Below are 144,179 nucleotides of genomic sequence, written 5' to 3' on the forward strand. Positions count from 1 at the left end.
CAATGATGTTCAGTGCAAGGAGCATTTTCATAAATGGGTAGCAAATTTTTCATAAAAGCATTTTTTCATAAATGGGTAGCAAACGTGTTTGAACTTAGGACATGATCATTTCGAGTAATCCAGTGATTCTGACGATCGGTACGAACAGAAAGGAGACAGTTTTTCATCTAATGAACAATTAATTTATGGAATTCATTTCCGCAGGATGTTTCTGACGGAAATGAGCATAAGTGGCTGTTAAAGGCTTAATTAAATTTGTGGAGATAATGCCTATTAGCCATGATAGCTTAGGGTTATATTTGCATGTACATTAAAATTATCTCCTTTAAATACATGTTTGAAGTAAATCTCTCTGTGTCGTCCCCTAATCTGCCAAAAAAAAGAAAAGAAAAAAAGTCTCAGGATAGTCTAGGAACACAGTCTGGAAGCTGGTTTCTTGATGAGCAATGGGTGATGGCAAAAGACCCAATAGACCAAGTGTGTATCACCATCTGGATGTCTAGAAAGAGAGAAAACACAAAGCCATGTTCAGACATAACACTAAGCCAAACCATGGCTCAGCTTTTGGCAGGAGGGACCAAAAGGAAAAGCAAAGTGGCTATTATTTTTTATATTGGCACCCACATGAACCGGGTCTACTTATGTGATTAGCTGCACGCAGCTTACTTTAGTGCGGGCTCAAGGTTTTAGGACAATTCCTTATTTTATTTTTAGAGCTTTTGTACTGAAGTTCTAAACAAATGTAAGCAACTAAAAGATACTGCATATTTGTATATTTGTTTTTGAAGTTTTGAGTGTTTGCTGTAAGCTGCTTTGGCCACAGCTCATTGTGCAAAAGCGGCATATAACACAATCCATCAATTAGTGCTCAGCACAATAGCTCACTGAAACACAAAGTAGTCAGATATGAGAAGGGATCAAGGCCTCTATAAAGTATAAGCTGCACCTTTAGGCAGTCCAGCTTTCTTCCTTTCAGCAATGTAATGAATGGTCTGTCATGTCATGGTTGCCACTGGTCAATGTCAATGTCGAAATCCAGCATCGCCTGAGCTCTGTGAGGGCAGCTTTCTCCTGATTGAAGTGCAGTGTTTGAGGACCGGGACATTCGCAGGGAAACCAGAATGCTTGTTTACAAAGCTATTGTACTACCAACCCTACTGTATGTTTGTGAAACATGGACCACTTATGAACACCATCTCCAACTCCTCCATCAACATCTCTGAAAATTTCTACACATCACTTGGGAAGCCAAGCGAACTAATGCCAGTGTACTGGAAGAAGCAAAGATCACCAGTGTTGAAGCAATGATTCTTCAACATCAACTTTGTTGGACTGGTCATGTTGTGCGGATGCCTGATGATCGTCTTCCAAAGCAACTTATCAATTCAGAACTGAAAAATGGAAATCGTCAACAAAAGAGGTTTCAAGACTCTCTCCAGGAAAATCTTTAAAAATGTAGTATAAACACTGACAACTGGGAAACACTGGCCTGCGAGTGCTCCAACCGGAGAGCAGCCTTTACCAAACGTGTTGTGGGCGTTGAAGATGCTTGAACTCAGGACGAAAGGGAGAAATGTGCTAAGAGGAAGGCATGTTTGGCAAACCCTCACCATGATCAACTTCCACCTGGAAACCTATGTCCCCACTGCGGAAGGATGCATGGATCCAGAATTGGCCTCCACAGTCACTTATGGACTCACTGTTAAGACCGTGTTCATGGACAATCATACTTGGCTACGAGTGATTGCCAAAGGAGAAGAAGAAGCCACTGGTAAACAATTGGGTGTCAGAAATCTTTGCTGACCTTTTTCCAGGTGTGTTAATATGACTAAAATATGGGGCGAGGCAGGGAAGCCTTGCCCAGCATAATTGATCACATGTGACACACACACACCATTTGAATGGCAATGCCCATCAACTTTGGGCGCCCAGCCCCCTCAAATATTTTAGCTGGGGGCCAAAACGACCTTGGCCCCTAGGAGTTGACTCGTATACCCCAGAGACCTACACCATCTTTAAAGATATCAATGCTCCACTAATTGTTATTTTTTTACAGGAACATGGAGTTGTTTGTGTGTGTGGAGAGGAACTACTGCCCGAAACTTCCAGTGAGGCCAGATGTGGCAGATTAAAACAACATCCTCTCAAATGTTCTGCCCTGTTGCAAATATAATACAGTCATACTTCTTGTTATGTTTGCTTCAGGTTAAACCTTTTCAAGTTGCATCCCGCGGTGACCTGGAAGTACTGGAAAGGGTTACTTCCAGGTTTCACCGCTTGCGCAGATGCTCAAAATGACGTCACACACATGCGCAGAAGTGGTGAATTGCAACCTGCGGATGCGCAGGTTGCATTCTGCTCATGTTGCGAACGGGGCTCCGGAACGGATCCTGTTTGCAACCAGAGGTAGCACTGTATTCATTAATGGAGGAGTGAAAGAGTCCAGGGGTTGTACAACTGCGGCGTCAAGATGACGGAGGTGTCCCTGAGGCAAACGAGGGTTGGCATGCGAAAGAGAAGTGCACAAAAAATGGGCAATATAGAAAGGTGTGAGATGTAACATAAACAGTCAAATACACTTCCTGTTTGCCTAGAGTGGACATGCAGGGGAATGTTGGTCCAGGCTGTTGAACTTCCTGTTACACCTGGTCTGGAGCATCCTTCCTTTGTGTGTGACCAGGTAGGTGGGCATGACCCTTCCAGACCCCACAAAAGGTCCAGTCATACAGCCACCTTCCTCTTTTAATGCCTTTTCTTCTCAGCCAGCAGCATGTGGGATGAGTTCCCATATGGGATGAACTCAAACCCTCTTCTGTAACTCTAAGCTAAAGCCTGCCTTCAGGGATCCAAGTGTGAACTGAAAGCGAATAAACTACTTATTACTTTTAAAGGAAGACTGTTGTGTCTTTATTCTTTGAGGAGGGAATCAAAGGGGTCTTACCAGGAATCATAGAACTTAAGCGATTCTAACAAATCTGCAACTAGCTTCCTGCTATTTAAAAGGGGGGGATGTACTCTGCTCTATGAACAAACTCACTAGTTGGAAGAGTGGCAGATGAAGATGATGGAATTTGCAGAACTGGCAAAGCTGACAGGAAAAATCTGAAACCAGCATGATCAAGTATTCCGAAAGGACTGGAGTAAATTTATACGATACCTGAAAGATTATTATAAGCGATTAACATCACTAGCAGCATTATCTGAAGACTTGTAATGAGAAATTTTCTATCTATATTTATTTGAATTTTGAGCTATTTTCTAATCAGTGCAATTAGAACGGGAAAACCTACAAAATGCAATGATACAAAGGTTAATTTTGAAAGCCGTGAGGCGGGAGGGAAGGAAGTGGATAGGCTCTAAAGATAAAGGAAGTGGATAGGCTCCCTCCCTCTCTTTCTTTTTTCTTTTCCTTCTCCTCCTGCATTGAGGCTACATTTTAATATTCCATTATTTTAATGTTGTATTTTATTTTTGTTTTTAAGTTGTAATCATTCATCTTGTTTTTATTATTGCTTGTAAGCCGATCTGAGCCCGGCCTTGGCTCGGGAGGGCGGGGTATAAATAAATTATTATTATTATTATTATTATTATTATTATTATTATTATTATTATTATTATTATAGCGGTAAAGTGGTGATGTGTATAATATTAAATGGAAAATGGAAAGGCGAAATGATCCTTTTTTGTGGGGGGGGGAGCGACAAGCGAGGGACTTCGCTTCACGTGGGAGCGGGGGGGGGGCGCGCAGGGAGATCCTCCGGAGTGACGAAAGAAAGGGGAATCCTCGCCGGCGGAGGGAGCGAAGGGGAATCCTGTGGCGAGGGAGGAGGGACTGACGGGGAGAGAACGGAGCGCGCGGGCTCTCGGGCCGCCGCCCCCTCAGAAGGTCCCTCACTCCACTCGCGCCTGGCGCAAGGAGGCTGAGGCGGCTCCGGGCGCAGCGCGCGCGCCAGAGAGAAGCGGCTCGAAGTCGCTCCCGGCGGCCGCCTCGCTCGCTCCCACCCAGCCGCTCGTCTCCTCCCCGCTTTCCCGCCCTCTCTCCGCGTTTCCCTCATGGCCACGAGCCGCGCCATGCAGCCTCCCCGGGCGCTGCTCTAAGCCATGCCGCTGCCGCGGGCGCTGCTCCTCCCGGCGCTGCTGGCCGCCTTGGCGCCTCCGTGCCGAGGCTGGTCCGCTCCGGAGCCCGAGCTGGCGCTGCCGCCCGTCAACGCCTCTTCTTCGACGCCCTTGGCGGGCTCCTCAGGAGGGCGGGAAGCGCGCCCCACCGCCACGGCGGCCCCTTCGCCCCACCGCCGCCCCCCGGCGCCTCAGCAGCAGCAGCCGCCGCCGCCCCGCGAGGACCCTCCGTGCAACATCAGCGTGCAGCGCCAGATGCTGAGCTCGCTGCTGGTGCGCTGGAGCCCGCTGGGCTTCCAGTGCGACCTGGTGCTCTTCTCCACCAGCGGCCCCGGCGGGCGCGCCTTCTTCTCGGCCGCCTTCCACCGCGTGGGGCCGCCGCCGCTGCTCATCGAGCACGTCGGGCTGGCGGCCGGCGGCGTCCAGCAGGATCTGCGCCTGTGCGTGGGCTGCAGCTGGGCCCGGGGCAGGCGCGTGGGGCGCCTCCGCTCGGGGGTCGCCAACCCGGCGCCCGCCGCAGCCGCCTCTTCCTCCTCCAACTCCGCGCTCTCCTCCTCCCTGCCCTCTCCGGAGCAGCAAGGCGACCGGCTGCATTTCTGCTGCCTCGATTTCAGCCTGGAAGAGCTGAAGGGGGACCCCGGCTGGAGGATGAACCGAAAGCCCATCGAGTCCACCTTGGTGGCTTGCTTCATGACGCTCGTCATCATCGTGTGGAGCGTGGCCGCCCTCATCTGGCCGGTGCCCATCATCGCCGGGTTCCTGCCCAACGGCATGGAGCAGAGGAGGAGCGCCGCTGCTGCCGCCGCCGCCTCGGGAAGCACATCTGGAGCAGCTGCAGCAGCCACCGCCAAATGACCCCCATCCACCCCGAAGAGGCCCATCGGCGATCGAAATCTTGCCGCCCTCCCAGTGGGATGACACTCAACTCAGAAAGCTGGATTTGTCATTTTCCTTCCAAGATCAAATCAATCTCGGGGCCCCTAAAAGTGGGGGCCTGCTCTGCCTACTTCTTAATCCAGCACTGCCTCACCCCTGCCTCCCTTTTGCTTCCTCCTCCTCCTCCTCCTCCTCGCTTCCTGATCTAATCCAGGTCGTATCCATTGTCATGGATGCGGCCCGTCCCCTCTAGTGGGATAACATTGAACTCAGAAAGCTTGATTTGTCATTTTCCTTCCAGATCAAATCAATTTTGTTTTGATCTCAGGCCGGTGCCTAACTCTGGCTATTTGGTAATCTGGCACCACTGCCCCATCCCTGCCTCCTTTTCGGTTCTTCCTCGCTTCCTGATCTAATTCGGGTCGGATCCATTGTCGTGGATGGGCCTCTGATGTGGGCACTGACCTTGCTATGCTTTTGGGGGGTAGTGTTGAAAAGGAGTATATTTTGTAGATCACTGCAAAGCCATCTTCTTGGCGTGGAGTGCTGAAGAGAGTGGACTTGGGTGGAAATCTTGTAGCTGGGATCTTTGGGGGACCACCCCCCTCCCCTGCTCGCTTAAGGGGGTTTATAGATCTATTTCTGGTGTGCTCAAAGTCATATCTTTTTTTTTAGAAAAATGACCAAAACCTGTGTATTGGCTTTATATATTTAAAACTCTTCTAAGTCAGTATTTTAGTAAAGACCACACACACACAAACCCAGTGCACTTTGCAACTAGCTGTGAGTCAGAGTACTTATTTGTATATGAATACACTTTTGTCTCTGCAAGATTTTATTTACCAAAAGAGGGAACTTTTTTGGGGCAGGGTTGAAACTTGCTAATACAATATATATTGTTCCTGGAGAACCGGGAGTTGAAACACTCTTTTACAATGTGTGTGTTTCTTATTAGAGAATGTGTGGTTACTATTGTAATTCTGTTGGGTTCTGAATACAGATATTTTCTTTGTCGAAGCGTTTTCTGTTTTTCTCAGAGTGGTTGACTTCACAAATCTCAGCAAAGAAATCAGATCTAGGGGTACGAACAAAGGCTTAAGACATGTTTTCACACCCACCCAATAGAATTAAACCCTCAGTTCTTCTGTAATGACAAGTCACAACATTTAAACTTACTTTAACTTCTGATTTATTTACAAGTTCATGGAGTGGCTCAAAGGATTAAACAATCCCTAATTTCTGGCAGGGACTCACCTATCTTTTATGCTAGTATCAGTAATAGGTAAAGGTAAAGGTACCCCTGCCCGTACGGGCCAGTCTTGACAGACTCTAGGGTTGTGCACCCATCTCACTCAAGAGGCCGGGGGCCAGCGCTGTCCGGAGACACTTCCGGGTCACGTGGCCAGCGTGACAAAGCTGCATCTGGCGAGCCAGAGCCGCACACGGAAACGCCGTTTACCTTCCCGCTAGTAACCGGTCCCTATTTATCTACTTGCACCCGAGGGTGCTTTCGAACTGCTAGGTTGGCAGGCGCTGGGACCGAACAACAGGAGCGCACCCCGCCGCGGGGATTCGAACTGCCGACCTTTCGATCGGCAAGCCCTAGGCGCTGAGGCTTTTACCCACAGCGCCACCCGCGTCCCAAGTATCAGTAATAATGCAGTGCAAAAAATAGCAGGGGAAATTAAATAGTGATACACATTGACCTGTGATTGACCCCAAGACACAGCCTAATACCAAATTTAATATCAAAGTGAGTTTTGCTGCATTCTGTGAAAACTCATTGGCAGTTCACATCTTTGCTCCACCAAAAGCCAACAGGGCTGGGGCTGTGAGAGACCTCTGTAGTGGCTACCCAGTGAGGACATCCTAACCCTCTTCAACAGCCAGGCGATTCAGCTGCAGAGGGACATTTGCTGGAGAAGAAGAGGACTTAGAAACTTGCTTTCCATTCATGCTGGTATCACCATCTATTTTAATTGTTATTTGAATATATACTGTGAGCCACCTCGAGAACTTTTTTTTTTTTTTTTTGAGAAATAGAATTTAACTTTTTAAAATAGTGTTTGGTTTAAGAGGACAGTCTTTCACATACTATCCTGTCCTTGGTTTGCCCTGGTACTTTGATAGTGCCATATGCTAAGAAGGGATTGCAAGATCGATCCTAGAGTACCTTCTAATAGCACAGCTATGTAAACTGTGAATAGAAACTCTTGGTGGAGGACTGAAGTGTTTTCCCACCCCAGAAAAGATCTTTGCAAATAGCAGTGAAGGATGGATTCTAACCCCACTCCTACAAACATGCTTTTTTTCAATTCAGAAACAGCCAAAATTATATGGGTGCGCCTATATAAACACCTCCATGTGCATTACAGTAATAATCTGATTTCTATCTGAACTGATATATGGTCTGATATATGAACAAAGATGTACAGATACATCAAGTTTCAACAGTTTTGTGTGACTTGACTACATATTGACGACAGCTGGACTGGGATGTTTCTTGTTGTTTAGTCGTGTCCGACTCTTCGTGACCCCATGGACCAGAGCACGCCAGGCAGTCCTGTCTTCCACTGCCTCCCGCAGTTTGGTCAAACTCGTGTTAGTAGCTCCGAGAACACTGTCCAACCATCTCATCCACTGTCGTCCCCTTCTCCTTGTGCCCTCCATCTTTCCCAACACCAGGGTCTTTTCCAGGGAGTCTTCTCTTCTCATGAGGTGGCCAAAGTATTGGAGCCTCAGCTTTAGGATCTGTCCTTCCAGTGAGCACTCTGGGCTGATTTCCTTCAGAATGGATAGGTTTGATCTTCTTGCCGTCCATGAGACTCTCAAGAGTCTCCTCCAGCACCATAATTCAAAAGCATCAATTCTTCAGCGATCAGCCTTCTTTATGGTCCAGCTCTCACTTCCATACATCACTACTGGGAAAACCATAGCTTTAACTAAACAGACAACCTAATCTTCAGACCTGGCAGATCCATTAGTCTATTGATAGCAGGGAGGCATGTGTTCTTAATTAACCAGATTATATATAATCTGTCAAGTGTTAGAGCTATTTGCATCCTTCTACCAGAACGTAAGAAAAGCAAGCGATTTGCCTATTTCACCTTCTATAATTGAGTTGATTGATCAGCATCCAAAAATTAAAATGGTAGGGTCCCAGGAAATTGCATTTGCTTCAGACTAAATAGACATATCTCCTGGAAGCTTCTAAATTCTGAATACAAATTATAAACTTGTGTAGTTTTAGGGTACAGTCCAATGAAGTAAAAATGTTGCAGTGAAAATGGACTGTGCTTTTTGAATTTCAGAGGAACAGCACTGTTGTCACCTACGATTATCTTCCACCTTTCATGGGTAAAACTAACAGTCTGATTTGTTGCATGTTGGAACTTCCATTTAATTTGGTGAACTGCCCACATAAATGTGCTTAGGCTGTAGTGCTAATTACGCTTTGAAATAAAAAACAACCAAATGCCACAATACTTCTGAGTACGTATAAATCCATAGCGTCAGGTTGTATGTAAGTAAACAGTGTTTTGTAGAAGTTATGAACACAATGTGAGGCTCAAACCCATGACCCCAAAATTAAGAGCCTCACACTCTACCAACTGAGCTATCCCAGGGAGAGCCAGATCAGTTTGCCTCATCCTGGAAAACCTTGCAAAAAGTGACTTTGTAATCTGGATTTAGAACACTGAAGATCGGCTCAAAACCCACTTGATAAAAGTTCCTAAAGCATGATTGTGCAGCTCAAGCTTTATGCCAGTATGAAAATCACTTTCCTTAAATGGCCCTTCGTTAAAATGCCAGCTTAATTAGGTACTTGCTGAACCATGACCTCCAAATCCATTGCCTTTAACTTCTCTGTGAAGTTAAATTATATTTTGCTCAGTATAAAACAGGATTCCCTGGGAAAACCGGCGTGTCAGCTTGCTGAGGGATCTTGGTGTTGCTAAGCAATATGAAGTTAGAGAGATACAAAACGAGAATGCAAAAGACGATAATAAGCAACGGAAAACAGAAGAACTGTCATTCTTTGCCTTTTTCAAAAGAAAGCAGGCTGGAGGGAAAAGGGCATAAACAGCAAAAAGAAGTGAGAAGTGGGCAGAAAAGATTTGGCGATAAATGTCCTTTCCATCGTCTAACCACAAAACAATACCCTCATCGCCATGGGAGGAGAACTCGGTGAAGCCGTCTGATTAGTACTGAAGCTGCTTTAGACTTCATCCTTTCCATTTTTTATTTATTTTTACTGAAGTGTGGCAAATTGCGCTGTTTCAAGAAGAGCACTTTAGAATATCACAAATGGTTGTGTGGGCAAAAATATATGGAAATCTCTTGTGATTTTAGGCTTCATTTGCAACTGTTTTCTCAGAATAAAGCCTGCCGTCTCTCTACTTCCATTCCTTTATTCAGTTCCCACAGTACAGAAGCAGAGGATCGCCTCTTTTCTACTGGGTGCAGTACGTCTAAGCAGGTGTAACGAAGTACAGAATCGGGCACAACCCATGAGAAGCAGCCAAGAGTGGGGATGAACACGGCAGTGTGGTGTAGTGGTCAGGGAGCTGAACTAGGTCCTGGGAGTCCTGGGTTCAGATCTCAGCCATGAAGCTGGCTGAGTGGCCTTGGGTCAGTCAGTCTTGTCTACCTCGCAAGGCTGTTTTGAGGGCCTCCAAATGTTTTTGGACTACAATTCCCATCACCCATGACCACTGGTCCTGCTAGCTAGGGATGATGGGACTTGTAGTCCCAAAACGGCTGGAGACCCAAGTTTGGCAAACACTGCTTTAGAGGAAAAGTGGAATATTAATGAAAAGAGAGGTAGGGGATTTTCCATGTAAGGTAGGAACATTTCTGTGTTGTTGTTTTTGGAAGAAGTGGGCCCTGCCCCTCGCAGTCATGTCCTGGCTTATTAAGGTTTGAACAGACGGAAGGCAAAACCAGAAGAACACAAAGCTTATTAAATAAGAGGAAATTGGCTGTATTTATTATAGTAGTTGCCAGCAGGTTCAGTCATGAGTCACGGTCCCATTAAGGTTTATATTGCACACAGCAAAAAGAGAGAACTGTATCTACTTGAAAAGCCTTGTGGACTGAAATGTCCTTGTTGTGGAGGAAATGTCTCGAAGCAGAAGAAGTAAATCAAGACCAAAGAAATACAGCGCTGACAGCGAACAAGCAAAGCTAATAACTACAATCCCAAGGGAATACCGCATGTGAAAATGTTCAAAAGTATTTTTTTCTATAAAGCAGCTCCCTGAAAAGGAGGTAAGCTGGAGACTCATAATATGCCAACATCACATTGTACGGTTCTTTTAAGGTGGTGTTGAACAGACCAAGGCAGGGGTCAGCAAACTTACTGCGCCTCGGGCCGGTGTCTCCAGCGCCGATTGCGTGGCGGGCCAAAGGGCGGAGGAGCAAATGCCCAAACGCGTGCGCACACGCTATTTCCAGCACACTTTCGGGTGGGAGGAGCACTGGAAATAGCTTGTGCGCATGTGCATGGGCCTCCTCTGACCCGGATGTGCACCGGAAATAACTCTTGTGCATGCACACAAACTATTTCCGGTGCTCCTCCGACCTGAAAATGGGCAGCCGCACAGCGCAGTGCCGGTAAGAGCGGGCAGCGGGGGTCGCCACAGGCTGGATAAACGAGTCCCTCGGGCCTCATCCGGCCCGCGGGCCTTAGTTTGGGGACCCCGGACCAAGGGATCCATGCAATTATTTTTACTCAGACCCAAGAGCTTGCAGAACAGGCTTTCTTTAAGTGGCACTAGGAAATATCAAGACATAATGAATAAAACCTTTGCTAGGGCTGCCATGTGTCTGGATTTTCCCAGACACAGCCAAGAAATGTGCTTGAAAATGATGTCCAGGCGGATTTTCTCTGAATTGGCAAAATGTCCAGGAAAACCCGGACATATGGCAAGTAGGGTGTTCCCCATATATATATATATTCTTTTAGTATCCCAGAAAAGCAGTGTTCCCCAGGAAAGCTCAACAACTTTTGCCTGGATTTTCACTTCTGGGAATATGGCAACCCTAAAAAAAAACACCACCACTACTACTAACTTCTGAATGTGCCCAAAACAACAGAGTCCATCTTTTGTAGATGAGTTAGATTTAACAAGATCCTTTTGTTTTCTTTTTACTTCATTGGTTGAAGTCTAGTGCAAGGAGTGGTGTTCATATGAAAAATAAAAGAGAATATTCAAGAAAACTTTAAAAGAGTCTTAGTCCAGAATTGTCTCCCGTACTGCCCATGCCAGCTTGGCATAAAGGTCATTGCTTTAGAGCAGAGCTTTCCAAACAGTGTGTCGGCTGCGTCACGTGAACACTCCCCGCATTTCTCCCAGGGCTGGAAATGGGTTATTTTAACCTCCGGTTTGCTAGTAAAACTGATTTACTGTGTCGTGAAATGATGCATGTCTAAGAACTATGTCACCAACATGCAAAGTTTGAAAAGCTCTGCTTTATAGAGTGAGTAGCCCATGTATCTAGTTGAAGCCAGTTCTATTTAAATCTAGTTTATGGAATGGTAACAAATATTTCCCCCTATTACAGGAAAATTTATTCTGCTCTGGGTCATTCCTTATTGCAGATAGATAGATAGATAGATAGATAGATGATAGATAGATAGATAGATAGATAATTTACCTATACCCGGGGATCTCAGAGCAGTTCACAGAATAAAATCAAAATATAAAACCACAAAATATATAATAAAAATAAAAACAACAATTCAATAGCACACCCCTACCTCACTCTTGTTCAAATGCAGAGGAACTACAGCATACTGGCTTTAGAAAGAATATTCATATTTCCCAGGGAAACCAGTTGTCTAAACTTCACTTTTTACGTATAAACACAAATATTTGTGCTTCTTAAATTTTTCCATTGCCACCAATTCACTCAGAATGCTCTTGTTGCTTAGGCATGAGATGGGCACCAACACGAGTGAAATGATGAGGTTTTAACTAAAGATTTATTAATCGGGAATATTGAAGCACTGGACGCGGGTGGCGCTGTGGTCTAAACCACAGAGCCTAGGGCTTGCCGATCGGAAGGTTGGCCGTTCGAGTGCACACGATTGGGTGAGCTCCCGTTGTTTGGTCCCAGCTCCTGCCAACCTAGCAGTTCGAAAGCACGTCAAAGTGCAAGTAGATAAATAGGTACCACTCCGGCAGGAAGGTAAACGGTGTTTCCGTGCGCTGCTCTGGTTTCACCAGAAGCGGCTTAGTCACGCTGGCCAAATGACCCAGAAGCTGTTTGCGGACAAACGCCGGCTCCCTCGGCCTATGGAGCAAGATGAGTGCGCAACCCATCGACTGGACCTAACGGTCAGGGGTACCTTTACCTTTACCTTTATTGAAGCATAGCCTTGAAGAAGAAAGCAGGAGCATACGCTTCACTGTTGAACTACCTCAAGTGCTCTGCTACATCCAACCTTGGGAGAACTATGGTTTGTTTAAACTATGGTTTGTGAACAAACTAGGATAATAAACTATGGCTTGATCCTGGCTTGTTTGAAGGGGGTAAATGAGTTTAATCTTACAATTTACAGATACAGTGGTGCCTCGCAAGACGAAATTAATCCGTTCTGCGAGTCTCTTCGTCTTGCGATTTTTTCGTCTTGCGAAGCAAGGCTATTAGCGGCCTAGCGGCTTAGCAGCTATTAACGGCTTAGCGGCTTTAAGAAAAAGGAAACAAACTCGCAAGAACTCGCAAGACGTTTCGTCTTGCGAAGCAAGCCCATAGGGAAATTTGTCTTGCGGAACGACTCAAAAAACGGAAAACTCTTTCGTCTAGTGAGTTTTTCGTCTTGCGAGGCATTCATCTTGCGGGGCACCACTGTAAAGTTACAGATTTAAAGTTACAGATAACTTGGGAACTTTGCCACTGGGGTCTCTAAATTAGTTTAGAAGCAGAAATTGATGTTTCCAGTCTCTGTCTTCAGGGTTGGGGGCAGTGGGAGAAAGATAACCAAGCTTCACTGTTGCTCATGTTTTTAGTGTTGCACTGCCACCAGCACTCTATGTGAAAATGGACCATTATGTGAAGGTCATAGATGGGAGCCTGTGGCCTGCCAGATGTTGCTGGGTTACCCTTGACAACTGGCCATGCTGGCAAACAGGGCCAATGGAAATTGAAGACTGAGAACATCTGGAAGACCTCGCTGCAGACTTTTTTTTAACAGTTAGAACAGAGGCAGAAAGTTTAGTCAGTTTGCTGATGTTTCAAGTACAGCAATAGCCATTAAATCAAGCCCTTTGTATCTTTTACATCTGACTAGCAAAATGATTGTAGAGAGCCCTTCATCTTAGTTAAATGCCCACTTCTTCCATTAATCAGAGGTCCTTAGTAGGAGAAGGGCTGCAAAGGCAGTGTTTGTCTCATATTGTAGCAGTATATCTGCATTTTTATTTTTTCTACACAGGGCTGGGAAAGTGCCATTGTCCTTTTTTCTCTCTCCCACGAAGGCAGCAATCTCTTGCACACTTACAGACCCTCCAAGTGTCCCAATTTTCCAGGGACAGTCCCGGATTTACAGAAGCCGTCCTGGTTCTTGATTTGATCCTAGAATGTCCTGCTTTTCCTTAGGACGTCCCTATTTTCATCAGAGAAATGTTGAAAGGTATGGAGTTATGTGACCCCTGAGCCATCTGAAGGCAGCCCAGTATAGGGAAGTTTTTTTGATGTTTAATGTTTTACTAGGTTTTTTTATGTGTTAGAAGCTCCCCAGTCAGATGGGTGGGGTATTATTATTAATTATTATTATTATTATTATTATTATTATTATTATTATTATTATTTCTATTTTCATTAGAGAAATATTGGAGGGTATTGCACTTGATTCAGTGGGACTTGTTTCCAGATAAGCATATATAAGATTGGGCTGCCCGTGATACATCTTTCTAAAACAAGAAAATGGGATCCAGTCTAACAGAGCTTGAGTGTGTCAGTTTCTCTGTTCATTTGGTCTCCAGGATTTTGGCCAATCAGCCTAATGTTCAGGTTCAGTGACACATCTTTACACCTACTTTTTATAATCCCTGGAAAGTGGGAACTATTTACAGGCTGACACTTAGCTTAAATGTCAAAGCGGTGATTGGACTGCCATGTGTGTATCAACAGGTGCTGAGATCAAATGTAAGGACTTGCAGGGCGGAATATTTTAAGACCAAGCTATTAAAAGCTGATACCTGAATGTCAGGAATGAGCCAGCTTCCAGGGAAGGTTTGCAGCCAACTGCAGAAAGCAGCCAGGAACAGAGAGGCTTAGATGTTAGTCAGGCAGGGGAGAGCCGGCAGCTGCAGACTTCGGCTCTTCCTGACCTGGATGGGCAGGCTGATAAGGCAGTAGCTGACAGCAGGCTGGAACACAGCCAAAGCTCGCAGAAAGCACAAAAAGGCACAAACAGTCTCAGAGACAGCCTCTCAGAACAGGAAGAGATTGGCCCTGATCCACTATGTCCAAAGAGACGGCGAATGGGAGGGCTGCTAGATAGGAAGTGAAACAAGAGACGTAAGGGTCGTAAGTTCAATATCTTCTGTCAATGCCGGAAGGAGTCTTCAGAAGGGCCATCTTGAGTAATGGTGCCGAAGGCTTTGTTAGAGCCGTCCGGAGCTATCTGTTTGTTTTTGAAACAAATCCACCTTTTAATTACCTCCGCTCACTGTGTCATCAAGTTAGGAACCTGGACTCCTGACACTGAATAAGTTGTTTTAGATATTTTTCTGAATCCTTATGGCTAAAGTATGCATGGATTGAGAAAAGTAGCCACATTTACTAATAAACCTGCACACCAGGTGGCATTGTTGAAAAAGTGTCACTGCGAATGCGCATCCCATTAATAACAACAAACCGAGGATGTTGCTACAGATTGCAAATGTTAATTTGGCCGACTTGTCTTTGTTGTTTGTGGAGCCCATCTGCGCATTTCAGTACCCAGAACAATGCTTGTGAAGGATATGTCATACCACTTCAATTTACACGTCCAGGTTTGTGGGCAATGAAAGAATATGTCCAGTATATTCCATTGTCTTATATATTGGGAGTGTGTATATCATACCAACAATAAAACACCGTAACACAGTCCTCATCAACCTGGTTCTGTGTGGAATCACAGGAAATTTTGGGATTATCAATGCAGTGGAAAGAGGGATGGGAACATCAGAATTGCTTTCCATACTATTTTGAAAATTTCTCAATTATCCCTTAAGCAACATGGCTGCTTTGAGTCAGCTGTAGCAGGTTTGTTTCCTTTATTTAATATCTTTTAAAAATCTCTTAGTGGGGTAAGCTCTCTTTAGAACCAAAGTGCAACAAAACCAATAAAAAACAGCGGGATAAAAGTGTATAAAGGTATATGAAGCGGTAGCAGGGGATTCAAACACACGAAACAGGGTCCTATCTAATGGATCAGGGAAAGCCTGGGTAAAAAGTCTTTCCAATGCATTTGATGCAGCGAATGGTTATTTTCCTTATAGTGTAGTTCATGCCATAATGCAGGAGCAATAGCTGAACATGCCCATTCTTGGGTTATTGCCTTATGGTGTTCTGTAGGGTGCCATGAGTAGAATTTCCCCAGGTGATCTAAGTGGTCTTATGTGGGCCTATACAGGGACAGGTAACCTGGTTTGGTCACCCTCTGTAGTTAGAGCAGGAACAGGGAACTCCCAGGTGTTGCTGCACTACACTGTCCTTGACAGTGCTGGAATAGCACAGGGTCCTCATCACTGATCAAGAGGGAAGCAAGGTTATTGTTGCCGCCAGTGGTGTAGCGTGGGTTGCCAGAGCCCATGCCATGCTTCTGATTGTTGCTCTGCCCGCCTCTCTTGCAGAGGATGCTAGGTTAAGTGTTGCAGAGGCGGCCCCAACAGCGAACACTTTGAGTAGGGCCACACAAACCCTTTGACGCGTTGGCATTGTGGGACTGCAAAGACGACGGCTTGCTTTATACAAAAACAGGAGCGGGGATTCATTTCAGTACTAGGTGAGTACTGTACAATATTGGGTGACCCTTGGGCTTGCTTGCCGGTACAGACCCCTCCTTTGTGTTCCCAAGAGCCCAGCACAGAAGGCAGGAGGAAAGAGGTGGTATGTAACCCCATCTCCATAATGAGAAATGTATAAGAGTAAGTTCTTGAATAGGGCTAGTCACCCATCATTCTAGTATCATTGTTGCTCACAATTGCACTTAAATTCCACAAATTATATGGAGCTATTTCACATGCAACTGTTCCTAATCCAAACCACACTTTAGGGCGGCGAATGACACTTCATTAAAGTTAAAATATGCACACCACAAGCCTGTAGCTTTTCTGTATCTTTTACCTACCCACCGACCCAGAAATCTGCAATGATTTTAGGCAATGCTCAATTCTATTAATTTCATTTTTATTGTAGATATCCTCAGATTAGTATTCAGATCATAAACATGAATATATGCCCTTCAAGAACCGTTTGAATAGCCAGTGGACAATATTTGTACTCATATTACACTTTGTATTTGTAGCAAACATCAATTTAATTGAGATTTACTTTCTGCCTACAGATCAGGAAAATCGAGTTTTGAAAGAGCAAATATAATTGGGTTATAGTTTTAATTTCAATTTACCAATGACCATAACTTTCCAACTGTAAATTCAGTTAATAAGATGTGCATTGTGTATATTTACAATTGGAAATGAATGATGGGGCTCCATTACTCTTCAATGTTATTTACACCATTATAGGACAATTGCTTCCCCTAACTATTGGAGACCCTTCCTCCCATAAAGCTGCTGTAATTTCTCCAACCATTTGATGCATAACTTTAAAGAGCACTGGTGAATGCCCTAAGCATTCATTCTTCTCACACACATCAGCACATACAATATTTTTGTTTTATTAATTTATATTTTGTCACAACCTATCTTAAAATAAAATATTCCCAAATAATCATCATAAAATGAATAGAACAAATCAAAGAATGCCAAGCAGCCATGGCAAACAGTAATAGTAGCTCCAATGGAAATATTCAGCAGACAAAATGCATTTTTTTGCTTTCAGAGCTCCCTTAAATGAATCAAATTCCCAGGTCTGGCAGATTTCTTAGGGGGTGCGGTGGCGGTGGTTCACCCCAGGTGTCACCACTGAGGGGGGTGACAAAATGCCAGGTGGCACTTACTGCGGTTCCAGATTTTGGGGGCCATTAAAAAAACAACCTTAATCATTGCCACTAATTTAACAGGAAGGGGAAATCAAGTTATTGGACTATGCCAAAACGGCAAAATTAACTGGGAAGGGCATGCGCACCAACCGGTTCTAGAGAAATGGCGGAGTCCCCTAGCGCTAAGCGAAAGCGTGAGGCGAAAGATGGAGAGAACGGGGACGCCGAGTCCCAAGGGGAAGGCCCCGGCACTGGCACCTTCCCCTTGGCTGACATCTCCGTGCGCAAAGTGCTTAGGGAGTCTGCGCGCGACAAGACCATCTTCCTTCACGGGCAGGTGAACAGCGCTTCTGGTGACGGGACAGATGCTGTGGTGATTCTGGAGAAGACACCCTTCCAGGAGGAGAACATAGCTGAACTCCTGAAGAAACACACCAAACTCCAGCTCCAGATGTCCAACGACATCTACAGCACTTACCACCTTTACCTGCCCCCTGAGCTGAACGAAATAAAAACCACTGTGGTTTACCCAGCAACGGAGAAACATCTTCAGAAATATTTGCGTCAGGAACTGTGTCTCATCCAGGAGACTGGGGAGGATTACAAAAAAATTACTCTGCCTTTTATCGAGTCACAGAGCTTCAGTATTCAGTGGGTATACAACATCCTGGAGAAGAAGGCTGAGGCTGATCGAATAATCTACGAAAACCCGGATCCTGCCCATGGGTTTGTTCTCATACCAGATCTTAAGTGGAATCAAAAGCAGGTAGGCGATTTATACTTAATTGCTATCTGCCACTCCCGGGGAATCAAGTCACTCAGGGATCTTACTGCTGAGCACCTGCCTTTGCTGAGGAACATCTCACGAGAAGGGAAGGAAGCCATAGTGAAGCGCTTTGGCATTGGTGGGGCTCAGCTGCGAGTTTACCTGCACTACCAGCCTTCCTACTACCACCTCCATGTGCATTTCACCGCCCTCGGCTACGACGCTCCTGGATGCACCGTGGAGCGAGCCCACCTCCTCTCGGATGTGATCAACCACCTGGAGCGCGACTCCCAGTACTATCAGAAATGCACCCTGACCTTCGCCCTCCGGGCAGACGAACCCCTGCTGAAGAAATTCCAGGAAGCTGGTCGCGTCTAAACTCTCAAAAGACCGTTGAACTAAGTGTACATACGTTTCATAGGGATCGTTTTATATTGCTTTTTTAAGACATTTTGTTTATGGTTTTGTAAGATTGGAGGTTATATTTCGTGTTGCTGTTGGAACATTTCCTTCCTGTCAATAAATGGGTAAAAAAAAAAAAAAAAAATTAACTGGGAAGCTCAGGAACCAATATACAAAACCATTGCAAACTGGTTAAAACATTAGCAGGGTTCTAAATACACTTGTAATGTAATAGAAAGAACAGATAATTTAGGAAGATGAAAAATTGGAGAAAAATTTATATGCAGTTGAAATTAGAATTCAGAGGACCCAGGGATGGGGGTAAGATTCAGAGCAATCTCAATATGTGGAATGTCTATGATATTTCGATGTAACATTATTCTTTTTATCTCTTGTTCTTTTTCTTTCTTTATCTTTGACATTTTTTTTTTATAAAAAGAGATTGGCAAGAGGAATGGTAGAGGTTTATTTCGTTCACAAATACTCCAGAAAGCCAAAGAACAGTCCCAAAGTTTTATTACTATTTTGTGGATTAAATAATAACATGTTTTACAGATGGATACTGTTATTTACAAAAGTACAGGCTTTAATAATGTGCTTCTGGGGCCTCTGGGGATAAACATGGGTAATCTTTGTTTCTAAAATGTATATACAATGTGATGATTATGAAAATAATAAAATTAAGGGCAGGGAGAATGTGAGTTATCTTGCTGTGGGGTTTTTTCTTTCTTTTAAGGGGCAGGAGTTGAACAAGTAGGGATTGCTCTCCTTCAGCGATGTTGCCTGCAAATCATCATGCATATCGCTCTTTCTCAAACTTATCTCCATGGTAACAGATCTATGTTCACTGAACACCATAAAATATGGCATTTTCAGGTATTCCCCCCCCCCCAGAGTTTTTGATGAGGGCTGCACTTACTTCTGTTCGGAATAACTCGAATTTCTGGCGAGACAGGAAAGGTATAAAGTTGTGAAGAGGCTGCTACAAGGACTGTTCAACATGTGTCGGTAACATTTCTGTAATTACACATTTTAAAGCACACTCCCAATTGCCTTAATTTTGAACAGCAGGCCTCTAAACATCGCTTTCTTCTTCTCCCTTAAAAAATTTCTCCCTTTCCCTGAAATTTGAAAGAGTCCTGGTTACGTAAAGACACGCCAAGACAAAGAATGAAGCAACAGAAAACAGCAAAACTCTTTCAAACCCGTATCATGGAAATACAAATTAGCTGTGTTTAGTAAATAATTTGCCAAATGTACACTTTGCTCAGATTTGTGGTCCTCGAGCAATTGCAACCAGTTCCATTGCTATTAGCTGCTCTGATGCCTGCGAAGTAAAACTCTGCCAATAGCATTAGAGGCAGAGTAAGATGAGGAGCATTGTTGTTCGGAAAATAATGACCAACAGGAGAAATTAAGAGTACTGTTATTCCCAGCATGCATTTCAATAGTGCTTATTTCCCAGAGTGCAATGTGTAAAGCTCTGCTTGTTCTCCAATTAGACAATTGGACTTTGCAGGGTATGATTATAGAGAGACTCATACTGTAATCAACATTCAGCTCCAAGGCTACATTTTCTTCCTACTTTACAGCAAACATTAATATGTGACTACTTTTATTTTGCAGAACAATTTGAAAGCTGCATCATAGGGAGTCTTTATCTGCCAATGAACTTTTTTTTTTTTTTAAGGACACACATGACTGTTACAGTAAGAGAGTCTCTATCTATGCTTCTAAAACTCTTATGGCACAGTATCTTGTTATTCAGCTAGCTATAATTTCCTCCTCAATAGAAGCACCCTCTAAAAGCCGAGAGTGGGGGTGAGAGAACATTCTGTTCTGCCGTGAAAGGGGCTTTTTTTCTCCTTTGAAACATGCAAATTTCCACTTGAATGCCACACTTTCTAAAATCCCAGATTTTGGAAATCCAGTTTGATGTTCAGGCAAAAATGCTTAGATGCCCGATTTTAAAAAGAACTGTTCTGTACTGAAGAGAATTCTCTGGACATCAGCAATCCAAAGGGAAAAGTACGAAGCTATCAAAATATGAGAATACAGTGGTACCTCGGGTTACAGACGCTTCAGGTTACAGACGCTTCAGGTTACATACGCTTCAGGTTACAGACTCCACTAACCCAGAAATAGTGCTTCAGGTTAAGAACTTTGCTTCAGGATGAGAACAGAAATCGTGCAGCAGCGGCGCAGCGGCAGCAGGAGGCCCCTTTAGCTAAAGTGGTGCTTCAGGTTAAGAACAGTTTCAGGTTAAGTACGGACCTCTGGAACGAATTAAGTACTTAACCCAAGGTACCACTGTAGCAGAAAAACGTTCATAACAAAAAGATGACAGGAAAATTTAGAAACTAGATTTAAGGGACAAAAAACCTCGGAGTTCAGTGCTACCCTCCCAACTGCTGAGGAGAACATTATATATAAGCTACCTACAGGCCAGCTTACTCAGTCCAGGCCACTGGACTGCCACGTGCAGAGGAAGAGATCTGTTTCAGACAGACTACTGTGGGAAACTCCAGCAAGCAAGTTAAACCACAGGTGTCCATATCACATGCTTCTGGCCACCATATCTGCTTACTCCATTTTTAAATTACGAGCTCAAATTTTATTTTGATTTATTCCATTAGTCGCCTTCAGAAACTGAAAGGTAGGATATATGCTACATTTAAATCAATAGTCCTTCTAGGGGCTGATGGGGCTCGTCAACCTGGGAAATTAGCCCCTCTAGAAGGAAAACTTTGATCCTCAACCTCTGGGAGCCAGTGTGGTGTAGTGGTTAAGAGCGATAGACTCGTAATCTGGTGAACCGGGTTCGATTCCCCGCTCCTCCACATGCAGCTGCTGGGTGACCTTGGGCCAGTCATACTTCTCTGAAGTCTCTCAGCCCCACTCACCTCACAGAGTGCTTGTTGTTGGGCGAGTGTTATGTACTGAGTTGAATAGGATCCAAAAGGCAGCAGTCTGATTGGTCCTAGAACAATAGGATTCAGAATGCAGCAGATTCAGATTGGTCCACAGAAGCCACCCAATCCAGCTCCAGGTGGAAGGGAATCCACAACCTGATTGGCCTACAGGAGAATCCCGGGATTAGCCAATCACGTGAGGCCCATTGTGTAAATAATGTATATATGGCAGATGTTCTGGGGGAACTTCCATTCCTCCTCACCACTCACCACTATGAGCTGAATAAAGAGCATGAAATCCACTTTTGACTCCAAGGATATTTCAGGGAGGAAGGGAAAGGAGAATGCTAGCCGCTTTGAGACTCCTTTGGGTAGTGATAAAGCAGGATATCAAATCCAAACTCTTCTTGCCTTGTGGGATATCTTCAGGAGAAGAAAAGGCTAAGAAGTACAGAAACCTGGAGTAGAGCCCCTAAGACCGTTGGATGGTGCCTTGAACGTCTCCTTCAAGCAACTCCTGCAGCCAAGCTTGATTGCCCTCAGCAAGGCCAAGAATGGGGTCTTTGGTTATCTGGGCAGCCCAGAACCTCCTTACACATTGCCCAGGCTTGCCCCTGGGGAGGTCACTTTGGTGTTGCTAATGCCATGGTTTAACTTCACCCTCGGAGACACACTCCATTGTCTCTCAAGACAGACATATTCCATAAATACTCTAAATATGGGAGCCTTTTGAGTTAGTTACAGACTTGGCAGTGTGGGGGAAAAGGACCCCTGGACGGTTAAGTCCAGTCAAAGACGACTATGGGGTTGCAGCGCTCATCTTGCTTCAGGCTGAGGGAGCTGGCGTTTTCCCACAGACAGCCTTCCAGGTCATGTGGCCAGCATGACTAAACTACTTCTGGCGTAACGGGACACCGTGATGGAAACCGGAGCGCACAGAAACCCCGTTTACCTTCCCGCCGCAGTGGTACCTATTTATCTACTTGCACTTTGACGTGCTTTCAAACTGCTAGGTTGGCAGGAGCTGGGACGGAGCAACGGGAGCTCACCCCTTCGCACAGATTTGAACCGCCGACCTTCTGATCAGCAAGCCCAAGAGCTTTAGACCACAGCACCACATGTCCTATTTCACATTTGGATACAATTTAGATGAAGTCTGATCCTTTTACTCTTCCCCACATTGATTCCAAACACCTACAGTATAGGCATGCGAGTTTTGTGGCATTCAGTAACGTGTCTCTTCTCTGGCTCAGGTCTGGAATAGCAACTTTAGCTCTGGTTTCCTAGACAACCTGCCTTTAGCAAGAGCCAAATCATCCTTTGTGCTCTGGAATAGTGTGCAAACGCTTTTAACACCATCAACTCTCTCGCTGCACTTTGTGCGGCAACAGAGATGGGAACTGCGATTTAAAGTCTGGGGAAGCCAGATCGTTTGAATTAAAACTTACGCTTTAAAACAGCCTCTCCCAACAAAGGAGCCCTTCTGATGTCTTGGTCTACAATTGCCAGAAACTCTCTGCTGCCTGGAATGGAAAGGATTTTTTGTCCGGGACATCAAGAGGGTGCTAGGCTGGGGAAGCATCTTTTAAAGTGATTTCCACATTTGTCATAGTTCAGAGGCTGCTTTGAATATACAGTCATATCTCATGTTACGGACGCTTCAGGTTATGTGTTTTCGGGTTGCGGATTGAGGGAAACCTGGAAGTACCGGAACGGGTTTTGCCCCTCACGCATGCGCAGAAGCACTAAATTGCGCTTCACGCATGCGCAGAAGTGCCAAATCGCACCTGCACAGACGCGGCACTTCAGGATGTGACTGCTGCGGGTTCCGGATGTGCCTCCATCACGGATTACGTCCGCAACCCGAGGTTCCACTGTGTTCGCAAGTGTGTCACTGCTAGTGGAGGGAGATTAGCGCTTGTGAGTGAAGAAGAAGAAGAGTTTGGATTTGATATCCCGCTTTATCACTACCCGAAGGAGTCTCAAAGCGGTTAACAATCTCCTTTCTCTTCCTCCCCCACAACAAACACTCTGTGTGGTGAGTGGGGCTGAGAGACTTCAGAGAAGTGTGACTAGCCCAAGGTCACCCAGCAGCTGCATGTGGAGGAGCAGAGACGCGAACCCGGTTCACCAGATTACGAGTCTACCGCTCTTAACCACTACACCACACTGGCTTGAAATAAGAATAAAAATGGGGTCCCTTCAAAGGGTTCAGCTTCTTAAGGAAGACTGGACCTTCAGAGAGAGCGTACCTTTTAAGGCTCAAACCGATCAGGAAATGAACAGAGACCAGACCAGGATATACAAAAGCAAAGCAGCTAAAGCTGTTGCAACAGGGTGCTCCTGCTACACGGAGAGAGGAGGAGGACCCAGGACAAAGGTGTGCAAGCCCTTATATAGACTCTGAAATTGCCCACCCTGTAGCTCAAGACCACCCTGAGAAACATCATACATACATCACAGAAGGGGTGTAAATCTGGGTGTGTTGTTTCTTCCTGTCTGCCAGGTTACCTAATTGGATTACCTGGGCATCCTGGCCACTCTTTTGTTACTCAATTCCTGAATCCAGGCCACAGGCCACAGGCTCACACCCTATTCATATCCTAAATGTGCCCTTAAGACAGGATTTGTGAAAGAGACAATGGGGAGATGTCCCATTTCCTTCGGCCTTGCAGAGAAATATTTGAGGTCATTTTGGGAGAGAGAAAATGGTTTCAGGACTTTTCTGTGGGTTCCAGACATGTGGTTTACATCTTTGTTTGTGTTTGCTTGGTACATTTATGAACATCTATTTTATATATATAAGACCTTAAAATTATTATAACAGGCTGCATTCACAAAGTAATTTATTCTGTTTCCATGAATGTTTGTTTCTGCATTGTATTTCAGCTTTCTCGTGATGTAAAAGCTACTTCCAGTCAAATATAGTGTATGTTTAACACTCATTTGTGTTTCATTTGATTGTAAAAAAAAATCCACTTGAAGCCCCATTAGAATCAATTTGATTCCCTCCCCCTCTTTCTTTTTTCCTTTCTCCTCCTGTGAAGAGGCTGCATTTTAATGTTTTAATGTTGTATTTTAATCTTGTTTTTTAAGTTGTATTTTAATCAACTTGTTTTTATTATTGATTGTTAGCCACCCTGAGCCCGGTCTTGGCTGGGGAGGGCAGGGTATAAATAAAATTTATTATTATTATTATTATTATTATTATTATTAATCATTAACCCAGAAAATCGTGGAAGTAAACTGATGAAATTTGGGGCATGCGCTGATCTGTGATGTCACCCAGTAACATTCATTGTCGTGTCACACTATGCCAGCTGGTGTGAATGAAATTTAATGCGACCTGCCAGTATATCGGTCAAAAAGCCACAATTCCATAACACAACAGGTACTGCCATGTGAAAGCAGCATTAGAAAACAAGACAGCACTAGTCAGGAAAACTAATGCAATATTCTCCACATCTGAATGCACGCCAAGGTTGTTCATATTTACAGCGCAATCCTACACATATTTACTCAGATATAAGCCCTATTGGGTTCAATGGACTTACTCCCAGGTAGGGGTGTGTATAGTATTGCAGCCTTAGCCCTGATTTTTTTCCACCTCCCTATTTTTGAATGCTTGAATCTGAACAAACACAGACAGACAGACAGGAGACTTTATTTATTGAGCACCTTTTTAAAAAACTTACCTTTCCTCTAATGGAGCTCAAAGTGAGCTCCAATTCCTGAGAGGAAATTTGACCCTGAATAAATTTCCTTTATTCCATATTTTGTTAACTGCCCTAGGACCAGCGGGTAATGGGGCGGTATATAAATTCAATCAACAAAACAAAACAAAACAATAATAGTACTAAATAATATCCTAGCCCAACACTCTTGTCTGCTACACCACACACTGACTTTGTGTGTCTACTTTGCAATGAAATACTGTATACGATCCAGAACAAATTTCCACAAAGTAAAACCAAGTGATTAAAGACAGATGAGGGAATTTTATGTTAGCTTTTGAAAAATGTGTTTTTTAAAAATAACTTAAGCAAGAAATATACTTCGGTGACATACAAGAATAAAGAAATAAAGAAAATTGAACTGAATCAAGAATCTACTCTCACAGTTATCTTTAGGTGGCACTATACCAATGTTTTTATCATGTATTAACCCCAATTTGTCCCCCAAATGCTGGCTCCGTACAAAACATAAAAATACACGTTTCCACTCCCAGTGGCAACTTTTGGGGAGATGGTCTTCCTAGGAATTCATTTAATAACAAAACAATAATTGATACCAATCCTTTAATTAGTGTTACTGGGGACATGGGATGAGCCACATGAAGATGATTCAGATAAGGAATTGATTCTATATTTGTTGTTTCCTGAGATTTATAAGTAAAACAAATATCTAAAAAACTATGACTACCCCCCTAACACCAATAATAATCTTCTCATTTTCAGGGATTGTGAAGGAGACAACCCAAATCTGTAGTTTGTGTGGGGGTGTATGTTACATTTAAATTCTCTATTCTGGTCAGTGATCAAAATAAATTGATTCATTAATTCAAATTTAATTCTCATTTTGTTTTTTCATGTTCTTCTTCTTGTATGTCACTGATGTAGATGTTATTGGATTAAAGGAATTTAACGATAGCTGATATGGCTGTGTGTACGTCTTCCAAGCTTTCCTCGTGACTAATCTTGGTTACATGCCAGCCTTTAGTGGGTTGGCAGGAGTTTTGGCACTCCTTGTAAAACAAAGATCTATTCAGGGATAAACATGCCTTCAAGGTATTTGTTTAAAAGAGAGAGAACATTTTGGAATTCCAACATAATCAATCAGCAATCCTTGTTCCCACTTAGGTAATCCTGGAACGGGGGTGAAGGGAATATTTCACAATCATTTTAGAGCAAGCCAATCAACTACTCAAATGTCTGTCAGGAGGGGAAGAAATATATTTTTGATAATAATTTTTATTAGTTTTCAGTTACAACATCCAATAAAAGCCTCATTACAACAATGCCAATTAAATTACAATTCCAAATACAAATCATTCCAATACCAAATTATATAATTTAGGAGCTGGTTTGATGATTTACTTTATTTCTGTGTTCCATAATCTTATTAATTTCAATGACCTTCCCGTCATAATATTTGTTATGTACTGAAGTTCTCACCCTGGGCCAGCAGGGGGATGCTGTAGATAGTTCAGGTCCACATATGCAAATAAGGGATCAAAAGTGACGTTCAGTGATTGGATAGTTACAGAAAATGGTTACTGTTGCGTTCTAGTGGAGCTCTATATAAGCAGGCTGGCTGAACCCTTCAGTTCAGTTCTGTTCTGGCCTGTGAATAAACAAGAGCTGTTTGAAGAATCGCTGTGTTGTCTGATATGTTCACCCACAACTTAACAATATTAATCCCTTATACACCAGCTGCAATATTTTTGACTTCTATTTGAGTTAACACATGAAGTAATTTATAAACACTGCAAGTGAAGATCTCATAAGGTAAAGGTACCCCTGCCCGTACGGGCCAGTCTTGACAGACTCTGGGGTTGTGCGCCCATCTCACTCAAGAGGCCGGGGGCCAGCGCTGTCCAGAGACACTTCTGGGTCACGTGGCCAGCGTGACAAAGCTGCATCTGGCGAGCCAGCACAGCACACGGAAACGCCGTTTACCTTCCCGCCAGTAAGCGGTCCCTATTTATCTACTTGCACCCGGGGGTGCTTTCGAACTGCTAGGTTGGCAGGCACTGGGACCGAGCAGCGGGAGCGCACCCCGCCGCGGGGATTCGAACCGCCGACCTTTCGATCAGCAAGCCCTAGGCGCTGAGGCTTTTACCCACAGCGCCACCCACGTCCCGAAGATCTCATACTGTATCATTATTCTTCCTGTGTGGACATTTATTCTCTTTTTGATATTTCTTCTTGTCCTTGTCAGTCTCTTCCCCACTGGATTTTTGCTGAAAATCGTCATGCCTTGAGCAAAGCTGATATCCCGATATTTGGGGCGGGGGGAATCTAGACTGACTGCAGAGACAACGTAAAGGGGAGGACTTGACATCCCTCGTGCCCGTGGGGGACAGTTTTTGAAGAAGCCACATGACGTGCTTTATGCGTCTTTTTTAAGAACTACAGTTCTTTATGCAGGATGGATATACAATATTTGGTTGGGGAAAGAGATGGTCCTTTGGAATGATAAAAGCTTGTTTATTTAGGAAAGGATGGCAGGTTGCACCACAGAACAGCTATGGTAGTCTATTTCCACCTGGTTTTTCACTTGTGGGGTGCCCCAGGGTTCCGTCCTCTCCCCCATGCTCTTTAATATCTATATGATGAAGCCGCTGGGAGAGATCATCCGGGGGTTTGGGCTGGGTGTTCATCAGTATGCGGATGATACCCAGCTCTACCTCTCTTTCAAATCAGAACCAGTGAAGGTGGTGAAGGTCCTGTGTGAGTGTCTGGAGGATGGATGGCAGCTAACAGATTGAGGCTGAATCCTGACAAGACAGAAGTCCTGTTTTGGGGGGACAGGAGGCGGGCAGGTGTGGAGGACTCCTTGGTCCTGAATGGGGTAACTGTGCCCCTGAAGCACCAGGTGCGCAGCCTGGGAGTCATTCTGGACTCACAGCTGTCCATGGAGGCGCAGGTCAATTCTGTCTCCAGGGCAGCTGTCTACCAGCTCCATCTGGTACGCAGGCTGAGACCCTACCTGCCCATGGACTGTCTTGCCAGTGGTGCATGCTCTGGTTATCTGCCGCTTGGACTACTGCAATGCACTCTACGTGGGGCTACCTTTGAAGGTGGCCCAGAAACTACAACTAATCCAGAATGCGGCAGCTAGACTGGTGACTGGGAGTGGCCGCCAAGACCATATAACACCGGTCCTAAATGGCCTTGGCCCAGTCTACCTGAAGGAACGTACACCCCTATCATTCAGCCTGGACACTGAGATCCAGCGCCGAGGGCCTTCTGGCGGTTCCCTCACTGTGAAAAGTGAGGTTACAGTGAACCAGCCAGAGGGCCTTCTCAGTAGTGGCGCCCGCCCTGTGGAATGCTCTCCCATCGGATGTCAAAGAAATAAACAACTATCTGACTTTTAGAAGACAGCCCTGTTTAGGGAAGTTTTTAATGTTTGATGTTTTATTGTGATTTTAATATTGTTTTGGAGCCGCCCAGGGTGGCTGGGAAAACCCAGTCAGATGGGCAGGGTATAAATAATAAATTATTATTACATGTTATTATTATTATCAGCTATTGCGACAGATATGAGTTTCTGCTCTTTCTTTTAAATGCCTTCTGGGTTGAACATTTCTGGAGAAGGTAGCAGACATAAAACGCTCTTCCTGCGGCAACATGAAGTGGCTCTTTGGTTAGATATTAGATGACATTACTAGCAAATCCAGAGCAAATTACCACCTCCAGAGCTCTGCAACAAATAATGGAGGGAGGATTAGACTTGCATTAGGATAATCCTTGGTGGACTGTAGCTGGGTGTTTCCGTAGCTTTAAAAATGTGTCTGCACTGTTGAAATGGGAATAAACATTTTTAAAGTGTTTTAAAAGTTAAGAAGCACTTGGCTGGTTAGGAAGCAACAGTCCTGATTCCAAACCTGTTCGCGTGGTTTGTAAGAATATTGTGGGTCCGGGGGGGTGGTGGTGGTAGAGGAAGGGAAAGCGGGCATTCGCCCATTCACATGGTTATTTGTTACCTACCAGTCTCATGCAGCTGGTGGCGGGCATTTCCTTCATTATTGTCGGACTGGTGGTTGCTCAATAAAGTGTCTGTGTACACAACAGACTGAGAGACGGAGGAATGTATATATGTGAAAGACTGCAAAAGAGCCTGAGGGACATATACATCCGTATTGGGGATGGGGAAGAATTTCAGTTCAATCGGCATTTAAAGCAAAATCTCTCCAATTCTCCAACAAAAGCAGCTCTCCAGCTGAATGCCAGCAACTTCGAGGAGGAATATTTTGAGGTCGAAAACCCCTGCAGCGTTCCGTCGGACTGCAACTTCTGCATTTTACATCTGGCGGCTTGCAAAATAAGCAACATGCTTTGTGTTCTGAGCAAACCCTGTATCCGTTCAGGCCTCTTTCATCACATCCTCTCTTTAAGGCTTGCCTCATCATCTAACGAGCTTCTTACGTTACAAACGCACAAGACCACATTGTTGCATGCCATGCAATTAATCCAATATAAATTAAGATCCCATGCTTCTGAATTCACAATTATTATATTCTCAGCTTCCTGTACAAAAGGATGTCTCACAAGGACTGGGGTGGAGTAGAAAAAGCAGTGCTCTTACTGCAAATTTAGAGTAGCAGAGAAGGGTGTGTCTCAGAATATACACCCCTGGTTTGAAATAGTGGTTTCAGCAGGGTCAGAGATGGGCTAGAAGCCAGCACAGCTGCTTAAGGACAGACAACTTGATGTATAGGACAAGTACACATATCTGCTGGAAATGTAAAGAAAAAAAAGGTACCTTTTATCATACGTGGTGATAAAAGCTTTCTGGGAGATGATATATAACGAAATGAAAAAAATGTTTAAAATAACTTTTATTAAAAAACCAGAAGCTTTTTTATTAGGAATTACAGGTACCGACACTCCAAAGGACCAGAAAATACTTTTTATGTACAGAACAACAGCCGCCCGGATGTTACTAGCCCAGAGATGGAAAGAAGACAAAGTTCCCTACCAGAGAAGAATGGAAAACCAAGCTGATGGACTATGTTGAGATGGCAAAGCTGACTGGAAAACTCAGGAACCAAGAGGACAAAAACTTTACAAAAGAATGGGAAAAATTTGTAAGTTATCTAAGGTAAGCCTTCTCGGTAGTGGTACCTGCCCTGTGGAACACCCTCCCATCAGATGTCAAGGAAATAAACATCTAACTGACTTTGAGAAGACATCTGAAGGCAGCCCTGTTTAGGAAAGTTTTTAAAGTTTTTTTCTGTTTTTAATGCTCATTTGAAAACCACCCAGAGTGTCTGGGGAAACCCAGCCAGACGGGCGGGGCAGAAATAATAAATTATTATTATTATTATTGTAGCTTAGAATATTCATAATGTGATTTACCTTTGGAGTAAACACAGTCTCTCTCATTGATGGAGGAAATTACAGTCATACCTTGGTTCTCGAACTTAATCCCCTGCTCAGCGCCTGAGGGCCCCAGTCCTGCCACTCACCACCTCGCCCAGGGCAGGGCCTGATAGGCTCTATAAAGGGCTGCTGCCGCTGCCGCTGATGGGCAGAGAGGGCTCTGTTTTGTTTTGGTTTTTGTTTTAAATTGGTTATTTTTTACCTATGTCATTTTAAACTGTGAGATTAATGCTGTATTCTTACTTTTAGATTTTGATTTATGTGGAAATTGTTTCCCATTTGGTTGTGTATTTTTTTTTGTTGTTGTTGTGGTTTATTTATTGTTTATGACTTTTGTAAACCACAGAGCCTAGGACTTGCGGATCAGGTCGGTGATTTGAATCCCTGCGACGGGGTGAGCTCCCGTTGCTCAGTCCCTGCTCCTGCCAACCTAGCAGTTTGAAAGCATGTCAAAGTGCAAGTAGATAAATAGGTACTGCTCCAGCGGGAAGGTAAACGGCGTTTCCGTGCGCTGCTCTGGTTCACCAGAAGCGGCTTAGTCATGCTGGCCACATGACCCGGAAGATGTACGCCGGCTCCCTCGGCCAGTAAAGCGAGATGAGCGCCACAACCCCAGAGTCAGTCACGACTGGACCTAATGGTCAGGGGTCCCTTTACCTTTTTAAATCTTGTTATGCTGTAAGCCGCCTTGAGCATTGTTTTTTAACTGTGGAAAGGCGGCATACAAATAAAAAAAAAGAATGAATGATCTGTTCCAGAAGTCCGTTTGACTCCCAAACATAGCTGTCAACTTTTCCCTTTTCTTGCGAGGAATCCTATTCAGAATAAGGGAATTTCCCTAAAAAAAAGGGAAACGTTTACAGCTATGCTCCCGAAACCGTTCGAAAACCAAGGTGTGGCTTCCAGTTTAGCTGCAGGAGCTTCCTGCACTCAAGTGGAAGTCGCGTTGGACATCCGGCTTCCAAAAAACTTTCGAAAACCAGAAGACTTACTTCCGGGTTTTCAGTGTTTTGGGAGCTGATTTGTTCGACAACTAAGCTGTTCAAGAACCAAAGTATGACAGTAGCCACAGTCATTTTCTGTACAATGGTTTGAAGTGCATATCTCCTTTCTCCTATACACCTGAACTCTCCTTTTATGCACTGAGCGCAGGAATCTGCTTTATATAAGGTGAGACCTATTAGTTAATCTCCCTCAGTATTGTCTGCCTGACAGCCGCTTACCTGGAGACGCCAGTGATTAATACTGGCACCCTTTGCATGCTAAGCATGCGCTCCACACCTGAGCTACAGTCCTTCCACCCTGTGCTGTTGGCTTAGTGTGACAAGACTGCTGTCTCTGGGGAAGAATCAACGATTACATAAGCTAGCAGTGCATGTGTAGACAAGTTGCGCACAAACCAGTTCTACTCAACCTCTGTATATAAGGCTTGAGCCATCTTCCTAAAAACAACACGTAGGAAATACAGATTCTTGGAATTTTAACAGCAGGTAAAGGTTGCCTCCAAAACAGAAAAGCTTCTAACAGAAAAAGGAATAAACGATTTCGGTAAATGCGAACGCTTTCTGTAATAGCCATAGCGAAGAAGCTTGGGATTTTCAGCTGCATTAGGGAACAATGGGAAGAAGCGTTGTTTGTAGCAATTTGTGCAGCTCAGCAACACTCAAGTCTTGCAGATTTGAAGGTGCCATTCCTTTTATGTAATCCTCCTTAATGATGCCTCGTTCCTTGTCTCAGACATGGAGTCGGAAAAGAAAACGAGGGAAAAATAAATCTCCTCAGAAAGTTCCAAACCCCAACTAATGCCTAATAAAGGATCATCATCCGTCTACTTTAAAACCCAATCTATTATTAATTTAAGACTTTTGCTACTATTGGAGTTATATTTTTAAGTAAAAGCACAGAATATCCAATACACACTTATTTGAGGATAAAACCCCATTAAACCCCGTTAACAACAGCTTGTTATGCAGGAATTCGAAATGCTGACAAACGTTTTAACAGCAGGGAGTTTTTTAAAAACACCATTATTATTGTTGTGCAGTACCAGATCTACCATTCAACAAAGTGCAGCAGTAAGAAACTGGTATCTTGCTGTGCTAGTCTAAAGCAGGGGTCAGCAACCTTTTTCAGCAGGGGGCCGGTCCACCGTCCCTTGGACCATGTTAGGGGCCGGACTATTTTTTTTGGGGGGGGAATGAACGAATTCCTATGCCCCACAAATAACCCAGAGATGCATTTTAAATAAAAGCACACTTTCTACTCAAGTAAAACACGCTGATTCCCAAACTGTCCGCGGGCCGGATTGAGAAGGCGATTGGGCCGCATCCGGACCCCGGGCCTTAGGTTGCCTACCCATGGCCTAAAGTGTTGGCCCTGGTTGGGGACCATTTGAGCTCCAGCCCAGAGAGTAAAACGTGTCTGATCAACAGCAGCGTTGTGGCAAAAGCAGAACATACAGACATCACTGCTTCAAGGGGGACTATTTAATGATACAAACACAGAATAGTGCAATACAATAATAAACAATAAAGATGTTTGGCAGATGAAGATGATTGACTTTTTGAAGCTAGCTGACCTGACCGGAAGAGTCCGCGACCAGAATGAGGAGGAGTATCAGGAAGAATGGACGAAATTTAATGACTATTTGGCTAAATATGCTAAGTTAAATTAATTGGAAAAAGCTTGCAATTACTAATTAGGCTTAGGATTTAGGTAAGTAATGTGATGAATTCTCATGTTTAATGCTGAAATGGGAAGAAAGAGTGATGTTAAGTGATTAAGTTAAGATTATAAGAACCTTGATTTGGAAAACCGTTAAAATGATTTGCATTGAAATTCAACTAGGGGGATATGAGGAAGTCACTTAACAATGTTAAGAAGATTAGTTTCAATAAGGCTATGATTTATGTTTGTCTGTTTATTTTTTAGTGTGTTTCTTAATTTTGTGAAAAATCAATAATTTTTTTTGGAAAAACAACAACAATAAAGATGTTAGTCTTTGGGCTAAGTGCTGCTTGTATTCTTGAAATGAAAGCAGTGCTGGCCTGAAAGACGATGCTGCAAAAGTGCTCTGAAGCCATTTGAACTCTGGAGGTCTGGCATGAAGCCCTCAGACATCAAGCCGGACTTATCAGGCAGCTGCCTCAGGCGGCTGAATTTCAGTGTCAGGAAACAGCAGCAAATGATTTGTCATTTAATTTATTAGCATTGTATTTTTATAGCCGGGGAGAGGAAGAAGCACTTGTGGGATTTTCTGCCTCAGGTACCAAAATAACTTGGCAGGCACTATGCGTCTTAAGGGGCGGGGAATCATTTGTCCGTTCGCCTCAGGCAGCAAAATGAGGAACGCTGCTCCGAAGCGGGGTGGGGGGGGCGGGAACACCTGCCCCAGCCACCGGGCTTCGTAGCGCTGCTGCGAAGCCGGGCGGGGGGCGGGAACACCTGCCCCAGCCACCCCGCTTCGGAACGCTGCTCCGAAGCGGGGTGGGGGGGCGGGAACACCTGCCCCAGCCGCCGGGCTTCGTAGCGCTGCTGCGAAGCCGGGTGGGGGGTGGGAACACCTGCCCCAGCCGCCGGGCTTCGTAGCGCTGCTGCGAAGCCGGGCGGGGTGGGTGGAGTGGCGGGAACACCTTCTGAAGGCGGGCGGGGGGTGAAAGTCTTTGTCCCCCCTGCCTGCCTTCCCAGGGGCTTTTAAATCGCCCTGGACAGCGGAGAAGTCCTCCGCTGTCCCGGGGCGATTTTAAAATGCCGCCCGCCAGCATTTTAAGATCGCCCGGACAGCGGAGAAGTCCTCCGCTGTCCCAGGGTTTTTTAAAATGCTGGGGGTGGGAAGAAAAGCCCTTGTCCCCCCCCCCTCCCAGCCTTCAGAAGAGGTCCGGGGACAGTCTGTCCCCGGACCTGGTCTGAAGGCGGTTTCCCTAGGAACGCATTAATTGATTTTCAATGCATTCCTATGGGAAACCGTGCATCGCAAGACGAAAAAACCGCAAGACGAAGAGACTTGCGGAACGAATTAATTTCGTCTTGCGAGGCACCACTGTAGATCCCAGCTCTCAATGGCTAGGTTGGCTAGAGCTTAGATGGTCAAAGGTTTCTTAGCCCTGATATAAATCTTTAAATTCCAAATTGCACTGATATGCTTCCGAGCCCGATTTTAATCAAGCTGCCACATTTTGCTTGCTCCCATGAGAAATCATTACCCAGCCCAATACTTCCTACAATCTGTAATTGTTCCTGCATGTAAAAAGTTACCCTTTGCTCACTGTCGTCCTGCTGCCTGTAATTACAATATATTTCAACCTCCTGGGTCATTACTTTAGAATGATTTCCCGCATTCTGCTGCTTTAAGTCAAGTTTAATTGTCATTTTCCAGCGTTCATTAAAAGGTGAGAGATTTTATTCATCGACAATTTTCAGAAACGGTAAGCTAAAGGAAGTGATATTCTGTACCTCCCTTTAATGCTTAAAGAAGAGCCGGAATTATGTCCAGAGATCAAGAAGATTTGAGGTTTCCTCTTATTCAGGGATCGGCAAGGTTTACCTCGCCTGGGCCGGTTCACTCCAGCGGAGATCCCTCCATGGGCTGGATCACACACACAACCGCAATTTCTGGCGTCTGTGCCTGCGCAGATGCAAATTTCAGCGTCTGAGCATGTGAAGGCACAATTTCTGGCACCGCGGAAGTAAGTCCCCACGCTGTGCTGCGCCGGTTTAGTGCAGTGCATGGGGACTCTCTGAGTGGGCGGCTCATTTCGGGGGCTGCTTGGGGGCTGGTTAAACGACCCCCGTAGGTTGCTTGTGGCCCATGGGCCTTAGGTTGCCTACCCCTGCTCTTATCCCTCCATTATTTGAAGATTTGCATTATTTTATCATCTAAAAACTGAGAGCCAGTGTGGTGTAGTGGTTAAGAGCGGTAGTCTCGTAATCTGGTGAACCGGGTTCGTGTCTCCGCTCCTCCACATGCAGCTGCTGGGTGACCTTGGGCTAGTCACACTTGTTTGAAGTCTCTCAGCCCCACTCACCCCCCAGAGTGCTTGTTGTGGGGGAGGAAGGGAAAGGAGATTGTTAGCTGCTTTGAGACTCCTTAAAGGTAAAGGACCCCTGACAGTTAAGTCCAGTTGCGAATGACTCTGGGGTTGCGGCGCTCATCTCACTTTACTGGCTGAGGGAGCCGCCGTTTGTCCGCAAACAGTTTTTCTGGGTCATGTGGCCAGCATGACTAATACGCTTCTGGCAAAACCAGAGCAAAGCACGGAAATGCCATTTACCTTCCCGCCGGAGTGGTACCTATTTATCTACTTGCACTTGATGTGCTTTTGAACTGCTAGGTTGGCAGGAGCTGGGACCGAGCAACAGGAGCTCACCCCGTTGCGGGGATTCAAGCCGCCAACCTTCCGATCGGCAAGCCCAAGAGGCTCAGTGGTTTAGACCACATCACCACCCTTAGGGTAGTGATAAAGCGGGATATCAAATCCAAACTCTTCTTCTAAAAATACACCTGCCAGCCTAGACTTTAATTTCGTGACACCACTAGCCTCCACTGACTGAGCAGCTAATTTAATAAGCTAATTTAATATTGGTTTTTTCACAATTTTATACATTTTAACTTCACCATTTCAAACATTAAAAGGTTCTTTTGAACCTTCGGACCTCCTTCCCTCCCTCCATGGGTTCCATATTTAAGATTAAATTTACTGCATCTTTTACCATTGTCCATCTGTTATATACCCATAATTATCATAATCAATTCCACATTGCAAGTGTCATTACATCCCTGACAATGATTTTAACTGTTTACAGTGGTCTTTTAAACAAATTAAGAATTTACTCCAGTCTTTTTAAAATACTTGATCTTCCTGGTTTCGGATCTTCCCCATCAGTTTCACCATCTCTGCATACTCCATCAGTTTCGTCTGCCATTCTTCTTTTGTTGGTGCTTCTCCCTCCCTCCTTCCTTCCTTCCATCTCTAGGCTACGAGCATTCTTGTTGCCATTGTTGCATATATAAGGTCTTTTATCTTCTCTTGATACCTCTTCATCTATTATACCTAATGAAAAGGCTTCTGTTTTTTTTTAACAAATGTGTTTTTAAACATTTTCTTTAATTCGTTATATATCATCTCCCAGAAACCCTTTATCAGTGTACACGCTCACCTTCCTTCCAACATAAATTTGAGCTCGTTTTGTACATTTTTGCAATTTCACTCGGTGTTAAGTACCAACAACACATCATTTTCATATAGTTTTCTTTCAACGAGCAGCATGCAGTAAATTTTATTTCCTCTTTCCGTATCTTTTCCCAAGATGAAAGTTGAATATTGTACCCAAAATCTCTAGCCTAATGTATCATAATTGCTTTAGCTTCCTCATCAAGGTTGGGGACATTCCCTATCCTACTAGGAAATGTCAGGGATCGAACCCAAGACCTTACTCATGCAAAACAGATGCTCTGTGGCAGTGAGTTATGCCTTCCCCTAAGGTCGCAGCAGAAGCAGAACTTCTAGAAATAGAACATGCCAATTTGCACATGTCTACTTGGGGGCACGCGGGTGGCGCTGTGGGTTAAACCACAGAGCCTAGGACTTGCCGATCAGTAGGTCGGCGGTTCAAATCCCCGCAACGGGGTGAGCTCCAGTTGCTCGGTCCCTGCTCCTGCCAACCTAGCAGTTTGATAGCATGTCAAAGTGCAAGTAGATAAATAGGTACCACTCCGGCGGGAAGGTAAACGGCGTTTCCGTGCGCTGCTCTGGTTGGCCAGAAGCGGCACAGTCATGCTGGCCACATGACCTGGAAGCTGTACGCCGGCTCCCTTGGCCAATAAAGCGAGATGAGCGCCACAACCCCAGAGTCGTCCGTGACTGGACCTAACGGTCAGGGGTCCCTTTACCTTTACCTGGGGGCAAGAGTGGTAGGAAGAGATGGCAAATTTTTGTTTTAGGCCTGTCAGAGAAGCACAGAGGAGGCAGGGCAGCATAAGGAACTTGCATTTTCTGCCTTCCGGCATCCCCGTCACATCTAAAGTCGCCCTCTCTTTCTCACGATATTGCTCAGTCAAAACTCAACAAAACCACATACTATTTGCTAGTACATCAGGTCAGGATAATGACTCACATAATATCCCCCACACCCCCTTTCCTACTGTAAATCATGGTACAGTGTTACCTCGGGTTACATACACTTCAGGTTACAGACTCTGCTAACCCAGAAATAGTACCTCGGGTTAAGAACTTTGCTTCAGGATGAGAACAGAAATTGTGCTTCAGCGGCGCGGCGGCAGCAGGAGGCCCTATTAGCTAAAGTGGTGCTTCAGGTTAAGAACAGTTTCAGGTTAAGAACAGACCTCCGGAACAAATTAAGTACTTAACCCGAGGTACCACTGTACATTCCATTTATTTCGGCAGTTTGTGTTTATTATAATGTAAACAACACGCCCCTTATTTTAGAAGCTTATAGGCAGTGAGAGAACTTTGGACTCTCTGCCTGATAAATGAGCGGACCATATTCTTCCAGGATAGGAAAGGCTCTGGACATGACAGATGCTGCCACCAAGAAGGGCTTTTGAACCAGATGACCGCTGATGTCTCTTCCATACCTCCAAAATCCCCCTTACAACACTTCCATTAATCATGCACTCTGTCACCGAGTCGGTTACTGATGATGACTGTGCATGTTTTTTCATTAGGTCAAAATTGCCTCATGACTTTTCTTTTTGTGGCAAGCGGAAGGGGTGAAGGGAGAGCTAAAAACAGCTAGGAAAATGCAGGAGCGACAGAGAGAGAAAGAGAAAAGAGTGATAAACGAGAGAGAGAGAGAGAGAGAGAGAGAGAGAGAGAGAGAGAGGGAGGGAGGAGAAAGAAGGAGAGGGCAAGGAAAGGAGGAAGAGGGGCCAAGTGAAAACCGAGCATCTATACTTCGGAAAATTCACACAGTATCCAGGGGCTTGGAAAGGGAGTAGGGAATAATAATAAAAAAGGTAAAGGTAAAGGACCCCTGGATTAACTCTAGTCAAAGACGGTTATGGGGTGGCGGCGCTCATCTCGCTTTCAGGCAAAGGGAACTGGCGTTTGTCCACAGACAGTTTCTGGGTCACATGGTCAGCATGACTAAACTGCTTCTGGCGCAACAGAACACCAGGACGGAAACCAGAGTGCACGGAAATGCCGTTTACCTTCCCACTGCATTGGTATCTATTTATCTACTTGCACTGGTGTGCTTTCGAAACTGCTAGGCTGGCAGGAGCTGGGAGAAAGCAACGAGAGCTCACTCCGTCGCGGGGATTCGAACCGGCAACCTTCTGACTGGCACGCCCAAGAGGCTCAGAATGCACATTGCAACAAAGTGGGTTGACTTTAACAGTAACGGCAGATGAATTTTTTCATGGCGTGGCAGCTTAACCTGAGTATTGTTAAAGGCACAAGCACAAAGGCAGTTTTAGAAAGCTGGCGAACATTAAAAAGCTGGAGTTACAGATAGGTAGCCGTGTTGGTCTGCCATAGTCAAAACAAAAAAATTCCTTCCAGTAGCACCTTAAAGACCAACTAAGTTAGTTCTTGGTATGAGCTTTCGTGTGCATCATGTGGTGTATCTGAAGAAGTGTGCATGCACACGAAAGCTCATACTAAGAACTAACTTAGTTGGTCCTTAAGGTGCTACTGGAAGGAATTTTTTTGTTTTGATTAAAAAGCTGGCAAACCTCCAGGACATCTTCCTCACCACTGATCTCTGGGAAAGATTCTCTACCACTTTAGCCCAAACAGCAATGCTTGCGGTGTAGTCCTATTAATTTGTACAGGTTGGAGTGTAAAGGGGTGAATCCCCAGCTCTCTAAGACAGATAAACTTCTGCTTAAAGTCAATTGCTCTGAAAATTATTTCAGTTTAAGATGCACACCTTGATCCTAAGGCCATGATTGGAAGAAATTAGCCCAGAACTTTTCTTACACGTTTGTAGGATAGTGGGTTGCAGTTAAAGTGCAAGCGGAACCAGGATTCACAGGGATTCAGCCCTGAAAGCTTATTTTCTAAGCTCAGAGCCTGGAAGCAAGGATGTAAAAAAGAATGCCTCTGAGCACACACAGAGTGTCTTCTCACTTCTGAGGACAGCTTTGCATATTACACAGCAGAACCACACTTTTGCCCCTCTCTCCCCTACATCCAGTGGGGAGATCTGGAAAATCCTATCTCCCCAGCACATACACAAACAACCACACATATGCATACACAACAGGCAATGAATTTGGGGCACCAGTGATGATAGCAAAGAAGAGAACAGGCCTGACCCACACGGCACTTCCACTTGCACAACCCCATTGAAATGAACGGGGTTCCTGTTGCATTGTGCTCTATGTGAATTAATGGGAAGCTGATCCCATCAGATACTCAAATCTCTCAAGCCACAGGGATGCGGGGCAGAGGGAGTAAGAACTTGGAAACTATAGTTCACCAGGCATGCGCAGATGGAGGCCACACTTCTGAGATCCTCTTGGCTTTTTCACACACCCCATACTGCTGCTTTTTTTTGGAAGTGAGTCCCACTTTCTTCAGGGGGGCGTAATTCCAATAATTGTGTCGCAATTTCTACACAAACCAACCGCATTCTACAAATATCAGTGCAGCCATGCAATCGTCCCACACTTTTCTTTGGCCAGTTGAGCCCACTCCTACTTAGGAAGCAAATATTTGGAGGGCTGGACCAGTGGCGTAGCGTGGGTTGTCAGCACCCGGGGCAAGGCAAGTAATTTGCGCCCCCTAACCCGTGGATTTGCGCCCCCTAACCTGTGGATTTGCCCTAACCCCAGATGTTGCGCCCGGTGCGGCCGCCCCCCCTGACCCCCCCACGCTACGCCACTGGGCTGGACTTTTAACACCCAGATTTATTCATGAAAAGCTCACCAGCAGCCCCCATCTTCACGCCCCCCCATCGATACAAAAGCAGGCAATTTGTTAAGAGCTAAGAAGAGCCTGGGGACGCAGGTGGCGCTGTGGATTAAACCACAGAGCCTAGGACTTGCCCATTGGAAGGTTGGCGGTTCGAATCCCTGCAACGGGGTGAGCTCCCGTTGCTCGGTCCCTGCTCCTGCCAACCTAGCAGTTCGAAAGCACGTCAGAGTGCAAGTAGATAAATAGGTACCACTCTGGCAGGAAGGTAAACGGCATTTCTGTGCACTGCTCTGGTTTCCCAGAAGCGGCTTAGTCATGCTGGCCACATGACCCGGAAGCTGTACGCCGGCTCCCTCGGCCAATAAAGCGAGATGAGCGCCGCAACCCCAGAGTCGGCCATGACTGGACCTAATGGTCAGGGGTCCCTTTAAGAGGAGCCTGAGATTAGCTCAGCGGTAAGGCGGGAGTCTGTTAATCTCAGGGTCCTGGGTTCGAGTCAAAAGATTCCTGCATCGCAGGGGGTTGGAACTCGAAGACCCTCGGGATTCCCCTTCCAAATCGACCATTCCATGATCCCTGCATTACAATTCGTAGGATTTTGGGCAGTTAGTTAGATCTCCTGGCTTCCCCGGACAGGGCGCGCCCAGGCACATCAGCAAGGGTAGGCGCATGAGCTGAGAATCCCACGGATCCTCTCCGACTAGGGCGCGCAAAGTGGACACACCCGAGGGGCACCCGACGCGGCAGCTCGTGGGTGGGAAACGCCGTTGAATCGGGACCTTCGACTTCCTCCCCGGGGCAGTCCAGACCTTTTCCCACAAGCGCGCGCACCGGGGAAGGGGAGGAGTCCCTTTTTGCACCTGGGGATGGGCGGCAGGGAAAGGGAGGAGCCGTCGCCTCCCTCCTCCTGACCCGAGGCAGAGCAGGAAGAGGAGGGCGTCGCCACCAGATCAGCCACCCCGGAGGAGTCTCCTCCACGGTCCGGCGACCAGGGAGGAGAGAAACTACCCACCCCCCCTCCTTGCAGGATCGCAGGGGGCGCAGATGCGCGGAGATGGCTGCGGGTCTCTGGATCGCTTTCCTGCCTCTGGCCCAACTCCTGCTGCTGGCGGCTGTGACCCTGCAGCGCTCAGGTAAGCGGCGATCGGGCGCCTGCGCCCCACGCGTGTTTTGGGTGGGGTCCGGCGGATCGGAAGCGGGGAGTCCCCCCCCCCCGGGTGTTAAGGCTTGTCCGAATCGCGGAGGGCGGGTTGGAGAGATAACCGTAGAGCCCCGTGGGTTGCGCGTGGGACTGGGGGTCGTGGGTTCGAACCCAGAGTTGGGCGAAAGAGTCCTGCGTCGCGTGGGGTTGGGCTAGATGCCCATCGAGGTGCCTTCCAGCTCTGCGAGTCTCCGATTCCACAAAGAATGGACGTCGCGCCAGCCAGCGCGCCTTGGCAACTTCCTGGCGTGCGCGGCGCCTTCGCCCCCCGTGAGCGCGGGACCCTGGGAAGTTTGAAAGCGACTTGGTGGGGAGCTCTTTCGTTTCGGAGTTTGTTTTCTTTCTTTCCGTCTAAGGAAAGGGGATCGGGCTGGTTTGGAGATGGCATTGAAGCTTGAAAGGGGTGCGGAGGAAGTGAACGGGCATCTCTACTTATTCGCTCTGCCAAGGAAAACTTTCATGTCTCCTTTTGGTAGCTGGCGCAAACTGCGGAACTCGCTGCCACAAGAGATAGTGACGGCCACCAGCTTGGGTGGTTTTAAAAGAGGAGAAGGCAGATCCGTGGAGGACAGGCTGTATAAGTGGCTGTTAGCCTTGATGACTGTGCTTTTGCCTCCATGGTAGGAGACAGTATGCTTCTGAATACTAGTTGCAGACCAACCATATAGGCTGGTTGGTCACTGTTGGACTGGTTGGTCACTGTGAGTACAGGATGCAGGACTAGATGGGCCCTTGGCCGGATCCTGCAGGGCTGTTCTTAAACTGCATATCCTGAAGCAATTGGTGGCTGCTAGAGCGTTTGTTTGCTTGTTTTAATGAAACACTGCAATATTTTCCCCTTCCACTATCGTTGCTTTTGGTATATCTGTGCTGCTTTGGGCCGACTTATTAGTGCTGAAGACGTGATTATACCACAGTTCATGGCTCAATTGGGTAGATAATGCCAAGGTTTGATCCCCGTATGGGACGGCTGCCTGTTTCTGTATTGCGGGGGGTTGGATTACATGATCCTCAGGATCTCCTCCAACTCTACAATTCGATGATTCTATATATATACTTCCAGTACTATCCCCGCATGTAGCAGCAAAACTGGACGCCTTTATCTGCCCCGCCTGCAGCGAAACATGTCTCTCCCATACCAGTCGCTGTAGCCACCGCAGGCGCCGTAACTCTCCAGTGCAGTGTTTGAAACTTCCATTGTCCTAGGCGCATTTTGCGACAGGGAATTTCATTAGTGCAGGCAGTTTCTGAGCTCTGGGTGCCTAAGATTTCAGATTAAAACTGCAGAGTGGAAGGAAAGAAGGACTTTTTTCTGCCTCCCCACTTCCAGCTACTCTCTGAAGACTGGAGAAGAGACCTTCTTAAGAATAATTAGGGGGGTGGGCAGGGGAAGGACTAGACCATGTGAAAAATGAATTTTAGCTGCAGTTCATTCATTTTCAGCTTTGTATTCTTGTTACAAAAAAAGTGCACCTAGACATTGTTGCGCCCATAACTTAGGTTTAAGGTGCCAGACAGTGCCATTATCTGGAGGTGCATGACTGGGGATTATTACTGTCTTCACACACTAATACCGCATCTTGTAGAATTCTATCAGTTATATTTTATCTGCACAATTGGAATGAATTTCAGGAACCAAAAAGCTTTTTTATGTGCAGAAAAAGAGGTTGGAATAGGCCAATATATATGTGGGCTGTCCCTCGATCAAGTGACTTTTATTCTTTATGTTCTCAAAGCTCTTAATGTAGCTCAAGGTTGTCATCGGAACTAGCCAGATGTTTAACTGATAATCAATCACAGTCAGTCCATCATTTGAAAAATAAGGCTTTTGAGCTGTCTTACGTGGGTGGTGCTGTGGTCTAAACCACTGAGCCTAGGGCTTGCCAATCAGAAGGTCAGCAGTTCGAATTCCCGGCGACAGGGTGAGCTCCCGTTGCTCGGTCCCTGCTCCTGCCAACCTAGCAGTTCGAAAGCACGCCAAAAAGTACAAGTAGATAAATAGGTACCACTCCGGTGGGAAGGTAAACGGCGCTTTCGTGCGCTGCTCTGGTTTTGCCAGAAGCGGTTTAGTCCTGCTGGCCACATGACCTGGAAAAATTGTCTGCGGACAAACGTCGGCTCCCTCGGCCAGTAAAGTGAGATGAGTGCTACAACCCCAGAGTTGTTCGCGACTGGACTTAATTGTCAGGGGTCCTTACCCCAAAATGGCAACTTGACTTAGTTTAAGGAGAGTAATCCCTTTTATGAGAGGGTGGAGCACAGAGTTCTTCTTAGTTTGTGTGGAGTGACTCCATGCTTCGATGTATTTGCATGATGGTTAAAGGTAAAGGTAAAGGGACCCCTGACCATTAGGTCCAGTCATGGCCGACTCTGGGGTTGTGGTGCTCATCTCACTTTATTGGCCAAGGGAGCCGGTCATGTGGCCAGCATGACTAAGCCGCTTCTGGGGAACCAGAGCAGTGCACGGAAACGCCGTTTACCTTCCCACCTATTTATCTACTTGCACTTTGACGTGCTTTTGAACTACTAGGTTGGCAGGAGCAGGGACCGAACAACGGAAGCTCACCCCATTGCATGGATTCGAACCGCCGACCTTCTGATCAGCAAGTCCTAGGCTCTGTGGTTCTGGTGTCAGGATATCATTCTGATGTTATTCTGCTGGCACAGTCATGTTGTGACTGGGAACACTGGTGGTTGACCATACTCTTCCAACAGTTTATCAGAAAGCAGCTTTTTAAGAAGTGTTGCAACACTGACCTAGAAAGTTGTTCGATCCGAACCCAACACTTCTGGTGTCTGTGCAGCAGCTTTGATGCACTCACACTCGATATTTGTGTTGTCAGAGCTTTTTCCCCAAAGCTTTAATTATACACAACTTATGCAAATGTTGCCTTATTTGAGCTAGTTAATGATTTGTGAAGCTGTTCCAGACACCAACGGAAAAGTAGTACGTCCAGTTTTTGTCCCGGCACACTTAAACATAATTTAATTCCCTGCTCCAGAATACAAGTGGTTTTTCCTTCCAAGCTCCTTCTATGTCTTACTTTTTTTTGTTGTAAAAAAGAGCAATCTTCTTACAACATGCAACTGATGTTACTCATTCCACTAGGCCTCCCTGAGACAAGAGAGGCAGGAAATAGCAGTTATTAACTGGCTCCTTCTTAATGCTATATTTGCATCACTGACGGTTCGGATGCTATGCACAAAACATGATTGTTATCCTAAGCATTTCAAAGTCAATTTTATTAGCTTGTTGAGGAAATCCAGATTCTTGGTCCTTTAAGAGAAGTGGAGCTTCAAAAAATCCCCAAAGCCTTTTTACTGATAAGAATGGAATAGGCCCGGTTGGTTTACTGGATTTGGATGTCAACAAATCTAAACAAAGCTACTAAGCTGACCAACAGAAATTCCCTAGAAGTCTTATCTCTGAAGTTCCAATGCATCCTGTCCCTGTACTATAGCTGTAGAATTAGAAACAGGGAGGATGGTATGGGAAGGCTCTGTTCTAGAAAACAAAAAGGTGCGAATGAGTGCTATTATTTTGATCTAGGGATGGGCTGTACTGTAGGAAGATTTGTGGCTTGTAGTCAGGCAACAGCATAGCTGAATGTTGACTAAATATCACCCAGACAGCATTGGAAGATAATTCTGGAATTATTGTGCCTAAAAGAAAAAAAAAATCCCTGAAGGATGTGACTTATCTTGCTGGAAGGTTTTGGATCTTCTCCCTAATGGTGATTAAATAAGAACATGAAATCTTGACTGGCTTACACCAAAGGTTCCACATCCTGCTTCCCATAGCTGCCTCTGGGAATTGCACAAGGAAGAAATGAAGGCTGAAGAAGAAGGAGGAGGAGGAGGAGTTTGGATTTGATATCCTGCTTTAGCACTACCTGGAGTCTCAAAGCGGCTAACATTCTCCTTTCCCTTCCTCCCCCACAACAAACACTCTGTGAAGTGAGTGGGGCTGAGAGACTTCAAAGAAGTGTGACTAGCCCAAGGTCACCCAGCAGCTGCATGTGGAGGAGGAGACTCAAACCCGGTCCCCCAGATTACAAATCTACCGCTCTTAACAACTACAACACACTGGCTCTCAATGTTTCTCTCCCAACAACTGGCATTCAGTGATGTTCTGTTTCCAGACCTGAAGTTTCCACGTAGCCCTCGTGGTTGTATAGCCCCAACAAACAAACCTTCCATGGTTTTTGTCTAGTCCCCCTTTGGTGACCATTGTTGTGCCTTGACTTTAAAGTAAAGGTGAAGAGACCCCTGACCATTAGGCCCAGTCGTGGCCGACTCTGGGGTTGCGGCGCTCCTCTCACTTTATTGGCCGAGGGAGCCGGCATACAGCTTCCAGGTCATCTGGCCAGCATGACTAAGCCGCTTCTGGCAAACCAGAACAGCACACGGAAACGGCGTTTACCTTCCCGCCGGAGCAGTACCTATTTGACGTGCTTTCCAACTGCTAGGTTGGCAGGAGCAAGGACCGAGCAACGGGAGCTCACCCCGTTGCGGGGATTCAAACCGCCGACCTTCTGATCGGCAAGTCCTAGGCTCTGTGGTTTAACCCACAGCACCACCCGCGTCCCGCCTTGACGTTACTGCTAACCAATTTCAGTGGACAACCCCCAAGCTCTAGTATTTTATGACAGGGAGAAAAACCTCTCCACATGCTTTCTCCAAGGCATGCAACATTTTATACACCTCTACCCTGTCACCATTTTTCTCAGCTAATTATCCCCAAATTTCCTCATAGGGATAATTTTAGTTGCCCTTTCTCCCACCTTTTCCATATCCTTTTTGAAATGGGGTGACCAAAACAACCACATGGATTTGGTTTCTATAATGGCATGATGATATTAGCACTTTTATTATTTTTGGGCCCCTTTCTTCTTTTCCCACACAGAATTCATTTTTCTCCACAGCTGCCACACGCAGAGTTGCCATTCTCACACAGGGACCCACCACAGCCCAGTCATTACCAGTTCAGACTCCAGTAGTGTATATGTGAAATTGGGGTTGTTGCTGTTCTTTTGTCCCTATGTGCTTGTGTTGAACTGCATTTACTATTTTAATGCCAGTTCAGCCAGTTTGGAGAGGTCGTTTTGGAGCTCCTTTTAATACCTTGTTTTGTTTACCACCCTGAACAATAAAGTATCATCGCCACACTTGAAATACCTTGAATGAAGGTGCCTCACCCTTTTGATCGCTTTCTTCTGCACCTTTTCCCAGCCCTACAATATCTTTTTTGAAAATTGGAAAACCTGTTGTGGCTTTGCTATTTATTTACAAACTTAGGTCTAAAGAAATACATTATGAATCTCTTGGAGACAGCAGCAACATTTTAGAAAACAGCATTATGCATATATATGGATCCAGATTTGCACAGAGGAAAAAAAGAAGTGTTTCAAAATCCTATTGACCAACCAGGGTGGATAAAAAGCAATGATTTAAAAAAAAAAAATCGGATTATTTTATTTAAATTGGATTTTTAAAATAAAAGGCTTTTGGAAGAAAAATCTTTCTAAAGATAGCTTTCTATTTAAGTTACATTATAGTCCAAAGGCTATTCATCAGGAAATAAGGATTTGTTTTAAGTTTTTCATGTGTGCTAAAACTCAGTCTGTTTTTGTTTTTTTAAAGAATTGTTTAACCACATCAGTTAACAAACATGGATACATATGCTATAATGTTATTGTTTTACTTAAATAAATTGTTTATGATTATTTTTCTCCTTCTGATAAAGTATAGCAGAAAAGTTGTCCAAATACAAACAGTTAACTTATTAAACCTCACAATAATTTCATAATTATCTGTCTATGCATTTCTAATAGTATAACCAAACCAGTACTTTTTGATAGAACTGTAAAAACTACTCTGAAAATTTATTATTCCAAAAATGAAACCTTCATCTGGTTGTAAATATTATGATTATACCAGCAAGAATGAGTCTTTCTGTAGAGAAAAAAATGATTTAAATCAGGTCTTACTGACTAGTGATTTAAATTGATTTGATTTAAATAAAATCCATCCTTCTGCATAGTAGCCACCATTCATGTATTTGTAAACTCAAAGCTAGACTGCTGTAAAGCTCTCTACAGGGGACTGACCTTTATAATGCTTAAGCAACAACAGGAAGTTCAGATCGCTGTGGCCTTACTCCAGATGTTAGATATGTCATTGGTAGTACATCCCTATGGTATCTATTATTCTTGCTCCCTGTTTTTCTATGTGCTTGTTTATATAGCTTGGACCCAACATTTGTTGCCATTCCTAAGACAGGAGAAGAGGTCTCTCTCTTAAGTGTACTTAACTATGTGCCAAGTTAGGGATGAAAAGGTCGGCGTGGAGAGGTGTTCTTGATAATGCCTCTTTAATTGCAGAATATTATATCTAGGAGGCTTCATAAAGTCTGACGGCAAGCGTCTTCTTCCAGACGTGTCATCTTCAACTAGATTTTGATGACTGGTGTGAATGGTAAGATGTACCATGTGCAATTAATAAGGCTTAGTGTATTTTGTTTCAACTAGTTTGTTTTGGTTATCCACTCCAAACATTTGAGATGGGCTGAACTGCAAATCAAATGAATAAAAGCATTCCTTAAACCCTTGCAGAACTGGATAGCCGCTCTGTGCAATTCAGATAACTTCCCTGGACTTACCAGCCAGGTGCTCCAAATCCAAAATCATTGACATCACAAAGCTGGCTCCGAGCAGTTTATGTTTGGTGGAATCATAGATGTGGACTGACCTGGTGATATCTGAAAGTGCCCAGAGTACTTCTTTCCTATGTAGCATATTTCATAGAATCACAGAATTGTGGAGTTGGAAGAGACCCAAGTGTCATCTGGTCCAACCATTAGCTAAAGCTGGAGATGGAGTTTCCACAGAAGTTTCTCTTGTGGCTTTGTCACTTTCCACCTGCTCTTCAGAAGCATGCTGCCTTTGAACGTGAACTGTTTAATAACTAGCACAATGGAGGTGACACCAGAAAAACCGAAACTGCCCTAAGATGTGATTAAGCGTTTCAGGTGACCACCTTTAAGAAGCTCTGCAGAGCTCTTTGGGTAACAGTATATTAGAAATTTTCAGCTCCTTCATTCTTTTTTCCTCAAGAGTTTTAGCAGTGTAGAGGCAGTAATTGCTGTTGAATTGTTGGCTTTTACAATGGGAACATAAGAATCTGCCTTGTAACGAGACCAAGTAGCCCTGCCTTGACTTGCAGCTGCTCTCCAGGGTTTCAGAAAGAGTCTCTCTTAGCCCTTCTTGGAGATGCCAGGGCCTTCCCCCGATTTGCAACTACCTCAATAAATATTTTCCAAGTAAAACTGATGAAACAGAACCTTGGCTATTGGGAATACATGAGATACCGTATTTTTCGCTCCATAAGATGCACTTTTTCCCTCCTAAAAAGTAAGGGAAAATGTGTGTGCATCTTATGGAGAGAATGGCGCTGCGCAGCTCTCCCTCTCTGCGCAGCGCCTCTTCAGCGAAGAGGGAGGAGAAATGGAAGGGGCTCCATTTCTCCTCCCGCTTCGCTGGAGAGGTGCTGCACAGAGAGGGCCAGCTTAACCTCACTGGGTTGTTGTGAGGTTGTTGTGTGATAGCCCTTGTTCCCTGAGCGACTTGACAAACAGACAAGAGAACATTATTCTTGTTTTCCCTCTTCAGTCAGTCTTGGATTCCATCACTGCCCAAACCATGTGCCTCTGTATCTCCAAATGGCCAGATGATCCCATTTTTTTCTGGGGCTTTCTGTGAGAGAATGAAATCCAAGCACTAATGCCTGTTAAAATGCTTCTACTGTTCACTTGCAAAATCAAGCTTTTGAAAAGAGGCTCTACAGAAATAAAAGATTTGGAATATTGTTTTTCTTGTTTTCCTTCTCTAAAAACTATGTGCGTCTTATGGTCGGGTGCGCCTTATACAGTGGAAAATACGGTACTTATATCATAGCACCCAAAATTAACACGGCACACTCCTTTGGGTGTTGTTTACTGAATGCAAAGTCAAACATGTGAAATCGGGTCCTAAAATATTTAGAACATCAGAACATTTTCTGGAAATACAGTGGACACTTGGGTTGCAAACGTGATCTGTGCGGGATGCACGTTTGCAACCTGCAGCTTTCGCAACCCGCAGCTGCGCTTCTGTGCACACGCGGGTTGCGATTTGGCGCTTCTGTGCATGCACGGCCGCCAAAATCCAGAAGTAACCCGTTCTGGTACTTCCGGGTTTCGGCGGTCTGTAACCCGAAAAAATGCAACCTGAAGTATCTGTAACCTGAGGTATGACTGTACATCTGATTCAAAATTGTCTGGAGCACCAGTATTACTAATAAACTGACTGATAACAATTTCCTGGACAAGCCACATCAATGGCTACAACTTGGTGGTAATGGCATTATAATGTTTTATTATGTAGCATTAGTCATCTGCTGATAAATATTCCCAGTATTTTGTTTGAAAGGCTCTACTATTGATCACTAGCCAGGATAGAGTGACATAGAAGCATATTCAAGGTATTCAGGAAGGGACAGGTGTAGCCTTTAGCTCTGTACCCATTTACTTGCGAGGAAACCATACTGAACTCAGCGGGACTTGCTTTTGGGTGGATTTGTATAGGAATACACCATAACTGAAGTATCAAAAGTATGACGTCTTGTTTCTTCGTGTGCAATGCTCCATGTTTCTCCTGCTCCTCACCATCACCCCCCACCCCCGGTCTGAAGAAACAATGGAGTGCCACTCTGGGGGTGAAGTCCAGCCACTGTGTTAGTGTGACAGAAAAGTTTGTTTTGCTGGGCAGGTTGGGTCAACAAGTGTTTTATTTTTCCTTTTTCCCTGTCAGCAAACAGTTAATGAATGGCAGCCTCTGATTGCCCGGGGTTCCAGGAGAGGGAGTTGAAAAGGAGAGGATTTGGAGAGACAGTTGAGGAGATAGGGAGAGAGAGAGGAGAGAGAGTTGGTTCTAGGTAGAAGCATCCACTCTGAGGAATATATCACAAGCTAGAGAAAGGAGACTGAGCCTAGTGTGAAGGACAGTGTGTGGTGTCCTGTGAGAGTAATAAGCCAGGAATTAACTGGGAAGCTGAGGTTGAGATGGGAGAAGTAGAAGCTGTAAAGAGACAGTCTACTTAGGACTCATTCCAGTCAGGAGGGGAGAGATTCTTCTACAAAAAGTGAAGACTCCCAAACCAGTTAAGAGGGGTGTGGAGATCCCTTGGGTCTGTTACTTGGAGTACCTCAGGAGTCGGGTTGCCAAAGGGGTGTGTAACTGACAGAAAATACCACTTTGTTTAAGAACCAAAGTATCAGGCGGCAACAGCTGTGCAACAACTGAGAAAGAATTGTGAAATGACTGGAAATAAGCTGAGCATTTACCGTCGAGTCTAAAAACCTGTAACATCTACCTGAAGCGAAGTAGCTGAACATAAACAACTGAAGTTTAAAAGAAGCTGTGCTTGAAGTCCATAACATCAGTTAGATTTAGTACAAATATTATTAAGTGAACAGCTACCTGAAATAACATTATAATCTGAAGTATTCTATGTTTTACCCACTTTGTGTCATAAACTTCCTTTAATAAAATCTTTCTTGTTTATTTGATCAAACCCTGCCTGAGACTCCAAATCCTTAAGTTTTCCCTCACACCCGTCCCCCACAAGATAGTCTGTGGGAATTTGTGGAAGTGGTGTTCCGTGAGGGGGGTGCCCTATATTTAAGTGAGGGCTGGCCCAGCGCCATCAGGGGGAAAGTGCCGTTGTGCCATTGCAGTTAGCAGCACCAAAGTGACCTCCATGGGGCACAAGCCTGAGGAGCATATATGGAGGTCCTGGGCTGCCTAGAAGACAAGATTCCCCTCTTGGCCTGACGTCACATTTGGCACCAGCTTGGCTGAAGAAGTTGCCAGAAGGAAGTGTCCAAGGCACCATCCAACCATCTTAGGGACTCCACTCTGCATGTGTTTAATCTTTAGCCCTTTCTTCTCCCACAGATAGCCTGCAAGGCTGCTGAGGTTTAAGATCAGAGTGATTTCAGAGGCACCATTTACCCGTGTGGTCTTGCCTTGCCGATATCCAGGCACTAAAATCAGGCCTGTTCACTGGTACTGTGGGGTCTCAGGAAGAGCCACAGAGGCCTGTTCTTGTCCTGTTTCTTTTTTGGGGTTAGCCTAACTGATGCCATTTTGCTTCTGTAGAAAACTGCCTGCTTTAGAATTTAGGAGGGTGAGCCACAAATATTGTGAAGACCAGATAACGTTGCTAGGCGATTTTCAGGAAAACCTCCCACTGCCAGGCAATTCTCCCCTTCAAGGTCTCCAGGCAGGGTGTCCTGTTTAGATCAGCGCAAGGAACCTCAGAAGAGGGAAAGGGAGGGGGGATACCTCTAAAAAGTATGAATAAAGGCTATTTGGGGCGGCTTCACCATCACACTGGTGAGTGTGGCTTGCCCGCTTTGTTTTACTCAGCTGAATAAAGGAGCGATTCTGGGAATCTCCTCTGCCTTTGGCATTTATTGGCTTTTCAGTGACCGAGGCGGCTTGGGCCCGATTAGCGGACCCCAACAGTACCATGGACCTTACAGGAAGACCATGGGAAGAATTCACAGGAAAGTGCCTCCCTCAGCACTCTTGTAAGGCCTAAAGGGCACCTAAGCAATCTGGTCCAAGGTACACAATCTGGGAGAAAAGCATGCTTAGTTAGTCCCTTTGAAAGACAGGCTTAGCTTTGTAGCTCAATGTTTGCAGAAGCTTCATTTACCAGAGTAAACATGCGTCTTTGGACTGACTGGTTCTGCGTCCAGCTGACAACTTCCTTGTTCTTTTGTCGTGCCCTCGCTTCTGAGTGTTACGTGCTGGGTGTTGCGCAGCACCGAGCTGTGCCTCGCGGAAAATATTGGAATGGTGTGTGTGTGTGTGTCTCTGTGGTCTGAGTTTTTCATGTCTGTTATCTTGCCTCACTCTCTTGCCCTTGTTTCACTTCTCATTTCAGCCCGAGGTGTGCCTATATCTCTTTGGGACAAGTTAGACACGGTGTTAATTGTATCTTTGCATCTAGCCTGCTGATTTTTCAAAATGCAAATTGCACCAGCAGGTGTGGTTGGAAGGGTGAGAGCAGAGAGAGGGAATTTAATCCTTACTCTCCCCTACTGTGGTCTGCAGGAAAATCCGTCTTGGGAAGGTGCTATTTGCCTTAAGGGAAAATGTCTCTTTGTGGCAAATTCTCCCCCCCCCCCCAATCAAAGGCAAATACCAGGTTCAGAAGAAGGATTTCTCCCAGGAGCACAGCAGGGAAGGGCAATTGTTTTGAAACAGAGTATTTGTAAGCTTTGTGTATTTTACAGATTTGTAAGTCACTTTGGGGGGGGGGGGGCGCGCGCTGTGGGTTAAACCAGAGAGCCTAGGACTTGCTGATCTCAGCGGTTCAAATCCCCATGACAGGGTGAGCTCCTGTTGCTCGGCCCCTGCTCCTGCCAACCTAGCAGTTCGAAAGCACGTCAAAGTGCAAGTAGATAAATAGGTACCACTCCGGCGGGAAGGTAAATGGTGTTTCCGTGCGTTGCTCTGGTTCGCTAGAAGGGGATTAGTCATGCTGGCCTCATGACCCGGAAGCTGTACGCCGGCTCCCTCGGGCAATAAAGAGAGATAAGCGCCTCAACCCCAGAGTCGGCCATGACTGGACCTAATGGTCAGGGGTCCCTTTACATTTACCTTTAAGTCACTTTGAGACAGTTCTTGCACGAGAAGCAATTTATTAAAAAAGGTAGTATTAATAATAATTAAATCCCCTTCCCGTGCCTGCTCTGATTCCAACACACACATGTCCTAAATGCACAGGCAATACATTTTGAAAAACCTGCACTTAGCTGCAAAGACGTAGTTTGTCCCTTTTAATGCTGATTTGTGCAAACTTTCTGTTTGCGGTGGTTTCCTTGTCACAACCCTCCCTCCCATCCAAGTATCTCTATTCTTGCTGGCCTGGAGATTCTGAGCTGCTGGGAATTAGGACACACGTGTTCTCATGAAGTTCTCCAGACAAGGAGATAGGGAATGTAGAGGAAAGAGTGTTGTTAGTTGCTACGTTTATGTCTATATAATTCCTCCTACTACTTAACTCCTCCTCCATGTTCATTAATTCTCAGATGGCTTGGGGCTTTTTAGCCCTTTCTGACTGTCATGAGCACTACTGAGTGCTATAAATTCTGCAATGTAGACAGCAGCCAATGGGGTTCAGATTTGGTCAACAGGCTGCCTGTTACTTCTTAGTACCTACTGCTTCCATCATTGAAGACCGGCTACAATTTGTAGCCCTTATTGGCAATTTGTGTATCCTTCTCAGACACAGGCCTCCGGACTAGTCCTATCTGTACGAGGCTCATACCGGAATGATAATTCGAGAGCATTTGCAGTTGTTCTGAAAATCTGCTACATATCCCCAAATAAGAGTTCCTCTGTTGTGTTGAATGCTGAATTAAAATGAGGTTTTTTTTAATACTACCGTATTTTTCGCTCTATAGGACGCACTTTCCCCCCTCCAAAAATTAAGGGGAAATGTGTGTGTGTCCTATAGAGCGAATGCAGACTGTGTGGCTAAGCCCAAAGCCAGAACAGGGAGACGGAGTGCTGCGGAGCCCTCCGTCTCGCTGTTGTAGCTTGGGGATGGCTGTTCTAGCTTGGGGATGGCGCAAAGCCTCTGCAGGGCAGCGGGGTGCTTTCACCCCGCTGCCCTGCAGAGGCAAAAAAGGCTGTTCCCAAGCCAGAACAGCGAAATGGAGGGCTCCGTAGTTCATGAAGACCAAATCTCATTAGCGAGTGTGCACACACACAAGATTTCACAATATTCTTCCCACATTTGGTATTGTGGAATAAACTGTGAAAGTGATTTTGGAGTGTGGCAACCACTTCCTTTGCATTTGAAAGAAGAGCTAGACTTATTTCCAAGAACAGGTCATTAATTCGCCTGCCTCCCTCTCATGTTTAGCAGAGTTTACACATCCACTGTTTTTGCTGGGCTTAATGTTATACTGATACTCCAAAACTGGGGTGCACGTTTTAAGATTATCGGCTATTCACGTTACTCTCTTCCATTACTTTAATACTTGGCAGTAGTGGTAGAGCTTGTTTTACAAAAGTCGTGTTGTATCGCCTTGATCTCTCAATGTAAAAGCAAATTTAAAAATCTCTATATAAAATGGATGGACACTGGAGGCAGGGGTTAGGTGGAAGGTGACCTCTACCCCTAAATCCTGTGGATCCAAAAAGTCCAGCCATCCAAAAGCTTCTCCTGAAGGTTAGAGGGCTTTCTCCTAAATTGGGTGAGCTCTTGTGTGAAATATGGAGGAAATATGGAGAGAAATATCTCTCAAAATCAGGCAAAGGCACATCATGTGCAGAACTTCAGTGAATATTGACTATATTGATTTTCCCAATTTTCATAATTTCATGGTTGGAGTGCCTGATTGTACAGTGGTACCTTGGTTCTCAAACTTAATTCATTCCAGAACTCTGTTCCAAAACCAAAGCGTTCCAAAACCAAGGTACGCTTTCCTATAGAAAGTAATGCAAAATGGATTAATCTGTTCCAGACTTTTAAAAACAACCCCTAAAACAGCAATTCAACATGAATTTTACTATCTAGCGAGACCATTGATCCATAAAATGAAAGCAATAATCAATGTATTGTACTATAAAATAAATAAGACAGTACGGTAGATGCTAAAAATTAAAATTATTATTTTTCCTTACCTGCACTGATGATAGTCATTGTTTGGATGGGGGGCTTTTATCCATTTCCGCAGTCACACAATCAATCAATCAATCAATCAATCAGTAGCTGAAATGGGTTCCACACAGTCACAAAAACAAATTAACCAAAAAGCCTCAAAAACAAAAACGCGAAATAAATAGCAAAAACAAAAGAGCCAAACTTAATCTGTTCTGGAAGTCCATTTGACTTCCGAAATGTTCGAAAACCAAGACACAGCTTCTGATTGGTGCAGGCGCCCCGGAAACAATAGCCAACAGCCACAACGGGTGTTCGGCTTCCAAAAAACGTTCGAAAACCGGAACACTTCCTTCTGGGTTTTCGGCGTTTGAGAACCAGGGTGCCACTGTACTAAAAATAGATTTTATGCAGCAGCCAGTTACCACCAGTATTCCCTTTTTATGGACCCAAGAGAAGACAGACACGAAATGCCTCTTTTGATGCTTTATTCACTCATATATTGATTATGATTCTACAATGCACTGCAGCTCTTATAAGCAATACTTCACATCAGTGCACACATCCCATTCTAATAATTAATGCCTTGGGCAAAGAGTTGATGTAATTTTTGAACGCAAGATATATCCTACTAATTGGTTGGTCAGGCCAATTAGTAAGGTAGAATCTTGCGAAGCCAGAAGTTATTGTGGCCAGTTTAAATGTAGTCCCTGTTCAAGTGTGTGCGTGTGTTTAACACTGGACTTCTTATATGATTTTTCTCAAAATTTGTCGCCTGGGTGGGTCCTCCCTTATATATACTAGGCATGGGTAGGCAAACTAAGGCCTGGGGGCCGGATCCGGCCCAATCGCCTTCTAAATCTGGCCTGTGGACGGTCAGGAATCAGCATTTTTTTACATTAGCAGAATGTGTCATTTTATTTAAAATGCATCTCTGGGTTATTTGTGGGGCATAGGAATTCGTTCACCCCCCCCATATAGTCTGGCCCCCAACAAGGTCTGAGGGACAGTGAGCCGGCCCCCTGCTGAAAAAGTTTGCTGACCCCTGTAGTAGAGACCCAAGAGACCCTTTGCTCTCGGAAGCAAGCAGGTTACAATCATAGCTTCATAACACAGAGAGTGGCTCTCTTCTCTGGCTGGGAAAAAAAATCATTAAAAAGGAGTTAAGATAAAATCGCTATAAGATATTTTGCAGATTTGGAGGTTTAATCTGAAATTGAGCTAGATTTAAGCTTTCTGCTTGCCTCTGGTACCTTATTTCTCTCACATCATGGATGTGGTATATGGATATGATGGGTATATGTTCTGTATTATTTTATTAATACTGTGGCTAGAATATATCAGGGGGTTGGACTAGATGACCCTTGGGTCCCTTCCAGCTCCCTTCTTTGATTCCAATGAATTTATGAAAAACTTCAAAGGAACCTTATATATACCTTGTGGCATGTTAGAGGCTTGTGATCAACTTGTGCCTGCCTAGTAAGCCATGTCTTCCTTCATAACTGAACTGTTGTGCTGTTTTTGCTGTATTGTTTGTTTGCTTTCTCCATATCATTTCATCACAAGTCATTAACATGCCTGCTATTTCTACTGTCTCTTTTTAACACTTGCAGTCAGCCTATTAATTCGACCATCAGCTGTTCAAAATGTTACGATTTAGCTTTTGCATCATTTAAGTTCCCCTCTTGTATATTAATATAATTCTCTATTCCGTTAAGCTATCTACGTTTCTGTCGCGTATTAAAGCTCTTTCCCATAGCTGGTTTTCTTATCCAGTATTATTTATTCAGAGGCTCTATCAAAGAGCATATTTCTGGAGTTCTTTCTTTCAAGTTTTGGCCAAAGGTATAAGCCTGGGAGAAACTCCTTTGTTTTTAATGTACTATTGCTGCTCTGGGTTGGCAATATAGTTGTTGTATGTTACTGCTTTTGTGATACTTTGCTAGTTGAATATTGCTGTTGGAACTGTTTTATTCATTGGTTTGCGATTATGGATTTAGTATGGTATTGAACTATTTATTTTTTGCGTGTGTTTATACAGCTTGTCTGTTGATTCGTGTTTTATTTATTGTCAGCCGCTTTGGGCTTCTTTTCAGAAGGAAAAACAAGGTACAAATATGAATTGAAGCAGGAGAAATGACGTGAAATTCTGCTTTTTAAAACAAAATTTACATATGGTGCGGGTAGAGAGAAAATGTTCTCTTTAATTCCTCCAAGCTGTTTGGCAGTAGCACCCGGGCAGACAAAACAATTCTTTACACAGCACATTGTGAACTTACAAAATATGTTACCTGAAAATTCAGTGATGACTCTCTTTCCTCTGCCATTCCTCTAATTAAATTCACATCCTCCAGCATCTTCTTAAAAACCGTATCGGTTGCATGAGTCTCCTGTGTAATGTCTAAATTTGTTTGGCCCATTCACTACAAGGAATATTAAATAAGATAATTCTCACGGTACTTAATAGCCTCTGCAAATAGCTCCAGTTTGAAGGCAATCTTTAAATTTCCTTGCATGTGATGTTAGCAACAGCCTGGAAGTAATTCATAGTGAGAACACGGAATATGATAAGAAAGAAAGGAGACTGGCTGAGCAAAGCCTATTAAGGCAAGAACTGCCTGAATCTGGGCAAGGGGGGGGGGCGTCTTAAATCAAAAGCAACCGCGTCTGTCAACACCAGTTATTGCTAATACAGGCCCGAACAAGAAGTAATGAACTCGCTGTTGCAGCAAGTTGAAATGAGTTGGGAATCTTGTACGGGGAATGATGAAGAATAAAATGAGCATCTCTGCCTAGAACCAGAATGCTTCTTGGCCATCCCTAAGGAGATGTGAATAAGTGGGTATGAGCCCTTCCCTGTTCCACATTTGAAGCACATAAGCATCCCTCAAGGAATCCTTGGAACTGTGGTTTGTTAAGGGTGCTGGGGACTGTAGCCCCGGGGAGAAGGCTGATAGCCGAAGAATGGATGCTTTTGAATTATGGTGCTGGAGAAGACTCTTGAGAGTGCAAGACTGCAAGAAGATCAAACCTCTCCATTCTTAAGGAAATCAGCCCTGAGTGATCACTGGAAGGACAGATCCTGAAGCTGAGGCTCCAATACTTTGGCCACCTCATGAGAAGAGGAGACTCCCTGGAAAAGACCCTGATGTTGGGAAAAATGGAGGGCACAATAAGAAGGGGATGAAAGAGGACGAGATGGTTGGACAGTGTTCTCGAAGCTACAAACATGAGTCTGACCAAACTGCGGGAGGTAGTGGAGGACAGAGGTGCCTGGCGTGCTCTAGTCCATGGGGTCACGAAGAGTCGGACACAACTAAACGACTAAACAACAACAACAAACATCCCTCAAGGAATCCTTGGAACTGTGGTTTGTTAAGGGTGCTGGGGACTGTAGCCCCGGGGAGGGTAAACCACAGAGGTTGAATCCTGACAAGTACAGTGGTACCTCGGGTTAAGTACTTAATTCGTTCTAGAGGTCCGTTCTTAACCTGAAACTGTTCTTAACCTGAAGCACCACTTTAGCTAATGGGGCCTCCTGCTGCTGCAGTGCCGCCGGAGCACAATTTCTGTTCTCATCCTGAAGCAAAGTTCTTAACCCGAGGTACTATTTCTGGGTCAGCGGAGTCTGTAACCTGAAGCGTATGTAACCTGAAGTGTATGTAACCTGAGGTACCACTGTATTGTACTCCCACTTGGACTACTGCAATGCGCTCTATGTGGAGCTACCTTTGAAGGTGACACAGAAACTGCAGTTAATCCAGAATGTGGCAGCTAGACGGAGTGGCTGCCGAGACCACATAACTCCGGTCCTGAAAGACCTACATCGGCTCCCAGTACGTTTCTGAGCACAATTCAAAGTGTTGGTGCTGACCTTTCAAGCCCTGAACAGCCTCAGCCAGGTATACCTGAAGGAGCGTCTCCATCCCTATTGTTCAGTCCGCACACTGAGGTCCAGCTCCAAGGGCCTTCTGGCGGTTCCCTCACTGGGAGAAGTGAAGCTACAGGGAACCAGGCAGGGGGCCTTCTCGGTAGTGGCACCCACCCTGCAAAATGCCCTCTCATCAGAGGTGAAGGAAATAAACAACTATCTGACTTTTAGAAGACATCTGAAGGCAGCCCTTTTTAGGGAAATTTTTAATGTTTGATGTTTTATTGCATTATAATCATTAATAATAATAATATTCTGTTGGGAGCCACCTACAGTGGCTGGGCAAACCCAGCCAGATGGGCGGGGTATATATAATAAAATTAATATGATTATTATTCCCAGCATTCTTTGGGGGAGGTGATGTGCTTTCAGTGAACGATGTGCACTCAGCCTACATCGTGTGTGTGTACCTCGACAGAGCAAGAAAGCACAGTGGGAGTTGGGAGATTTTAGCTTGCCCTGCTTCACTTCATCGTCCGATGTGTCATCCTGCTAAGACGAGGTTTTTACACGCAAAGAATTCCCCTCCTTATGAGCAAGTTTTTCATTTCTTGTAATCCTAACAAGGATACATGCAGAGAGACGCATAGGCTTAAGAAAGGGAAAAAGCAAGACATGAATCATTCCTATCACCGTGCTTGCGAACGGCACTGATAAATGAAATGTTATATATATATTTCTTTCGCCATATCCTTCCTAAGCCATTTGACCCTCCTGAATGTTGAGTAAGTAATTATCTTTGCTTATGCAATGGGCCATAATGTTTAGTGAGCGGAGATCTTTGCTTACAGTTTTCAACTGTGTTTGCCTTACTTTGGGTAGCTCTTTTGGCTTTTAAAGAGGTTTTGCTCATGCGACAGTAGAACTTTTTATTCCTTTTGCCTAAACAAAAAGCAATTGCTTACTGTGCTATTTCCTGACAGAATGGTTGGCCCAAATTTATTTTGAAATCTTGCCCCCGCCTTGGACTCCACGAAGCAGTTCAGTGCGACTCCTCTGTCCAACATTAGGGTCTTCTCATAGTCTGGTGTGCCAGTACACATGTGGTTCCTTTTTGACTCTTTAAGCAACAAATGAGCAATAGTTGAAGCGGCTACAAATATGTAGTAGTAGTAGTAGTAGTAGTAATAATAATAATAATAATAATAATAATAATAATAATAATAATAATTTATGATTGTGCCGTTCGTACGGAGCGTTCGTACGGAGCAATAGTCTCACGGACTATTGACCCGTACACCACTAATCCGCTGCCACCAACCAGGTCCTCCCTGGTAAAATCACTTCAGCCTCAGTCAGCTGCTCAATTAATAAAGAAGAGTGTGTTTTATTTCAGACACAAACAAACTTTTCCGGCATTCCAAACGTTGTTACTCTTTACTTTCTTAGTCTTATTTTCCTCTCTCTATCTCTTCTACCTCCCCTCACTCAAGAACCCACTGCTCTAACCGTTTCTCTATTTCCAACTGCCTGGCAACTGCTTCTCCAACTACCTTTCCCAACCAGCCAACCCACTAAAACCAACCAACTACCCACCAACAACTCTGGAGCATCTCCCACCATTTTCTTAATTTGGAGTCCCCAGAAATAGGGGACATCTTATACACGGAGGCAGTGGTGTAGCGTGGGGGGTGCAGGGGGGGCCGGCCGCACCGGGCGCAACATCTGGGGTTAGGGCAAATCCACGGGTTAGGGGGCGCAAATCCACGGGTTAGGGGCCGCAAATTACTTGCCTTGCCCCGGGTGCTGATAACCCACGCTACGCCACTGCACGGAGGCGTGTTATACATGGGAAAATACGGTATTTAAATAGTCCAAAAAATGCCATACTTTTATTTTTTGAAGGCTTAAGACTAAAGTATTAAATAGTTAAAACACCCAGCAGGAAAATTGTATTTCCTTGGATTGGGGGAGGGTGGAATATGTACATGTATAGCTGACTATCCTTTTATCAAAGGCGTAATAGCGAAAGAATCCATTGCTCCCTAATGTATTACGGCATAAGTTTTCATAACCAATTGTCTGGTTCTTTGGATAAAGTGAACATTAATCTAGGAAAAGTTTATTCCAGTATAAATCTGCTTGTCTTGAAGTGGAGGGCGATGACGACAGGCATCTTCGTTTGTTTTGCTGCAGCAGCCTAATATGGCTACCACTCTGGAACCAAAAACATAACCTGCATTTTTAACAATCGTTTCAGGTGCCTATGAAATCTCCCTTGAACGTCTTGACAACACATCAGTTAGGATTAAACCTGGAACGCAAGGAAGGTGTGCACTGGTTGTAGGAGGAAACAAGTCTTATTCCGAAAGGAAAATAACCTCTGGGCAGTGGCTTCGTTTTGATTTTGATTGTGAAAGGCCGCAGAATTATTGGGAATTGGTGATTGAGAGGGACATTGGTAAGTTGCACTATGCTATCCAGTTTTTATGAGCTTCTAAAAGTAATTTGGATATTTGTCAACCTGAGCTGCATGCTGAAAGCCTAAATGACAAGGGTAAATATTATTTATCTTCTACTTGTTACAGTACCATCCTCTTTGTTGCTAAATAATGGCTTGGGGCTGTCAACTGAACTGAAATAACTTAACTGTATAAATCATCTTCCTTTTAACTGATTATTTAGCTGTTTTTATACAGGGGTAGGGACGCGGGTGGCGCTGTGGGTTAAACCACAGAGCCTAGGACTTGCTGATCAGAGGGTTGGCCTCGGGAGAAACCCGAATTACACACTAGAATATGACTGTTCACCGCTGGTTCTGTTCAGTCCTCTGCTTTTAATGCCGAGAGTGTGCTTCTGACCATGTGTTCCTCCTGAGGAGCCCAATGCTCTTTAAAAAAATGTCCCATTAAGATCTAAGCAACTGTGGGCTTTTATCTGCGACACGCAAAAAGGCCTGGCCAGTAAAATCCATACATTGTCAGAGAATCAGAATTGTAGGGCTGGAAGGGACCCCGTGGCTATCTAGTCCAACCCCTCAAATGCAAGAATCACAGCTAAATCACCCTGGCAGGTGGGTGTCCAAGCTCTGTTTAAAAACCTCTAGCGAAGGAGAGCCCACCAACTTCCAAGGTAGTCCACTCCAGTGTCAAACAGCTCTTGCCATCATATAATAATATAATATAATATAGTATAGTATAGTATAGTATAGTATAATATAATATAATAATAGAGATTTGATTGATTGATATGAAGCCCATTTCAAACAAGCTGCACTTACAGCTGGAGGTTCTAATCAATTTAATTGACAGATCAATCAACTAAAAACATAGTTGATTAAACCATGGGCCAAGAGTTCTTAAGTGGACACGATGGTTTATATGAACCATTCTTGTTTTGGTTTTCTCCTGTGAAAAGCAATAGTCCGTAATTCTGCTTGCCACCCCTGGCCACGATCCATCACCCTCCGGCAAGGGTGGGTAGAGAAGCTTTAGCCTTTTCCAGCTTGGAGTTGGGGGGGAAAGAGGAGGTCATCCCTGTGGCTGCATCACACTCAGATGTTGAGCTCAAATGCAGGCGAAAATAGCCAACCTGAGGCTGCCAGATGGAGGCCGGGGGAAGCTGCGATGGCGCTTAGAGCATCTTGCAGCCCAGCACCAAAGCAAGACCAAGCCTTCTCCTTCGGTTCCAAGAGAGAGGAGCTGAGATGCATAGCACCAAGCAAACCCATTTCTCCTCTTCCTCTCCCCCAACTGACAAATCTTGGAGAGGAGCAGTGGTGGGGGTGATTGTTACCGAACCCAATAAAAGTGCAGCAGAAAACCAGCAGAAAAAGGAAAGGGTGGGATTCTGACTTGGCAAACAGGGCCAAACGAAAACAAAAAAGGAAGCAGCATTTATTTTTTAATTTACAAGTTCTTTTACATTTCCCACAGTAGCTCAAAAAGCCCCTTGGTACGCGTACATTTTGGCTCCCGGACAATGGAAAACCAGAAGTGATTGTTCCGGTTTTTGAACATTCTTTGGAACATGGAACGCAACTTCCGTGGCTTCCGATTGGCCTCAGGAGCTCCCTGCAGCCAATCAGAAGCCTTGCCTTGGTTTCCAAACGTTTTGGAAGTTGAACGGACTTCCGGAACGGATTCCGTTCGACTTCTGTATAAAGGTAAAGGGACCCCTGACCATTAGGTCCAGTCATGGCCGACTCTGGGGTTGCGATGCTCATCTCACTTTATTGGCTGAGGGAGCCAGCATACAGCTTCCGGGTCATGTGATCATGTGACCTTCTGATCGGCAAGCCCTAGGCTCTGTGATTTAACCCACAGCACCACCCGCATCCCTACGCAGTGCCACCATAGATAGCTACTATTCATTATTTAAGCCTCCCCTCTGTCAAAGTCCAACTGATCTGAGTCTGTGACATTTATTTTCCTATATGATGTGAGCTCACAATAAAATATAATAGCACCTACTTCTCAAGTGAGAATGAGAGTGAGTTTCCATCAATGAACCCTCTGCATTATTGCAGCATTAATGCCGTGCTAATAAAATACCATTTTTCATCACTTCACATTCAAAGCCTTCAACTGTCACACATTTCCCAGAAGTTCTGAACACCACAATAGTGATTTTGGTAAAGACACAACCATGGATTTCAGTCTTCAAATAATAAGCTAGGCTGGGTGGTTGTTAAAGAAAAAGAAAACGTAAAAGACGTGAGCGCCTTGTTTGCTTAGAACAGGGTTTCGCAAACTTGGGTCTCTAGCTGTTTTTGGAGTACAACTCCCATCACCCTTAGCTAGCAGGACCAGTGGTCCAGGATGATAGGAATTGTAGTCCAAAAACAGCTGGAGACCCAAGTTTGGGAAACCCTGGCTTAGAATGTGCATAGAGAATTACTAAAAGCTCTTAACATAAATGAAAGAGTAAAAGGATTATAATTTAACTGGATGGTCTTGTGTGATGATCATTCTTACATTATGTGTGTCTGTGTGCTTCTAGATTGTATGAGAGGACCATGTCCCTTCGGAGATGTTCTGCTTCTGCCTTCTGGGTTCCTGCCCTTTAACAGGACCTTCATATGGGATGTTAAAGCCAGAAGGTTAGATGGGCTTGAACTGAAGTTCTCTCCGTTCTTAAGACAAGTTCTGCCTGGAGAGACTTGCCCCGACCAAGTTCTTTACAACATCGGCACCCTTCTTAATACGAACAGAGTCAACATCGGAAACTTCTGTGCAAATGGTACTGTGTCACGAATCAAGGTGCAAGGGGGAGTTATTATGACCCTGAAGCTTCCATGGAACTCTAATGTCCGTGTCTCTGGCTTTAAGCTTGAAGGCAGGTCTTCCATCCAACGTGAGTATGATTTGCTTCTGTTGTCAGCAGAAAAATTAATGATATTTTAACACACTATCTTTAAGTGTGGTTCTGTAGGCTTGCTTTCTTCTAAGTTGGTTGGAGGGGGATCTTCCTGGAGTAGGTTTCTCTCAAAGACATTTCTGGTTTTGCAGTGGGTGAGGGAGATCAGAGAAGGCGCTGAAGGACGGGGTTGGAAGAAGATAGCTTTTTAAGGAAAGGAGGGAGAATCCTGACCTTCATTTAGCATCCTAAGCCTACTTGCGAGCAATATGGAAGGGGCTAAATTACCGTATTTTTCGCCCTATAGGACGCACTTTTCCCCCTCCAAAAATGAAGGGGAAATCTGGGTGTGTCCTATGGGGCGAATGCAGGCTTTCGCTGAAGCTTGGAGAGCGAGAGGGGTCGGTGCGCACCGACCCCTCTCGCTCTCCAGGCTTCGGGAACACATCCGCAGCCTAGGCAGCCCTGTGGGAGTTCCCGCAGGGCTGTCTAGGCTGCGAATAGCCCCTCGCACCGGACAGACATCGGCCAGCCCCACAAGCTCGGGGGACAGCAAGGAGGTGCAGCGCCGCCATCCCGCTGTTCCTCGACCTGGTTCGGTTTCCCCGACCTGGTTTTGGGGGGGAAATAAAGCAAAAAAAAAATTCCTTTATTCCCCCCCCCCCCAAAAAAAACTAGGTGCGTCCTATGGGACGGAGCGTCCTATGGGACGAAAAATACGGTAATGCGCTGGGCTGTTTCTTAAACACAAGTGTACATTTGTATATTAAATAATGTGCTAACATAACACAAGAATGGTATATTACATGTATCTATGGAAGATGTAGACTAGCTAAAATCCTAAAGGCCTGTCCAGAAGAATGGATGTGGGAAGGGATGAAGGCACATGTTACTTCTCACACTTTTAAAGAGGTGTGTGACCTATATGCTCAAAAAGTAACGTGAGGAGCGGCCCTGGTATATACCTATTCTGTTTGTCATAACGGAAATTACCTGTTTCTTTCATGTTGCATGTTGCAGTTCTCTTTCACAACTATATAACCTAAGGGCGAGGGTTGTTTGAAAGGGCCCTGTGACAAAATTGCTCTTCATAAAAAACAACAACTTTACCTGTGTAATGTGAGTGTGCTTTCAAACAACCTCCCTTGAACCAACTGAAAATCGTTTTACCCAAATTGATAGTGGACCAATTTTCATATATATATATATAAAATCGTTCTCATCTGTATTGTTTCTTGACTGTGTATTGACCTATAATACTTCTGCCAAACTCCCATGGTTCAATCTGCCCACCAGACCGTACAGAATGGGTTTTTCTTGTAAGCCAAGGCTGCTTAGTCAGAATAAAGAGTAAGTTAGCTTATACCAGCCCACATAAACATAGAGGGACCCCAGGGCCGGGTTTAGGTTTGATCAGGTCCTGAGCTACTGAAGGTAATGGGACCCTTTATATGTCCAGCTATCCTTTGTCAACAACAAATTGTTGCTGTTTTTTGTGTGTTGAATACCGTATTTTTCGCCCTATAGGACACACTTTTCCCCCTCCAAAAATGAAGGGGAAATGTGTGTGCGTCCTAAGGGGCGAATGCAGGCTCTCGCTGAAGCCTGGAGAGCGAGGGGGGTCGGTCCACACCGACCCCCCTCACTCTCCAGCCTTCAGGAAGCTATCCGCAAGCCGTGGGAGAGCTGCGCGACTTCGCGCAGCTCTCCCACGGCTTGCGGACAGCTGCCGGCACCCCGAAGCCTGGGGCGCGCTGAGCTGAGCACGCCCCAGGCTTCGGGCTTCGGGCTTCGTGCGGCTAGCGGAGAGCTTGCCTGCACCCAGAAACTTGGGGTGCGCTGAGCTCAGCACGCCCCAGGCTTTGGGCTTCGTGCAGCTCTCCGCTAGCCGTGGGAGAGCTGTGCGAAGTCGCGAAGCTCTCCCACGGCTTGCGGATAGCAGACTGTTCTGGGGGCTGGGGTCGGAGGAAGCTTGGGCTTTCCCCGCCCCAGCCCCGCACCTGGGGGGGAAATATTTTTTTTTTATTTCCCCCCCAAAAAACTAGCTGTGCCCTATGGGCCGGTGCACCCTATGGGGCGAAAAATACGGTATATGCTATACAGTATGGTAATTTATGGACCTGCACAACACAAGACACAGTTGCTGTATGTGGGTTTTATTTTATTTGTTTTTTATCTTATATTTTGGAAATGTACATCCGGTTTTTTTTCTTTAATTTTTTTGGGAGCCCCCAAGAGAGTGGGGCCTATAGCATGTTTAGCTTATATGTAAATCCGACACTGAGGGACCCCCAAAAAACCACAGTGTCACTGTCTTCACTTGAGCCAGAATTTGCAAGCTAAGCCCTGCCCATGAGAGAATACAACATACATATCACCTTAGAAACTAAACCAGGAATAGGCAAACATCAGCCCTCCAGATGTTTTGGGACTACAATTCCCATCATCCCTGACCACTAGTCCTGTTAGCTAGGGTTCATGGGAGTTGTAGTTCCAAAACATCTGGATGGCCGAGTTTGCCTGTGCCTGAACTAAAGACATAAGCTCTCTTTTATGCTCATAGTGGTCATGTCTGTCTGTCTGTCTGCCTGCCTGTCTGGGTATACTTTCTCAGTCAAAGGTAATTGAAACTCTTTTTCTAGGGGCCTAATTCTGGCACCAGCTTGGCCTTGAGTGTAGTTCTAACAAGGCAAGGGTCACTATCCTGAGGTTTCTGGTGACTGCTGGGTTGGGAAGAAGGACTGCAATGCAAGCACTCTCTAGTTCAAACAAATATATAATTTCGAGGTTCGCCAGTGATTGTATATGTTCACAAATGCTTGTCTCCCTTTGTGTTTAAAATAGGATTGTGCATTGTTGAATCCACATTTCAAACCGAAGGAGAAGCAACCTTGATATCTGCCAACTACCCGGTGGGGTTACCAGAAAACGAACTGGTGGCCTGGCAATTTGTCATTCCATTCAACTTAAGAGCACGCATCTCTATCCTCAACTACACCACCGCAAAATGTGAGCGGAACTTTCAGACAGTCGAGTACCAGTTACCCGGGCAGCACCCTCAAGAGCTGACACCCAAAGAGGGGCAGTCTGTCGTTCTTGCTGGTAATTTCAACCTCTCCATGCAAGGCTGTAAGCAATATCAGCAGAACGCTGGGGCCCACAATTTGCATTTTAAAGTTTTTGTTCAGCGCCCTGAAAATGAAGAGAGTAAGTAACCAATTCCCTCTTTTCCTTTTCTCTTTTCTTTGGTTAATGGGTCTGTGTGTGTGTGTGTGTGTGTGTGTATAAAAGATAGAGAGAGACCACACACCTCTGTGCACAGCAAAACTTAATGGGGCAAAATATGCACTATGGGTTAATAATACAGGTACCCTTTTTTCTTTTGTAAAAACACCACACTATACAGTCGTACCTTGGATCTTGAACGCCTTGGCTCCCAAACAAAATCGGCTCCCAAACGATCGATACCCGGAAGTGAGTGTTCGGATTTTCAAATGATTTTTCGGAAGCCAAATGTCTGGTCTGGCTTCTGATAGGCTGGAGGAGCTACCTGCAGCCAATCAGGAGCCGCACTTTGGTTTCCGAACATTTTGGAAGTCGAACGGACTTCCAGAATGGATTCCGTTTGACTTCCAAGGTACAACTGCACTGGAAAAGATGGCCTCAATAAATAAAAAAATAAATAAAAGTAAAGCACTGCTTTCTGGTAATTTTCATGCCCGTATGTAGGAATGGAGTCGGAGCTGTACCTTATATTGGTTACGACTAGAAATTGGATTTAATAGTAAATTCAGTTCCTGAATTTAGAAGGCCATTGTCGACATGACTTCCCTGTCAGAGATTAAGTTTAGACAGGGGCGTTGGACATCCATTCAGTATTTTGGGCTAACTGAAGTTTACTACGTTTGTCAGGTAATACCATTATGAAGAATAGCATGTTAAAGCAAACCTTGGGGCCGTCTCCTCTTCAGGGGTTACAATGGGATTGTTGCAAAGGAGATGGTTGCCAATGTCAGGAAACTGCTGTTGGAAGAAGGGGGAGAGAGTGAGTGGACATTTTTGTGCCTATTGGATTGAAGTCACTTAAGCACAAACTTAAAAGGAGGACCCACAATCAATGACACACTGATTGATAAAGTATTCCATTAATATGCCTTGACAGTTGCTTATATGGAGAATTCATGTAGTTCATAGTTCTATTCAAGAGAGGGGGTAACTTTCTTGTAAATTAGAAAGAGGTGAACAGCTTAACGGTTTCAAAACATGCCCCTAAGTAATTTAGATTCTTCTTTAGATCTTGCAAATGATGGAACAATAGCTGCACCATTTTCTTCTTTTTAAGAAAGGGACTAGGTGCTACAGTTCTTCTAAATGATCTCTGTTTTCTTGTTTTCAGACGTAACCTACAGAGTTGACCTCACGAGAGAGAGAGACTTAAATCTTACAATATTTTCGAAGCCAACACAGCCTGGAAGTTTATGCTTGATCTGTATTAATCGTAGTAAAAAATGTGAGACCAATGTGACCTTAGTATCCGGTTCCAGTTACACTATCGCCTTACTGTGTAAAAATACAGAGAATGTGAGGGTAACGGCTGTGCAGTCTAAAGGTATGAACAAAATGTCTGGAATTTAGTTCCCTTAAAGTGTGTATTTGGCGGGGAGACATCTGACAAGAATGTATTCCTATTTTTACTTGCCCTTCCAAATGCTGTTTGTTTTCGTCATCTGTCCTTTTGTTGCTCATTAGTCTTGACTAATTAGAAATAACATTTGAGTTTTTAGATGGGCAGATGGAGCTGAGGTAAATTGTCAGTTGATGGGACCACCATCGTATGTTCTGCAAATTCAGATTGCAGAAAGTCTCACTTTCTTTTCAGGAGAACAAAAGTGTAGCTCAGTCTCCACAGATGCCATTGCTTTTAAACTTACTCTTCTGTCTTCATTATTTTTAAAAGCGTGGGTTTTTGACAAGGGCAGTGCTGTTATAAGTCGGGTGCCTATGTAACCTTTGCAGTGGGCCTTATTTTATCACACTGTTTCTTTTGTTTTACCTATCTCTTAATGAGAGCTAAAATGCTTTTCTTTAATTTTTTTAATAGAGTGAAATGCTCCTTAAACGAAACAGTCTTACAGCCCTGTTATTAACTATAAACACTGTCATTATAGTTAGATACTGCTCTTGCTCTTGATGAGTACAGGGCAGGAGGCACCATAATAAAACACAATAAATTTACAGTGGTGCCCCGCAAGACGAAAAACTCGCAAGACGAAAAACTCGCAAGACGAAAAACTCGCTAGACGAAAGGGTTTTCCGTTTTTTGAGTCGTTCCGCAAGACGAATTTCCCTATGGGCTTGCTTCGCAAGACGAAACGTCTTGCGAGTTTGTTTCCTTTTTCTTAAAGCCGCTAAGCCGTTAATAGCCGCTAAGCCGCTAATAGCCGCTAAGCCGCTAAGCTGCTAAGCCATTAGTAGCCACTAAGCCGCTAATAGTCGCTAAGCCGCTAATAGCCACTAAGCCGCTAAGTCGCTAATAGCCGTGCTTCGCAAGACGAAAAAACCGCAAGACGAAGAGACTCGCGGAACGGATTAATTTCATCTTGCGAGGCACCACTGTATTCAGCAGTTGTTGTTTTTAAAAAGATAACATAGTAGTGTAACAACATAATAGCAACCTGTTCAGTAAAGGAAACTCATAACCTCAAAGCCTGGGAGAACAAATATATATTTATTATATGTATTTAAATTGTATCTCACTCCGCCCTGCTGATCACAGATTCTTGACATCATAATAATAATAATAATAATAATAGTTTTATTATTATACACCACGCATCTGGCTGGGTTTCCTCAGCCACTCAGGGCGGCTCCCAACAGAATACTAAAAACACAACAAAACATCAAACATTAAAAACTTCCCTAAACAGGGCTGCCTTCAGATGTCTTCTAAAAGTCAGGTAGTTTTTTCTTTCCTTGACATCTGATGGGAGGGCGTTCCACAGAGCGGGCGCCACTACCAAGAAGGCCCTCTACCTGGTTAAAAAATGACTTAACCCTTTTTGCTGGGTTCCATAAAAAAATAATAATCTTATAACGCTATAACCATTTCACTGTTTTAATTACCCCCTTTAAATTAGTTGACTATTAAAAAAACAAATAAACTGAAATGACTCCTACCACAAATGTTAATGTGTGTTTGGCATCAGATTGTTGATAATGTGAAATGGACTTTCTCCATATTTTTCTTCTTCTTACCCATGTTTAGAGACCACAATCGCCTCCATGGGTCACTTATCTGTCTCCTGTGTAGGTGGTCATGACCACATTCCTAGGTACCTGACCTCCTTGGGAAGGGAGACATGGCCACCCCTCTTTTGTACGCCCCCTGCCATCCTCTAGCCCTAGCCTACAACAGCCCCTTGGTTGACCAGACTCTTAGCAAAATTCGTGGCTCCCCATTAGGCCTTTTTCCTTGACTCCTCTGTCCCAGACTCATCAAATTTCTGCATAGCTCTTTGATACCCCATATGTCTTCTATGGGTCGCCACCTGCCTGTTTCTCTGCCCCAGAGCCTATGGCTATAACCGTGTGCCTTTCTCATTGCAGTCTGTTGGAATTCCAAAGCCTGCCAGATGAGACCCTTCCATCTGCTTGTACCGCCGTTTCTTACTGGTCTCCCAATCCTGCTTGACACGTTTACCTGGAAACTCCAGGCCCCGGCAGACACCCTCATAGAAATCAGGTCTCCAGCCTCGAAACTTAAGCAACATATCCCAAACCAGAATCAAGTATGCTCTGGGGGTTATAGTTACTCCATTAATGGCAGCGCCCCAGAAAAGGCGTTGCGACTCGGTGTCTTCTGCCCTGGTGGAGCCATTGAGAAAATTCAGATGAAAGACAACATCACTGTAATGCTTAGGACGTATGGCAGAAGGTGGATCAGTGAGACTCTGAAACCGAACCTCACGTTGTTTTTTATGCCCGTTATTCAAGGTGAGTTTATTCTGTTTCGCTCCTTCTCTGCATTCAAAAAGTAAAGAAAGTTAAAATCTTGTATCAGCCCAGTGAAAGGCCCTTTCCCTAACTGATGTCAAATATCCCGAGGTTGAAATGTGGTTATTCTTTTTTTTGGGGGGGGGGGGTGTAATATCTGAGATCTAGTAAAATTTGGATTATGGCAAGGAAGCCTAGGTGTTGTCATTCTAAAAGGGTTCTATGGTCAAGGATCCACGAGCAAGAGAGGGAGCTTTCGTGGGGTCAAAGTCATCCCTGTAAAATGTTTTAAATCCTCCCAAAATTCACTTACCGTATTTTTCGCTCTATAGGACGCACCAGACGATAGGATGCACCAAGTTTGGGGGGGAGGAAACAAGGGGGAAAAAATTCTGAATCCCAGAAGTCAGAACAGCAAGAGGGATCTGGCTTCTGGGATAGCCTCTTGCTGTTCTAGCTTCTGGGATAGCCGCTGGGATAGCTGGTCTAGCTTTGTGCGAAGCCTCCGCAGGGCACGGGGAGCCTTCATCCCCGTGCCCTGCGGAGGCTTTGTGGGGCTATCCAAAAGCCAGAAAGCTCCGTCTCGCTGTTCTGGCTTCTGGGACAACCCGTGAAGCCTCTGGAGGGCAGTGGGGTGAAGGCACCACGCTGCCATGCGGAGGCTTTGTGCAGCTAACCCCGAAGCCTTTGGAGCGCAGCGCGAGGTCCCGCTGTGCTCCAAAGGCTTCAAGCAGCTATCCCTGAAGCCTGGAGAGCGAGAGGGGTCAGTGCGCACCGACCCCCTCGCTCTCCATGCTTCACTGAAAGCAACGCATAGCCTCCGGAGCGCGGACGGAGCATTCCCTCTGCGCTTTGGAGGCGTCGCGTTGCTATCGCTGAAGCCAAGGAGCCTGCATTCGCTCCATAGGACGCACACACATTTGCCCTTCATTTTTGGAGGGGGAAAAGTGCGTCCGATAGAGCGAAAAATACGGTAGTTTGAGATTTCGGCAGATGTCAGCATGGATTTTGAAGCATTGTCTGCAATGATTGTGCCTAGACATTTTGGAAAAAAAATAAATCAGATTGCCATGAAACAAAGAGGTGTGATTTGATAAAGAAAGAAGAAAAAATACAGACAAATAATTACTACACGCAGCAGCAAGGATAAAGATCTTCACTTGTGGACTAATAAATTATTGAATGTATTAATACGGATAGAAGTCATAAATATTGCAGCTGTTGAATAAGGGACTATTATTATGATTGGAATACAATTGGATTAAATAAGACTTTGGAAGCAGAAATAAATTTTTTTTTTATTAAACCTGTAATTCTAGCATGAGGGGGGCTACCAAAATTATACAATTGGATATTTGATTAATTTATATTTGATTTGGTATTGTGATTTGATATGTATATAATGAGGCATATTTTGGATTTTTGTAATTGAAAACTAATAAAAATTAATTGGGGGGGGGGCACGTGGAGAGAAACGAATGGTCTGGGAAAAGGGCCATGGGTTTATTTATCAAAGGAGAGTTTCGCATGTCTGCTTGCAGACAGGTTTTGTGGCAGGGCGAGCTTAGATCTTCCACAGCATGTTTCGCCGCAGCTCTAGGATGGCTGAAATAGAGAAGCAGGGAGAAGGGAACATGGAAGAGGAGAACAAGTTGGTTTTCTCCTGCTCTGGAGGGTAGGACTCGAACCGGTTGCTTCGAGTTACAGGAAAGGAGATTCCGACTAAACATTGGCGGAAACTTTCTGACAGTAAGAGCTGTTCAACAGTAGAACGGTCTCCCTCGGAAGCTAGTGGATTCTCCTGTCTTGGAAGTTTTTAAGAAGAGGTTGGATTGCCATTTGTCATGGATGCTTTAGCTGAGATTCCTGTATTTCAAGGGACCGGTGTTCTGTGCATAGTATGCTTAGTGCTAAGGTTTAGTCTTATCCAGGGTGGATAAAAATCAATGGTTTTTTTAAAAATAAAAATATTGGATTTTTTAAAAAATTAAATCTGATTTATTTTATTTAAATTGGATTTTTAAAATTTAAATCGGATTTTAAAAATAAAATGCTTTTGGAGGAAAAATCTAAATATAATTTTCTATTTAAGTTACATTATAGTCCAAAGGCTGTTCATCAGGAAATAAGGATTTGTTTTAAGTTTTTCATGTGTGCTAAAACTCAGTCTGTTTTTTTTTTTAAATGTTTAACCACATCAGTTAACAAACATGGATACATATGCTATAATGTTACTGTTTTAGTTAAATAATTTGTTTAAATTGTTATTAAGGGAATGATCATTTTTCTCCTTCCGATAAAGTACAGCAGAAAAGTTGTCCAAATAATTTCATAATTTCCTGTCTTTGTATTTCTACTAGCATCACCAAATCAGTAATTTTTGATATAAATGTAAAAACTACTCTGAAAATTTATTATTCCAAAAACGAAACCTTCAGCTGGTTGTAAATATTAAGACTATACCAGCAAGAATGAGTCTTTCCGTTAAAAAGTGATTTAAATCAAGTCTTACTGACAAGTGATTTAAATCGATTTGATTTAAATCAAATCCACCTTTGTCTTATCATAAGTTAGGTAATTGTAAGTTAGTTAAGTCTGCTGCAACTGGATTTTCTTATGGACTGTGCCAATCCTGAATGTATTGGATTTGTGACTGTTATGTACTGAAGTTCTCACCCTGGGCCAGCAGGGGGATACTGTAGATAGTTATGCAAATGAAGGATCGAAAGTGAGGTTCAGTGATTGGATAGTATGTATGCAAATGAAGGATCGAAAGTGACATTCAGTGATTGGCTAGTTACAGAAAATGGTTACTGTTGCATTTTAGTGGAGCTCTATGTAAGCAGGCTGACTGAGCTCCTCAGTTCAGTTCTGTTCCAGCTTACAAATAAAGAGCTGCTTTGGAAGAATTGCTGTGTTGTCTGATATGTTCGCCCACAACTTAACAGTGACCATTATGCTCATTTGCCTTCAGTAGCAGTAAAGCTCTGCTAGATGAAGTACAATTGCCTCTGGTCTACTTTTTGGGAAACTCTGCTGCGTGTTTAAGTTTTTCCTCCACACGTATGACATAGATGACCAGCTCTACAATTCTATGACTCTATGAGAAGTGATTCAGTGGGATGTTAAACCAGGCAGATTCCTTGGTGCGGGGTGTACACAAATTTTTTTCAGCACAGCTTAAATTGCAGGATCTGGATGTCGTAGAGATGGCTAAGCTTTCTTTCACAAAGGGTTTATTTTGTTTTGCACGGGGAATTAAAGGGCAGCAATGACTTCGCACATTTGTTTTTGTGTGCCCCCTGCAGAAGAGTGTGTATTCAGCGTTACTCCAGATCCGAAAACTGAAGTTTACCTGCAGACCCCTAACTGGCTGGAAGGTCTGCCTCCTTTCACGTCTGTGTATTGGAACATCACTGTCCCGGCAAAACAAGTTGCGCAGCTGTCGTTCCCGAAGGACCGTATGGGTGTTACTTGTGTACAGAGCCGGGCGAACATCTATATTCAGGAACAGAGACCGAATGCGGAAGAAACCGTGCGCCGCGAAGATCAGAAACTACCTAAAACTCTCGATCTGAAGCATCATTTCTGGGTAAACATCACTAACTGTAAGCCGGCGACCAATCAACAACTGAGCATGCAGTTCAGGGTGAAGTTCGTTCAGAAAAAAGCAGGTGAGGTACCACATGTTGTGCGTTATTTCACAATAACCAAAGGGAGGTTCTGTCCTGCCAAGGGTTCATCTTTCAGTTCTGTGTTCTTTTCCCATGAACCTACAGAGTTGGGGAAGAGCTTTCTACCTGGTTTCAGTCACACAGGGGTTAACTTCCTGGGCTACAATGGTACCTTGGTTCTCAAACTTAATCCGTTCCGGAAGTCCGTTCCAAAACCAAAGCGTTCCTAAACCAAGGCGCGCTTTCCCATAGAAAGTAATGCAAAATGGATTAATCCGTTCCAGATTTTTAAGAACAACCCGAAAACAGCAATTTAACATGAATTTTACTATCTAACCAGACCAGTGATCCATAAAATGAAAGCAATAATCAATGTACTGTACCATAAAATACATAAGACAGTGTTGTAGATGATAAAAATTAACATTCTTTTTTTTTTCTTACTTGCACTGATGATACTCATTGTTTGGATGGGGGGCTTTTATCCATTTCCACAGTCACACAATCAATCAATCAATCAATAGCTGAACTGGGTTCCACACAGTCGCAAAAACAAATGAACTGAAAAAGCCTCAAAAACAAAAACGTGAAATAAATAGCAAAAACGAAAACGCCAAACTTAATCTGTTCCGGAACTCCGTTTGACTTCCGAAATGTTCGAAAACCAAGACACAGCTTCTGATTGGTGCAGGCACCCTGGAAACAATAGCCGACAACCACACTGGACACTCGGCTTCTGAAAAACGTTCGGAAACTGGAACACTTACTTCCGGGTTTTTGGCGTTTGGGAACCAAAGTGTTTGAGAACCAAGGTACCACTGTAGTTCCTAGCTGTCAACATGGGCTTTCTTCTCTTACACACTTCTTCTACCTATGTTGAGCATCTTTTCAGCTGCTTTCAGCAAGCTTGTATCCCCCAGACCACTGGACCACTTCCCCCGCCAGCCCACAAGGTGGTGGTGGGGTTTGCTTACAAGGATTTGAGAAGGAGATGTAAGAGTTGTGGGACTCTGTCAGCTGCCAGGGCCCTCGCACAACCTTTCTAGAACCCTTTAAGCAAGGAGAACCTGTTGGGTGTAAGGTGTAGGTGCAAGTTTACCTGTGCTTCATTTGTTACCATAAACTCTTAACTTTGTGTAAAATGGGATGGCGCTATCAGAGGACTCTGCTACATTAGTAAAGAAGCAGCGAATGGAACGCGCTATAAACATGCAACACCAGATGGCGCCCGGGAGCAGGAAATTTTAGAACCCTGTTTTCCATAGAGATTTTTTTTCTTTTGTTGAAACGATCTCATTTCTGTCTTAGTTATGGTGTTTCCCTTGTGTTTATATCCACCCAAACAAAGACACACATGATCCATATTTTCACGGCGCAACCATGGCAGAAATGTTCAGGGGTGCTTTTAGTGAAACTCCCCGTTGAAACATGGCAACTACCTGGGAACATACAGAAGGGAATAACTCTTCGCTTTTTTAGTGTATATATATTCATGGTGCTGAAGAGCAAATCTGGAACATATTTCCTGTCAAAGCTGAACTTTTAAATGAGGCTAGATAGTCATAGCAGTTGAGAGATTATATTATCTAAACTTCTTTTTCTATTCTATTCGGGATGTCATACGTGGGAACATTTTTTAAAAGAGAGAACATCTTGTGCATGACTCTTTTGCAGTTGCGTAACTTCTTGTGATTTCCCACCGCTTCTATTTCTCTCTTCCCCTTCCCACCATCCAGCTGTTAACTACTGGACTTTGCATTTGTTGAAATTCTCCTGATTTACAAGTTGCTGTGTATTTCCTCCCCCTGCCTCCCCCCAGTGTGTGTACTAAATTGCAATAAAAAGGTAAAGGGACCCCTGACCATTAGGTCCAGTCGTGGCCGACTCTGGGGTTGCGGCGCTCATCTCACTTTATTGGCCGAGGGAGCCAGCGTACAGCTTCCAGGTCATGTGGCCAGCATGACTAAGCCGCTTCTGGCAAACCAGAGCAGCGCACGGAAACGCCGTTTACCTTCCCGCTGGAGCGGTACCTATTTATCTACTTGCACTTTGACGTGCTTTTGAACTGCTAGGTGGGCAGGAGCAGGGACCGAGCAACGGGAGCTCACCCTGTCACGGGGTTTCGAACCGCCAACCTTCTGATCGGCAAGTCCTAGGCTCTGTGGTTTAACCCACAGCGCCACCCGCGCCCCTGCTAAATTGCAATATATGGATTTTAGATTGTAAATCTCTCCCAAGTGTTAAATGCATGGCATGAAAGTTTAGTCAGGAGAGAACCCCGCAGCTTAACCCCTTCCCTTCCAGACCCCCTTCTATCTCTCTTCTTTTGTTCCTTTGGATTGTGTGTCTATGTGCACACGCTCATAAAAATCTGGAATGTTTCAGAAGCGAGCGAATGCAGTGACTCTGAATCAGGACAAGATGAGCCACCTCTCCGACTGTTTATCGCTGAATGTCTCACTTTAACTTTTTGCAGGTTTGGCAGTCATAATTGGCGTTGTGGTTGGCGGACTGGCACTGCTATCAACTATCGGGCTTGCCATATTCTGCACTAAGAGGAAGAAGTAGGTATCTCTTGTTCTCAGAGGTTTTCGGCGCAGATTAAAATGTCCCATTTTTTGCCAGAGGCAGACCCAGGTTTTAACGAAGTATTGCAGGCTCCAAACCAGGGAACCCTGAACGTTATTCCTTTGTGAACTGGAGCCTTGAACGTGCTTCGATCTCTTCCTACTTAAGATGTGACCTGAGCTGTTAGAACTTGCTGTGCCGATGGCATCGGGGCAGAAATCGCAGCAGGAAATTGGTCGTCCTGGCACACACACTGGCTGCATGTTAACTGGCGCAAGAGCTCTATTTGCACACCTTAAGGCAGGAATGGGCCACCTGTGGCCTAACATAAAGTGCGCTCTGTAAGCAATCAGTTCAGACCCCTGGCAGCCTCCCCCAGAAGTCCGTTTTGTAGCAGGAGGTGACTAGCAATGATTTTTAAGGCTGAATTCTAACTGGTCCTCTTTAAGGACAAGTTTCCCCCCTGAGATTTATTTCTTAGTGCTTGAAAACTTGCCAAAACTGTTCCAACTTCTCTCTCCCAGTAATGCCTGCTTGTTATGAATCATTTCTTCTAAAAGTAAATTTTTCCCTCATTCCCTGGTTTAAGGCGACTACAATTTAATATAGACGGTTGGTTGAACTTGATGGTTTCCACCACAGACTTCTTGACCTCTCTTCATACAAGTTTCCTTTTACTAACAAATTCCACCCCCCCAAAGCAACCCCCTTGGCTGTCTCGGTAAGAATACAGTCAGGAAGGGAGAGACCCAAGTTTCCCAATTCTCTTCTGCTTATGGAAGTCACATCGTGATGAAGCAGTAGTGACTGTGATTCATGTCTGTAGTTTGCCCCCATTCAGAGGCACTTGGGCCAATGTCACGAAGACTTTAGCCTGTATGAACTCTTAGAGTTCTGAATCACGTTTATTTTTAAGATGTGTATGTCTTCCCATACTATGTGAACGGGGAGACATATAAAGTGAAGTTACACCAGAGGAAATGCTAAAATTAGGGTGTTATCTGACAGCAGCGTTTTTGCAGGGTGGCTATTTCACACGGTTCCCTTTGTGAAAATAAAGTGGGAAATTCAACGCTCCATCTTGAGATATGTTAGGCTGGTGGCCATGCGGCCCAAGTCCTTCTTAGCACAGCCCCCATAACTGTAAAACTCCTTCCCTGTTAAGTTTGATTATAGCTGTTTTTATTCCACAAAGCTACAGATCAGAAGAATCTTTAATTGCATCAGTCACTAGCCATAGCAATAAAATAAAATAAAATAAAATGCACTAAAGATAGGGGTAAAGGCTTAGCTATGCAAAATGCATTCTAGAGGTTTACATCAATAATCAAATAACAGATCTTATCCTAATTGCTCCTGCTAAACAATTTGCAGTTTTTGCTGTCACCTGGTTATCTTCAAGTTCAATTCCTCTCCCTTTAGCTGTTTTTATTCCATGAAGCTTCTGGGCCAAATTGAGTGCTTTATACTTGCTGTTGTCTTTGTTAATATAGTCATACCTTGGATCCTGAACGCCTTGGTACTCAGACATTTTGGCTCCTGAACACCGCAAACCCGGAAGTGAGTGTTCTGGTTTGGGAATGTTCTTTGGAACACGAACATCCGACAGGACTTCCGATTGGCTTCAGAAGCTCTTTTTGGGTGGCTGGGCAGAGAATGCAAGTTTATTTTTAACGTTTCTTGCTTTGTTTCTTTTCCCCCCCAGAAAAAAACAGGAAAACCAGACTCCACCCATAGGAGTGTATAACGGTAACGTCAACACCCAGTTGCCTGGAAAGCAGGGCATATTCAAAAAGAGGAAAAAGAACGAGTCTCATATCTATGCAGTTATTGATGACACCATGGTTTATGGGCACTTGCTGGACGACTCTATGAAACCGGAAAATGCCGAAATAGGCGTGTACCAGCCTTTTACTGGGCCAGTGAGTACGGCCCCTTCGCCGCCTCCGATCAGGAAAATATCCAAAGTGCCCAGCATGGCGGAATCCTCTTTCACGATATTGACTGACAGTGAGATCTATACCTTTGCACAACGCAAACCGGAAGAACTCCAGGCCAATGGTGACGTGAATTCGAGTGGTAATGGAGATGTCGGCAAGTCCTTGCTTGAGGAAAACGAACAGGAAAATTCAGAGCTCTAATGTTTATGCGACGGTTCAGATAAGATAAGAAATCTTGCACCCATTTTTCCGTGATTTACCTTTTTCCAAAAAAATGAAAACAAAATACTTTGGTTGCCGCAGCTCTGTTCTGGTTTCCGAATGAACGTGCTCAGACGATGTATTTCCGTAGCATGTTTTGCAGGGATACAAGTAACTTTGAACATGGAAAAGGACAGCAAAGTGTTTTTTAAAAGGCAGGAAGAGATGGCACATTGGAGCTTAAACAAAGCTGGAGAACTAGGTTGCCAAAAATATCTTCCTTCCTGTGTTTCTTGTGCAGATTTCAGCCCATACTACAGAATAAAAAATGCGGGTGTGCAGAATGGCATAGTCTGAAGATGGTTTTTTCACACAGTAGCCTTGTCATAGGAATATGACTTTTATTATTCACGTGGATTCACTTCCTTGGATGTGACGAGGATTACACCAGTCCTTGAACGGACAATGCCTACAACAACTGAACAGCAAAAGTTATTGTGCTGTTTGTGAAAAAGTATTCTACTTCTCTTTTCAATCAGTTGTATGGTGTGTGTATGTATATATAGTTCAGGACATTTCATTTTCTTTCTTTTTTCATCTATAATTTTGTTGCGATTGTCCTCCAGTGGTGTTTTTAAAACTAAGACCAGTGTGTCGTCCAGGTTCTTTTTTATTTTTATTTAAATAAAAACAATTATTTAATTTTTATTCATGCATATAACATAGCAGTTTCCACTTCGCCAGCAAATATGCAAATGATATAATATTGCCAAAGTTCCTGTGCAAAGAAATGATTAGTTCAGCACGAATGAGGCTGCTAATCTGCGCAACCCTTATGGTGCAAAAACGATAGACTTCAGTGTAAAAAATTCAAAATTATTTATGGGCTTGACCTTGATGGATGTTTGAACAATGTTATGCTCTGAAGACACGTGAAAATATGCAACTTTTATGCATATGTGCAATCAGTGGCTAAGTCCTTGCCTTCAAATATATAAGAACAAGGAAGACAACAATGCCATTTTCATAGCCTGTACAGCTCTGGATTTTGGCAAAATAAATTGCCCCAAACCTATGTATTCAAGTGCCTAATTTTGTGGGTAGGTGAGCCACTTTGTGGAACATAAATAATTTTTGCACACTGTGCTAGACTTCCAGAGAGGCGCCAGCTGGCTTAGTGTGAATTAACTCTTGCAAAGTGATGATTAAACAGAATGCAAGTTAAGAAAGGATGGAAGGGGAAAGTTTGCATTTTTTTTGATGACATAACACTATGTCACTTGACTGAATACGATTGCCGTACGCAGGCTTCACTCAGAAATATTCAGTAGTTAATACAATGTGGGGAAACATTTCCACTGGGCTTTGGGGCAGCTACTTGACATTAGCATTTCATCTTTGTACATAAGTGTTTGACTGTTGCGCAAGGCCTCTTGCACAACTCCCATTTACCTCAGCAGTTCTTGAGCAAGGGCTGCTTCTGGCAGCGTGTGTCTGTGGGCGTGTATCACACGCAGAGTTTTAACTAGTCACAGAAAACGGATAATAGTTAAAATCCAGAAGGCTGTTTGGTGATGCTGTGCGAGAGCAATGGGGCTTCCTAGGGCTTCCTTCCCCAAAGAAGCTGCCTTAACAAGTTCAAGTTGCTCCTGAGACTCAGGTGAAATATCAGCAGTGACTTCTGTGCTGGCAAAAACGAGCAGCGCCTTGTAGTTTTACAAAGAACTTTTGTGGATTCCTTCCAAGTAACGCATTCAGCAAATTTTGTGCCGCCATATAAATTTGTACCACCCAGTTCTTTTCACTCTGTCGTTTAAATGAGTATAAGTTGAAGCCAGTAACTCCAGTTTCCATCATTAGCATTTAATTTTCGCATCAATAGTGCTTCTAGTCTGTGTATTGGCTCTCGTCACTTAAATTACATACAGTAGTCAGGATTTCTTTTTGCAGTTCATTCCATGGTCTGTGTGAAATATCTTGGCCTCGTGTTCACTGTTGGGCATCTCCCATTGCACGGTTGTGAAATGGATGAGGCTTGGGTCTCCGTAAACATCATTTTTGTATGCATATACCATACCACCAGGGACGCAGGTGGCGCTGTGGGTTAAAGCCTCAGCACCTCAACATCATTTTTGTATGCATATACCATACCACCAGGGACGCAGGTGGCGCTGTGGGTTAAAGCCTCAGCACCTAGGACTTGCCGATCGAAAGGTCGGCGGTTCGAATCCCTGCGGCGGGGTGCGCTCCTGTCGTTCGGTCCCAGCGCCTGCCAACCTAGCAGTTCGAAAGCACCTTCGGGTGCAAGTAGATAAATAGGGACCGCTTACTAGCGGGAAGGTAAACGGTGTTCCGTGTGCTGCGCTGGCTCGCCAGTGCTGCGATGTCACGCTGGCCACGTGACCCGGAAGTGTCTGCGGACAGCACTGGCTCCCGGCCTATAGAGTGAGATGAGCGCACAACCCTAGAGTCTGGCAAGACTGGCCCGTACGGGCAGGGGTACCTTTACCTTTACCTTTACCATACGAATTTGTCCTGGAAGGTTGGGCCTATTTTATAAATGGGAAAGTATGTTATGACACTGGGCATTGTCTCGCTAAAGTTGCGTAAAACCTCGTTTCCTGGCAGTATGACTGTTTCTAAAATAATTCCCACCCCCCCTCAGATAGAGTTGTATTTCTTGTAGCCTCTGTGAATGCAGAACACTATGCAATAAAACCTTCATGAGAATTGCAGGCTCAGACTGGAGTTGCATAATTATCCCCCAAGTTATTTGTTTTGATGCTACTATTTCTATATGCCGCTCAATAACTTATTCACTGTATAGTCCTCTTTTTTTTAATGCTGCATTTGAAGTGTTGTCTTACAAGATGCTGTCATTGTAAATATTTGTGGCACCTTTGCACCTGACTGAAATCCACAGTGTTCCTGTTCCACAGTCTTAAAATGCTGTAATTTTTAAATTCCAGGCTGTTTTTTAAAAAATAATAATAATAAATGCATTTTCTGTGTTTAACAGAGAGGGACATGTTGATGCAAAGGGTCTTTTTTACATGTGTGAGTTCTTCAAAACTGAAATAAAATGGTGTTTACAGTTAACCGCTGCTTACCTGCATCTTAAGTAACTACTGTACTTAACAGAAGGGCTTTTTTTTTTTAACTCCCTTTTTTGGTTTGCTGGTGGCCCCAGATTGGCAGGAATTGTGCTCAAAATGGCATCATTCTGGTGCTGCTTGATGTGTGTGTAATTGGTTATGAATCATTGGTGAAAAAACAGGAATGACAGCGTACTGTTAACCCGTATCCTCCCTTCTGACAGGACCATTTCTGCTTAGGGTCCAGCAGTGTTCGAAACTCCTATTGCTCTAGGTGCATTTTGTGACAAGGAAATTTATTAGTGCAAGCAGATTTTGAGCTCTGGGCATAATACTGTGCCTAAGATTTCAGATTTAAAAACTGCAGAGTGGAAGGAAAGGAGGATCTTTTTCTGCTTCCCCACTTCCAGCTACTCTCTGAAGACTGGAGAAGAGACCCTCTTAGGAATATTAGTGGGGTGGGCAGGGGAAGGACTAGACCATGTGAAAAATGAACACAATATTTTAGCTGTAGTTAATTCATTTTCAGCACTGTATTCTTGTTCTAAAAAAGCACGCCTAGACATTCCGTTGTTGCGCCCATAACCTCGGTTTCAGGTGCCATTCAGCTCCTATTTTTTATAGCTTAGTTTCTAACAGTGGGGGCCAGATAGCTATACCTCCTGCCCTCCCAGAATTCTGTTTTTATTTTCCAGCTGACTGTCCCATAGGTTCTAAGCAACTTCAGGCCTCATTCAATTTCCCCCCTAGGGTGTGTGTTCATGTTACCACCTTAGATTTGCATTTAAGACCCTTTTCATAGCTCTGCTGATTCCTCTCTGGTTTCACAGTGGCCCTGTTATGTTTTCTTCTGCTTGCCTATTTAGTGTCAAATTCTTACCTGTACAGCAAACTGAAAAGTATCTATGAATATATTGGTCTTTCCTGAACAGACGACCGTTTGTCTCCTTGACATCCGAGAGGAAATTAGTCAGTAAAGGTGAAGAAAACCTCATTGTTAGTAATTCAGGTGAGCAAGGATCCACCTTCAATTGCAGGTGCTCCAGAATCTAGCAGTCATCCAGTGGGTTATAGTCAACTAGGTTTTACTCAAAAGTAGGCCCACTGAAATTAATAAACATGATGAAGGCCAGGGCGTACCAACCCAGAGGCACCGTCTTGCGCCCAAGATTTGGGGGGCAGCGGCACATGTTTTGTGCGCGTCATATCGCATCATTGGGCGATGCGGCCTCGATGTGACGTCATGCGTATGACATCACACACACATGGCTTGCATCGCCGGGAGGAGGCTTCCTCGGGACGAAACAGCCATTGAACTGCGCTGTGCTCGGTCCCTTCTGCCCCATCAACATCAAGGGGGCCCAGTAAATATTGAGGGGGGTGAAGACCTCTCCACCCCTATGAGTTCACTGGTGTTCAAAGTCCAAGTGCGCATGTCATTCCATACCCAAACTCCATAGGTATTCTGTACCGTCTTGAGAAATACTCCTGTTTGATGCATTTTCCCCACAAAGCAGGTTCCATCCGATTTGAAAATGGAAGCCTCGACCCAGTATACCTGAAGGAGCGTCTCCACCCCCATCATTCTGCCTGGACACTGAGGTCCAGTGCCGAGGGCCTTCTGGCCGTTCCCTCACTGCGAGAAGCAAAGCTACAGGGCCTTCTTGGTAGTGGCGCCCTGTGGAACGCCCTCCCATCAGATGTCAAAGAGATAAACAACTACCTGACTTTTAGAAAACATCTGAAGGCAGCCCTGTTCAGGGAAGTTTTTAATGTGTGACATATTTTTAATCTTTGTTGCAAGCCGCCCAGAGTGGCTGGGGGACCCAGCCAGATGGGCGGGGTACAAATAATAAATTATTATTATTATTATTATTATTATTATTATTATTATTATTATTGAATTTTAGAGTTGGAAGGGACCCGAGGGTCATCTAGCCCAACCCCCAGCAATGCAGGAATTCTGCCTGCACCATCCCTGGGTGGCCTCAAACCACCAACCTTCTTGTTAGCAGCCAAGACACCCTAAGCCTTAAACTGAGATACGTACATTTCAGGCTACCGTTGTCCATGTGCAGACACAGGTTAGGTCTGGGGATGAAAGACATTCCCGCCTCTTCTCTGGCCTGTACAGCCAGTGCTTTTTTTCCTTAAAAAGAAATGTTTAGGGGTAATCTCATTTTCCTACTCATATTGAAATACTGCCCCTCAATGAGGCCAAACCTAGATTCACAAAATGTTTAGGGGTATGCGTACCTGACTCCCTTCCCAGAAAAAAGCACCATGTACAGCAATGTACCCCTGAGGGTGAAAGAGGAGAGCGCAAAATATGGTCTGAAGCTCAACATAAAAAAACCGAAGATCATGGCCCATCACCTCCTGGCAAATAGAAGGGGAAAAAATGGAAGCAGTGAGAGATTTTACTTTCTTGGGCTCCATGATCACTGCAGATGGTGACAGCAGCCACGAAATTAAAAGACGCCTGCTTCTTGGGAGAAAAGCAATGACAAACCTAGACAGCATCTTAAAAAGCAGAGACATCACCTTGCCGACGAAGGTCCGTATAATTAAAGCTTTGGTTTTCCCAGTACTGATGTATGGAAGTGAGAGCTGGACCATCAAGAAGGCTGATTGCCGAAGAATTGATGCTTTTGAATTCTGGTGCTGGAGGAGACTCTTGAGAGTCCCATGGACTGCAAGAAGATCAAACACATCCATTCTAAAGGAAATCAGACCTGAGTGCTCAACTTAACTGGGGAAAGATATTTTTTTTGAAAAAATCCCTAAGCCCCGGGGTCACAATTTCAGAAAAAATCTGACTTTCGGCAATTCACTCAAAAATGGTGCCCAAGGATTGAAACTGCTCCCCTGAAAGGTTTGGCGGTCGAAACAGAAGGCTTTTTATCACAGGACAAGAAATCAGCCCTCGACAACTTAACCGGCAGAAAAATATTTTTTTTAAAAAAATCACTAAGCCCCGGGGTCACAATTTCAGAAAAAATGTGACTTTCGGCAATTCACTCAAAACTGGTGCCCAACGGTTTCAAATGCTCCCCTGAAAGGTTTGGCGGTTGAAAAAGAAGGCTTTTTTCACAGCACAAGAAATCAGCCCTCAACAACTTAACTGGCGGAAAAACATTTTTTTGAAAAAATCCCTAAGCACCGTTGTCTTAATTTCAGAAAAAAATCTGACTTCCAGCAATTCACTCAAAAATGGTACCCAACGGTTGCAAATGCTCCCCTGAAAGTTTTCGCGGACGAAACAGAAGGCTTTTTATCACAGGACAAGAAATCAGCCCTCAACAACTTAACCGGCAGAATTATTTTTTGAGAAAATCCCTAAACCCCAGTGTCAGGGGTTCAGGAGCAGAGGCAAGGGCAAGGGAGGAAACAGAGAGCGAAGGGGAGGAGGCAGAAGAAAAGATGAGCGATGACGACGACCCGAGATCTCCGAGCCTTTCCAGTGAATCGGAGGATTCACAGAAAGGAGCACCAGTGGCCAGGGCAAGGGGGGAGTTTAGGGGGGCACCCCAGGAAGATAGAGCCAGAGGGGACTCAGAGGAGAGCAGTTGGAGATCGGGACCAGCGTCACCGCCAGAGAACAGAGAAGAGGAAGGGAGCCAGGGGGCAAGCGCTGGCAGCTCACAACAGGAGGGAGGGCACGAGTCAGGAGTGGCCACACCTCCATCTGGGAGCGAAGAGACGGTTAGACGGAAGGTGGAAGGTTGGGCGCGCGCGCCAAGTTCAAATGCACAGGAAGGCGACGCAGTAGGCAGCCCGGAAAGGGAGCCGGGTCCTAAAGCCCGGCGCAAGGAGACAGGAGGGTCCGGGGGGTCAGCGTCAGAAGAATCCCGGAAGGAAGAGACCCAGGGGGGCAGAGGGACCCAGAGAAGAACAGTCAGGCGGAAAAGGTGGAGCAGGGCTAGGATATTAAGTTGGTGTACGAGGGGCGGAGATTCAGACGGAGCTTCGCCGGTCTAGCTACTAGACGTAGAGTTGCACGCAGCAGCTTGAGAATGGAAACTGTAACTCAATAAAGACTTTTACTTAATGACCGTTGGCTAGCGTGATCCTCTGTGAGCTGGGATCTGGAAGCAACCCTGACAGTAAGCTCCGTCTCCAGAATTGTGGGCATCTACAGCCTCGAGGAGAGGAGAGAAGCAGGTGCCTACTAGCAAGCTCACGAACGGCAGCCGACATGACGGCTGAACAGCAGATAGCGGAACTCAGAGAAGCAGTGTCACAGCTGAATGCCGAGGCTCTCGCATCCAGGAAGAGAGAGGAGGACGCAGCTGCCGCCTACAGGGATCTCCAGGTCAGGTTGGAAGTGCTTACGAAGCAAGGGCAACAGACACCCAAACCAGAGGGGATTGGGTTGGGGAGACGCACAGGCGGTCTGGTCTCTCACTTCGATGGGAACCTGCAACAGTATCCCAATTTTAAAGCAGACGTACTGTGTGCACTGCAACTGCTGAGTAAAGATTTTAGAGATGAGCAAGAGAAAGTGGGATTCATCATGTCTTATTTGCATGGGGATGCCAGAGCATGGCTCCGCAATTTGTGGAGGGATAACGATCCGGCGCTCCAAAATGCGAATGCCTTTATTAAAGCGATGGATGCGTGTTTTTTATCAAGCATTGACGTGGATCTTGCTAGGCAACAGATTCATGGACTGAAACAGGGAAGGGCCAGCGTACGGCAGTACCATGCCCGCTTTTTCGCCTTGGCCAGTGCCCTAGAATGGGACAGAGATTCGACTCCTGTAAGAGACCTGTTCTGGGAGGGATTACACAGCTCTGTGAAAGATGAAATTGCGAGGGGGGAGAGACCCCGAACCACCCAGGAGGTCGTGCAGAGGGCGCTGGCAGTGGGGGTGCGGCTGGAAGGACGTCCGTGGAGCAGGGACGAAGGGCGTGGAGGGCGCGAAACAGCCAGGGGCTCCTCCTTCTTTCCCAGAGAAGCAGCGCGTACGCAATCCACGCCTCCGCCAGGAGGAGGAGCTGAACCTATGGAGGTTGGAGGTGCCAGGGCTCAGTCAGCAACCAGAGCCCTAGCACCAGCAGCAGTGAAAGCGAAGCCTCCTAGAGGGAACAGGAAGTGTTACGTCTGTGAGGAGCCAGGGCATATGGCGAAAGAGTGTCCCCAGAGGCTCAACAAGCTCACTGCAGCCTCAGCAATGGTGACTGCAGCAACGCAGCAAGGAGGACCACAGCAGGGAAACGACGCAGTCTGGCTGGAGGAAGAGGCACTGGGGCCCAGCCAGACGTGTTAATGATGCAGTCCCCAGAGATTTTACAGCCCGTGAACCCCCTCCCGCCCAAACCAGTGGTGAGGCTCACCGCATCGCTCCAGCTGCCCAATGGCATCACCATGGACGTGCCAATCACCATTGACTCAGGCAGCAATGCGGACTTTATAGGGCAGGACTTTGTCAACAAGCATGCTATACAGTTGCTGCCGGCCACACTGCCCCTGCAGGTTGTCACGGTGGACGGCAGGGAGCTGCTAGGGGGGCAAGTGGTGCAGCAAACGCCACCAATGGTGATGCGACTTGGGAATCACAAAGAAGTCATAAGCTTCAACGTCACTCAATTATCGGACACGCCCATTGTGTTGGGCATGAGTTGGCTGGACAAGCACAGCCCAACGCTGGCTTGGTACCAGAGGCAGCTGACCTTCGGCTCTTCTTTTTGTGCTGAACACTGCATCGTGCCCAGGCAGGAAGGAGAGGAAGAGGAGTCACAGCTGCTGCTAGGCACGCTGCAAGCGATTCCCCACAAGTACGCAGAATTTTTGGAAGTTTTCTGCGAGAAGGAGGCAGACCGGCTACCACCTCACAGGCCATATGACTGCAAGATTGACCTGCTGCCAGGAGCGGCGCTGCCTAAGGGGAGACTGTATTCCATGTCAGAGGACGAACTGCAAGAACTCAAGGAGTTCATAGATCATAATTTGGAGCGCGGTTTCATCCGGGAGTCCAAGGCAGCGGGAGGCAGTCCGGTGTTCTTCGTTAAGAAGCGGGATACGCCCCAAAAGAGACTTGTAGTGGATTACAGGATCTTGAACAGTGTGACTAAGCCATCGGACTTCCCCATGCCCCGAATTGACGACCTCCTCGCAAAGGTGCGGAAGGGCAGAGTGTTCACCAAGTTGGACCTGCGAGGGGCGTACAACCTCATTCGCATGCGGGAGGGAGATGAGTGGAAAACAGCCATGTTCACGCCACTGGGGACCTACGAATATAGAGTTATGCCGTTTGGATTGCAAAATGGCGCCCACGTTTTTCAAGCATTCATGCATCACGTGTTGGCGGGACTTCTCTACAAGACGTGCGTCTGTTTCTTAGATGACATCCTGATCTTTTCGGAGTCGCAACAGGAGCATGACAAACACGTCAAGGAAGTGCTGAACAGGCTAAAGCAACATAGGCTCTACGCCAAGCTGGAGAAGTGCCAATTTGACGTGACGGAGGTGGATTTTCTGGGCTACAAGCTGTCTGACAAGGGGCTCGCCATGGACAGCGCCAAGGTTCGAGCGGTGTTGGATTGGAAGAGCCCACGCAACCGGAAGGAGGTCCAACGGTTTGTCGGCTTTGCGAACTTCTATCGCAAGTTTATCAAGGGCTTCGCTATGCAGACGGCGGCCATCACTGACACGCTTAGCTCCAAGAAAAAGAAGTTCATTTGGACAGAGCAGGCGGAACAGTCCTTTCAGGCACTCAAGCGTCTCTTCGCGTCGGAAGAGCAGCTGCTTCACGTCAACCCCAGCAAGCCGATGAGGGTGGAGACAGACGCCTCGGACAGAGCCGTGGGGGCGGTCCTGCTGCAGAAAGACCCGCAAGGGGTGTAGCGACCGGGAGCGTTTTACTCCAGGAAGCTCAGCAAGTCCGAGCAGAACTACACCATATGGGACAGGGAGTTGCTGGCCATTCATGCAGCGTTCAAGGCGTGGAGGCACTTTCTGATCGGCGCCAAGCACACGGTGCAGGTTTGCACGGACCACAAGAACCTAGAGCACTGGCGCACGGCACAGTTCCTGAACCAGAGGCAGATACGTTGGGCTGAGTTCTTTGCGAACTTCGACTTCCGAATAGAGTATGTCCCGGGGGACACCAACATCATGGCGGACGCTCTCTCTCGTAAGCCACAGTATCTGGAGGACGCAACGCCAGCGGCCGCCATGCACATCTTCGCACCAACAGTGTGGGCGTGCGCCGCGGCAACCGTGGACCTGGAGGCGGTGCGACGAGCGTTGCAGGGGGACTCCTTCGCACAAGCAAAGATGGCAGAGGTGCAAAGGGGCAAGGCAGCGGCCGACGGTTTCCAGCTAAGAGATGGATTGCTCATCCGTAAAGGGGCCATCTACGTGCCGGGAGACGAACTTCGCGCCAAGGTGCTGCAGCAGCTGCACGACGCGCCCACGGCTGGGCACTTCGGCAAGGAGAAGACGGTGGAATTAGTCGCCAGGGATTTCTGGTGGCCTGGAATGAGAGGGGAGGTCGCGGACTACGTGGCGAGGTGTGACACCTGCCAGAGGGCGAAGCCAGTGCATAGACCGCCGGCCGGACTGTTGGAACCGCTGCAAACTCCGGTCGAACCTTGGGAGAGAGTGGCCCTGGACTTTGTCACGGATCTGCCCAGCTCGAGGGGCAAGACGGCAGTGCTGGTGGTGGTGGACCTGTTTTCCAAGATGGCACATTTCATTCCGTGTGCGAAGGTGACCACGGCGGAGCAAACCGCCAAACTGTTCATAGACCACGTGTTCAAGGTTCACGGTCTGCCACGGTCTATTCTGTCCGACCGGGGGCGGCAGTTCATCTCGAATTTCTGGCAGAAGCTGATGGGCTTCCTGAACGTCAAGATCAACCTGGCGTCGGCGAGACACCCGCAGACCAACGGGCAAGCCGAGCGGGTCAATGCCATCATGCAGCAGTACTTGAGGTGTTATGCAAATCAACAGCCTGCGACGTGGGTGGATTACCTGCCGCTCGCCGAGTTCGCCTACAACAACACGAAGCACGTGTCCACAGGGATCACGCCGTTCTTCGCCAACAACGGGAGGCACCCCAGAACTTTTCCGGGACTGGAAAGGCTGGGGGAGGGGGAGCCGCAGACGGCAGATGCGTTCGCGTCGGAGCTGCAGGAAGTCCACGATCAGCTGAGGCGCCACCTGGAGCTGGCCAAGCACGCATACAAGGTACAAGCGGACAAAAGTAGAAGGGTTGGCGAAGAGCTCCACGTGGGAGACTGGGTCTGGTTAGCAGCCCACGCAGTGCCGGCCAGGTCGTTGGCCAAGAAGAAACTAGGGCATAAGCAACTGGGGCCCTATCAAGTCGAAGAGCAGATCAACCCGGTGGCCTTCAGGCTGGCGCTTCCGGAGGGTTCCAGAATGCATCCGGTGTTCCACAGATCGGTGCTCACTCCCTACAAGGCACCGCACAGGTTTCAGGAACCCGGAACGGCGCCGAGTCCGGTCAGAGACAGAACAGGGCGCGCAGGAGGGGCACAGAAGGAGCGCATCAACGAAGTCACAGAGATTTTGGATTCCAGATGGGGGGAAGAAGGGGTAGAATACTTTCTCGCCAAGGAGGGCACCCCGGCCAGTGCGAACAGCTGGGTGCCGGGCTACGCCTTGGACGAACCTCTGCTCAAAGACGAGTTTCATGCCCTCTTCCCACATAGACCAATGCCAGCAGACTTTTTCGACGACTGGCTTTTCACGCCCACGCTTTCGGCCAGCACGTTCCGGGGGTTCGACTCGGACGAGGACCCGACACGAGACGTCCGTTCCCCGGAGGGGTCACCCTCGGGATCTGCCTCAGAACCCTCGTATTGGTGGGAGGACAGACCAGAGGAGCAGTGGCGCAGGAAGTGGCAAGAAGGTCCAGGACGAGCAACGCCGCCAGGAGGAAGTGAGGGAGAGACGGACATGGACGTTTTCGGGGACGACCCTGGTTTCGAGCACGGCGGCACAGAGATGGAAGCAGAGGTGACCGTCGTCGACGAGAGCAGGGAGGAAGAACCGGAAGACTTCGGAAGGAGGCCCGCTACGGGAAGCGAACGGTACCCGACATTCGTCCCCTTGACACAGCAGCACACAACTCCAGCACCGGAAGGAGGGGAAGGGGGAGTGGGGGGCTTCGAGGGGGGGATGGATGTCAGGGGTTCAGGAGCAGAGGCAAGGGCAAGGGAGGAAACAGAGAGCGAAGGGGAGGAGGCAGAAGAAAAGATGAGCGATGACGACGACCCGAGATCTCCGAGCCTTTCCAGTGAATCGGAGGATTCACAGAAAGGAGCACCAGTGGCCAGGGCAAGGGGGGAGTTTAGGGGGGCACCCCAGGAAGATAGAGCCAGAGGGGACTCAGAGGAGAGCAGTTGGAGATCGGGACCAGCGTCACCGCCAGAGAACAGAGAAGAGGAAGGGAGCCAGGGGGCAAGCGCTGGCAGCTCACAACAGGAGGGAGGGCACGAGTCAGGAGTGGCCACACCTCCATCTGGGAGCGAAGAGACGGTTAGACGGAAGGTGGAAGGTTGGGCGCGCGCGCCAAGTTCAAATGCACAGGAAGGCGACGCAGTAGGCAGCCCGGAAAGGGAGCCGGGTCCTAAAGCCCGGCGCAAGGAGACAGGAGGGTCCGGGGGGTCAGCGTCAGAAGAATCCCGGAAGGAAGAGACCCAGGGGGGCAGAGGGACCCAGAGAAGAACAGTCAGGCGGAAAAGGTGGAGCAGGGCTAGGATATTAAGTTGGTGTACGAGGGGCGGAGATTCAGACGGAGCTTCGCCGGTCTAGCTACTAGACGTAGAGTTGCACGCAGCAGCTTGAGAATGGAAACTGTAACTCAATAAAGACTTTTACTTAATGACCGTTGGCTAGCGTGATCCTCTGTGAGCTGGGATCTGGAAGCAACCCTGACACCCAGGGTCACAATTTCAGAAAAAAATCTGACTTTTGGCAATTCACTCAAAAATGGTGCCCAATGGTTGCAAATGATCCCCTGAAACGTTTGGTGATTGAAACAGAAGGCTTTTTATCACAGGACAAGAAATCAGCAATCCATAACTTAACCAGCTGAAAAATATTTTTTTGAAAAAATCCCTAAGCCCCAGGGTCACAATTTCAGAAAAATTCTGACTTTTGGCAATTCAATCAAAAATGGTGCCCAACGGTTTCAAATGCTCCCCTGAAAGTTTTGGTGGTCGAAACAGAAGGCTTTTTATCAGAGGACAAGAAATCAGACCTGGACAACTTAACCGGCAGAAAAATATTTTTTTTGAAAAAATCCCTAAGCCCCGGAGAAAAAATCCAACTTTTGGCGATTCACTCAAAAATGGTGCCCAATGGTTGCAAATGATCCCCTGAAATGTTTGGCGATCGAAACAGAAGGCTTTTTATGACAGGACAAGAAATCAGCACTCAATAACTTAACCAGCTGAAAAATATTTTTTTTGAAAAAATCCCTAATCCCTGGGGTCACAATTTCAGAAAAAAATCTGACTTTTGGCAATTCACTCAAAAATGGTACCCAACGTTTGCAAATGCTCCCCTAAAAGTCTTCGCAGACGAAACAGAAGGCTTTTTATCACAGGACAAGAAATCAGCCCTCGACAACTTAAACGGCAGAATTTTTTTTTAAAATTTCAGCATTTTTTTTAAAATTTCAGCATTTTTTTTAAAAATTTCAGCAAAAATCTGACTTTTGGCAATTCACTCAAAAATGATGCCAGAAGCTTGCAAATGCTCCCCTGAAAGGCTTGGCAGTCGAAACAGAAGGCTTTTTATAACAGGACAATAAATTAGCCCTCAACAACTTAACCGGCGAAAAATATTTTTTTTAAAAAATCTCTAACCCCCGGGGTCACAATTTCAGCAAAAATCTGACTTTTGCCAATTCACTCAAAAATGATGCCAGAAGCTTGCAAATGCTCCCCTGAAAGGATTGGGAGTCGAAACAGAAGGCTTTTTATCACAGGACAAGAAATCAGCTCTCGACAACTTAACCCGCGGAAAATATTTTTTTGAAAAAATCCCATAGCCCAGGGGTCAGAATTTCAGCAAAAATCTGACTTTTGGCAATTCACTCAAAAATGATGCCAGAAGCTTGCAAATGCTCCCCTGAAAGAGTTGTCGATGGAGACAGAAGGCTTTTTATCACAGGACAAGAAATCAGCCTTCAACAACTTAACCGGCGGAAAATATTTTTTGGAAAAAATACCTAAGCCCTGGGGTCACAATTTCAGCAAAAATCTGACTTTTGGCGATTCACTCAAAAATGATGCCAGAAACTTGCAAATGCTCCCCTGAAACGTTTGGGAGTCGAAACAGAAGGGTTTTTATCACAGGACAAGAAATCAGCCCTCCACAACTTAACCGGCGTAAAATATTTTTTTGAAAAAATCCCTAAGCCCCGGGGTCACAATTTCAGCAGAAATCTGACTTTAGGCAATTCACTCAAAAATGGTGCCAGAAGCTTGCAAATGCTCCCCTGAAAGCGTTGTCGATGGAGACAGAAGGCTTTTTATCACAGGACAAGAAATCAGCCTTCAACAACTTAACCGGCGCAAAATATTTCTTTGAAAAAATCCCTAAGACCCGGGGTCAGAATTTCAGCAAAAATCTGACTTTTGGCAATTCACTCAAAAATGATGCCAGAAGCTTGCAAATGCTCACCTGAAAGGTTTGGCAGTCGAAACAGAAGGCTTTTTATCACAGGACAAGAAATCAGCCCTCAACAACTTAAATGGCGGAAAATATTTTTTTGAAAAAATCCCTAAGCCCCGGGGTCACAATTTCAGCAAAAATCTGACTTTTGGCAATTCACTCAAAAATGGTGCCAACCGGTTGCAAATGCTCCCCTGAAAGCTTTGGCGAAGGAAACAGAAGGCTTTTTATCACAGGACAAGAAATCAGCCCTCAATAACTTAACCAGAGGAAAATATTTTTTTGAAAAAATCCCCTAAGCCCCGGCGTCACAATTTCAGCAAAAATCTGACTTTTGGCAATCCACTCAAAAATGATGCCAGAAGCTTGCAAATGCTCCCCTGAAAGGTTTGGGAGTCGAAACAGAAGGCTTTTTATCACAGGACAAGAAATCAGCCCTCAACAACTTAACCGGCGTAAAATATTTTTTTGAAAAAATCCCTAAGACCCGGGGTCACAATTTCAGCAAAAATCTGACCTTTGGCGATTCACTAAAAAATGATGCCAGAAGCTTGCAAATGCTCCCCTGAAACGTTTGGGAGTCGAAATAGAAGGCTTTTTATCACAGGAAAGGAATCAGCCTTCAACAACTTAACCGGCGGAAAATATTTTTTTGAAAAAATCCCTAAGGTCACAATTTCAGCAAAAATCTGACTTTTGGCAATTCACTCAAAAATGATGTCAGAAGCTTGCAAATGCTCCCCTGAAAGGTTTGGCAGTCGAAACAGAAGGCTTTTTATCACATGACAAGTAATCAGCCTTCAACAACTTAACCGGCGGAAAATACTTTTTTTGAAAAAATCCCTAAGCCCCGGGGTTACAATTTCAGCAAAAATCTGACTTTTGGCAATTCACTCAAAAATGATGCCAGAAGCTTGCAAATGCTCCCCTGAAAGGTTTGGCGATGGAAACAGAAGGCTTTTTATCACAGGACAAGAAATCAGCCTTCAACAACTTAACTGGCGGAAAATACTTTTTTTGAAAAAATCCCTAAGCCCCGGGGTCACAATTTCAGCAAAAATCTGACTTTTGGCAATTCACTCAAAAATGATGCCAGAAGCTTGTAAATGCTCCCCTGAAAGGTTTGGGAGTCGAAATAGAAGGATTTTTATCACAGGAAAAGAAATCAGCCCTCAACAACTTAACCGGCGTAAAATATTTCTTTGAAAAAATCCCTAAGCCCCGCGGGGGGTCACAATTTCAGCAGAAATCTGACTTTTGGCAATTCACTCAAAAATGATGCCATCCGTTTGCAAATGCTCCCCTGAAAGCGTTGTCGATGGAGACAGAAGGCTTTTTATAACAGGACAAGAAATTAGCCCTCAATTACTTAACCGGTGGAAAATATTTTTTTGAAAAAATCCCTAAGCCCCGGGGTCACAATTTCAGCATAAATCCGAGCTTTGGCGATTCACTCAAAAATGATGCCAGAAGCTTGCAAATGCTCCCCTGAAAGATTTGGCGATGGAAACAGAAGGCTTTTTATCACAGGACAAGAAATCAGCCCTCAACAACCTAACCGGCGAAAAATATTATTTTGAAAAAAATCCCTAAACCCCGGGGTCACAATTTCAGCAAAAATCTGACTTTTGGCAATCCACTCAAAAATGATGCCAGAAGCTTGCAAATGCTCCCCTGGAAGGTTTGGCAGTCGAAACAGTAGGCTATTTATCACAGTACAAGAAATTAGCCCTCAACAACTTAACCGGCGGAAAATATTTTTTTGAAAAAATCCCTAAGCCCCGGGGTCACAATTTCAGCAAAAATCTGACTTTTGGCAATTCACTCAAAAATGATGCCATCCGGTTGCAAATGCTCCCCTGAAAGCGTTGTCGATGGAGGCAGAAGGCTTTTTATAACAGGACAAGAAATTAGCCCTCAACTACTTAACCAGTGGAAAATATTTTTTTGAAAAAATCCCTAAGCCCCGGGGTCACAATTTCAGCATAAATCTGACTTTTGGCAATTCACTCAAAAATGATGCCAGAAGCTTGCAAATGCTCCCCTGAAAGCTTTGGCAGTCGAAAGAGAAGGCTTTTTCTCACAGGACAAGAAATCAGCCCTCGACAACTTCACCGGCGCAAAATATTTTTTTGAAAAAATCCCTAAGCCCCGGGGTCACAATTTCAGCAAAAATCTGACTTTTGGCAATTCACTCAAAAATGATGCCATCCGGTTGCAAATGCACCCCTGAAAGCTTTGGCGATGGAAACAAAAGGCTTTTTATCACAGGACAAGAAATCAGCCCTCAACAACTTCACCGGCGCAAAATATTTTTTTGAAAAAAACCCTAAGACCCGGGGTCAGAATTTCAGCATAAATCTGACTTTTGGCAATTCACTCAAAAATGATGCCAGAAGCTTGCAAATGCTCCCCTGAAAGGTTTGGCGATGGAAACAGAAGGCTTTTTCTCACAGGACAAGAAATCAGCCCTCGACAACTTCACCGGCGCAAAATATTTTTTTGAAAAAATCCCTAAGCCCCGGGGTCACAATTTCAGCAAAAATCTGACTTTTGGCAATTCACTCAAAAATGATGCCATCCGGTTGCAAATGCACCCCTGAAAGCTTTGGCGATGGAAACAAAAGGCTTTTTCTCACAGGACAAGAAATCAGCCCTCAACAACTTCACCGGCGCAAAATATTTTTTTGAAAAAAACCCTAAGACCCGGGGTCAGAATTTCAGCAAAAATCTGACTTTTGGCAATTCACTCAAAAATGATGCCAGAAGCTTGCAAATGCTCCCCTGAAAGGTTTGGCGATGGAAACAGAAGGCTTTTTATCACAGGACAAGAAATCAGCCCTCAACAACTTCACCGGCGCAAAATATTTTTTTGAAAAAAACCCTAAGACCCGGGCTCAGAATTTCATCAAAAATCTGACTTTTGGCAATTCATTCAAAAATGGTGCCATCCGGTTGCAAATTCTCCCCTGAAAGCGTTGTCGATGGAGACAGAAGGATTTTTATAACAGGACAAGAAATCAGCCCTCAACAACTTAACCGGCGGAAAATACTTTTTTTGAAAAAATCCCTAAGCTCCGGGGTCACAATTTCAGCAGAAATCTGACTTTTGGCGATTCACTCAAAAATGATGCCAGAAGCTTTGGCGATGGAAACAGAAGGCTTTTTATCACAGGACAAGAAATCAGCCCTCAACAACATAACCGGAGGAAAACTTTTTTTTGAAAAAATCCCTAAGCCCCGGGGTCACAATTTCAGCAAAAATCTGACTTTTGGCAATTCACTCAGAAATGATGCCAGAAGCTTGCTAATGCTCCCCTGAAAGCTTTGGCGATGGAAACAGAAGGCTTTTTATCACAGGACAAGAAATCAGCCCTCAACTACTTCAAGGGCGGAAAATATTTTTTTTGAAAAAATCGCTAAGCCCCGGGGTCACAATTTCAGCATAAATCTGAATTTTGGCAAATCACTCAAAAATGGTGCCAACCGGTTGCAAATGCTCCCATGAAAGCTTTGGTGATGGAAACAGAAGGCTTTTTATCACAGGACAAGAAATCAGCCCTCAACAACCTAACCGGAGAAAAATATTTTTTTTTCAAAAAATCCCTAAGCCCCGGGGTCAGAATTTCAGCAAAAATCTGACCTTTGGCGATTCACTCAAAAATGGTGCCAGAAGCCTGCAAATGCTCCCCTGAAAGCGTTATCGATGGAGACAGAAGGCTTTTTATCAAAGGACAAGAAATCAGCCTTCAACAACTTAACTGGCGGAAAATACTTTTTTTGAAAAAATCCCTAAGCCCCGGGGTCACAATTTCAGCAAAAAACTGACTTTTGGCAATTCACTCAAAAATGGTTCCAACCGGTTGCAAATGCTCCCCTGAAAGCTTTGGCGATGGAAACAGAATGCTTTTTATCACAGGGAAGGAAACAGCCCTCAACAACTTAACCGGTGAAAACATTTTTTTGAAAAAATCCCTAAGCCCCGGGATCACAATTTCAGCAGAAATCTGACATTTGGCGATTCACTCAAAAATGATGCCAGAAGCTTGTAAATGCTCCCCTGAAAGGTTTGGGAGTTGAAACAGAAGGATTTTTATCACAGGAAAAGAAATCAGCCCTCAACAACTTAACCGGCGGAAAATATTTTATTGAAAAAATCCCTAAGCCCCGGGGTCAGAATTTCAGCAAAAATCTGACTTTTGGCAATTCACTAAAAAATGGTGCCAACCGGTTGCAAATGTGATAAAAAGCCTTCTGTTTCAACTCCCAAACCTTTCAGGGGAGCATTTACAAGCTTCTGGCATCATTTTTGAGTGGATTGCCAAAAGCTCCGCTGAAAGCTTTGGCGATGGAAACAGAAGGCTTTTTATCACAGGACAAGAAATCAGCCCTCAACAACTTAACCGGCGGAAAATATTTTTTTGAAAAAATCCCTAAGCCCCGGGGTCACAATTTCAGTAAAAATCTGACTTTTGGCAATTCACTCAAAAATGATGCCAGAAGCTTGCAAATGCTCCCCTGAAAGGTTTGGCGATGGAAACAGAGGGCTTTTTATCACAGGACAAGAAATCCGCCCTCAACAACTTAACCGGCGGAAAATATTTTTTTGAAAAAATCCCTAAGCCCCGGGGTCACTATTTCAGCAAAAATCTGACTTTTGGCAATTCACTCAAAAATGGTGCCAACCGGTTGCAAATGTTCCCCTGAAAGCGTTGTCGATGGAGACAGAAGGCTTTTTATCACAGGACAAGAAATCAGCCCTCAACAACTTAACCAGAGGAAAATATTTTTTTGAAAAAAATCCCAAACCCCGGGGTCACAATTTGAGCAAAAATCTGACTTTTGGCAATCCACTCTAAAATGATGCCAGAAGCTTGTAAATGCTCCCCTGAAAGGTTTGGGAGTTGAAACAGAAGGCTTTTTATCACAGGAGAAGAAATCAGCCCTCAACAACTTAACCGGCGGAAAATATTTTATTGAAAAAATCCCTAAGACCCGGGGTCAGAATTTCAGCAAAAATCTGACTTTTGGCAATTCACTAAAAAATGGTGCCAACCGGTTGCAAATGTTCCCCTGAAAGCGTTGTCGAAGGAGACAGAAGGCTTTTTATCACAGGGCAAGAAATCAGCCCTCAACAACCTAACCGGTGGAAAATATTTTTTTGAAAAAATCCCTAAGCTGGCAATTCACTAAAGTTGGCAATTCACTAAAAAATGGTGCCAACCGGTTGCAAATGCTCCCCTGAAAGCTTTGGTGACGGAAACAGAAGGTTTTTTATCACAGGAGAAGAAATCAGCCCTCAACAACTTAACCGGCACAAAATATTTTTTTGAAAAAATCCCTAAGCCCCGGGGTCAGAATTTCAGCAAAAATCTGACTTTTGGCAAGTCACTCAAAAATGATGCCAGAAGCTTGTAAATGCTCCCCTGAAAGCTTTGGCAGTCGAAACAGAAGGCTTTTTATCACAGGACAAGAAATCAGCCCTCAACAACTTAACCGGCGGAAAATCTTTTTTTGAAAAAATCCCTAAGCCCCGGGGTCAGAATTTCAGCAGAAATCTGACTTTTGGCGACTCATTAAAAAATGATTCCAGAAGCTTGCAAATGCTCCCCTGAAAGCTTTGGCAGTCGAAACAGAAGGCTTTTTATCACAGGACAAGAAATCAGCCCTCAACAACTTAACCGGCGGAAAATATTTTTTTGAAAAAATCCCTAAGCCCCGGTGTCAGGGGCTCAGGAGCAGAGGCACAGGAAAGGGAGGAAATAGAGAGCGAGGGGGAGGAATCCGAAGGAAATGTTAGCGATGACAGCGGTCCGAGGTCTCTGAGTCTCTCCAGCGAATCGGAGGATTCACAGAAAGGGGCTCCCATGGTCAGAGCAAGGGGGTTGCCTAGGGGGACACCACAGGAAGAAGGGGCCAGAGGGGACTCAGAGAGCAGCAGTTGGAAATCAGTACCAGCTTCTCCACCAGAGCGCAGTAGGGGGGAGGAGTCCCAGGTATCGGGATCAGGCGGCTCACCGCCAGCAGGAGGACATGAGTCAGGATTGGCCACGCCTCCATCGGAGAGCGAGGACACGGTCAAAAGGAAGGTCGGAGACTGGGCGCGCGCGCCAAGTTCAAATGTACAAGAGGGCGGTGCAGTTGGCAGCCCGGATAGGGAGCTAGGTCCTAAAGCCCGCTGAAAGGAGGGAGAAGAGTCAGGGTGGTCAGCGTCAGAAGAGTCCAGGAAGGAAGGGACCCCGGGGGGTAGAAGGACCCAGAGGAGAAAGGAGAGACGGAAGAGGTGGAGTAAGGTTAGAGTCTTAAACTGGTGTACAGGGGGCGGAGACTCAGATGGAGCTTCGCCGGTCTAGCTTCTAGACGTAGAGCTGCGCGCTGCGGCTTGAAAATGGAAACTGTACTTCTATAAAGACTTTTGTACATTACTACCGGCTAGCGTTGGTCCTCTGTGAGCTGGGACCTGGAGGCAGTTCTGACAGTAAGCTCCATCCCACCAGTTTTTTTCACCAAAAACCTCGCAACGTGAGTGGACGCAGCGAGGGAAGAAGATTGGTGCTTCGCGAGCTCACAAAAGTCAGGCAAGATGACTACCGAACAGCAAATAGTAGCCCTACAAAATGCAGTGACACAACTCAACGCGGAGATACTCGCATCCAGGAAGAGGGAAGACGAAGCGGCTGCCGCCTGCAGGGATCTCCAAGCCAGGTTGGAAGTGCTTTCTAAGCAGGGGCAACCGGGACCCAAATCAGAGGGGATTGGGCTGGGGAAGAGAGGAGGCAGCCTTGTATCTCATTTCGATGGGAATTTACAGCAGTACCCCAACTTCCGAGCAGACGTGCTGTTTGCGCTGCAACTGCTGGATAAAGACTTTAGAGATGAGCAAGAGAAGGTGGGGTTTATCTTATCTCATTTGCATGGAGACGCTAAAGCGTGGCTGCGCAATCTGTGGAGAGATAAGGATCCGGCGCTCCGAAGTGCGGATGCATTCATTAAAGCGATGGATTCCTGTTTTTTATCAAATATAGACATTGATATCGCCAGGAAAGACATACATGGGCTGAAACAAGGGAGAGCCAGTGTAAGGCAGTATCATTCCCGCTTTTTTGCATTGGTCAATGCGCTGGGATGGGAGAAAGACTCTGCTCCAGTCAGAGACCTTTTTTGGGAAGGATTGAATGCAAATGTGAAAGACGAAATTGCAAGGGGGGAGAGACCCCAGAGCACTCAGGAAGTGGTCCAGAGGGCGCTGACGATCGGGGTGCATCTGGAAGAACGTCCATGGAGCAAAGAAGAAGGGCGTTGGGGACGCACGCCAGCGAGAGTGCCCGCCCTCTTGCCCAGGGATGCAGCGCGTGCGCAATCCACGCCTCCGCTGGGAGGAGGAGAGGAACCGATGGAGATTGGAGGTGCCAGGGCTCAGTCAGCAACCAGAGCCTTAACACCGGGAGCAGTCAAAGCGAAGCCTCCTAGAGGGAACAGGAAGTGCTACATCTGCGACAGTGCTCAGCACATGGCGAAAGAGTGTCCCCAGATGCTCCACAAGCACACTGCAGCCTCCGCAACAGTAACGGAAGCAACTCAGCAGAGAGAACCACAGCAGGGAAACGACAGAGTCTGGCTGGAGGCAGAGGCACTGGGGCCCAGCCAGACGAGTCAGTGAAGCAGTCCCCAGAAATTTTGCAGCCCACAGACCCCCTCCCGCCCAAACCAGTGGTGCAGCTCACCGCATCGCTCCAGCTACCCAATGGACTCACAATGGAAGTGCCAATTACCATTGACTCTGGCAGTAACGCAGACTTTATAGGACTGGAGTTCATTCAACAACACAACATAGCGCTACTGCCAGCCATGCTGCCCCTGAAGGTTGTCACGGTGGATGGCAGGGAATTGCTGGGGGGGCAGGTGGTGCAGCAAACGCCGCCGATGGTGATGCAAATTGGGAATCACCGGGAAGTCATCAGCTTCAATGTCACCCAACTGTCGGACACGCCTGTAGTATTGGGCATGAGTTGGCTGCACAGGCACAGCCCAGCATTGACTTGGTACCAGCGCGAACTGACTTTCGGCTCCTCCTACTGTGCGGAACATTGCATTATGCCTAGCCCAGAAGGGGAAGAGGATGACCCGCAGCTACAATTGGGCACGCTGCAAGCAGTGCCCCTCAAGTACGCAGAGTTTTTGGAAGTTTTCTGCGAGAAGGAAGCGGACAAGCTACCTCCCCACAGGTCCTATGACTGCAAGATTGACCTCCTGCCGGGGGCGACGCTGCCGACCGGGAAACTGTATTCCATGTCTGAAGACGAACTGCAGGAACTCAGGGAGTTCATAGATCACAACTTGAAGCGCGGTTTCATCCGGGAGTCGAAGGCAGTGGGGGGCAGTCCCGTATTCTTTGTGAAGAAAAAGGACACGCCCCAAAAAAGGCTTGTGGTGGACTATCGAATTTTGAACTCGAAAACCAAGCCCTCGGCCTTCCCCATGCCCAAGATAGATGACCTGCTCGCGACGGTGAGGAAAGGACGCGTTTTCACCAAGTTGGATCTGCGAGGGGCGTACAACCTGATTCGCATACGGGAGGGCGACGAGTGGAAGACGGCCATGTTCACGCCCCTGGGCACCTATGAATACAGAGTTATGCCCTTCGGATTACAAAATGGTTCACACTGCTTTCAAGCCTTCATGCATCATGTGTTGGCGGGACTCCTCTACAAGAAGTGCGTCTGCTTCCTGGACGACACCCTGATATTTTCAGCATCGCAAGAGGCTCACGAGAGAGACATCAAGGAAGTTCTGCAGAGACTGCAGGAGCACAGACTGTACGCCAAGCTGGAGAAGTGCCAGTTCGACATGACGGAGGTGGATTTCCTGGGCTACAAATTGTCGGACAAGGGGCTCGCCATGGACAGTGCCAAGGTTCGCTCAGTATTGGACTGGAAGAGCCCGCGCAATCGGAAGGAGGTCCAGCGGTTTGTCGGCTTTGCCAACTTTTACCGCAAGTTCATCAAGGGGTTCGCTATGCAGACGGCGGCCATTACCGACACGCTCAGCTCCAAGAAGAAGAAGTTCATCTGGACGGAGCAAGCGGAGCAGTCCTTTCAGAAACTCAAGTGTCTCTTCTCGTCCGAAGAGCAGCTACTGCATGTGAATCCCAGCAGACCGATGAGGGTTGAAACGGACGCCTCAGACAGGGCCGTGGGAGCAGTCCTGTTGCAGCAAGACCCGCATGGGGACTGGAGACCGTGCGCCTTCTACTCCAGGAAGCTCAGCAAGTCAGAGCAGAACTACACCATCTGGGACAGGGAGTTGCTAGCTATTCATGCAGCATTCAAGGCGTGGCGGCACTTCCTTATCGGAGCCAAACACACAGTGCAGGTCCGCACAGACCATAAGAACCTGGAGTACTGGCGCACAGCATGGTTCCTGAACCAGAGGCACATACGCTGGGCGGAGTTCTTTGCGGACTTCGACTTCAGGATAGAGTACATCCCAGGCGACAACAACGTCATGGCGGATGCACTGTCCAGGAAGCTGCAATACCTCGAGGAGGCGGCACCGTCGGCGGCCAAGCACATTTTCGCACCGAAAGCATGGGCGTGCGCTTCGGCAACCGTGGACCTGGATGCCGTACGTCGCGCGCTGCAGGAGGACCCCTTCGCACAAGCCAAGATGGAGGAGGTGCACAGGGGCAAGGCGAAGGACGACGAGTTCCAGATACGCGATGGATTACTCATCCGCAAGGGGGCACTCTACGTACCGGGAGACGACCTCCGCGCGAAGGTACTGCAGCAGTTGCACGACGCACCTACCGCCGGGCACTTTGGCAAAGAGAAGACTGTAGAATTAGTAGCCAGAGATTTTTGGTGGCCCAAGATGCGGGGGGAAGTCGCGGATTACGTCTCGAGGTGCAACACCTGCCAAAGGGCCAAGTCAGTGCACAAACCGCCGGCGGGACTGCTGGAACCGCTGCAGACACCGCTCGAACCGTGGGAGAGGGTGGCCCTGGACTTTGTCACGGATCTGCCCAGCTCGAGGGGCAAGACAGCAGTGCTAGTGGTGGTGGACATGTTCACCAAAATGTCACACTTCATTCCATGCACGAAGGTGGCCACGGCGGAACAGACCGCCAAACTGTTCATAGACCACGTGTTCAGGGTGCACGGTCTACCAAGGTCTATCCTGTCCGACCGGGGGCGACAGTTCATCTCAAACTTCTGGCAGAAGCTGATTGGCATCCTGAACGTCAAGATCAATCTAGCGTCGGCGAGACACCCGGAGACCAACGGACAAGCGGAGCGGGTCAACGCCATCATGCAGCAGCACCTGAGATGCTACGCAAATCAGCAGCCTGCAACATGGGTGGACTACCTGCCACTTGCCGAGTTCGCTTACAACAATACGAAGCACGTGTCCACGGGGGTGACACCGTTCTTCGCCAACAACGGGAGGCATCCCAGAACCTTCCCGGGATTAGAGAGAGTGGGGGAGGGGGAGCCACAGGCAGCGGAAGTCTTAGCGTCAGAGTTGCAGGAGGTCCACGAACAGCTTCGGAGGCAGTTAGAACTAGCAAAGCACGCATACAAACTGCAGGCTGACAGACACAGAAGAGTTGAGGAAGACATACAGGTGGGAGACTGGGTTTGGTTAGCAGCTCAGGCAGTGCCGGCCAGATCGTTAGCGAAGAAGAAGCTCGGACATAAGCAGCTAGGGCCTTACCAAGTCCAGGCACAGGTCAATCCAGTGGCCTTCCGGTTGACACTTCCGGAGGGATCCAGAATGCACCCGGTTTTCCATAGATCAGTGCTCACGCCCTACAAAGCACCTCACAGATTTCAGGAGCCAGGCACGGCACCAGACCCGCTCAGAGAAACGCCCACAAAGGGGGGGTCGCCAAAGGGGGAGCACATCAACGAGGTCACAGAGATTTTAGACTCGAGATGGGGGGAAGAGGGAGTAGAATATCTCCTCGCCAGAGAAGGTACCCCGGCCAGTGCCAACAGTTGGGTGCTGGACTATGCCTTGGAGGAACCTCTGCTCAAAGACGAATTTCATGCCCTTTTCCCACACAGGCCCATGCCAGCCACACTTTCAACCAGCCACACTTTCAACCAGCACATTCCAGGGGTTCGCCTCGGACGAGGAACCGGCACCAGACACACGCTCTCCGGAGGGATCACCCTCGGGGTCTGCCTCAGACCGCTCTTATTGGTGGGACGATCAACCAGAGGAGCAGTGGCGCAGGAAGTGGCTGGGGGGTCCTTGGCAGGCAACACCCTCAGAGGAGAACGGGGGAGAGACGGACATAGACGTGTTGGGGGAGGACGTTGGGTTCGAGCACGGAGGCAGAGAGATGGAGGCAGAGGAGATCGACGTCGGCGAGAGCACGGAGAATGAGCCGGACTTATCCGGCTGGATGTACGACACGGGGGACGAACTGTATCCGGCACTCACCCCCACAACGACGGAGCACCCAGTACCCACACCGGAAGGAGGGGAGGGGGGAAGGGGGGGCTTCGAGGGGGGGATGGATGTCAGGGGCTCAGGAGCAGAGGCACAGGAAAGGGAGGAAATAGAGAGCGAGGGGGAGGAATCCGAAGGACCCAGAGGAGAAAGGAGAGACGGAAGAGGTGGAGTAAGGTTAGAGTCTTAAACTGGTGTACAGGGGGTGGAGACTCAGATGGAGCTTCGCCGGTCTAGCTTCTAGACGTAGAGCTGCACGCTGCGGCTTGAAAATGGAAACTGTACTTCAATAAAGACTTTTGTACATTACTACCGGCTAGCGTTGGTCCTCTGTGAGCTGGGACCTGGAGGCAGTTCTGACACCCGGGGTCACAATTTCAGCAAAAATCTGACTTTTGGCAAATCACTCAAAAATGATGCCAAAAGCTTGCAAATGCTCCCCTGAAAAGTTTGGCAGTCGAAACAGAAGACTTTTTATCACAGGACAAGAAATCAGCCCTCAACAACTTAACCGGAGGAAAATATTTTTGTGAAAAAAATCCCAAACCCCGGGGTCACAATTTCAGCAAAAATCTGACTTTTGGCAATCCACTCAAAAATGATGCCAGAAGCTTGCAAATGCTCCCCTGAAAGGTTTGGGAGTTGAAACAGAAGGCTTTTTATCACAGGACAAGAAATCAGCCCTCAACAACTTAACCGGCGCAAAATATTTTTTTGAAAAAATCCCTAAGCCCCGGGGTCACAATATCAGCAAAAATCTGACTTTTGGCAATTCACTCAAAAATGATGCCAGAAGCTTGCAAATGCTCCCCTGAAAGCTTTGGCGATGGAAACAGAAGGCTTTTTATCACAGGACAAGAAATCAGCCCTCAACAACTTAACCGGCGGAAAATATTTTTTTGAAAAAATCTCTAACCCCCGGGGTCACAATTGCAGCAAAAATCTGACTTTTGGCGATTCACTCAAAAATGATGCCAGAAACTTGCAAATTTTCCCCTGAAAGGTTTGGCAGTCAAAACAGAATGCTTTTTATCACACGACAAGAAATCAGCCTTCAACAACTTAAATGGCGGAAAATATTTTTTTGAAAAAATCCCTAAGCCCCGGGGTCAGAATTTCAGCAAAAATCTGACTTTTGGCAATTCACTCAAAAATGATGCCAGAAGCTTGCAAATGCTCCCCTGAAAGGTTTGGCAGTCGAAACAGAAGGCTTTTTATCACAGGAGAAGAAATCAGCCCTAGACAACTTAACTGGCGGAACATATTTTTTTGAAAAAATCCCTAAGTCCCGGGGTCAGAATTTCAGCAAAAATCTGACTTTTGGCAATTCACTCAAAAATGATGCCAGAAGCTTGCAAATGCTCCCCTGAAAGGTTTGGCAGTCGAAACAGAAGGCTTTTTATCACAGGACAAGAAATCAGCCCTCAACAACTTAACCGGCGGAAAATAGTTTTTTGAAAAAATCCCAAAGCCCCGGGGTCTGAATTTCAGCAAAAATCTGACTTTTGGCAATTCACTCAAAAATGATGCCAGAAGCTTGCAAATTTTCCCCTGAAAGGTTTGGCAGTCGAAACAGAAGGCTTTTTATCACAGGACAAGAAATCAGCCCTCAACAACTTAACGGGCGGAAAAGATTTTTTTGAAAAAATCCCTAACCCCCGGGGTCAGAATTTCAGCAAAAATCTGACTTTTGACAATTCACTCAAAAATGATGCCAGAAGCTTGCAAATGCTCCCCTGAAAGGTTTGGCAGTCGAAACAGAAGGCTTTTTATCACAGGACAAGAAATCAGCCCTCAACAACTTAACCGGCGGAAAATATTTTATTGAAAATATCCCTAAGCCCCAGGGTCAGAATTTCAGCAAAAATCTGACTTTTGGCAATTCACTCAGAAATGATGCCAGAAGCTTGCAAATTTTCCCCTGAAAGGTTTGGCAGTCAAAACAGAATGCTTTTTATCACACGACAAGAAATCAGCCTTCAACAACTTAAATGGCGGAAAATATTTTTTTGAAAAAATCCCTAAGCCCCGGGGTCAGAATTTCAGCAAAAATCTGACTTTTGGCAATTCACTCAAAAATGATGCCAGAAGCTTGCAAATGCTCCCCTGAAAGGTTTGGCAGTCGAAACAGAAGGCTTTTTATCACAGGAGAAGAAATCAGCCCTAGACAACTTAACTGGCGGAACATATTTTTTTGAAAAAATCCCTAAGCCCCGGGGTCAGAATTTCAGCAAAAATCTGACTTTTGGCAATTCACTCAAAAATGATGCCAGAAGCTTGCAAATGCTCCCCTGAAAGGTTTGGCAGTCGAAACAGAAGGCTTTTTATCACAGGACAAGAAATCAGCCCTCAACAACTTAACCTGCGGAAAATATTTTTTTGAAAAAATCCCTAAGCCCCGGGGTCAGAATTTCAGCAAAAATCTGACTTTTGACAATTCACTCAAAAATGATGCCAGAAGCTTGCAAATGCTCCCCTGAAAGGTTTGGCAGTCGAAACAGAAGGCTTTTTATCAAAGGACAAGAAATAAGCCCTCAACATCTTAACCGACGGAAAATATATTTTTGAAAAAATCCCTAAGCCCCGGGGTCAGAATTTCAGGAAAAATCTGACTTTTGGCAATTCACTCAAAAATGATGCCAGAAGCTTGCAAATGCTCCCCTGAAAGGTTTGGCAGTCGAAACAGAAGGCTTTTTATCACAGGACAAGAAATCAGCCGTAGACAACTTAACCAGCCGAAAATATTTTTTTGAAAAAATCCCTAAGCCCCGGGGTCAGAATTTCAACAAAAATCTGACTTTTGGCAATTCACTCAAAAATGATGCCAGAATAACCGGACTTTTGGCAATTCACTCAAAAATGATGCCAGAAGCTTGCAAATGCTCCCCTGAAAGGTTTGGAAGTCGAAACAGAAGGCTGTTTATCACAGGACAAGAAATCAGCCCTCAAGTACTTAACCTGCCGAAAATATTTTTTTGAAAAAATCCCTAAGCCCCGGGGTCAGAATTTCAGCAAAAATCTGACTTTTGGCAATTCACTCAAAAATGATGCCAGAATAACCGGACGAAAATATTTTTTTGAAAAAATCCATAAGCCAGGGGTCAGAATTTCAGCAAAAATCTGACTTTTGGCAATTCACTCAAAAATGATGCCAGAAGCTTGCAAATGCTCCCCTGAAAGGTTTGGCAGTCGAAACAGAAGGCTTTTTATCACAGGACAAGAAATCAGCCCTCAACAACTTACCCTGCCGAAAATATTTTTTTGAAAAAATCCCTAAGCCCCGGGGTCAGAATTTCAGCAAAAATCTGACTTTTGGCAATTCACTCAAAAATGATGCCAGAAGCTTGCAAATGCTCCCCTGAAAGGTTTGGCAGTCGAAACAGAAGGCTTTTTATCACAGGAGAAGAAATCAGCCCTAGACAACTTAACTGGCGGAAAATATTTTTTTGAAAAAATCCCTAAGCCCCGGGGTCAGAATTTCAGCAAAAATCTGACTTTTGGCAATTCACTTAAAAATGATGCCAGAATAACCGGAAGAAAATATTTTTTTGAAAAAATCCCTAAGCCCGGGGTCAGAATTTCAGCAAAAATCTGACTTTTGACAATTCACTCAAAAATGATGCCAGAAGCTTGCAAATGCTCCCCTGAAAGGTTTGGCAGTCGAAACAGAAGGCTTTTTATCACAGGACAAGAAATCAGCCCTCAACAACTTAACCTGGCGAAAATATTTTTTTGAAAAAATCCCTAAGCCCCGGGGTCAGAATTTCAGCAAAAATCTGACTTTTGACAATTCACTCAAAAATGATGCCAGAAGCTTGCAAATGCTCCCCTGAAAGGTTTGGCAGACGAAACAGAAGGCTTTTTATCACAGGACAAGAAATCAGCCCTAGACAACTTAACCGGCGGAAAATATTTTTTTGAAAAAATCCCTAAGCCCCGGGGTCAGAATTTCAACAAAAATCTGACTTTTGGCAATTCACTCAAAAATGATGCCAGAATAACTGGACGAAACTATTTTTTTGAAAAAATCCCTAAGCCCGGGGTCAGAATTTCAGGAAAAATCTGACTTTTGACAATTCACTCAAAAATGATGCCAGAAGCTTGCAAATGCTCCCCTGAAAGGTTTAGCAGTTGAAACAGAAGGCTTTTTATCACAGGACAAGAAATCAGCCCTCAACAACTTAACCTGCGGAAAATATTTTTTTGAAAAAATCCCTAAGCCCCGGGTTCAGAATTTCAGCAAAAATCTGACTTTTGACAATTCACTCAAAAATGATGCCAGAAGCTTGCAAATGCTCCCCTGAAAGGTTTGGCAGTCGAAACAGAAGGCTTTTTATCAAAGGAGAAGAAATAAGCCCTCAACAACTTAACCGACGGAAAATATATTTTTGAAAAAATCCCTAAGCCCCGGGGTCAGAATTTCAGCAAAAATCTGACTTTTGGCAATTCACTCAAAAATGATGCCAGAAGCTTGCAAATGCTCCCCTGAAAGGTTTGGCAGTCGAAACAGAAGGCTTTTTATCACAGGACAAGAAATCAGCCCTAGAAAACGTAACCAGCCGAAAATATTTTTTTGAAAAAATCCCTAAGCCCCGGGGTCAGAATTTCAACAAAAATCTGACTTTTGGCAATTCACTCAAAAATGATGCCAGAATAACCGGACTTTTGGCAATTCACTCAAAAATGATGCCAGAAGCTTGCAAATGCTCCCCTGAAAGGTTTGGCAGTCGAAACAGAAGGCTTTTTATCACAGGACAAGAAATCAGCCCTCAACAACTTACCCTGCCGAAAATATTTTTTTGAAAAAATCCCTAAGCCCCGGGGTCAGAATTTCAGCAAAAATCTGACTTTTGGCAATTCACTTAAAAATGATGCCAGAATAACCGGACGAAAATATTTTTTTGAAAAAATCCCTAAGCCCGGGGTCAGAATTTCAGCAAAAATCTGACTTTTGACAATTCACTCAAAAATGATGCCAGAAGCTTGCAAATGCTCCCCTGAAAGGTTTGGCAGTCGAAACAGAAGGCTTTTTATCACAGGATAAGAAATCAGCCCTCAACAACTTAACCTGGCGAAAATATTTTTTTGAAAAAATCCCTAAGCCCCGGGGTCAGAATTTCAGCAAAAATCTGACTTTTGACAATTCACTCAAAAATGATGCCAGAAGCTTGCAAATGCTCCCCTGAAAGGTTTGGCAGACGAAACAGAAGGCTTTTTATCACAGGACAAGAAATCAGCCCTAGACAACTTAACCGGCGGAAAACATTTTTTTGAAAAAATCCCTAAGCCCCGGGGTCAGAATTTCAGCAAAAATCTGACTTTTGACAATTCACTCAAAAATGATGCCAGAAGCTTGCAAATGCTCCCCTGAAAGGTTTGGCAGTCGAAACAGAAGGCTTTTTATCAAAGGACAAGAAATAAGCCCTCAACAACTTAACCGACGGAAAATATATTTTTGAAAAAATCCCTAAGCCCCGGGGTCAGAATTTCAGCAAAAATCTGACTTTTGGCAATTCACTCAAAAATGATGCCAGAAGCTTGCAAATGCTCCCCTGAAAGGTTTGGCAGTCGAAACAGAAGGCTTTTTATCACAGGACAAGAAATCAGCCCTAGAAAACTTAACCAGCCGAAAATATTTTTTTGAAAAAATCCCTAAGCCCCGGGGTCAGAATTTCAACAAAAATCTGACTTTTGGCAATTCACTCAAAAATGATGCCAGAATAACCGGACTTTTGGCAATTCACTCAAAAATGATGCCAGAAGCTTGCAAATGCTCCCCTGAAAGGTTTGGCAGTCGAAACAGAAGGCTTTTTATCACAGGACAAGAAATCAGCCCTCAACAACTTAACCTGCCGAAAATATTTTTTTGAAAAAATCCCTAAGCCCCGGGGTCAGAATTTCAGCAAAAATCTGAATTTTGACAATTCACTCAAAAATGATGCCAGAAGCTTGCAAATGCTCCCCTGAAAGGTTTGGCAGTCGAAACAGAAGGCGTTTTATCAAAGGACAAGAAATAAGCCCTCAACATCTTAACCGACGGAAAATATATTTTTGAAAAAATCCCTAAGCCCCGGGGTCAGAATTTCAGCAAAAATCTGACTTTTGGCAATTCACTCAAAAATGATGCCAGAAGCTTGCAAATGCTCCCCTGAAAGGTTTGGCAGTCGAAACAGAAGGCTTTTTATCACAGGACAAGAAATCAGCCGTAGACAACTTAACCAGCCGAAAATATTTTTTTGAAAAAATCCCTAAGCCCCGGGGTCAGAATTTCAACAAAAATCTGACTTTTGGCAATTCACTCAAAAATGATGCCAGAATAACCGGACTTTTGGCAATTCACTCAAAAATGATGCCAGAAGCTTGCAAATGCTCCCCTGAAAGGTTTGGAAGTCGAAACAGAAGGCTGTTTATCACAGGACACGAAATCAGCCCTCAAGTACTTAACCTGCCGAAAATATTTTTTTGAAAAAATCCCTAAGCCCCGGGGTCAGAATTTCAGCAAAAATCTGACTTTTGGCAATTCACTCAAAAATGATGCCAGAATAACCGGACGAAAATATTTTTTTGAAAAAATCCATAAGACAGGGGTCAGAATTTCAGCAAAAATCGGACTTTTGGCAATTCACTCAAAAATGATGCCAGAAGCTTGCAAATGCTCCCCTGAAAGGTTTGGCAGTCGAAACAGAAGGCTTTTTATCACAGGACAAGAAATCAGCCCTCAACAACTTACCCTGCCGAAAATATTTTTTTGAAAAAATCCCTAAGCCCCGGGGTCAGAATTTCAGCAAAAATCTGACTTTTGGCAATTCACTCAAAAATGATGCCAGAAGCTTGCAAATGCTCCCCTGAAAGGTTTGGCAGTCGAAACAGAAGGCTTTTTATCACAGGAGAAGAAATCAGCCCTAGACAACTTAACTGGCGGAAAATATTTTTTTGAAAAAATCCCTAAGCCCCGGGGTCAGAATTTCAGCAAAAATCTGACTTTTGGCAATTCACTTAAAAATGATGCCAGAATAACCGGACGAAAATATTTTTTTGAAAAAATCCCTAAGCCCGGGGTCAGAATTTCAGCAAAAATCTGACTTTTGACAATTCACTCAAAAATGATGCCAGAAGCTTGCAAATGCTCCCCTGAAAGGTTTGGCAGTCGAAACAGAAGGCTTTTTATCACAGGACAAGAAATCAGCCCTCAACAACTTAACCTGGCGAAAATATTTTTTTGAAAAAATCCCTAAGCCCCGGGGTCACAATTTCAGCAAAAATCTGACTTTTGACAATTCACTCAAAAATGATGCCAGAAGCTTGCAAATGCTCCCCTGAAAGGTTTGGCAGACGAAACAGAAGGCTTTTTATCACAGGACAAGAAATCAGCCCTAGACAACTTAACCGGCGGAAAATATTTTTTTGAAAAAATCCCTAAGCCCCGGGGTCAGAATTTCAACAAAAATCTGACTTTTGGCAATTCACTCAAAAATGATGCCAGAATAACTGGACGAAAATATTTTTTTGAAAAAATCCCTAAGCCCGGGGTCAGAATTTCAGCAAAAATCTGACTTTTGACAATTCACTCAAAAATGATGCCAGAAGCTTGCAAATGCTCCCCTGAAAGGTTTGGCAGTCGAAACAGAAGGCTTTTTATCAAAGGACAAGAAATAAGCCCTCAACAACTTAACCGACGGAAAATATATTTTTGAAAAAATCCCTAAGCCCCGGGGTCAGAATTTCAGCAAAAATCTGACTTTTGGCAATTCACTCAAAAATGATGCCAGAATAACCGGACGAAAATATTTTTTTGAAAAAATCCCTAAGCCCGGGGTCAGAATTTCAGCAAAAATCTGACTTTTGACAATTCACTCAAAAATGATGCCAGAAGCTTGCAAATGCTCCCCTGAAAGGTTTGGCAGACGAAACAGAAGGCTTTTTATCACAGGACAAGAAATCAGCCCTCAACAACTTAACCTGCCGAAAATATTTTTTTGAAAAAATCCCTAAGCCCCGGGGTCAGAATTTCAGCAAAAATCTGAATTTTTACAATTCACTCAAAAATGATGCCAGAAGCTTGCAAATGCTCCCCTGAAAGGTTTGGCAGTCGAAACAGAAGGCGTTTTATCAAAGGACAAGAAATAAGCCCTCAACATCTTAACCGACGGAAAATATATTTTTGAAAAAATCCCTAAGCCCCGGGGTCAGAATTTCAGCAAAAATCTGACTTTTGGCAATTCACTCAAAAATGATGCCAGAAGCTTGCAAATGCTCCCCTGAAAGGTTTGGCAGTCGAAACAGAAGGCTTTTTATCACAGGACAAGAAATCAGCCGTAGACAACTTAACCAGCCGAAAATATTTTTTTGAAAAAATCCCTAAGCCCCGGGGTCAGAATTTCAACAAAAATCTGACTTTTGGCAATTCACTCAAAAATGATGCCAGAATAACCGGACTTTTGGCAATTCACTCAAAAATGATGCCAGAAGCTTGCAAATGCTCCCCTGAAAGGTTTGGAAGTCGAAACAGAAGGCTGTTTATCACAGGACACGAAATCAGCCCTCAAGTACTTAACCTGCCGAAAATATTTTTTTGAAAAAATCCCTAAGCCCCGGGGTCAGAATTTCAGCAAAAATCTGACTTTTGGCAATTCACTCAAAAATGATGCCAGAATAACCGGACGAAAATATTTTTTTGAAAAAATCCATAAGACAGGGGTGAGAATTTCAGCAAAAATCGGACTTTTGGCAATTCACTCAAAAATGATGCCAGAAGCTTGCAAATGCTCCCCTGAAAGGTTTGGCAGTCGAAACAGAAGGCTTTTTATCACAGGACAAGAAATCAGCCCTCAACAACTTACCCTGCCGAAAATATTTTTTTGAAAAAATCCCTAAGCCCCGGGGTCAGAATTTCAGCAAAAATCTGACTTTTGGCAATTCACTCAAAAATGATGCCAGAAGCTTGCAAATGCTCCCCTGAAAGGTTTGGCAGTCGAAACAGAAGGCTTTTTATCACAGGAGAAGAAATCAGCCCTAGACAACTTAACTGGCGGAAAATATTTTTTTGAAAAAATCCCTAAGCCCCGGGGTCAGAATTTCAGCAAAAATCTGACTTTTGGCAATTCACTTAAAAATGATGCCAGAATAACCGGACGAAAATATTTTTTTGAAAAAATCCCTAAGCCCGGGGTCAGAATTTCAGCAAAAATCTGACTTTTGACAATTCACTCAAAAATGATGCCAGAAGCTTGCAAATGCTCCCCTGAAAGGTTTGGCAGTCGAAACAGAAGGCTTTTTATCACAGGACAAGAAATCAGCCCTCAACAACTTAACCTGGCGAAAATATTTTTTTGAAAAAATCCCTAAGCCCCGGGGTCACAATTTCAGCAAAAATCTGACTTTTGACAATTCACTCAAAAATGATGCCAGAAGCTTGCAAATGCTCCCCTGAAAGGTTTGGCAGACGAAACAGAAGGCTTTTTATCACAGGACAAGAAATCAGCCCTAGACAACTTAACCGGCGGAAAATATTTTTTTGAAAAAATCCCTAAGCCCCGGGGTCAGAATTTCAACAAAAATCTGACTTTTGGCAATTCACTCAAAAATGATGCCAGAATAACTGGACGAAAATATTTTTTTGAAAAAATCCCTAAGCCCGGGGTCAGAATTTCAGCAAAAATCTGACTTTTGACAATTCACTCAAAAATGATGCCAGAAGCTTGCAAATGCTCCCCTGAAAGGTTTGGCAGTCGAAACAGAAGGCTTTTTATCAAAGGACAAGAAATAAGCCCTCAACAACTTAACCGACGGAAAATATATTTTTGAAAAAATCCCTAAGCCCCGGGGTCAGAATTTCAGCAAAAATCTGACTTTTGGCAATTCACTCAAAAATGATGCCAGAATAACCGGACGAAAATATTTTTTTGAAAAAATCCCTAAGCCCGGGGTCAGAATTTCAGCAAAAATCTGACTTTTGACAATTCACTCAAAAATGATGCCAGAAGCTTGCAAATGCTCCCCTGAAAGGTTTGGCAGTCGAAACAGAAGGCTTTTTATCACAGGACAAGAAATCAGCCCTCAACAACTTAACCTGCCGAAAATATTTTTTTGAAAAAATCCCTAAGCCCCGGGGTCAGAATTTCAGCAAAAATCTGAGTTTTGACAATTTACTCAAAAATGATGCCAGAAGCTTGCAAATGCTCCGCTGAAAGGTTTGGCAGACGAAACAGAAGGCTTTTTATCACAGGACAAGAAAGCAGCCCTAGACAACTTAACCGGCGGAAAATATTTTTTTGAAAAAATCCCTAAGCCCCGGGGTCAGAATTTCAACAAAAATCTGACTTTTGGCAATTCACTCAAAAATGATGCCAGAATAACCGGACTTTTGGCAATTCACTCAAAAATGATGCCAGAAGCTTGCAAATGCTCCCCTGAAAGGTTTGGAAGTCGAAACAGAAGGCTGTTTATCACAGGACACGAAATCAGCCCTCAAGTACTTAACCTGCCGAAAATATTTTTTTGAAAAAATCCCTAAGCCCCGGGGTCAGAATTTCAGCAAAAATCTGACTTTTGGCAATTCACTCAAAAATGATGCCAGAATAACCGGACGAAAATATTTTTTTGAAAAAATCCATAAGACAGGGGTCAGAATTTCAGCAAAAATCGGACTTTTGGCAATTCACTCAAAAATGATGCCAGAAGCTTGCAAATGCTCCCCTGAAAGGTTTGGCAGTCGAAACAGAAGGCTTTTTATCACAGGACAAAAAATCAGCCCTCAACAACTTACCCTGCCGAAAATATTTTTTTGAAAAAATCCCTAAGCCCCGGGGTCAGAATTTCAGCAAAAATCTGACTTTTGGCAATTCACTCAAAAATGATGCCAGAAGCTTGCAAATGCTCCCCTGAAAGGTTTGGCAGTCGAAACAGAAGGCTTTTTATCACAGGAGAAGAAATCAGCCCTAGACAACTTAACTGGCGGAAAATATTTTTTTGAAAAAATCCCTAAGCCCCGGGGTCAGAATTTCAGCAAAAATCTGACTTTTGGCAATTCACTTAAAAATGATGCCAGAATAACCGGACGAAAATATTTTTTTGAAAAAATCCCTAAGCCCGGGGTCAGAATTTCAGCAAAAATCTGACTTTTGACAATTCACTCAAAAATGATGCCAGAAGCTTGCAAATGCTCCCCTGAAAGGTTTGGCAGTCGAAACAGAAGGCTTTTTATCACAGGACAAGAAATCAGCCCTCAACAACTTAACCTGGCGAAAATATTTTTTTGAAAAAATCCCTAAGCCCCGGGGTCAGAATTTCAGCAAAAATCTGACTTTTGACAATTCACTCAAAAATGATGCCAGAAGCTTGCAAATGCTCCCCTGAAAGGTTTGGCAGACGAAACAGAAGGCTTTTTATCACAGGACAAGAAATCAGCCCTAGACAACTTAACCGGCGGAAAATATTTTTTTGAAAAAATCCCTAAGCCCCGGGGTCAGAATTTCAACAAAAATCTGACTTTTGGCAATTCACTCAAAAATGATGCCAGAATAACTGGACGAAAATATTTTTTTGAAAAAATCCCTAAGCCCGGGGTCAGAATTTCAGCAAAAATCTGACTTTTGACAATTCACTCAAAAATGATGCCAGAAGCTTGCAAATGCTCCCCTGAAAGGTTTGGCAGTCGAAACAGAAGGCTTTTTATCAAAGGACAAGAAATAAGCCCTCAACAACTTAACCGACGGAAAATATATTTTTGAAAAAATCCCTAAGCCCCGGGGTCAGAATTTCAGCAAAAATCTGACTTTTGGCAATTCACTCAAAAATGATGCCAGAATAACCGGACGAAAATATTTTTTTGAAAAAATCCCTAAGCCCGGGGTCAGAATTTCAGCAAAAATCTGACTTTTGACAATTCACTCAAAAATGATGCCAGAAGCTTGCAAATCCTCCCCTGAAAGGTTTGGCAGTCGAAACAGAAGGCTTTTTATCACAGGACAAGAAATCAGCCCTCAACAACTTAACCTGCCGAAAATATTTTTTTGAAAAAATCCCTAAGCCCCGGGGTCAGAATTTCAGCAAAAATCTGACTTTTGACAATTCACTCAAAAATGATGCCAGAAGCTTGCAAATGCTCCGCTGAAAGGTTTGGCAGACGAAACAGAAGGCTTTTTATCACAGGACAAGAAAGCAGCCCTAGACAACTTAACCGGCGGAAAATATTTTTTTGAAAAAATCCCTAAGCCCCGGGGTCAGAATTTCAACAAAAATCTGACTTTTGGCAATTCACTCAAAAATGATGCCAGAATAACCGGACTTTTGGCAATTCACTCAAAAATGATGCCAGAAGCTTGCAAATGCTCCCCTGAAAGGTTTGGAAGTCGAAACAGAAGGCTGTTTATCACAGGACACGAAATCAGCCCTCAAGTACTTAACCTGCCGAAAATATTTTTTTGAAAAAATCCCTAAGCCCCGGGGTCAGAATTTCAGCAAAAATCTGACTTTTGGCAATTCACTCAAAAATGATGCCAGAATAACCGGACGAAAATATTTTTTTGAAAAAATCCATAAGACAGGGGTCAGAATTTCAGCAAAAATCGGACTTTTGGCAATTCACTCAAAAATGATGCCAGAAGCTTGCAAATGCTCCCCTGAAAGGTTTGGCAGTCGAAACAGAAGGCTTTTTATCACAGGACAAGAAATCAGCCCTCAACAACTTACCCTGCCGAAAATATTTTTTTGAAAAAATCCCTAAGCCCCGGGGTCAGAATTTCAGCAAAAATCTGACTTTTGGCAATTCACTCAAAAATGATGCCAGAAGCTTGCAAATGCTCCCCTGAAAGGTTTGGCAGTCGAAACAGAAGGCTTTTTATCACAGGAGAAGAAATCAGCCCTAGACAACTTAACTGGCGGAAAATATTTTTTTGAAAAAATCCCTAAGCCCCGGGGTCAGAATTTCAGCAAAAATCTGACTTTTGGCAATTCACTTAAAAATGATGCCAGAATAACCGGACGAAAATATTTTTTTGAAAAAATCCCTAAGCCCGGGGTCAGAATTTCAGCAAAAATCTGACTTTTGACAATTCACTCAAAAATGATGCCAGAAGCTTGCAAATGCTCCCCTGAAAGGTTTGGCAGTCGAAACAGAAGGCTTTTTATCACAGGACAAGAAATCAGCCCTCAACAACTTAACCTGGCGAAAATATTTTTTTGAAAAAATCCCTAAGCCCCGGGGTCAGAATTTCAGCAAAAATCTGACTTTTGACAATTCACTCAAAAATGATGCCAGAAGCTTGCAAATGCTCCCCTGAAAGGTTTGGCAGACGAAACAGAAGGCTTTTTATCACAGGACAAGAAATCAGCCCTAGACAACTTAACCGGCGGAAAATATTTTTTTGAAAAAATCCCTAAGCCCCGGGGTCAGAATTTCAACAAAAATCTGACTTTTGGCAATTCACTCAAAAATGATGCCAGAATAACTGGACGAAAATATTTTTTTGAAAAAATCCCTAAGCCCGGGGTCAGAATTTCAGCAAAAATCTGACTTTTGACAATTCACTCAAAAATGATGCCAGAAGCTTGCAAATGCTCCCCTGAAAGGTTTGGCTGTCGAAACAGAAGGCTTTTTATCAAAGGACAAGAAATAAGCCCTCAACAACTTAACCGACGGAAAATATATTTTTGAAAAAATCCCTAAGCCCCGGGGTCAGAATTTCAGCAAAAATCTGACTTTTGGCAATTCACTCAAAAATGATGCCAGAATAACCGGACGAAAATATTTTTTTGAAAAAATCCCTAAGCCCGGGGTCAGAATTTCAGCAAAAATCTGACTTTTGACAATTCACTCAAAAATGATGCCAGAAGCTTGCAAATGCTCCCCTGAAAGGTTTGGCAGTCGAAACAGAAGGCTTTTTATCACAGGACAAGAAATCAGCCCTCAACAACTTAACCTGCCGAAAATATTTTTTTGAAAAAATCCCTAAGCCCCGGGGTCAGAATTTCAGCAAAAATCTGACTTTTGACAATTCACTCAAAAATGATGCCAGAAGCTTGCAAATGCTCCGCTGAAAGGTTTGGCAGACGAAACAGAAGGCTTTTTATCACAGGACAAGAAAGCAGCCCTAGACAACTTAACCGGCGGAAAATATTTTTTTGAAAAAATCCCTAAGCCCCGGGGTCAGAATTTCAACAAAAATCTGACTTTTGGCAATTCACTCAAAAATGATGCCAGAATAACTGGACGAAAATATTTTTTTGAAAAAATCCCTAAGCCCGGGGTCAGAATTTCAGCAAAAATCTGACTTTTGACAATTCACTCAAAAATGATGCCAGAAGCTTGCAAATGCTCCCCTGAAAGGTTTAGCAGTTGAAACAGAAGGCTTTTTATCACAGGACAAGAAATCAGCCCTCAACAACTTAACCGGCGGAAAATATTTTTTTGAAAAAATCCCTAAGCCCCGGGATCACAATTTCAGCAGAAATCGGACTTTTGGCAATTCACTCAAAAATGATGCCAGAAGCTTGCAAATGCTCCCCTGAAAGGTTTGGCAGACAAAACAGAAGGCTTTTTATCACAGGACAAGAAATCAGCCCTCAAGAACTTAACCTGCCGAAAATATTTTTTTGAAAAAATCCCTAAGCCCCGGGGTCAGAATTTCAGCAAAAATCTGACTTTTGGCAATTCACTCAAAAATGATGCCAGAATAACTGGACTTTTGGCAATTCACTCAAAAATGATGCCAGAAGCTTGCAAATGCTCCCCTGAAAGGTTTGGCAGTCGAAACAGAAGGCTGTTTATCACAGGACAAGAAATCAGCCCTCAACAACTTAACCGGCGGAAAATATTTTTTTGAAAAAATCCCTAAACCCCGGGGTCACAATTTCAGCAAAAATCTGACTTTTGGCAATTCACTAAAAAATGATGCCAGAAGCTTGCAAATTCTCCCCTGAAAGGTTTGGCAGTCGAAACAGAAGGCTTTTTATCACAGGACAACAAATAAGCCCTCAACAACTTAACCGTCGAAAAATATTTTTTTTGAAAAAATCCCTAAGCCCCGGGGTGAGAATTTCAGCAAAAATCTGACTTTTGGCAATTCATTCAAAAATGATGCCAGAAGCTTGCAAATGCTCCCCTGAAAGGTTTGGCAGTTGAAACAGAAGGCTTTTTATCAAAGGACAAGAAATAAGCCCTCAACAACTTAACCGACGGAAAATATATTTTTGAAAAAATCCCTAAGCCCCGGGGTCAGAATTTCAGCAAAAATCTGACTTTTGGCAATTCACTCAAAAATGATGCCAGAAGCTTGCAAATGCTCCCCTGAAAGGTTTGGCAGTCGAAACAGAAGGCTTTTTATCACAGGACAAGAAATCAGCCCTAGAAAACTTAACCAGCCGAAAATATTTTTTTGAAAAAATCCCTAAGCCCCGGGGTCAGAATTTCAACAAAAATCTGACTTTTGGCAATTCACTCAAAAATGATGCCAGAATAACCGGACTTTTGGCAATTCACTCAAAAATGATGCCAGAAGCTTGCAAATGCTCCCCTGAAAGGTTTGGCAGTCGAAACAGAAGGCTTTTTATCACAGGACAAGAAATCAGCCCTCAACAACTTAACCTGCCGAAAATATTTTTTTGAAAAAATCCCTAAGCCCCGGGGTCAGAATTTCAGCAAAAATCTGACTTTTGACAATTCACTCAAAAATGATGCCAGAAGCTTGCAAATGCTCCCCTGAAAGGTTTGGCAGTCGAAACAGAAGGCTTTTTATCAAAGGACAAGAAATAAGCCCTCAACATCTTAACCGACGGAAAATATATTTTTGAAAAAATCCCTAAGCCCCGGGGTCAGAATTTCAGCAAAAATCTGACTTTTGGCAATTCACTCAAAAATGATGCCAGAAGCTTGCAAATGCTCCCCTGAAAGGTTTGGCAGTCGAAACAGAAGGCTTTTTATCACAGGACAAGAAATCAGCCGTAGACAACTTAACCAGCCGAAAATATTTTTTTGAAAAAATCCCTAAGCCCCGGGGTCAGAATTTCAACAAAAATCTGACTTTTGGCAATTCACTCAAAAATGATGCCAGAATAACCGGACTTTTGGCAATTCACTCAAAAATGATGCCAGAAGCTTGCAAATGCTCCCCTGAAAGGTTTGGCAGTCGAAACAGAAGGCTTTTTATCACAGGAGAAGAAATCAGCCCTAGACAACTTAACTGGCGGAAAATATTTTTTTGAAAAAATCCCTAAGCCCCGGGGTCAGAATTTCAGCAAAAATCTGACTTTTGGCAATTCACTTAAAAATGATGCCAGAATAACCGGACGAAAATATTTTTTTGAAAAAATCCCTAAGCCCGGGGTCAGAATTTCAGCAAAAATCTGACTTTTGACAATTCACTCAAAAATGATGCCAGAAGCTTGCAAATGCTCCCCTGAAAGGTTTGGCAGTCGAAACAGAAGGCTTTTTATCACAGGACAAGAAATCAGCCCTCAACAACTTAACCTGGCGAAAATATTTTTTTGAAAAAATCCCTAAGCCCCGGGGTCAGAATTTCAGCAAAAATCTGACTTTTGACAATTCACTCAAAAATGATGCCAGAAGCTTGCAAATGCTCCCCTGAAAGGTTTGGCAGACGAAACAGAAGGCTTTTTATCACAGGACAAGAAATCAGCCCTAGACAACTTAACCGGCGGAAAATATTTTTTTGAAAAAATCCCTAAGCCCCGGGGTCAGAATTTCAACAAAAATCTGACTTTTGGCAATTCACTCAAAAATGATGCCAGAATAACTGGACGAAAATATTTTTTTGAAAAAATCCCTAAGCCCGGGGTCAGAATTTCAGCAAAAATCTGACTTTTGACAATTCACTCAAAAATGATGCCAGAAGCTTGCAAATGCTCCCCTGAAAGGTTTGGCAGTCGAAACAGAAGGCTTTTTATCAAAGGACAAGAAATAAGCCCTCAACAACTTAACCGACGGAAAATATATTTTTGAAAAAATCCCTAAGCCCCGGGGTCAGAATTTCAGCAAAAATCTGACTTTTGGCAATTCACTCAAAAATGATGCCAGAATAACCGGACGAAAATATTTTTTTGAAAAAATCCCTAAGCCCGGGGTCAGAATTTCAGCAAAAATCTGACTTTTGACAATTCACTCAAAAATGATGCCAGAAGCTTGCAAATGCTCCCCTGAAAGGTTTGGCAGTCGAAACAGAAGGCTTTTTATCACAGGACAAGAAATCAGCCCTCAACAACTTAACCTGCCGAAAATATTTTTTTGAAAAAATCCCTAAGCCCCGGGGTCAGAATTTCAGCAAAAATCTGACTTTTGACAATTCACTCAAAAATGATGCCAGAAGCTTGCAAATGCTCCGCTGAAAGGTTTGGCAGACGAAACAGAAGGCTTTTTATCACAGGACAAGAAAGCAGCCCTAGACAACTTAACCGGCGGAAAATATTTTTTTGAAAAAATCCCTAAGCCCCGGGGTCAGAATTTCAACAAAAATCTGACTTTTGGCAATTCACTCAAAAATGATGCCAGAATAACTGGACGAAAATATTTTTTTGAAAAAATCCCTAAGCCCGGGGTCAGAATTTCAGCAAAAATCTGACTTTTGACAATTCACTCAAAAATGATGCCAGAAGCTTGCAAATGCTCCCCTGAAAGGTTTAGCAGTTGAAACAGAAGGCTATTTATCACAGGACAAGAAATCAGCCCTCAACAACTTAACCGGCGGAAAATATTTTTTTGAAAAAATCCCTAAGCCCCGGGATCACAATTTCAGCAGAAATCGGACTTTTGGCAATTCACTCAAAAATGATGCCAGAAGCTTGCAAATGCTCCCCTGAAAGGTTTGGCAGACAAAACAGAAGGCTTTTTATCACAGGACAAGAAATCAGCCCTCAAGAACTTAACCTGCCGAAAATATTTTTTTGAAAAAATCCCTAAGCCCCGGGGTCAGAATTTCAGCAAAAATCTGACTTTTGGCAATTCACTCAAAAATGATGCCAGAATAACCGGACTTTTGGCAATTCACTCAAAAATGATGCCAGAAGCTTGCAAATGCTCCCCTGAAAGGTTTGGCAGTCGAAACAGAAGGCTGTTTATCACAGGACAAGAAATCAGCCCTCAACAACTTAACCGGCGGAAAATATTTTTTTTGAAAAAATCCCTAAGCCCCGGGGTGAGAATTTCAGCAAAAATCTGACTTTTGGCAATTCATTCAAAAATGATGCCAGAAGCTTGCAAATGCTCCCCTGAAAGGTTTGGCAGTCGAAACAGAAGGCTTTTTATCAAAGGACAAGAAATAAGCCCTCAACAACTTAACCGACGGAAAATATATTTTTGAAAAAATCCCTAAGCCCCGGGGTCAGAATTTCAGCAAAAATCTGACTTTTGGCAATTCACTCAAAAATGATGCCAGAAGCTTGCAAATGCTCCCCTGAAAGGTTTGGCAGTCGAAACAGAAGGCTTTTTATCACAGGACAAGAAATCAGCCCTAGACAACTTAACCAGCCGAAAATATTTTTTTGAAAAAATCCCTAAGCCCCGGGGTCAGAATTTCAACAAAAATCTGACTTTTGGCAATTCACTCAAAAATGATGCCAGAATAACCGGACTTTTGGCAATTCACTCAAAAATGATGCCAGAAGCTTGCAAATGCTCCCCTGAAAGGTTTGGCAGTCGAAACAGAAGGCTGTTTATCACAGGACAAGAAATCAGCCCTCAAGTACTTAACCTGCCGAAAATATTTTTTTGAAAAAATCCCTAAGCCCCGAAGTCAGAATTTCAGCAAAAATCTGACTTTTGGCAATTCACTCAAAAATGATGCCAGAAGCTTGCAAATGCTCCCCTGAAAGGATTGGCAGTCGAAACAGAAGGCTTTTTATCACAGGAGAAGAAATCAGCCCTAGACAACTTAACTGGCGGAAAATATTTTTTTGAAAAAATCCCTAAGCCCCGGGGTCAGAATTTCAGCAAAAATCTGACTTTTGGCAATTCACTCAAAAATGATGCCAGAATAACCGGACGAAAATATTTTTTTGAAAAAATCCCTAAGCCCGGGGTCAGAATTTCAGCAAAAATCTGACTTTTGGCAATTCACTCAAAAATGATGCCAGAATAACCGGACGAAAATATTTTTTTGAAAAAATCCATAAGCCAGGGGTCAGAATTTCAGAAAAAACCTGACTTTTGGCAATTCACTCAAAAATGATGCCAGAAGCTTGCAAATGCTCCCCTGAAAGGTTTGGCAGTCGAAACAGAAGGCTTTTTATCACAGGAGAAGAAATCAGCCCTAGACAACTTAACTGGCGGAAAATATTTTATTGAAAAAATCCCTAAGCCCCAGGGTCAGAATTTCAGCAAAAATCTGACTTTTGGCAATTCACTCAAAAATGATGCCAGAATAACCGGACGAAAATATTTTTTTGAAAAAATCCCTAAGCCCGGGGTCAGAATTTCAGCAAAAATCTGACTTTTGACAATTCACTCAAAAATGATGCCAGAAGCTTGCAAATGCTCCCCTGAAAGGTTTGGCAGTCGAAACAGAAGGCTTTTTATCACAGGACAAGAAATCAGCCCTCAACAACTTAACCAGCCGAAAATATTTTTTTGAAAAAATCCCTAAGCCCCGGGGTCAGAATTTCAGCAAAAATCTGACTTTTGACAATTCACTCAAAAATGATGCCAGAAGCTTGCAAATGCTCCCCTGAAAGGTTTGGCAGACGAAACAGAAGGCTTTTTATCACAGGACAAGAAATCAGCCCTAGACAACTTAACCGGCGGAAAATATTTTTTTGAAAAAATCCCTAAGCCCCGGGGTCAGAATTTCAACAAAAATCTGACTTTTGGCAATTCACTCAAAAATGATGCCAGAATAACTGGACGAAAATATTTTTTTGAAAAAATCCCTAAGCCCAGGGTCAGAATTTCAGCAAAAATCTGACTTTTGACAATTCACTCAAAAATGATGCCAGAAGCTTGCAAATGCTCCCCTGAAAGGTTTGGCAGTCGAAACAGAAGGCTTTTTATCACAGGACAAGAAATAAGCCCTCAACAACTTAACCGACGGAAAATATATTTTTGAAAAAATCCCTAAGCCCCGGGGTCAGAATTTCACCAAAAATCTGACTTTTGGCAATTCACTCAAAAATGATGCCAGAAGCTTGCAAATGCTCCCCTGAAAGGTTTGGCAGTCGAAACAGAAGGCTTTTTATCACAGGACAAGAAATCAGCCCTAGAAAACTTAACCAGCCGAAAATATTTTTTTGAAAAAATCCCTAAGCCCCGGGGTCAGAATTTCAACAAAAATCTGACTTTTGGCAATTCACTCAGAAATGATGCCAGAATAACCGGACTTTTGGCAATTCACTCAAAAATGATGCCAGAAGCTTGCAAATGCTCCCCTGAAAGGTTTGGCAGTCGAAACAGAAGGCTGTTTATCACAGGACAAGAAATCAGCCCTCAAGTACTTAACCTGCCGAAAATATTTTTTTGAAAAAATCCCTAAGCCCCGGGGTCAGAATTTCAGCAAAAATCTGACTTTTGACAATTCACTCAAAAATGATGCCAGAAGCTTGCAAATGCTCCGCTGAAAGGTTTGGCAGACGAAACAGAAGGCTTTTTATCACAGGACAAGAAAGCAGCCCTAGACAACTTAACCGGCGGAAAATATTTTTTTGAAAAAATCCCTAAGCCCCGGGGTCAGAATTTCAACAAAAATCTGACTTTTGGCAATTCACTCAAAAATGATGCCAGAATAACTGGACGAAAATATTTTTTTGAAAAAATCCCTAAGCCCTGGGTCAGAATTTCAGCAAAAATCTGACTTTTGACAATTCACTCAAAAATGATGCCAGAAGCTTGCAAATGCTCCCCTGAAAGGTTTAGCAGTTGAAACAGAAGGCTTTTTATCACAGGACAAGAAATTAGCCCTCAACAACTTAACCGGCCGAAAAGATTTTTTTGAAAAAATCACAAAAATCACAATTTCAGCAGAAATCGGACTTTTGGCAATTCACTCAAAAATGATGCCAGAAGCTTGCAAATGCTCCCCTGAAAGGTTTGGCAGACAAAACAGAAGGCTTTTTATCACAGGACAAGAAATCAGCCCTCAAGAACTTAACCTGCCGAAAATATTTTTTTGAAAAAATCCCTAAGCCCCGGGGTCAGAATTTCAGCAAAAATCTGACTATTGGCAATTCACTCAAAAATGATGCCAGAATAACCGGACTTTTGGCAATTCACTCAAAAATGGTACCAACCGGTTGTAAATGCTCCCCTGAAAGGTTTGGCAGTCAAAACAGAATGCTTTTTATCACAGGAGAAGAAATCAGCCTTCAACAACTTAACTGGCGGAAATTATATTTTTGAAAAAATACCTAAGCCCCGGGGTCAGTATTTCAACAAAAATCTGACTTTTGACAATTCACTCAAAAATGATGCCAGAAGCTTGCAAATGCTCCCCTGAAAGGTTTGGCAGTCGAAACAGAAGGCTGTTTATCACAGGACAAGAAATCAGCCCTCAACAACTTGACCGGCGGAAAATATTTTTTTGAAAAAATCCCTAAGCCCCGGGGTCACAATTTCAGCAAAAATCTGACTTTTGGCAATTCACTCAAAAATGATGCCAGAAGCTTGCAAATGCTCCCCTGAAAGGTTTGGCAGTCGAAACAGAAGGCTTTTTATCAAAGGACAAGAAATCAGCCCTCAACAACTTAACCGACGGAAAATATATTTTTGAAAAAATCCCTAAGCCCCGGGGTCAGAATTTCAGCAAAAATCTGACTTTTGGCAATTCACTCAAAAATGATGCCAGAAGCTTGCAAATGCTCCCCTGAAAGGTTTGGCAGACGAAACAGAAGGCTTTTTATCACAGGACAAGAAATCAGCCCTAGACAACTTAACCAGCCGAAAATATTTTTTTGAAAAAATCCCTAAGCCCCGGGGTCAGAATTTCAACAAAAATCTGACTTTTGGCAATTCACTCAAAAATGATGCCAGAATAACCGGACTTTTGGCAATTCACTCAAAAATGATGCCAGAAGCTTGCAAATGCTCCCCTGAAAGGTTTGGCAGTCGAAACAGAAGGCTGTTTATCACAGGACAAGAAATCAGCCCTCAACAACTTAACCGGCGGAAAATATTTTTTTGAAAAAATCCCTAACCCCCGGGTCACAATTTCAGCAAAAATCTGACTTTTGGCAATTCACTCAAAAATGATGCCAGAAGCTTGCAAATTCTCCCCTGAAAGGTTTGGCAGTCGAAACAGAAGGCTTTTTATCACAGGACAAGAAATCAGCCCTCAACAACTTAACCGGCGGAAAATAGTTTTTTGAAAAAATCCCTAAGCCCCGGGGTCAGAATTTCAGCAAAAATCTGACTTTTGGCAATTCACTCAAAAATGATGCCAGAAGCTTGCAAATTTTCCCCTGAAAGGTTTGGCAGTCGAAACAGAAGGCTTTTTATCACAGGACAAGAAATCAGCCCTCAACAACTTAACGGGCGGAAAAGATTTTTTTGAAAAAATCCCTAACCCCCGGGGTCAGAATTTCAGCAAAAATCTGACTTTTGGCAATTCACTCAAAAATGATGCCAGAATAACCGGACGAAAATATTTTTTTGAAAAAATCCATAAGCCAGGGGTCAGAATTTCAGCCAAAATCTGACTTTTGGCAATTCACTCAAAAATGATGCCAGAAGCTTGCAAATTTTCCCCTGAAAGGTTTGGCAGTCGAAACAGAAGGCTTTTTATCACAGGACAAGAAATCAGCCCTCAACAACTTACCCTGCCGAAAATATTTTTTTTGAAAAAATCCCTAAGCCCCGGGGTCAGAATTTCAGCAAAAATCTGACTTTTGGCAATTCAATCAAAAATGTTGCCAGAATAACCGGACTTTTGGCAATTCACTCAAAAATGATGCCAGAAGCTTGCAAATGCTCCCCTGAAAGGTTTGGCAGTCGAAACAGAAGGCTGTTTATCACAGGACAAGAAATCAGCCCTCAAGTACTTAACCTGCCGAAAATATTTTTTTGAAAAAATCCCTAAGCCCCGGGGTCAGAATTTCAGCAAAAATCTGACTTTTGGCAATTCACTCAAAAATGATGCCAGAATAACCGGACGAAAATATTTTTTTGAAAAAATCCCTAAGCCCGGGGTCAGAATTTCAGCAAAAATCTGACTTTTGGCAATTCACTCAAAAATGATGCCAGAAGCTTGCAAATGCTCCCCTGAAAGGTTTGGCAGTCGAAACAGAAGGCTTTTTATCACAGGACAAGAAATCAGCCCTCAACAACTTACCCTGCCGAAAATATTTTTTTGAAAAAATCCCTAAGCCCCGGGGTCAGAATTTCAGCAAAAATCTGACTTTTGGTAATTCACTCAAAAATGATGCCAGAAGCTTGGAAATGCTCCCCTGAAAGGGTTGGCAGGAGAAACAGAAGGCTTTTTATCCCCGGAAAAGAAATCAGCCCTCAACCACTTAACCGGCGGAAAATATTTTTTTGAAAAAATCCCTAAGCCCCGGGATCACAATTTCAGCAGAAATCGGACTTTTGGCAATTCACTCAAAAATGATGCCAGAAGCTTGCAAATGCTCCCCTGAAAGGTTTGGCAGACGAAACAGAAGGCTTTTTATCACAGGACAAGAAATCAGCCCTCAAGAACTTAACCTGCCGAAAATATTTTTTTGAAAAAATCCCTAAGCCCCGGGGTCAGAATTTCAGCAAAAATCTGACTTTTGGCAATTCACTCAAAAATGATGCCAGAATAACCGGACTTTTGGCAATTCACTCAAAAATGATGCCAGAAGCTTGCAAATGCTCCCCTGAAAGGTTTGGCAGTCGAAACAGAAGGCTGTTTATCACAGGACAAGAAATCAGCCCTCAACAACTTAACCGGCGGAAAATATTTTTTTGAAAAAATCCCTAGAAGCCCCGGGGTCAGAATTTCAACAAAAATCTGACTTTTGGCAATTCACTCAAAAATGATGCCAGAATAACCGGACGAAAATATTTTTTTGAAAAAATCCCTAAGCCCGGGCTCAGAATTTCAGCAAAAATCTGACTTTTGACAATTCACTCAAAAATGATGCCAGAAGCTTGCAAATGCTCCCCTGAAAGGTTTGGCAGTCGAAACAGAAGGCTTTTTATCACAGGAGAAGAAATCAGCCCTCAACAACTTAACCGACGGAAAATATATTTTTGAAAAAATACCTAAGCCCCGGGGTCAGAATTTCAGCAAAAATCTGACCTTTGGCAATTCACTCAAAAATGATGCCAGAAGCTTGCAAATGCTCCTCTGAAAGGTTTGGCAGTCGAAACAGAAGGCTTTTTATCACAGGACAAGAAATCAGCCCTCAACAACTTAACCGGCGGAAAATATTTTTTTGAAAAAATCCCTAAGCCCCGGGGTCAGAATTTCAGCAAAAATCTGACTTTTGGCAATTCACTCAAAAATGATGCCAGAAGCTTGCAAATGGTCCCCTGAAAGGTTTGGCACTCGAAACAGAAGGCTTTTTATTACAGGACAAGAAATCAGCCCTCAACAACTTAACCGGCGGAAAATAGTTTTTTGAAAAAATCCCTAAGCCCCGGGGTCAGAATTTCAGCAAAAATCTGACTTTTGGCAATTCACTCAAAAATGATGCCAGAAGCTTGCAAATGCTCCCCTGAAAGGTTTGGCAGTCGAAACAGAAGGCTTTTTATCACAGGACAAGAAATCAGCCCTAGACAACTTAACCAGCCGAAAATATTTTTTTGAAAAAATACCTAAGCCCCGGGGTCAGAATTTCAGCAAAAATCTGACTTTTGGCAATTCACTCAAAAATGTTGCCAGAATAACCGGACGAAAATATTTTTTTGAAAAAATCCATAAGCCAGGGGTCAGAATTACAGCAAAAATCTGACTTTTGGCAATTCACTCAAAAATGATGCCAGAAGCTTGCAAATGCTCCCCTGAAAGGTTTGGCAGTCGAAACAGAAGGCTTTTTATCACAGGACAAGAAATCAGCCCTCAACAACTTACCCTGCCGAAAATATTTTTTTGAAAAAATCCCTAAGCCCCGGGGTCACAATTTCAGCAAAAATCTGACTTTTGGCAATTCACTCAAAAATGATTCCAGAAGCTTGCAAATTCTCCCCTGAAAGGTTTGGCAGTCGAAACAGAAGGCTTTTTATCACAGGACAAGAAATCAGCCCTCAAGAACTTAACCGTCGGAAAATATTTTTTTTGAAAAAATCCCTAAGCCCCGGGGTCAGAATTTCAGCAAAAATCTGACTTTTGGCAATTCACTCAAAAATGATGCCAGAAGCTTGGAAATGCTCCCCTGAAAGGGTTGGCAGGAGAAACAGAAGGCTTTTTATCCCAGGACAAGAAATCAGCCCTCAACAACTTAACCGGCGGAAAATATTTTTTTGAAAAAATCCCTAAGCCCCGGGATCACAATTTCAGCAGAAATCGGGCTTTTGGCAATTCACTCAAAAATGATGCCAGAAGCTTGCAAATGCTCCCCTGAAAGGTTTGGCAGACGAAACAGAAGGCTTTTTATCACAGGACAAGAAATCAGCCCTCAAGAACTTAACCTGCCGAAAATATTTTTTTGAAAAAATCCCTAGAAGCCCCGGGGTCAGAATTTCAGCAAAAATCTGACTTTTGGCAATTCACTCAAAAATGATGCCAGAATAACCGGACGAAAATATTTTTTTGAAAAAATCCCTAAGCCCGGGCTCAGAATTTCAGCAAAAATCTGACTTTTGACAATTCACTCAAAAATGATGCCAGAAACTTGCAAATGCTCCCCTGAAAGGTTTGGCAGTCGAAACAGAAGGCTTTTTATCACAGGACAAGAAATCAGCCCTCAACAACTTAACGGGCGGAAAAGATTTTTTTGAAAAAATCCCTAAGCCCCGGGGTCAGAATTTCAGCAAAAATCTGACTTTTGGCAATTCACTCAAAAATGATGCCAGAATAACCGGACGAAAATATTTTTTTGAAAAAATCCATAAGCCAGGGGTCAGAATTTCAGCTAAAATCTGACTTTTGGCAATTCACTCAAAAATGATGCCAGAAGCTTGCAAATGCTCCCCTGAAAGGTTTGGCAGTCGAAACAGAAGGCTTTTTATCACAGGAGAAGAAATCAGCCCTAGACAACTTAACTGGCGGAACATATTTTTTTGAAAAAATACCTAAGCCCCGGGGTCAGAATTCACTCAGAAATGGTACCAACCGGTTGTAAATGCTCCCCTGAAAGGTTTGGCAGTCAAAACAGAATGCTTTTTATCACAGGAGAAGAAATCAGCCTTCAACAACTTAACTGGCGGAAATTATATTTTTGAAAAAATACCTAAGCCCCGGGGTCAGTATTTCAACAAAAATCTGACTTTTGACAATTCACTCAAAAATGATGCCAGAAGCTTGCAAATGCACCCCTGAAAGGGTTGGCAGTCGAAACAGAAGGCTTTTTCTCACAGGACAAGAAATCAGCCCTCAACAATTTAACCGGCGGAAAATATTTTTTTGAAAAAATCCCTAAGCCCCGGGGTCACAATTTCAGCAAAAATCTGACTTTTGGCAATTCACTCAAAAATGATTCCAGAAGCTTGCAAATTCTCCCCTGAAAGGTTTGGCAGTCGAAACAGAAGGCTTTTTATCACAGGACAAGAAATCAGCCCTCAAGAACTTAACCGTCGGAAAATATTTTTTTTGAAAAAATCCCTAAGCCCCGGGGTCAGAATTTCAGCAAAAATCTGACTTTTGGCAATTCACTCAAAAATGATGCCAGAAGCTTGGAAATGCTCCCCTGAAAGGGTTGGCAGTCAAAACAGAATGCTTTTTATCACAGGAGAAGAAATCAGCCTTCAACAACTTAACTGGCGGAAATTATATTTTTGAAAAAATACCTAAGCCCCGGGGTCAGTATTTCAACAAAAATCTGACTTTTGACAATTCACTCAAAAATGATGCCAGAAGCTTGCAAATGCACCCCTGAAAGGGTTGGCAGTCGAAACAGAAGGCTTTTTCTCACAGGACAAGAAATCAGCCCTCAACAATTTAACCGGCGGAAAATATTTTTTTGAAAAAATCCCTAAGCCCCGGGGTCACAATTTCAGCAAAAATCTGACTTTTGGCAATTCACTCAAAAATGATTCCAGAAGCTTGCAAATTCTCCCCTGAAAGGTTTGGCAGTCGAAACAGAAGGCTTTTTATCACAGGACAAGAAATCAGCCCTCAAGAACTTAACCGTCGGAAAATATTTTTTTTGAAAAAATCCCTAAGCCCCGGGGTCAGAATTTCAGCAAAAATCTGACTTTTGGCAATTCACTCAAAAATGATGCCAGAAGCTTGGAAATGCTCCCCTGAAAGGGTTGGCAGGAGAAACAGAAGGCTTTTTATCCCAGGACAAGAAATCAGCCCTCAACAACTTAACCGGCGGAAAATATTTTTTTGAAAAAATCCCTAAGCCCCGGGATCACAATTTCAGCAGAAATCGGACTTTTGGCAATTCACTCAAAAATGATGCCAGAAGCTTGCAAATGCTCCCCTGAAAGGTTTGGCAGACGAAACAGAAGGCTTTTTATCACAGGACAAGAAATCAGCCCTCAAGAACTTAACCTGCCGAAAATATTTTTTTGAAAAAATCCCTAAGCCCGGGCTCAGAATTTCAGCAAAAATCTGACTTTTGACAATTCACTCAAAAATGATGCCAGAAACTTGCAAATGCTCCCCTGAAAGGTTTGGCAGTCGAAACAGAAGGCTTTTTATCACAGGAGAAGAAATCAGCCCTCAACAACTTAACCGACGGAAAATATATTTTTGAAAAAATACCTAAGCCCCGGGGTCAGAATTTCAGCAAAAATCTGACCTTTGGCAATTCACTCAAAAATGATGCCAGAAGCTTGCAAATGCTCCTCTGAAAGGTTTGGCAGTCGAAACAGAAGGCTTTTTATCACAGGACAAGAAATCAGCCCTCAACAACTTAACCCGCGGAAAATATTTTTTTGAAAAAATCCCTAAGCCCCGGGGTCAGAATTTCAGCAAAAATCTGACTTTTGGCAATTCACTCAAAAATGATGCCAGAAGCTTGCAAATTCTCCCCTGAAAGGTTTGGCAGTCGAAACAGAAGGCATTTTATCACAGGACAAGAAATCAGCCCTCAACAACTTAACCGGCGGAAAATAGTTTTTTGAAAAAATCCCTAAGCCCCGGGGTCAGAATTTCAGCAAAAATCTGACTTTTGGCAATTCACTCAAAAATGATGCCAGAAGCTTGCAAATTTTCCCCTGAAAGGTTTGGCAGTCGAAACAGAAGGCTTTTTATCACAGGACAAGAAATCAGCCCTCAACAACTTAACGGGCGGAAAAGATTTTTTTGAAAAAATCCCTAAGCCCCGGGGTCAGAATTTCAGCAAAAATCTGACTTTTGGCAATTCACTCAAAAATGATGCCAGAATAACCGGACGAAAATATTTTTTTGAAAAAATTCATAAGCCAGGGGTCAGAATTTCAGCCAAAATCTGACTTTTGGCAATTCACTCAAAAATGATGCCAGAAGCTTGCAAATGCTCCCCTGAAAGGTTTGGCAGTCGAAACAGAAGGCTTTTTATCACAGGACAAGAAATCAGCCCTCAACAACTTACCCTGCCGAAAATATTTTTTTGAAAAAATCCCTAAGCCCCGGGGTCAGAATTTCAGCAAAAATCTGACTTTTGGCAATTCACTCAAAAATGATGCCAGAAGCTTGCAAATGCTCCCCTGAAAGGTTTGGCAGTCGAAACAGAAGGCTTTTTATCACAGGAGAAGAAATCAGCCCTAGACAACTTAACTGGCGGGAAATATTTTTTTGAAAAAATCCCTAAGCCCCGGGGTCAGAATTTCAGCAAAAATCTGACTTTTGGCAATTCACTCAAAAATGATGCCAGAAGCTTGGAAATGCTCCCCTGAAAGGGTTGGCAGGCGAAACAGAAGGCTTTTTATCACAGGACAAGAAATCAGCCCTCAACAACTTAACCGGCGGAAAATATTTTATTGAAAAAATCCCTAAGCCCCAGGGTCAGAATTTCAGCAAAAATCTGACTTTTGGCAATTCACTCAAAAATGATGCCAGAAGCTTGCAAATCCTCCCCTGAAAGGTTTGGCAGTCGAAACAGAAGGCTTTTTATCACAGGACAAGAAATCAGCCCTCAACAACTTACCCTGCCAAAAATATTTTTTTGGAAAAATCCCTAAGCCCCGGGGTCAGAATTTCAGTAAAAATCTGACTTTTGGCAATTTACTCAAAAATGATGCCAGAAGCTTGCAAATGCTCCCCTGAAAGGTTTGTCAGTCGAAACAGAAGGCTTTTTATCACAGGAGAAGAAATCAGCCCTAGACAACTTAACTGGCAGAACATATTTTTTTGAAAAAATCCCTAAGCCCCGGGGTCAGAATTTCAGCAAAAATCTGACTTTTGGCAATTCACTCAAAAATGATGCCAGAAGCTTGCAAATGCTCCCCTGAAAGGTTTGGCAGACGAAACAGAAGGCTTTTTATCACAGGACAAGAAATCAGCCCTCAAGAACTTAACCTGCCGAAAATATTTTTTTGAAAAAATCCCTAGAAGCCCCGGGGTCAGAATTTCAGCAAAAATCTGACTTTTGGCAATTCACTCAAAAATGATGCCAGAATAACCGGACGAAAATATTTTTTTGAAAAAATCCCTAAGCCCGGGCTCAGAATTTCAGCAAAAATCTGACTTTTGACAATTCACTCAAAAATGATGCCAGAAACTTGCAAATGCTCCCCTGAAAGGTTTGGCAGTCGAAACAGAAGGCTTTTTATCACAGGAGAAGAAATCAGCCGTCAACAACTTAACCGACGGAAAATATATTTTTGAAAAAATACCTAAGCCCCGGGGTCAGAATTTCAGCAAAAATCTGACCTTTGGCAATTCACTCAAAAATGATGCCAGAAGCTTGCAAATGCTCCTCTGAAAGGTTTGGCAGTCGAAACAGAAGGCTTTTTATCACAGGACAAGAAATCAGCCCCCAACAACTTAACCCGCGGAAAATATTTTTTTGAAAAAATCCCTAAGCCCCGGGGTCAGAATTTCAGCAAAAATCTGACTTTTGGCAATTCACTCAAAAATGATGCCAGAAGCTTGCAAATGGTCCCCTGAAAGGTTTGGCAGTCGAAACAGAAGGCTTTTTATCACAGGACAAGAAATCAGCCCTCAACAACTTAACCGGCGGAAAATAGTTTTTTGAAAAAATCCCTAAGCCCCGGGGTCAGAATTTCAGCAAAAATCTGACTTTTGGCAATTCACTCAAAAATGATGCCAGAAGCTTGCAAATTTTCCCCTGAAAGGTTTGGCAGTCGAAACAGAAGGCTTTTTATCACAGGACAAGAAATCAGCCCTCAAAAACTTAACGGGCGGAAAAGATTTTTTTGAAAATATCCCTAACCCCCGGGGTCAGAATTTCAGCAAAAATCTGACTTTTGGCAATTCACTCAAAAATGATGCCAGAATAACCGGACGAAAATATTTTTTTGAAAAAATCCATAAGCCAGGGGTCAGAATTTCAGCAAAAATCTGACTTTTGGCAATTCACTCAAAAATGATGCCAGAAGCTTGCAAATGCTCCCCTGAAAGGTTTGGCAGTCGAAACAGAAGGCTTTTTATCACAGGAGAAGAAATCAGCCCTCAACAACTTAACCGACGGAAAATATATTTTTGAAAAAATACCTAAGCCCCGGGGTCAGAATTTCAGCAAAAATCTGACCTTTGGCAATTCACTCAAAAATGATGCCAGAAGCTTGCAAATGCTCCTCTGAAAGGTTTGGCAGTCGAAACAGAAGGCTTTTTATCACAGGACAAGAAATCAGCCCTCAACAACTTAACCCGCGGAAAATATTTTTTTGAAAAAATCCCTAAGCCCCGGGGTCAGAATTTCAGCAAAAATCTGACTTTTGGCAATTCACTCAAAAATGATGCCAGAAGCTTGCAAATGGTCCCCTGAAAGGTTTGGCAGTCGAAACAGAAGGCTTTTTATCACAGGACAAGAAATCAGCCCTCAACAACTTAACCGGCGGAAAATAGTTTTTTGAAAAAATCCCTAAGCCCCGGGGTCAGAATTTCAGCAAAAATCTGACTTTTGGCAATTGACTCAAAAATGATGCCAGAAGCTTGCAAATCCTCCCCTGAAAGGTTTGGCAGTCGAAACAGAAGGCTTTTTATCACAGGACAAGAAATCAGCCCTCAACAACTTACCCTGCCAAAAATATTTTTTTGGAAAAATCCCTAAGCCCCGGGGTCAGAATTTCAGTAAAAATCTGACTTTTGGCAATTCACTCAAAAATGATGCCAGAAGCTTGCAAATGCTCCCCTGAAAGGTTTGTCAGTCGAAACAGAAGGCTTTTTATCACAGGAGAAGAAATCAGCCCTAGACAACTTAACTGGCAGAACATATTATTTTGAAAAAATCCCTAAGCCCCGGGGTCAGAATTTCAGCAAAAATCTGACTTTTGGCAATTCACTCAAAAATGATGCCAGAAGCTTGGAAATGCTCCCCTGAAAGGTTTGGCAGACGAAACAGAAGGCTTTTTATCACAGGACAAGAAATCAGCCCTAGACAACTTAACCGGCCGAAAATATTTTTTTGAAAAAATCCCTAAGCCCCGGGGTCAGAATTTCAGCAAAAATCTGACTTTTGACAATTCACTCAAAAATGATGCCAGAAGCTTGCAAATGCTCCCGTGAAAGGTTTGGCAGACGAAACAGAAGGCTTTTTATCACAGGACAAGAAATCAGCCCTAGACAACTTAACCGGCGGAAAATATTTTTTTAAAAAAATCCCTAAGCCCCGGGGTCAGAATTTCAACAAAAATCTGACTTTTGGCAATTCACTCAAAAATGATGCCAGAATAACCGGACGAAAATATTTTTTTGAAAAAATCCCTAAGCCCGGGGTCAGAATTTCAGCAAAAATCTGACTTTTGACAATTCACTCAAAAATGATGCCAGAAGCTTGCAAATGCTCCCCTGAAAGGTTTAGCAGTTGAAACAGAACGCTTTTTATCACAGGAGAAGAAATCAGCCCTCAACAACTTAACCTACCTAAAATATTTTTTTGAAAAAATCCCTAAGCCCCGGGGTCAGAATTTCAGCAAAAATCTGACTTTTGACAATTCACTCAAAAATGATGCCAGAAGCTTGCAAATGCTCCCCTGAAAGGTTTGGCAGACGAAACAGAAGGCTTTTTATCATAGGACAAGAAATCAGCCCTAGACAACTTAACAAGCCGAAAATATTTTTTTGAAAAAATCCCTAAGCCCCGGGGTCAGAACTTCAACAAAAATCTGACTTTTGGCAATTCACTCAAAAATGATGCCAAAATAACCGGACGAAAATATTTTTTTGAAAAAATCCCTAAGCCCGGGGTCAGAATTTCAGCAAAAATCTGACTTTTGACAATTCACTCAAAAATGATGCCAGAAGATTGCAAATGCTCCCCTGAAAGGTTTGGCAGTCGAAACAGAAGGCTTTTTATGACAGGACAAGAAATCAGCCCTAGACAACTTAACCGGCCGAAAATATTTTTTTGGAAAAATCCCTAAGCCCCGGGGTCAGTATTTCAGCAAAAATCTGACTTTTGGCAATTCACTCAAAAATGATGCCAGAATAACCGGACAAAAATATTTTTTTGAAAAAATCCCTAAGCCCGGGGTCAGAATTTCAGCAAAAATCTGACTTTTGGCAATTCACTCAAAAATGATGCCAGAAGCTTGCAAATGCTCCCCTGAAAGGTTTAGCAGTTGAAACAGAAGGCTTTTTATCACAGGACAAGAAATCAGCCCTCAACAACTTAACCTGCCGAAAATATTTTTTTGAAAAAATCCCTAAGCCCCGGGGTCAGAATTTCAGCAAAAATCTGACTTTTGGCAATTCACTCAAAAATGATGCCAGAATAACCGGACGAAAATATTTTTTTGAAAAAATCCCTAAGCCCGGGGTCAGAATTTCAGCAAAAATCTGACTTTTGACAATTCACTCAAAAATGATGCCAGAATCTTGCAAATGCTCCCCTGAAAGTTTTGGCAGTCGAAACAGAAGGCTTTTTATCACAGGACAAGAAATCAGCCCTAGACAACTTAACCGGCGGAAAATATTTTTTTAAAAAAATCCCTAAGCCCCGGGGTCAGAATTTCAACAAAAATCTGACTTTTGGCAATTCACTCAAAAATGATGCCAGAATAACCGGACGAAAATATTTTTTTGAAAAAATCCCTAAGCCCGGGGTCAGAATTTCAGCAAAAATCTGACTTTTGACAATTCACTCAAAAATGATGCCAGAAGCTTGCAAATGCTCCCCTGAAAGGTTTAGCAGTTGAAACAGAACGCTTTTTATCACAGGAGAAGAAATCAGCCCTCAACAACTTAACCTACCTAAAATATTTTTTTGAAAAAATCCCTAAGCCCCGGGGTCAGAATTTCAGCAAAAATCTGACTTTTGACAATTCACTCAAAAATGATGCCAGAAGCTTGCAAATGCTCCCCTGAAAGGTTTGGCAGACGAAACAGAAGGCTTTTTATCATAGGACAAGAAATCAGCCCTAGACAACTTAACAAGCCGAAAATATTTTTTTGAAAAAATCCCTAAGCCCCGGGGTCAGAACTTCAACAAAAATCTGACTTTTGGCAATTCACTCAAAAATGATGCCAGAATAACCGGACGAAAATATTTTTTTGAAAAAATCCCTAAGCCCGGGGTCAGAATTTCAGCAAAAATCTGACTTTTGACAATTCACTCAAAAATGATGCCAGAAGATTGCAAATGCTCCCCTGAAAGGTTTGGCAGTCGAAACAGAAGGCTTTTTATGACAGGACAAGAAATCAGCCCTAGACAACTTAACCGGCCGAAAATATTTTTTTGGAAAAATCCCTAAGCCCCGGGGTCAGAATTTCAGCAAAAATCTGACTTTTGACAATTCACTCAAAAATGATGCCAGAAGCTTGCAAATGCTCCCCTGAAAGGTTTGGCAGACGAAACAGAAGGCTTTTTATCATAGGACAAGAAATCAGCCCTAGACAACTTAACCGGCCGAAAATATTTTTTTGAAAAAATCCCTAAGCCCCGGGGTCAGAATTTCAGCAAAAATCTGACTTTTGACAATTCACTCAAAAATGATGCCAGAAGCTTGCAAATGCTCCCCTGAAAGGTTTGGCAGACGAAACAGAAGGCTTTTTATCATAGGACAAGAAATCAGCCCTAGACAACTTAACAAGCCGAAAATATTTTTTTGAAAAAATCCCTAAGCCCCGGGGTCAGAACTTCAACAAAAATCTGACTTTTGGCAATTCACTCAAAAATGATGCCAGAATAACCGGACGAAAATATTTTTTTGAAAAAATCCCTAAGCCCCGGGGTCAGAATTTCAGCAAAAATCTGACTTTTGACAATTCACTCAAAAATGATGCCAGAAGCTTGCAAATGCTCCGCTGAAAGGTTTGGCAGACGAAACAGAAGGCTTTTTATCACAGGACAAGAAAGCAGCCCTAGACAACTTAACCGGCGGAAAATATTTTTTTGAAAAAATCCCTAAGCCCCGGGGTCAGAATTTCAACAAAAATCTGACTTTTGGCAATTCACTCAAAAATGATGCCAGAATAACTGGACGAAAATATTTTTTTGAAAAAATCCCTAAGCCCGGGGTCAGAATTTCAGCAAAAATCTGACTTTTGACAATTCACTCAAAAATGATGCCAGAAGCTTGCAAATGCTCCCCTGAAAGGTTTAGCAGTTGAAACAGAAGGCTTTTTATCACAGGACAAGAAATCAGCCCTCAACAACTTAACCGGCGGAAAATATTTTTTTGAAAAAATCCCTAAGCCCCGGGGTCAGAATTTCAGCAAAAATCTGACTTTTGACAATTCACTCAAAAATGATGCCAGAAGCTTGCAAATGCTCCCCTGAAAGGTTTGGCAGACGAAACAGAAGGCTTTTTATCACAGGACAAGAAATCAGCCCTAGACAACTTAACCGGCGGAAAATATTTTTTTAAAAAAATCCCTAAGCCCCGGGGTCAGAATTTCAACAAAAATCTGACTTTTGGCAATTCACTCAAAAATGATGCCAGAATAACCGGACGAAAATATTTTTTTGAAAAAATCCCTAAGCCCGGGGTCAGAATTTCAGCAAAAATCTGACTTTTGACAATTCACTCAAAAATGATGCCAGAAGCTTGCAAATGCTCCCCTGAAAGGTTTAGCAGTTGAAACAGAACGCTTTTTATCACAGGAGAAGAAATCAGCCCTCAACAACTTAACCTACCTAAAATATTTTTTTGAAAAAATCCCTAAGCCCCGGGGTCAGAATTTCAGCAAAAATCTGACTTTTGACAATTCACTCAAAAATGATGCCAGAAGCTTGCAAATGCTCCCCTGAAAGGTTTGGCAGACGAAACAGAAGGCTTTTTATCATAGGACAAGAAATCAGCCCTAGACAACTTAAAAAGCCGAAAATATTTTTTTGAAAAAATCCCTAAGCCCCGGGGTCAGAACTTCAACAAAAATCTGACTTTTGGCAATTCACTCAAAAATGATGCCAGAATAACCGGACGAAAATATTTTTTTGAAAAAATCCCTAAGCCCGGGGTCAGAATTTCAGCAAAAATCTGACTTTTGACAATTCACTCAAAAATGATGCCAGAAGATTGCAAATGCTCCCCTGAAAGGTTTGGCAGTCGAAACAGAAGGCTTTTTATCACAGGACAAGAAATCAGCCCTAGACAACTTAACCGGCCGAAAATATTTTTTTGGAAAAATCCCTAAGCCCCGGGGTCAGTATTTCAGCAAAAATCTGACTTTTGGCAATTCACTCAAAAATGATGCCAGAATAACCGGACAAAAATATTTTTTTGAAAAAATCCCTAAGCCCGGGGTCAGAATTTCAGCAAAAATCTGACTTTTGGCAATTCACTCAAAAATGATGCCAGAAGCTTGCAAATGCTCCCCTGAAAGGTTTAGCAGTTGAAACAGAAGGCTTTTTATCACAGGACAAGAAATCAGCCCTCAACAACTTAACCGGCGGAAAATATTTTTTTGAAAAAATCCCTAAGCCCCGGGGTCAGAATTTCAGCAAAAATCTGACTTTTGACAATTCACTCAAAAATGATGCCAGAAGCTTGCAAATGCTCCCCTGAAAGGTTTGGCAGACGAAACAGAAGGCTTTTTATCATAGGACAAGAAATCAGCCCTAGACAACTTAACCGGCCGAAAATATTTTTTTGAAAAAATCCCTAAGCCCCGGGGTCAGAATTTCAGCAAAAATCTGACTTTTGACAATTCACTCAAAAATGATGCCAGAAGCTTGCAAATGCTCCCCTGAAAGGTTTGGCAGACGAAACAGAAGGCTTTTTATCATAGGACAAGAAATCAGCCCTAGACAACTTAACAAGCCGAAAATATTTTTTTGAAAAAATCCCTAAGCCCCGGGGTCAGAACTTCAACAAAAATCTGACTTTTGGCAATTCACTCAAAAATGATGCCAGAATAACCGGACGAAAATATTTTTTTGAAAAAATCCCTAAGCCCCGGGGTCAGAATTTCAGCAAAAATCTGACTTTTGACAATTCACTCAAAAATGATGCCAGAAGCTTGCAAATGCTCCGCTGAAAGGTTTGGCAGACGAAACAGAAGGCTTTTTATCACAGGACAAGAAAGCAGCCCTAGACAACTTAACCGGCGGAAAATATTTTTTTGAAAAAATCCCTAAGCCCCGGGGTCAGAATTTCAACAAAAATCTGACTTTTGGCAATTCACTCAAAAATGATGCCAGAATAACTGGACGAAAATATTTTTTTGAAAAAATCCCTAAGCCCGGGGTCAGAATTTCAGCAAAAATCTGACTTTTGACAATTCACTCAAAAATGATGCCAGAAGCTTGCAAATGCTCCCCTGAAAGGTTTAGCAGTTGAAACAGAAGGCTTTTTATCACAGGACAAGAAATCAGCCCTCAACAACTTAACCGGCGGAAAATATTTTTTTGAAAAAATCCCTAAGCCCCGGGGTCAGAATTTCAGCAAAAATCTGACTTTTGACAATTCACTCAAAAATGATGCCAGAAGCTTGCAAATGCTCCCCTGAAAGGTTTGGCAGACGAAACAGAAGGCTTTTTATCACAGGACAAGAAAGCAGCCCTAGACAACTTAACCGGCGGAAAATATTTTTTTGAAAAAATCCCTAAGCCCCGGGGTCAGAATTTCAACAAAAATCTGACTTTTGGCAATTCACTCAAAAATGATGCCAGAATAACTGGACGAAAATATTTTTTTGAAAAAATCCCTAAGCCCGGGGTCAGAATTTCAGCAAAAATCTGACTTTTGACAATTCACTCAAAAATGATGCCAGAAGCTTGCAAATGCTCCCCTGAAAGGTTTAGCAGTTGAAACAGAAGGCTTTTTATCACAGGACAAGAAATCAGCCCTCAACAACTTAACCGGCGGAAAATATTTTTTTGAAAAAATCCCTAAGCCCCGGGATCACAATTTCAGCAGAAATCGGACTTTTGGCAATTCACTCAAAAATGATGCCACAAGCTTGCAAATGCTCCCCTGAAAGGTTTGGCAGACAAAACAGAAGGCTTTTTATCACAGGACAAGAAATCAGCCCTCAAGAACTTAACCTGCCGAAAATATTTTTTTGAAAAAATCCCTAAGCCCCGGGGTCAGAATTTCAGCAAAAATCTGACTTTTGGCAATTCACTCAAAAATGATGCCAGAATAACCGGACTTTTGGCAATTCACTCAAAAATGATGCCAGAAGCTTGCAAATGCTCCCCTGAAAGGTTTGGCAGTCGAAACAGAAGGCTGTTTATCACAGGACAAGAAATCAGCCCTCAACAATTTAACCGGCGGAAAACATTTTTTTGAAAAAATCCCTAAGCCCCGGGGTCACAATTTCAGCAAAAATCTGACTTTTGGCAATTCACTAAAAAAATGATGCCAGAAGCTTGCAAATTCTCCCCTGAAAGGTTTGGCAGTCGAAACAGAAGGCTTTTTATCACAGGACAACAAATCAGCCCTCAACAACTTAACCGACGGAAAATATATTTTTGAAAAAATCCCTAAGCCCCGGGGTCAGAATTTCAGCAAAAATCTGACTTTTGGCAATTCACTCAAAAATGATGCCAGAAGCTTGCAAATGCTCCCCTGAAAGGTTTGGCAGTCGAAACAGAAGGCTTTTTATCACAGGACAAGAAATCAGCCCTAGACAACTTAACCAGCCGA

At 44.2% G+C, this 144,179-nt stretch overlaps 2 protein-coding genes and 1 pseudogene across 5 annotated transcripts; all 3 read left to right on the forward strand.

Annotated features, from left to right (window-relative positions):
• The first annotated feature begins 3,780 nt into the window (after positions 1-3,780).
• Positions 3,781-6,009, forward strand: TMEM158 (transmembrane protein 158). The gene has a single exon (XM_028750892.2). It carries the CDS (start codon positions 4,102-4,104, stop codon positions 4,969-4,971), a length of 870 nt encoding a protein of 289 aa, XP_028606725.2. The 5' UTR covers positions 3,781-4,101; the 3' UTR covers positions 4,972-6,009.
• Positions 6,010-17,288: 11,279 nt separating this feature from the next.
• LOC114606789 (m7GpppX diphosphatase pseudogene) lies at positions 17,289-18,437 on the forward strand (annotated as a pseudogene).
• A 22,646-nt stretch (positions 18,438-41,083) lies between these two features.
• CDCP1 (CUB domain containing protein 1) lies at positions 41,084-82,847 on the forward strand. Of its 4 annotated transcripts, XM_077916415.1 has the most exons (10): positions 60,313-60,685; positions 60,852-60,875; positions 61,275-61,475; positions 64,016-64,369; positions 67,217-67,579; positions 68,769-68,981; positions 70,979-71,365; positions 74,674-75,039; positions 77,516-77,603; positions 79,313-82,847. In XM_077916415.1, exons 2-10 carry the CDS (start codon positions 60,863-60,865, stop codon positions 79,746-79,748), a joined length of 2,421 nt encoding a protein of 806 aa, XP_077772541.1. In that variant the 5' UTR covers positions 60,313-60,685; positions 60,852-60,862; the 3' UTR covers positions 79,749-82,847. The 4 variants fall into 4 exon arrangements, with proteins under 4 accessions (XP_028606470.2, XP_028606469.2, XP_028606466.2 ...); XM_028750633.2 differs by lacking the exons at positions 60,313-60,685; positions 60,852-60,875 and adding an exon at positions 41,094-41,353; XM_028750636.2 differs by lacking the exons at positions 60,313-60,685; positions 60,852-60,875; positions 79,313-82,847 and adding an exon at positions 41,093-41,353 and having other exon boundaries at positions 77,516-77,607.
• Positions 82,848-144,179: the final 61,332 nt, after the last annotated feature.

This window comes from Podarcis muralis, chromosome 12, assembly GCF_964188315.1.
Source record: "Podarcis muralis chromosome 12, rPodMur119.hap1.1, whole genome shotgun sequence".
Classification (NCBI taxonomy): Eukaryota; Metazoa; Chordata; class Lepidosauria; order Squamata; family Lacertidae; genus Podarcis; species Podarcis muralis.

Excerpts from the sequence above, each read along its gene's own strand:
- TMEM158 (XM_028750892.2), top strand. The coding sequence starts at position 4,102 with ATGCCGCTGCCGCGGGCGCTGCTCCTCCCGGCGCTGCTGGCCGCCTTG.
- CDCP1 (XM_028750633.2), top strand. The coding sequence starts at position 41,275 with ATGGCTGCGGGTCTCTGGATCGCTTTCCTGCCTCTGGCCCAACTCCTG. Across the intron at positions 41,354-61,274 it reads TGTGACCCTGCAGCGCTCAG|GTGCCTATGAAATCTCCCTT; the intron begins GTAAGCGGCGAT and ends CAATCGTTTCAG. Across the intron at positions 77,604-79,312 it reads TTCTGCACTAAGAGGAAGAA|AAAAAAACAGGAAAACCAGA; the intron begins GTAGGTATCTCT and ends TTTCCCCCCCAG.